This window comes from Lycorma delicatula, chromosome 13 (assembly GCF_047948215.1).
Source record: "Lycorma delicatula isolate Av1 chromosome 13, ASM4794821v1, whole genome shotgun sequence".
Taxonomy (NCBI): Eukaryota; Metazoa; Arthropoda; class Insecta; order Hemiptera; family Fulgoridae; genus Lycorma; species Lycorma delicatula.
Window position 1 is genome coordinate 40,552,511 of NC_134467.1, and position 128,421 is coordinate 40,680,931.

Consider the following 128,421-nt stretch of genomic DNA (forward strand, 5'->3'; position numbering starts at 1 on the left):
TATATTTCAAATTTTCATTTTGCATTGGAATTTAATGTGAGCAATTGAGTGTACTTGTTTAGTAATATCGGAAAATCTGGTTTGATGCTTTCTGTTACTGAAATTTGAAGATCTTGTTTTAATTCTAATTTATTTCTATATTTAGTTTTAACTGTGGTTATTGCAGAAAATGCTACTTTACAGACATATGCAGAACCAAAAGGTAACAACGCATTCGTCGCTTTGCTTACGAAATCTGTATATTCGGTTTGCAATCCCATCCACCAATTATGATGAAATCTTTCTTTAGAATTCAAACTGTTATTTTGTTCTTTCTCTCGTATCGATTAACTGTACTTTAACTGCAATCGATAGTTGATTATTTGTACGTTTTCAGTAAACGGATTCATGACCCGTTGAAACTCTGGTTTAATACTATGAAGAACTGTAAATAGGTTACAAAATGTCGTCTTCAAAACGTGAAACCAGACCCTAGCGTCTAAGGAGCTCAACATCATAAATATGTCGGCTTTAAAACGCATGCGCACGAAGATAACGGTTTCATGTGAAACGTGTTCTGAGGTATCTTCCCTCCAGGACAGAGCCCTTTGCTTTCCCCAAGTCTTCGTGCGGATGTGCTGTAAAGCCGGTGACATCATTTATGATGTTTAAGTCCCCAGACGCTAGTTAAAACAGACAAAGTGACCGTTGAGAGAACTAAGTTGATACACGATTGTATATTCGCAAGCGATCGTGAGCTCCTTATTTGGCGTACCCCCTAATATCACTCTGGGTAACCCCTACGGGTACGCTGAACTTGTTTAACTCACTTTTCAAATCATTTTGATAACTTGCGCATCAAAAGGAATATCTCTGTATAGGTCCTATAAGCTACCCAACTACTTAACTTACTCTGAACCGAATTCATGTATCTCACCCGGTTGATTATGGTTCTACTACTTGCCGTGGTTTTTTTTCGGTTTATTAAGGGGAGCATTAATGTGTTCTATGATGTATATTTTGTAGATGACGCTTGGTTTAAGTTGAGGTGATAATAGTTGCAACGATGGCTAATGGTGTTCTAAACATCTTCTCACCAGTCATATACGATCACTATACGCACAGAAAATTGGGGAGTGATACGCAATTTCCAGGCAAAGAATAACTAGCTCCATATTCTTTCAAAACACTCTTACTGCAGTTGTGCAGTAAGAGCATTTTTCTACCAAAAAATTGTTAACCGATTTATTAAAAATTTTTAATTAAATGAGAAATTTGTTGTTTCAACAACAGGGCGTAATATGGAATACGGAAAGAGCAACGATGAACTACAAACCTTAATTCGGTTCACCAATAATGTCAAAGGAAGCCACCCTAACTTTTACTTCAACTGACTTTATTTCCTTCGCATTCATAAGAATGAATGGGATAGATAATGTAAGGGAAGAAAAAATTGTTTTTTCGATGATGTAACAATATAAGCTCGAAGTTTGTCCATGCGGATTAGAAATGGAAAAAAATTGAAAATTTTCCGTAAAGGGATTGTTGAAGCAAATACTAAGTTTTCTTTTCTGTGTGTAACAATTGAGTATAATAAAATATTTGAGGTTTTTTTTAATAATAAGAAAAACTATTTTTTTTTAAATTGCACAATATTGCGAAATTTAAATGTTGGTTTCATCATACGTCTGTTTGCAATTTTTAATGCAGGTAAAGTAAATACATATGTATTTATCTTTTACGTAAGAAACACTTTATTTTCACAACATTTGGTATAAAAGGAGGTGCTGCAATGATTAATTTACGATTTGCTCCGGCTTACTACTGAAGTGTATTAGAGTTCAGGTAATTATTATTTTTATTATGTTACTGCTAATATTCAACATATTTAATTTACAAAATTTATTAATATTATTGCAATAATAAAATAAGTTTTTATTTCATAATAATTTAATATTTAAGTTAACATGATTTATTATTATTTAATTTATATCTTATTATTTTTTAATGTTTGATGTAAATTGAAACGAATAAATATACTTTTATATATACATATATATATACATACATACAAAGTTAAGCGGAATATACACAAGAGTAAAAAAATTAAAATGGCTGACACGTCAATATTTTAATCTTAAATTTTTTATTATTCCTTAGTTTTATCAAACGATATTTTATTTCCTAAATTGCGAAGTATTTCTTTGAAAGCAAAATGACTTCTTATTTTACTTCTTTATACGAAGTAAAAGAAGTATTGCGATCGGAAAAATTTAGGTTTTCAGAATTCAACGGAAATATGTGTTTTGACCATCCCTATATCCATTTTGAATAGTTTCGGTGTGACGTCAGAACGTATGTACTGACGTATATCTCGCATGACTGGGTGTATCTCGTATAATTAAAAACCAATTAGCCGTAGAATGTTGAAATTTTGTATTCAGGGCTGCTGTAACATCTAATTGTGCACCTTCCTGTGATGAGTTGGAAAGGATTTTTTTTTGTATATAGAATATATATTTATAAGTTATGTCTATTCATAAAAATATATATTATTAAAAAATTACTTTTAATTTATTATACTTCTAAATTTTACTAAAATAGATATATATAGTTATATATTAATAATAATTAATATTGGATATGTCTTCCAATAAACTTTATATACAACGGATCGAGTACTACAAAGAGACGAACAATAATTGTGCAAAAGACAGAAATTACCCTAAGACAATTATTAGAATTAATATATTTCCAGAAACAATACTCCTAATTTCCCAATAAAATATCCGGCGGCTGCTGAGTTGCAGGCTCAGGTATTTCTCAATTAAGTATTTTACAATACGATACATATATAACAATAATTACTAAAAGTAAATACAATTATAAAACCCGTATAGATATTTGATAAACAACAGCATTCTGTTTTTTAACGGGTGACAAATTATTCAAATTCATTTTATCTAAATCTAATGTTTTTTTTTGAAGTTTGTAAACAATTCTGTTGAGCCTTGCCAAAAATGAATGCATTAATATCTAAAAATTTGGGATGCCCAAAACTTTAGGACATATTAGGATTTTACAGTTATCCGTTCAATTAATCTATACTATTATTTAAGAGAAAGATGTTTTTTTTTGTTCCGGATAAAAAGAAAACCTACATGATCAATAGCAACCTAATTTTTACCCCAGTTTCTTGTCATTTTTGAGAAGGTTTTTAGATATATTTCGTCTTGAAAAATTTGGAACAAAAGTAAATATATTTACTAATTGAGATTTTCCGGTAGAAGCACAAACTTTAATGAATTGAATTAATGAATTGTGAACTGTGAATGTCTATCTTTGTGTGAGCTGGGTTAGAATAGAATGATTGATTATGTCTAAAACCCAATTTCTAGATTATTTGAATTTCCAATTTCGAAGAGTTAAAATAATTTTTTTGAAATTCCGACTTAAAAGGATTAAAAATAGATTTTTGAATTTTTTCCGAAAACCTGAATTCAGTAAAAATTATTCATTAAATGAGTAAAAAAATTAAAAAAGACATTAATTCAGTAAAAAAATTATTCAAATTTTTATTCGTTTCTAGTAAACCAAACAATGCTTCGATATTGCTAGAATTGAGTGTATAAATATATATATAAATTAACACAACTGGAAGTTTGATAAAACATTAACAAAATGAACATTACGCAACTTCACAAAATTTAACCCATTCAACCCTTTTAAATTTCCCAATTTTCATTTTTACCATATTCCTTTCCCACGTTTTCCCTCTTCATCCCCCTTTCATTCCCCCATTTCTCCTTCTATTATTTCTCTTTACCATTTCCTTTTCCCACCTTTCCGCTTTTCTTTTTTCTCTTCCTCCTTTCCATTTCGTTTTCCTTGTTTTCCCTATTTTTTCTTTCCCATTTTTCCTTCTTCTCTTTTTACCTTCTTCCCGGTTACTATTTTTTTTTTTTGCCTTTACGTCTTACAGATAGCACTGTTTTTTTAAAAAAAAGCATGATTTTACCTTTTTCAGAAGTATTAGCTTAGGTATATAAATAGTAGGTATGTAAAAGCACGCGCGTATTCGAATGCAACGTTGTGTCAAAATTTCAAACCAATTGTTGAAGAACTTTCAGAGATTTAAGTTTTTGAACAAACGAACATTTATATTTTTATTTATGTAATTCTGTAAAACTATCATCTATTAAAATTACCTGCTTTATTGAATTAATTAATAATATCTATATTAACAAAATATTTATTATTTATTTGACTTAAAATATCATGCTGTTTATAATTATTTATTACGATTAATGTGGTTTTGTGCGGTTGTTTAGCGGCAGTTTATACTTTAAACCGAAACGCTTTATTTTTTTCGCAGAAACGGTAAATCTATAAGGATACGTATCGTAGTTTAATTTATGCTACAGTTATATAAAAATAAAAAGAATATGAAAACAAAAATAAAATATAAAACGTCTGTTTTTTTGTTTTTTTTTTTTAGATTTTTCAACGAACAGAAAATGGTTTACATTAAATTGTTGTTAATAATATTACTTTGTGTCGTTTACTATAATGAAGGTAAATAATTCTAATTTATATTACAAAAATTTAAACAGTAGTAAAGAAAACCTTTAATCCCGTAACACAATATCTAAGGAACGGAACAATTATTATTTTCTTCTACATAATTCTAGACGAGCGAACTCAGAACGATTTTAATTGCGGACCCCAAAGACACAAATAATTATTAATTTTACCTCATGTAATATAATATAAATATATATATATATATATATTATTATTATTATTATTATTAATATGCTTTTACGGCCAACATGGGACCACTTAAGTCAATTTTAGTTGGATCTTTTCTGAGAAAAGCGTGTTATTTTACTCTTCCGAGCTGCCCAGTTTTTCTTCATCCGTTCAGATCTTGCTTTCTTTTCTTCATCCGTAAACACCCTCTTCGTTGTATTTTGTCGTTTGTCTGTCTTTTGTTTAAATCCAATACTTTTATCTTTTAGCTTTGTAATTTTTCCAGTTTTATTCTGTAGGTCGGTCAGGGAAATTCCCAATTCTTTCATATCTTCTCTAATTTCTTTGATCCATCCTACTTCTAGCTTTTGGAACCAGAGCTTTTCAATGAAATTTCTTGACAGTCTTGTTTCCGGTGTCCTTATGAGATGACCGAAGAAAGAGATTCTTTTTTTCCGCATAGTATCAGTAACAGGCTCTATTTCTCGATACACCACCTCATTTGGCACAATCCACCATTGGCCTTCTTTTTGGTGTTTTTTATTGATACACTTTCTGACAATTTTCCTCTCTATTTTCAGAATTTTTTCGATTCGGTTTTTCTGAGTGATTTTGAAAAGGGTCTCGCTTCCGTAGGTGACTTCTGGCTGTACTACAGTTTTATAATGTTTAAGTTTTGTTTTAGCAGAAAGGCATTTTTTGTTATATGTTGACCGAGTTAATTTTTGGGATTTAATCATTTTATTTGTCCTGTTTTGCCATGTCACTTTTTCATTTAAATTATAAGTTATTATTTCCCCTAGATATTTAAATTGTTTTACTATTTTAATTTTATGATTGTTTACCGTAATGTGCTCTATTACCAGAGGATCTATGGCCATTAGTTCAGTTTTTTCGAAAGAGATATGAAGCCCTATCTTTTGTGCTAGGTTTTGAAGGCTCATGATTTGTGTTTTGGCTTCTTGAATATTATTTGGTAAAAGAGCGAGGTCATCTGCAAATCCTAGGCAATTTAGTGTGATGGAGTTTTTCTTAGTACCCATTTTTATATTTTTGGGATTTATTTCATACCATTTTCTCATGACAAATTCGAGGGCGCAGTTAAAAAGGAGTGGTGAGAGGCCGTCTCCTTGCCTCAATCCAGTTTTTATGTAGAAGGGTTGAGAGAGTTCAGCTCTGAATTTCACTCTGGACTGGGTATTGGTTAAAGTTAATTTTATCATGTTTACGAGTTTAGGGTGAAGGCCCAGGTTTCTCAGAATATTCAGCATGGACGTTCGGTGTATACAATCATAGGCCCTTTTAAAGTCGACGAAGGTGATTATTAGTTGTTTTTTCCGTAACTGTACTTGAAGTACAATCGAAAGATGATTGATTTTTACTTTTTCAGTAAATGGTATTATGACCCGTTTAAAAACTAGTTTAATACTTGGAAGAACTTTAAATATGTTAAAAAATGTTGTATTCAAAACGTGAAACCCGACACTAGCGTTTTTAAAGCTAAACATCATAAATTCGTCGGCTTTAAAACACTTGCATAAGAAGATAACGGTTTCAGGTGGAACATTCTGCGGCATCTTCCCTCCAAAGACAGAGAGTTTTGCTTTCCCTTAGGCATCGTGCGCATGTGTTTTAAAGCCGGTGCATATATGATGTTAAGCTCCCTAGACGCTAGTTAAACCAGACACAGTGACTGATAAGAAATGATAAGAGAACCTTGTACTCAGTTGATACACGATGGTATATTCGCAAGCGATCGTGAGCATCTTCTTTGGCATATTCCCAAGTATCACTGTGGATAACCCTTGGGTGTACGCTGAATTAAACTTACTTTTAAAACTCACTTTTAAAATCATTTCGAAAAGTTGCGCAACAAAAATGAATATCTGTATAGTTTTTTAATGCTATCCGTCTACTTAATTTACGCCGTATCGAATTCATGTATCAAATGAATCACACCAGGTTGATTATGCTGCTAGTCTCTACTACTGTCAGTAGTTTATCGATTTGTTAACGGGAGCATTAAACTGTTCGATGATATACTTTTTGTAGATGACGCTTGGTTTAATTTGAATATATAATTGTTGGAACGATGACTAATGGTGTTCTAAAAATCGTCTCATCATCTATATACGATCAGTAAACGTACAGAAAATTGGTGAGTGATATCCAATTACCAGGTGAAGAATAATTGGCCCCATATTCTATGAAAACACCCTTACTGCAGATCTCTACCATAAAATTGATAACCAATTTATTGAAGATGTATAATTAAACGAGAATTTGTTCTTTCAAAAAGAGGGCGTAATATGGAATACGGAAAGAGCAACGATGAACCTTTTGATAAAGAGAAATATCGACTTATGGTCAGCTAGGTCACCCGATACTTCTCCTGCAGTTTTTTTTGTCTTGGATATCTAAAAAGTGATGTATTGAAACATAATCCACACACCAGTGAAGAACTGAAAACCAACATAATTCAAGAATTACGGGGAATTAGAAGAGTTACACTTGGGACGGTTACACGAAATATGAAATGGCTTGTAATGTTGAAAATGGTGGATATTTCAATATCTGTTATAAAAACATTTGATCTCTACATTGTCTTTCAAAATAGATGTAGTATTTATTTATTTACCTAAGGAGAAATTTTCATTTTTTTTTGTCTTCAGTCATTTGACTGGTTTGATGCAGCTCTCCAAGATTCCCTATCTAGTGCTAGTCGTTTCATTTCAGTATACCCTCTACATCCTACATCCCTAACAATTTCTTTTACATATTCCAAACGTGGCTTGCCTACACAATTTTTTCCTTCTACCTGTCCTCCCAATATTAAAGCGACTATTCCAGGATGCCTTAGTATGTGGCCTATAAGTCTGTCTATTCTTTGAACTATATTTTTCCAAATGCTTCTTTCTTCATCTATTTGTCGCAATACCTCTTCATTTGTCACTTTATCCACCCATCTGATTTTTAACATTCTTCTATATCACCACATTTCAAAAGCTTCTAATCTTTTCTTCTCAGATACTCCGATTGTCCAAGTTTCCCTTCCATATAATACTTTATATGCTACACTTTTTTATAAGCTACACTCCAAACTTATACTTTCAAAAATCTTTTCCTGACATTTAAATTAATTTTTGATGTAAACAAATTATATTTCTTACTGACGGCTCGTTTCGCTTGTGCTATTCGGCATTTTATATCGCTCCTGCTTCGTCCATCTTTGGTAATTCTACTTCCCAAATAACAAAATTCTTCTACCTCCATAATCTTTTCTCCTCCTATTTTCACATTCAGTGGTCCATCTTTGTTATTTCTACTACATTTCATTACTTTTATTTACCTAAGGTGAAATTTTCACAAAGAAAATAAGATTAGTTTTGTGGGGATATCTGATTGTTGTGTATTCAAACATAATCCACATACAATTAAAGAACTGAAAGCCAATATAAATCAATTACGAGAAATCGGAAGATGTACGCTTCAAAAGTTGACTTTCCTGTCTTCTTCATATATATTCAAAGATTGCTGACGATCATGGACACTTTCAAAAATTGTTATAAATATATTAGATGTAAATATTGTTTTGCACAAATAGTGTTAATAATTATAATTAATTGCACTAAATATATCACATCAGTATTGTTTAAATGGGTTGTTTTTGTTCGGTTGCTTTTTACATGAAAATGGAATTACTGCAACAAGTAACAATGAAAATTGAAATATTTTAAAGATCTATTCAAGAAGTAAAAATTTTCAGAAAAGAACCAGATTGGCACAAATAAAACCGATGCATTGTGCTTTTCAGATAGACATAACATTACTGATCCCACGAGTAAAAATTTCGTTAATGATAACGATAGAATTTCTGTTCCATGTACTCCGAAATTTCTGGGTGTTTTATACGATGGTAAATTCTGTTCGGATGAAAAAATTGATGTAATAATCTTATAAGAAAATTAAACCGTACTGTTTTGCCTTCAAACATCGCAATACATAACTACGCCTTAATATATTTTTTATATATGTATTATGCTTACGTGATTCCCGTATGAAGTGTATATCAGTTCATCCAAGCCGTCAAAAAGACAGAAAGATATTTCAAGAACGGGAAACAGGCTACCAGAATATTGTTACTTACATAATATAAAAAATATATTATTTTTAATTTCTCAACTATATAATTACAAATTGTTCTTTGTATATAAAGCAAACTAGTCCAATCCATTCTCGATTTCTGCAGGTCTTGATTATGACTTCCTTATTATAAAAAAAAAACAGTTTTAGCACTGAAACTATGTGGAAGGATCTATGATGGCTTTACTTATTTCTTTGTGTTTCAGAGTAACCGTATTATGATTTATATATACGGCCATTACGGCCGTACACGTAAATCGTATACTCTTATATATAAGGGTTTAGTTTTGGTTGGGATTGAGGAAAAGACTTTATATTTTTGAATTTTATCTAAGGGAAAATGACTTCTTCGCTTAATTTGATTTCTCTTAGTTATAAAATATATTTTCTCATTTTCATCTTACTCTAACTCCCATAAAATGTTTTTTTTCGTTTCTTTATTCAAACTCTATTCCTTGTAATTCGATGATTTCATTACATTAAAATTAACCATTGGTTTTGTATTTAGTAAATTTCATTTAATAGTGAGAAATAATAAGCTGAATTTTCTTTAGTTGTTCTTTGTTCTTTGTCATTTTTTTTAATTATTTTAATACCTACGGTTTAGTTTAATCGATTTTTATGGAACGTTGAATGATTACTTTTGATTACGATGCATTGATTTTATTTAATTTCGATTATAATTTGTTAATCAGAACACCATATGTTCCGTATATCATATTTTTATTTTGATAGAATAATATTTTACACAACTCTTTTTTGCACGCTTACATACTCTATTGTTTCATTTAATTTTCCACCTAAATTATAATCTCTAGAGGGTCAAACCGTCATTAGCCAGTTAGTTGCATATTTTTCTCGGCAAACTCGGGTTGATGGTAGTTAAAATCGTAGAATCTAATAGTTTTTTCATAGCGAAATTAATTTATTAATGTATTTTGTTTGCTTTCAGCTACATATCAAATTGATATCGACAAATCCGATTGTGAGAAATATTATAACACAGTAAAAGAAAATATTACTGACTTATTTAACGGATCGAAATTATATCATACACAGATAAGCTGTTATCTTTGTATATTTGCTGAAATTAATCTACAATTAGATTTAATTGAAATTTTATCAAATGCGAATAATAAGATAGAAACTGTTAACAAATTTAAATCTGACATGGAATTATTTAAGTCAAGATTCGGAAATTGGAAAAATTTATGTGATAAAGGGATGCCGACTGATACCAGAAAGTCATTTTTTGCGATTTATACAACACGTTACAAAACATCACTTCAACAAAATAACCCGATCGATGTTGAAAAATGCATGATGAGTTCATTTACTAGAGTAAAATGTAAGTATTCTTTTTGTATAACTGTTTTCTTTTATTAAGCATATTACTATTATCCAATCGACCAGAAATTTCTTCTTAATTTACCTACAGAAGCCGTTAATTAATATATACGTTATGGTAATTTTGATTAATTTTGGTGTTTATGCGTAAAAACGGATGAATTTGATTAATCATAAACCAATTTTGGAGTATTTAATAAACATACCGGTCACTTTACATAATCTTCATATTAACATATTTTACATATTAAAATAACAACTTGACTATAAGTAGTAATTACCGAATTTATTATTTAAATAATCAAAACATTACTGTTTATTAGTTGAGGTAAGCGAGCGAAGTGAAGCGGGTTATGTTTTGTTAGATAATCATAATCTAAACAAACAGAACCTACGAAAGCTAATCTCGGCAAATTAATGTATACATCATATATATATATATATATATGACATACATGACTTACATTAATTTGCAAATTATAGATATATAATTATATATAGAGAATTATATGTATATATATATATATATATATATATATATATATATATATATAAAATTCTCAAAAATTGGAGGTGATTGATCATATTTAAGGGTAATTATGCATAATCATCGAATTAATCAAATTTTTCGTAACGTATGCAGGTATAAAGTCGTTACCTTCAAATGTAGCTGAATTTTAATATTTAAACAATGATTTAGTTTGGAATTGAAAAAGTAAAACATGATTAACGCATTATTTAAAAATCATTTGTTGTGGTTGTAAACGGATGATTTTCACGTAAGGCGTTAAATCTGTTTAAAATTCTATTTCGTTTTTCTAAAGTGTTGATTTGTATTTAACGGCTGTTTTTATATAAATAACAAAAAAATAACATAAATTAATTAAAAACAAATCATTAAAACGTCAGGAAAAAGGCAAATATTTATATTAGGAATCACAAAAAAAAAGAAGGAATAATTGAAATATTTACCCCAGTAATATTATAAAGGAAAGTTGAACTAATATACAAATCCAAACAACGCCGGTACAAGCATGGAAATAGTTGAAGCAAAAAAGAATTCGGCTGTATCAAATATCGAAAGGAGATTTACCGTCATAATCATAAAAACATTTCAGTGGGGTTTAACGAGTGTTAAGCGACCAGATTTTTGGGTAACACAGGAAATACTTGGATATTCAATATTTTATAATTCTTTGTAATCTAGTCTTACTGAAAACTAACTACTGGTTTTCTTATTCTTAACGTGCGAAAAGATTGTAACAGTTCTTCTAGAAAAAAGTAAATCTTTCAAATAATTTTACAACACCCTATAATATCATCTTAAGACCATGTCTTCTTAAAATTTCGTATATTTGAACTGAATCCACGAGCATACGAGGAAAGATTTTTCCTTAGTATACAAAATTCTGAATTCCCAACTAAATTATTCTATAAGTGCATCTCAGATTTGATCCTTCCGATAAATGATTTAAAAACTCCCTGTTTACTGTTTGTTTCTCTTTAGTAAATTTTCATCATTTCATATTTTTAATATGTTTTGTAGTTTAAAGGCGTAGTCTTTTTAATTCTTCGAAATTAAAGTTGCCTAAAAAAGTGAATCTCATACTTTTTTAGGCTCGAGTAAGAGGAAATCTGTTCAGTTAAGATAAACTATATGCAATTTACTGGTTTACTGGTGAAAAGGACGAAGCGCAGAATGCTAGATATGGAAGGTAAAACTCTATTCCAGAGTATACATAACACCAGGACAAACGCTAAAAACAATACTGAAGAACGTTAAATGTACTATGAAAATGGAAGACTATATATGAATAATGGAAAGCATTTTCTAGAAAAGAAAATTTTCTGCCGGTATCGAACGATGAATTCATTGTTAGGTTCCTCTACAATGGCCACTTTAAACATGTGAATCTGTAAAAGTAAGAAATTCAGAAATAAATCTAATTAATCATTCTCCGAATGAAGTCAAATATGTTACTTGCTGTGATCGATAGGATATATCACTATGTGTTCACAAACAGCTCTTTTTAGGAAACAGATTGTTTCTCCTGTAGCAGGGCCTATCTAAGGTGGGTGTGTCGTCATTGAATCTATCTCCTAGATGCCGTCAAAGTTTACTTTTTCATTTATTGTTATTTATTCAAAATACGGCTCCCGAAAATACTGCAAAAACGACGAGATGACAAAAAATCTGATCGTTTATTTAAAAAACATTTTCACTATTAAAAGAAATGAAAATTCTCGTATCTTGCTTAAAAGTCATTGATAATAACTATTTCAGGTTATATTGAAAAGGAAAATGGAATTTCTAATTTTTCCCCTATGTAAAAAAAAAGTTTATTACAGTCTTATTAGCATCAAATATGATCGGATCGCATAATCCCCGTTATATCAATATTATTTTCTGTCAAAAAATAAGAAGAATTTACAGATGAATAAAATATTTTTAGTTTTTCCCTTATCGGCTCTTTATTCTAAGTTACTTACCACTGAATTGATTAAGGATTTTGTCTCGTTTAAAATTTTATATGTTATTGTACTTCTTTATAAATACATATATATTATTTTTTTATTTTGCAGTAAGTATTACGGATTTTGATAAAATAAAACATCCTTATGAAGATGATCGTCTAAGTTACACGATTTTTCGAAATCATATTGGTGCAAATGGATTGAATTTAAATTGTTTGGACTGTATTGATAATTTTGTAAAATATGAACTAGAAAGGTGGAATAAAATTGAACCAACCGTACGTTCTGCTATGACTCCCGGTAACATAATAACAGAAGGAGAACATTGGGAAACAATGAAAGATATATTTATAAACTATCAAAGATATATTGATGCAGTAAAGACATGGATCACACGGAAAAAGTGAGTGAATGGAGGAATGTATATATCATTCGTTATATTAATAAAGGTAAGTAAAATTAAACGTAACGTTAAGATTATTTGTCAAAGCATAGAGAGTTCATTTGACCCGCAGATGTTGACTGATCTCGACAGGCGACTGAAACGTCCTGTCCACCCAGTTCATTCTCCCGTTAACTATACCATAAGCAGTGTCAATCATACTTTAGACGCTGTAGGAAGTACTACATCGCATTTGTATTTCTGTTTATTCATTCTTAGCTTTACCGTGTAACAACAAAGCGATACGCACAATTTACTTAGCTACCAGAACTTTAGTTTAATGTTTTGGATCTCAGCCCTTAGATAAGGTTCAATCTGAATTTATATTCTTATATTTTACTTCAGTTACACCAGTAAATATCTAAAATTGATAAATTGTGATAATTTTCATGATTTCGGTCCTTTTTACACCGTACTTATTAATAAAATCGGAACAAAGGTTACGGACTCGTGTCGTACAAAAATACAAATAATTAAATTCATTTAACAAAAATTAGAATTAAAATTCTATAATACATTATCGGATACACGGAAGGGTGAGTGTACTCTGAATATTTGACCCGTAAACAGGATTTTAATAAGTTTCATTAGCGATCAATTAATAATGTCCACCGTAGAATATTTATAAAACAGAAATTCTAACCTATACTAGAAAGATGCAACTAGTAAAATATTAAAAAAAGAATTCTGAGTTGCGTTTTCAGTGCTGCGATGATTGGTCATCCTGACCCCCGTAAAGCAACACATCCACCTTGTGAAAATCCCCGTCGTCAGTTTACCCACTCAGTTCCTAGCTATAACTTACTTTATGAAAGATCATCTTTTCGACTGTCAAACCTGATTAGCTACCACAGTCATCAATCTTGCATCTGTCACGATGCCAAAGATGCAAATGTCTGGACAAGTATTTCCATCAGTGTGTTATTTCCCCTTTACTGCCGCCTTTGTTTAAGGCTTCTTGCAATTTCGGTCATGTACTTTAATTTGTGGCTGTCTCAACTAACTCGCTGATCCTTTAGCGGAAACGCGTTCCCCTTTTCTATCTCTTTTTTTTGTCTTCAGTCATTTGACTGGTTTGATGCAGCTCTCCAAGATTCCCTATCTAGTGCTAGTCGTTTCATTTCAGTATACCCTCTACATCCTACATCCCTAATAATTTGTTTTACATATTCCAAACGTGGCCTGCCTACACAATTTTTTCCTTCTACCTGTCCTTCCAATATTAAAGCGACTATTCCAGGATTCCTTAGTATGTGGCCTATAAGTCTGTCTCTTCTTTTAACTATATTTTTTCAAATGCTTCTTTCTTTATCTATTTGCCGCAATACCTCTTCATTTGTCACTTTATCCACCCATCTGATTTTTAACATTCTCCAATAGCACCGCATTTCAAAAGCTTCTAATCTTTTCTTCTCAGATACTCCGATCGTCCAAGTTTCACTTCCATATATAGCAACACTCCAAACATACACTTTCAAAAATCTTTTCCTGACATTTAAATTAATTTTTGATGTAAACAAATTATATTTCTTACTGAAGGCTCGTTTAGCTTGTGCTATTCGGCATTTTATATCGCTCCTGCTTCGTCCATCTTTAGTAATTCTACTTCCCAAATAACAAAATTCTTCTACCTCCATAATCTTTTCCCCTCCTATTTTCACATTCAGTGGTCCATCTTTGTTATTTCTACTACATTTTATTACTTTTGTTTTGTTCTTGTTTATTTTCACGCGATAGTTCTTGCGTAGAACTTCATCTATGCCGTTCATTGTTTCTTCTAAATCCTTTTTACTCTCAGCTAGAATTACTATATCATCAGCAAATCGTAGCATCTTTATATTTTCACCTTGTACTGTTGCTCCGAATCTAAATTGTTCTTTAACATCATTAACTGCTAGTTCCATGTAAAGATTAAAAAGTAACGGAGATAGGGAACATCCTTGTCGGACTCTCTTTCTTATTACGGCTTCTTTCTTATGTTCTTCAATTGTTATTGTTGCTGTTTGGTTCCTGTACATGTTAGCAATTGTTCTTCTATCTCTGTATTTGAACTCTAATTTTTTTTTTAAATCTGAAAATCTATCTCTAAAATCAAATTATTCAAAAGACTTATTTTCCTTAACTACATTTCAAACTAAACTGTAATATCAAATATTTATTTATTTGAGTCTACTGAAAATATGAAAATTCTATTCTCTTATCCATTAAAAAAGTGTTGTTCGCAAATACGAAAATTTTATCCTGCCGATTTCTTCTATTCTGAAAACTAATAGCTAAACTAGTCGGGACTAGATGTCGAAATGCCTATCTTGGCGATGCAAGCGCCCAACCAAGTCCCTAGCCAAACGGGTAGCCGGTTAGATTACAAATAAAACTAGTACTTCCGCCAAACTAAATCAATTTTTCATTTCTATCAAACAACTGCTAGTTCGATATCTGATTACTTTTCATTGATTTGGAATAATATTACAGTGATCACAAATTTAAAAATAGATTTCCAAAAGAAAGTTTTTTTGAATTTTATTGGAACGAGGGGTAAGTATGCAATAAGCGTCTTTACCCACAAAATGTAACCAAGTGGGAAATTGTGACCTTAGATTCAAAGTGAAAAGGGCACAATGTGTTACCATTGATTAAAATAATGCCCACACTTATTGAAGTCGACATCTCTGGTAAAGGCATTATTCCGTACGTTAATATCAGAAGGCAACTATTCAAATAGAAGCAGTTTATCTCAAATAGCCAAGCAATACGATTCATTTTCAGTGACTTTGAGGCAAATTAAACTGGTAGGATTTCCTATTATCAGTAATTAAATCTATTGAAAGTAACTGAACTCGATCATTCAGATACGTAATAAAAATTCTTAAGGGCTTGTTAAATTTTTAAATAATAAAAAATTTTGCGTGTACAAATTTTATTCGGCATGAAACCATTATTTTCACGATTGAACTTAAATACATTTTTAGCAATAAAATGAATTTATAATGACATAGTTTTCATACTCCATTTAATTACGTTTACCTATCTTGAATATATTATTCAGATTTATCGATTCTCTTTGGCGCAAATGGTAGCGTCGGGCTTTTCATCCGGCGATCCAGGGTTCGAATTTCGGTCAGGCACGGAATTTTTGCACGCGCTACAAATAATTCATCTCTTCCTCTTAAGCAATATCTAACGGTGGTTTTGCTGGTTAAAAAAGAAAAAGATTTATCTATTGTTATCGATCAACCAGTTATTAAACTTGTCACAATTCAGTCGTGGAATTGGAAAAATTTACGTTAAGCAGACCTCTATGAATATACTTTGTAGTAAACAATTTGTGATTTGAAAATTATTATACAGAAAAATTGAATAGATTAGTGAAAATTTTAGTGTATCCTTAAAAACGGCAACGTCTTTTTTTTATTTAATCGGAATACACGTACATTTGATAATTTTTTAACATTCTCTACTAATTGATATCGATGTCACGAAAGAACATTTTTTTACTATTTGCGAGATTTTCTTTAGTTACTCTTTTTATTATTTTTAGTATGAGTTTTTTTTAGTTATTCTGTTTATATATTTACGTGTACTGATTTAAAAATCTAAACATAAAGGATGTCCCATATAAAACGCAACCCATCAATCACTCATCCATGAAATTTCAAAAGTCAAGCTTACTCCCCCTACTCGTTACTGAAATGGACAGGACCAATATCTGAACATCGCAGTAGAACACTACAGATAGTAACAACAATGCAATCGTAACATTCAGTGTATTGCTAGAGACAAGATGGTGTTTTCGCTAGATGAACGTGTTTTCATTTAGACCGATTTGACCGATTTGTTTCGCCATAAGTACCCAGATAAACCGGCTCCTAACAAAACATCACTATTAAGTTTAGTCGCAAAATTTAGAGAGATCGGTTCTGTTAATAACAATTAACACAAAAGATCTGCGTCGGTGTTGAATACAGATACAGTCGCTGAAATCAAAGACCGATTACTCGCCTAGCCAAATAAATCGATCAGACGTTTGTCTGCTGAAATTAATTTGTCTAAATCGATTGTTCATCGGGCGACCAAACAATTACAATTACGACCTTATCGCATTCAAACGGTTCATCGACTTCTTGAACCCGACAAAGAAAAACGGCTACAATATTGTCAACGGTTCCGTCGATTTCTGCATGAGGGAATTAATATTATGGATTCGTTATTTTTCATTGATGAAGCACGGTTTCATTTGGTCGGCTACCTAAACAGCCAAAAAAGTAGAATTTGGAACGCTGAAAATCCCCACGTTTATCACGAAAAACAATTACACCCGCAGAAGTCGGGCGTGTGGTGCGCGATATCGCGGAAGAAAATAATCGGTCCTATTTTTTTCGAGTACACCATTAATGCAGAACGATATCAGGATATTTTATTTCAGTTCATCGTACTCTTGGATGAGGAAGACAGACAATGCCGGCTACAACATGACGGTGCGACATCGCACTACGCAGGTTCAACTTCTGATTTCGTCGAGGAATTCTTTGGTAATCGTGTTATCGGTCGAGGCTTGTGGCCATCAAGATCTCCAGATTTGACTGCGGCGGATTTTTTTCTATGGGGTTACCTGAAAGAAAAAGCCTACAGAAACAAACCACTAACACTTGAACGATTGAAAGTCAATATTGAACAAGGTGAATTAAATATCCAACCACAAACTTTGAAAAAAGTTGCAAGAAACGCTGTAAAAAGAATTGAAGCTTGTATTCAAGAAGATGGCGGCAACTTCCAACATTTACTCTAAATGTAAGGTAATGGATGGTAATAATAAAAATTACATTTATATTTACACATGCCTTTTTATTATTTCAATACCTACCAATATAAGGTTGGGTTCCGATTTATATGGGACACTCTGTATAATAAAATGATAACTCGGTTTGACCCTGTGAGCGCATTACGAAATACCACTGGATCGATTTTAATTAAACTTTGCCGATTTGTTCCTTAAATCTGTTTGGTTATTATTTCCAATTTGTATTATAGCGATGTTGTTAATGGGGTTTAAGATACTAAAGATATTTAATTCATTAAATCTTTGTTACCATGGTAACAGGAAAACAATGATGTAAAATGATTGATTTTGTTTTTTAATGCTTATAAGTAAAATATTTAATTTTTTTTTTTATTAATATTATCTTGACATAGCATATTTAGCTAATATTTATGTTGATTATTTATTTTTATTAATTATTCAGTACTATTTCATTATCTCAGTCCTGTAATTGCTTAAATGAGTGATTCTCGGTCAACACTGACGAGATCGCTTCAGTTGTACCTGCGTCCACAGTAGGAGTGTATTATTTCAATAACGAGGAAAACGTTTCAGGAAAGAGATCCTTTCAGGTTTTAATAGTAACTTATTAATATAATTTTTATAATCATGAGAATAACGAATAAAGCGTGGTCCAGGGGCGGAGGGCCTTGACAGGCAGAAAGAGCAATGGAAGTGAGCTCTGACCGGCTAGTCACAGAATATTATTATATTTATTAATTTTTTAAAAATTAATATTGATTTTTAGTAAACGATGTGATTTCATTTACAAAATCCCAGAAATTCGTCTGAAGGAACCGATGTAGTTATTGAAAATCAGTAATCTTGTAAAAATTTAACCCCAGATAAATGTTTAAATTTATATCCTGTTCGTTCTTTTTATGTAATACTAATTCGTTTTATGCATTGTTGAAATGTTTAACTTCTCTGTAATAAACAGTTACGTTAATTTTAACAAAATAGATTAATGTTGGTGTGAACAAGTGTTATCGATCATCGATAATCTTCAGGTAATCATCTATCGTGGAAAATGTGAAAATAAAATTAGTATCTCTCTATTTAGCAAAATTAGTGTTTTTCAATTTTATTTATATTTTTTTTATTAATTATATTTTTTTTGTAGTTTTCAGACAGGTACAGAAATTTATTAGCTTCTACAGGGAAAACAGTAAGGGCTGATAATGAAGTTGAAACTAAGGTAACTGAGCTCATCATATCTAGTTCCGACGAGCTTAGCTATTAATTTTCAAAATAGAAGAAATCGGCAGGATAAAATTTTCGTATAGCGAACAACACTTTTTTAATGGATAAGAGAATAGAATTTTCATGTTTTCAGTAGACTCAAATAAATAAATATTTGATATTACAGTTTAGTTTGAAATGTAGTTAAGGAAAATAACTATTTTCGAGTAATTTGATTTTAGAGATAGACAAGGGGAACCCGCTTCCTCGAAAGCATCAGTGAGTTAATTGAGAGTGCCACAAATTAAACTAGATGAGCGAAATTGCAAGAAACCTAAAAACAAAGGCGGCAGTAAAGGGGAAGGAACACAATGACGACGGGGATTTTCACAAGGCGGATGTGTTCCCTTACGGGGGTCAGGATGACCAATAATTAATCGCAGCATTGAAAACGCAACTCAGAATTCTTTTTTTTAATATTTTACTAGTTCCATCTTTCTAGTATAGGTTAGAATTTCTGTTTTATAAATATTCTACGGTGGACATTATTAATTGATCGCTAATGAAACTTATTAAAATCCTGTTTACGGGTCAAATATTCAGAGTACAAACTCACCCTTCCGTGTATCCGATAATGTATTATAGAATTTTAATTCTAATTTTTTTAAAATGAATTTAATTATTTGTATTTTTGTACGACACGAGTCCGTAACCTTTGTTCCGATTTTATTAATAAGTACTGTGTACAAAGGACCGAAATCATGAAAATTATCACAATTTATCAATTTTAGATATTTACTGGTGTAACTGAAGTAAAATATAAGAATATAAATTCAGATTGAACCTTATCTAAGGGCTGAGATCCAAAACATTAAACTAAAGTTCAGGTAGCTAAGTAAATTATGCGTATCGCTTTGTTGTTACACGGTAAAGCTAAGAATGAATAAACAGAAATACAAATGCGATGTAGTACTTCCTACAGCGTCTAAAGTACGATCGACACCGCTTATGCTACAGTTAACGGAAGAATGAACTGGGTAGACAGGTCGTTTCAGTCGCCTATCGAGATCAGTCAACAACTGCGGGCCAAATGAACTCTGTATTCTCTGACAAATAATCTTTACGTTACGTTTAATTTTACTTACATTTATTAATATAATAATATATACATTCCTCCATTCTTTCACTTTTTCCGAATGATATTAATGGTTTTTCTTTTTGAAATGAAGGTCCTTAGTCAAAAGATGCAGTATCACGGTCTGGTTAAGTTCTGAAAGAACATGTAGTGATGCATGTCTAAATTGCATCAATATACCTTTGATGGTTTATAAATACATCTCCCATTTTGGCCCAATGTTCTCCACCTGTAATCATGTTATCGGTAGTCATAGAAGAACGTATGGTTGGTTCAATTTCATTCCACCTTATTAGTTCACATTCTACAAAATCTTGAATACAAATCATACATCTTCTATTCAAATCGTTTAATGGAGATGAGTTTCAAAAATATTCTGACTTAAATAATCATCTTCATAACGTTGTTTTATTTTATCAAAATTCACAATCCTGACTGGAAAATAAAAATATATATATATATATATTTATATATAAAGAAGTACAATAACATCTACAATTTTAAACGAGACATAATCCTCAGTCAATTCAGTGGTAAGTAACTTAGAACAGAGAGGCGATAAGGGAAAAACTAAAAATATTTTATTTATCTGTAAATTCTTTTTCTTTCTTGACAAAAGCTATTATTGACATAACAAGGATAATGCGTCCGGTTCATCTTTAATGCGGATAAAACTGCAATAAACGTTTTTATTACTTTTTCTTTGTCCAGTCATTTGACTGGTTTGTTGCAGCTCTCCAAGATTCCCTATCTAGTGCTAGTCGTTTCATTTCAGTATACCCTCTACATCCTACATCCCTAACAATTTGTTTTACATATTCCAAACGTGGCCTGCCTACACAATGTTTTCCTTCTACCTGACCTTCCAATATTAAAGCGACTATTCCAGGATGCCTTAGTATGTAGCCTATAAGTCTGTCTCTTCTTTTAACTATATTTTTCCAAATGCTTCTATCTTCATCTATTTGCCGCAATACCTCTTCATCTGTCACTTTATCCACCCATCTGATTTTTAACATTCTCCTACAGCACCGCATTTCAAAAGCTTCTAATCTTTTCTTCTCAGCTACTCCGATCGTCCAAGTTTCACTTCCACATAAAGCGACACTCCAAACATACACTTTCAAAAATCTTTTCCTGAAATTTAAATTAATTTTTGATGTAAACAAATTATATTTCTTACTGAAGGCTCGTTTAGCTTGTGTTATTCAGTATTTTATATCGCTCCTGCTTCGTCCATCTTTAGTAATTCTACTTCCCAAATAACAAAATTCTTCTACCTCCATAATCTTTTCTCCTCCTATTTTCACATTCAGTCGTGCATCTTTGTTATTTCTACTACATTTCATTACTTTTGTTTTGTTCTTGTTTATTTTCATGCGATAGTTCTTGCGTAGGACTTCATCTATGCCGTTCATTGTTTCTTCTAAATCCTTTTTACTCTCGGCTAGAATTACTATATCATCAGCAAATCATAGCATCTTCATCTTTTCACCATGTACTGTTACTCCTATCTAAATTGTTCTTTAACATCATTAACTGCTAGTTCCATGTAAAAATTAAAAAGTACCGGAGATAGGGAACATCCTTGCGGACTCCTTCTTATTACGGCTACTTTCTTATGTTCTTCAATTGTTACTGTTGCTGTTTGGTTCCTGTACATGTTAGCAATTGTTCTTCTATCTCTGTATTTGAACCCTAATTTTTTTAAAATGCTGAACATTTTATTCCAGTCTACTTATCGAATGCCTTTTCTAGGTCTATAAACGCCAAGTATGTTGGTTTGTTTTCTTTAATCTTCCTTCTAATATTAATCTAAAATTGCTTCCCTTGTCCCTATACTTTTCCTGAAACCAAATTGTTCTTCTCCTAACACTTCTTCCACACTCCTCTCAATTCTAGTTAATTCTCAATTCTTCTGTATAGAATTCTAGTTAAGATTTTTGATGCATGACTAGTTAAACTAATTGTTCTGTATTCTTCACATTTATCTGCCCCTGCTTTCTTTGGTATCATGACTATAACACTTTTTTTGAAGTCTGACGGAAATTTCCCTTTTTCATAAATATTACACACCAGTTTGTATAATCTATCAATCGCTTCTTCACCTGCACTGCGCAGTAATTCTACAGTTATTCAGTTTATTCCAGGAGCCTTTCTGCCATTTAAATCTTTTAATGCTCTCTTAAATTCAGATCTCATTATTGTTTCTCCCATTTCATCCTCCTCAACTTCCTCTATAACACCATTTTCTAATTCATTTCCTCCGTATAACTCTTCAATATATTCCACCCGTCTATCGACTTAACCTTTAGTATTATATATTGGTGTACCATCTTTGTTTAACACATTATTAGATTTTAATTTATGTACCCCAAAATTTTCCTTAACTTTCCTGTATGATCCGTCTATTTTACCAATGTTCATTTCTCTTTCCACTTCTGAACACTTTTCTTTAATCCACTCTTCTTTCGCCAGTTTGCACTTCCTGTTTATAGCATTTCTTAATTGCCGATAGTTCCCTTTACTTTCTTCATCACTAGCATTCTTATATTTTCTCCGTTCATCCATCAGCTGCAATATATCGTCTGAAACCCAAGGTTTTCTACCAGTTCTCTTTATTCCGCCTAAGTTCGCTTCTGCTGATTTATGAATTTCCTTTTTAACATTCTCCAATTCTTCTTCTACATTTTCTACCTTTATCTTTTTTACTCAGTTTTTATTTCATAGGGAAAAATTTTAACTTCCATTTTCTGTTCAAAATAACCTGAAATAGTTATTATCAATGACTTTTTTAAGCAAAATACGAGTATTTTCATTTCTTTTGATACTGAAAATGTTTTCTAAATAAACGATCAGATTTTCAGTCATCTGATCGTTTTTGTAGTATTTTCGCGAGCCGCATTTTGAAATAAATAACAATAAATGAAAAAGTAAACTTTAATAAAAAAATAATATTTTACACAACTCTTTTTTGAATGCTTACATGTTCTATTTAATTTTCCACGTAAATTATAATCTGTAAAGGGCCAAACCATCATTAGCCAGTTAGTTACATATTTTTCTCGGCAAACTCGGGTTGATGGTAGTTAAAATTGTACAATTTAATAGTTTTTTCTGAGCGAAATTAATCTCTTGATGTATTTTGTTTGCTTTCAGCTACAGACCAATTTTCTATCAATAAATACGATTGGGAGAGATATTATATACCAATAAAAAAAATATATTACTGGCTTATTTCGCGGGACACATTTTATCATACACAGATAAGCTGTTATCTTTGTATCCTTACTGAAATAAATAGACAATTAGAATTAATTAAAATTTTATCAAATGTGAATTATAATATAGAAACTGTTAACAAATTTAAATCTGACATGGAATTATTTAAGTCAAGATTCGGTAATTGGAAAAATTTATGTGATAAAGGCATGCCGACTAATACCAGAAAGACATTTTTTACGATTTATACATCAGCACATTACAAAGTATCACTTCAACAAAATAACCCGATCAATATTGAAGAATACATGAGTTTATTTACAAGAGAAAAATGTAAGTGTTCTTTTTGTATAACGATATTTATTTTTTTTTTAAATATTATTATATTACTATTATCCTATCGACCAGAAATTTCTTCTTAATATACCTACAGAACCAGTTAAATAATATATACGTTATGGCAATTTTGATTAATTTTGGTGTTTATGCGTAAAAACGGATGAATTTGATTAATTATAATCAAATTTGGAAAATTTAATAAACATACCGGTCACTTTACATACTCTCCATATCAACATATTTTACATATTAAAATAACAACCATAAATAGTAATTACTGAATTTATTATTTAAATAATCAAAACATTACTGTTAATTAGTTGAGGTAAGCGAGCGAAGTGAGGCGGGTTATGTTTTGTTAGATAATCATAATCTAAACAAACAGAACCTACGAAAGCTAATCTCAGCTAATTAATGTTAAATATACAAATTATACAGCGTGTCCCATATAAAACGCAACCCATCAATCACTCATCCATGAAATTTCAAAAGTCAAGTATACTCCCCTACTCGTTACTGAAATGCACTCGTCCAACATCTGAACATCGCGGTGACGCAGTACAACACTACCGATAATAACAACAATGCAATTATAACGTTCAGTGTATTGCTAGAGACAAGATTGTGTTTTCATTGTCGAGTCGTACTTCAGTACGAGATCAGTGGTTGCAGTGCAAGATTTGTTTCGCCATAAGTACCCGGATAAACCACTCTCCTAACAAAACATCAGTATTAAGGTTAGTCGCAAAATTTAGAGAGACCGGTTCTGTTAATAACAAGGAACACAAAAGATCTGCGTCGGTGTTGAATACAGATACAGTCGCTGAAATCAAAGACCGATTACTCGCCTCGCCAAAGAAATCGAACAGACGTTAGTCTGCTGAAATTAATTTATCTAAATCGACTGTTCATCGGGCGACCAAACGATTACAATTACGACCTTATCGCATTCAAACGGTTCATCGATTTTCTTGAGCCCGACAAAGAAAAACGGCTACAATATTGTCAACGGTTCCGTCGATTACTGTGTGAGGGAATTAATGTTACCGATTCGTTATTTTTCACAGATGAAGCACGGTTTCATTCGGATGGCTACGTAAACAGCCAAAAAAGTAGAATTTGGAACGCTGATGAAAATCCCCACGTTTATCACGAAAAACAACTATACCCGCAGAAGTCGGGCGTGTGGTGCGCGATATCGCGGAAGAAAATAATCGGTCCTATTTTTTTCGAGTACACCATTAATGCAGAACGATATCAGGATATTTTATTTCAGTTCATCGCACTCTTGGAAGAGGAAGACAGACACTGTCGGCTACAACATGACGGTGCTACATCGCACTACGCAGGTTCAACTTCTGATTTCGTCGAGGAATTCTTTGGTAATCGTGTTATCGGTCGAAGCTTGTGACCATCAAAATCTTCAGATTTGACTGCGGCGTTTTTTTTCTGCTGGGTTATCTCAAAGAAAAAGCCTACAGCAACAAACCACGAACACTTGAAAGTGAATATTGAACAAGCTGTATCCAGCTACAAACTTTGAAAAAAGTTGCAAGAAACGCTGTAAAAAGAATTGAAGCTTGTATTCAAGAAGATGGCGGCCACTTCCAACATTTACTCTAAATGTAAGGTAATGTATAGTAATAATAAAAATTACATTTACATTTACACATGCCTTTTTATTATTTCAATACCTACCAACATAAGGTTGGGTTGCGTTTTATATGGGACACCCTGTATATATATTATTCTCAAAAATTGGAGGTGATTGATGATATTCAAGGGTAATTATTCATAATCAACGGATTAATCAAATTTTTCGTAACGTATTCAGGTGTAAAGTCGTTACCTTCAAATGTAGCTATAATTTTAATATTTAAACGTATTATGTAAAAATCTTTTGTTGGGGTTTCAAACGGATGATATTCACGTATTGCTAAAAATCATAATAAATTAACTGTGTTAAAAATTCTATTTAGTTTTTCTAAAGGCGACCGGGTTTATTTGTTTTTAACGGCTATTTTTATATAAATAACAAAAAAAAAGAAATAAAGAACATACGTGGAAAAAGCTTTTTCCACCTATGTTCTTGAAAAATTAGTTCATGAAAAATTAGAAAATCTCGTGCTTCAAGAAATCTGTTAAAAATTATTAACAACCAAATATTGTTTATGAAATCTTTGTCTATCTTTTCAGGCGTTCATTCAAAGAATCAGTAGTGGCATCAAGTAATCGTCGCGTTTATGTTTCTAGACGATGCACTACTCGTGCGAAATGTAATGTAAATCTAGTGAACATGTGTGAGCACTCCCGCCAGATCTGTGGACGATCCGCTTGATGACGAATTCAACTGTGTGGACTTTTTGAAACCGCAGCTCGAAAATCTTCAATATTTTATGGAATACCTATTCACCTTACAACGTCTGTAATATTTTTTTTAACCTATATCTTCATAATTGCCTACCCACGATATTATTGCAAACGTCGTATTATTACGATTATACGATAATGAACGTCACCCGGGTAGCTATTAGTTTATAAAAGTAAGTCTAGTATAATCTACTTCCAAGAGTACCGACATTCTTTTCAAAATTTCCTATTTCTTGGGAAAATCTTGATCTCCGATACCGAAATTCCAAAGCGATCAGATCTTCTGAGTAACGCAGGAAATACGTGGATGTTCAATCTTTTATAATTCTTTATAATCGTGTCGTTTCAAAACATTCTCCTACTTATTGAAAAGAAACAACTTCTACCCACACAAATAAAAATTGTCGACAAATTTTAATATGCTGATGCATACTTCCTACATGAGAAAGAGTATTATCGCTTATAATAGTGTAATCTCCCGTCGCTAATCGATTACATCACCCGTTCTAATCAGAGTAATAACAACTTTATATTATGCATTTTCTTGCGATTATATATTTATGTTGACATAATCTAAACATATAAAGATATTTACTGAACCAGAAAAAAAAACAACATAATAGCTTTCTATTAATCTTAACTTCTGGTTTTCTTATTCTTAACGTGCGAAAAGATTGCAACAATTCTTCTTCTAGAAAAAATTATCTATCTTTAGGACCATGTCTTCTTAAAATTTCGTATATTTGAACTGAATCCACGAGCATACGAGGAAAGATTTTTTCTTCCGTGTAGAAAATTCTGAATTTCCAACTAAATTATTCTACAACTGCACCTCAGATTTATTCCTTCCAATAGATGATTTAAAAACTCCCTGTTTACTGTTTGTTTCTCTTTAATAGATTTTTGAATCTTCATCATTTTATATTTTTAATGCTTACTTGGAGTTTTACCACGGCTCTAAATTAGACGACATTATGAGAATTAATGAGCAGATTCTTTTCCTACTTATAGTGGATGTTTTGTAGTTTAAAGGCGTGGCCTTTTTTAATTCTTCGAAATTACAGATCATCAGATTTTCTTTCTTATGCTCGAGTAAGAGGAAATCTGTTCAGTTAAGATAAACTATATGCAATCTACTGGTTTACAGGAGAAGAGAACGAAGCGCAGAATGCTAGACATGAAAGCTAAAACTCCAAATAAAATTTACCGTGAAAATGGCAGACTATATATGAATAATGGAAAGCATTTTCTAGAAAAAAATTTTTCTGCCGGTAGTGAACGATGAATTCTTTGTTAGGTTCCTCTACAATGGCCACTTTAAACATGTGAATCTGTAAAAAGGAACAAATTCCTAAATGAATCTAATTGATCATCCTCCGAATGAAGTCAAATACGAGGTGTGATCAAAAAATACGGTGAATAATTTTTTATTAAAAAAAAAAGTAATAAGGTTACATAGAATTCGATTTAATCTCCTTCGAAGTACTGTCCTTGGCTAACAATGCACTTATCACAACGTTGAGTCCATGACGAGGCATTTCCGGAAGGCGTCTTTCGGAAGGGTTTTCAGTTGCTCGGTCGTGGCCCTCTCAATGTCAGCAACGGTGTCAAAACGTTTTCCTTTAAGCAAAGTTTTAATTTCTGGGAAGAGCCAAAAGTCGCATGGTGCTAAATCCGGTGAGTATGGCGGATGTGGACAGACAGGAACACTTTTTTTGGCCAAAAACTCGCGAATGAGAAGCGAGGTGTGACACGGCGCGTTGTCGTGGTGAAGAAGAAATCGGTCCATTTTTCTGGTCGCTTTCTTCGTACGTCGTTTCGCAAACGTTGCAGTACACCCTTATAAAATTCAGAGTTTACAGTTGTTCCCCTTGGAACGAACTCTGATCGCACTATGCCCTCGCTATCGAAAAAAACAACGAGCATGACCTTGATGTTGGATTTTGACTGACGTGCCATTTTAGGGCGAGGAAATGAACCGGTTTTTCATTGGGAACTCTGCATTTTGGTCTCAGGGTCATAGCCATAGACCCAAATTTCATCTCCAGTTACAATTTTGGCCATGAAGCCCGGATCTGCATGAAGATGACCCTTCAACTCCGTGCAAATTGACACACGATTTTCCTTCTGTTCATCACTCAAAAGTCTGGGAACAAATTTTGCACTCGCTCGTCTCATTTGCAATTCATTAGTTAAAATGTTTTAAACGGATCCGTACGATATGTTAAGGTCTTCCGATAGCTCTCGAATAGTCATTCGCCTGTTTGAACGAAACATTGTTTCCACTATTTGCACATTTTTAACTGTTTTTGAGGTTACTGGACGTCCCGCACGCTGCTCGTCTTCAACAGACTCATTTCCGTTTTTAAATCGGTCATACCACTTGTATACAGTCTTCAAAGTTACCACATTATCGCCGTACACCGATTCTAACATTTCGTGAGCTTTTTTGACACTCTTTTGCAACTTAAAACTAAACTTAATGTTAACGCGTTGTTCAAAATCCATGTTGCGCGACAGACACGATATACACAACCTCACTCTAGCGCCTCTGGCAGCTGACTGGCAAGCTCGAACGTGTTATAACTTGTCCCTGCCTGTCTCAGTTGATCACGCTATTGGACAAATTACAGCATATGGATGTAGCGTCGGCAGTTGCCGCTATAAAAATTCATTCACCGTATTTTTTGATCACACCTCGTATGTTACTTTCTGCGATCGGTAGGATATACCATTGTGAATTCACAAACGGCCCTTTTTAGGAAACAGATTGTTTCTTCTCTGGCAGGGCCTATCTAAGTTGCCTGCGTCGTCGTTGAATCTATCTCCTACATGTCGTCAAAGTTTAATTTTTCATTTATTTTTATTTATTTCAAAATACGGATCGCGTAAAGACTACAAAAACGATCACATGACTGAAAATCTGATCTTTTATTTAGAAAACATTTTCAGTATCAAAAGAAATGAAAATACTCGTATTTTACTTAAAAACGTCATTGGTAATAACAATTTCAGGTTATTTTGAATAGAAAATGGAAGTTAAAATTTTTCCCTATGTAAAAAAAAAGTTTATTGCAGTTTTATCCGCATTAAAGATGAACCGGGCGCATTATCCTTGTTATGTCAATAATGTTTTGTCAAAAAGAAAAAGAATTTACCATAAATAAAATAGTTTTAGTTTTTCCCTTATCGCCTCTTTGTTCTAAGTTACTTACCACTGAATTGAATGAGGATTATGTCTCGTTTAAAATTTTAGAAGTTATTGTACTTCTTTATATATACAATTATATATATTGTTTTTTTATTTTGCAGTCATGATAATGGATTTTGATAAATAAAACAACGTTTTGAAGATGTTTATTTAAGTCAGAATATTTTTCAAACCTCAACTTCCGGTAAATGATTTGAATAGATGATGTATGATTTGTATTCAAGATTTTGTACAATGTTAACTAATAAGATGGTATGAAATTGAACTAAACGTACGTTCTTCTATGACTCCTGATAACAGGTGGAGAACATTGGGCCAAAAAGAGAGATGTATTTATAAATAATCAAAGGTATATTGATGCAATATAGACATGCATCACTACATGTTCTTCCAGAACTTAACCAGACCGTGATACATCATCTTTTGACTAAGGACCTTCATTTCAAAAAGAAAAACCATTAATATCATTCGGAAAAAGTGAAAGAATGGAGGAATGTATATATCATTATATTAATAAATGTAAGTAAAATTAAACGTAACGTAAAGATTATATTTCAAAGAATAGAGAGTTCATTTGGTCCGCAGATGTTGACTGATCTCGACAGGCGACTGAAACGTCCTGTCCACCCAGTTCATTTAAAATAATATTTAATATTATTTTTATTAATATTAACTTAACTTAGCATATTTAGCCAATATTTATGTATGTTTATTATTTATTTTTATTGTAGAGATTAGAATATTATAAAGTATCACATATTAAAAAAATAAAGCCTTCACAAAAGAAAAGTACTTTTCCTTATTATTTAATTTCCGCTTAAAAGAAGACATTATCTCGGTCCTCTACCTGCTTAAATGAGTGATTGTCAGTCAACACTGATCCGAGATTGCTTCAGCTGTATCTGCGTCTACAGTAGGGGTGTATTATCTCAAGAAGCGTTGCAGGAAAGAGATCCTTTCAGGCTTTAATAGTTACTTATCAATTAATAATAATGATAATAACGAAGAAAGCGTGGTCCAGGGTTGGAGGGCCTTGACTAGACGGAAAGAGCGATGGAAGTGTGCTCTGACCTGCTAGTACGAGAATATTATCATATTTTTTTATTTTTTAAAATTAATATTGATTTTTAGTAAACGATGTGATTTAATCTACATAATTCCAGATTTTCGTCTGAAGGAGGAAATTTATATCCTGTTCGTTATTTTTTGTGTAATAGTTATTCTTTTTACGCATTTTTGAAATGTTTTACTTCTCTTTAATAAACAGTTACGTTAATTTTACCAAATTACGTTATGTTGGTGTGAACAAATGTTATCGATCATCGATAATCTCCAGGTATCGAGGAAAATATGAAAATAAAATTAGTATCTCTCTATTTTGAATAATTAGTGTCTTTCAGTTTTATTTATATTTTTTTTTTTATAAATTTTATTTTTCTTCACTTTTCAGAAAGGTATTAGCTTCTACAGGGATAACAGTAAGGGCTGATAATCAAGTTAAAACTAAGCCATCTGAGCTCATACACCAAATTACTTATTAATAAGTAACTCTACGTGGAAACTCGATTATATGGAAAATTCGAATTAAATATTTTATTAGGAATTCGAATGTCTTGTTAAATATGTAATATGAAATCGATAATAAATAAAAAGTAAAAAAAAATAAAACGAAATTTTCTAATTTAATGTATTTATCACCTTTCCTGATTTATCATAAAATAGCTTTCAATCTATTTTGTTTACATTTTCTTCTGATCTTAAAAAAAAATATGACCTTTTTTCGGAATTGTTTTTCATTATTTTTTTTCAATATATATATATATATATAGAAATGGAAGTTATTAAAATTAAGAAATTTAATAATTTCGTTGATTTTCCTAAATATGCGACCGATCAAAACGCCGGTTTAGAGATAATTTTCAAAAATCGATACAATTTTAAAACCGGGTGAAATAAAAATAATCCCAACCGGCATTGCTATATCACTAGTTTACTTTGGTAAACAATCCTGAGTGGTCTACTAAGACTAGTAGACAACTCAAGAAGGATTACCAGGTCGCTCTTCGTAGAGACAGGAAAATTCTCAACATCTGGAAAATTAAATAGACCAGCAAGGGTCATATAGTGGTTGCGAATGACAAGGAGACAGTCCAAATCATCTTGCAGTCTCGTGAGGTAAAGAAGCTCGAGTTTAAAATCAACCCGAAGCGAAAGCGTAGGCCCCAGGTCATTGTCTCCGACATTGAAAGAAGGCTATCCGATGAGGAGGTTCTATCTCTCGTGAGGGAGCAGAACACTGAAATGGATGAAGCCGAATTCAAAAAAGAGTGAAGGCTACACTTCAAGATTGGAAGGCGTGATGCCCAGCGGTATCAAGGCGTTTTTAAACTTGGCGCTGGTCTCTTTAAGAAGTTTGTGTCTGAGGGTAGGTTGTACGTTGATCTCATGTCCTGTAGGGTTAAGGAGTACGTGGATGTACAAAGGTGCTTTAGTGCTATCGTTTTGGTCGCAGAGCCAAATTCTGTGTATGCGTCAGTCTGTGCGCATTGTGGCGAGGAAGGTCACAAGCGCGACGACTGTCCGCAGAAAGACGAGGCTCCGTCATGCGTCAACCGTAAAAGGTTGCGCAGAGAGTGTAAGCATTCGGTCAACAGTAAGGACTGTGGCTGTTTGTGGGTACCTTGTCCTGTTTAGGATCTCAGGTGATTAGGGTTCCGCCCAGGCAATTAAACTGGTCAGAGGTAGGCGCCATTGAAAAATATGAGTTGAAATTTGGCAAATCAATCTCAAAATGAATAAATGAGGTGATTCAAGCTAAAGAAGTACATATTTCATACCAGAATTAAGTAACATAAATGTCATCATCGTCTTCATACGTCATGGATTACTGGCCAGTTCCAGCATCATCTCTTTCTTGGGAATTTTGTATCTCTTCTTACCTTCGGTTTGTATCTCCATACTTGAGAAGGAAGTCTACAAAGCGGCATACGCATCAAATGATCACTCCATCATTTATGATATTCCTTATTTACGATATTACCTTATTCGGTACATTCTTTGACCGCTCTCAAAAACCTCATCTCAGGAGCCTAAATATGTGACTCATCCAACTTAGCAATACCCACACTTTACTACTTTAGGTAAGAATAGACACGGCCATTGTTTTGTAGAATCTTAACCGAGTCTCTTCTTTGACCTGTTTCCCTAACATCCTGCGCAATAAACAACAGACTCACTCAAATCGGCTCACCTTCTTATCGACATCTCTATTTCTGTCGTATAATATATCAAAACAAGATTATTAAAAACTCGTACTTGTTCCGAGAACTGTCCTTCCAAGATTATCTTCGAGCGTACGGGCCATTTACGTTTAAAAGTCATCGTTAAGTTGTAGAGCGAGTACGGACTGTATTTTGAAACAGTGTGATCGAGATCATGAAATGAACTAAAACATATATCTTCTTGAATCATTAAATTGTGATAATTAGTGATAAGACTGGCCGCCTCACAGCCAAACGATCGTTGAGGGGCATCCGTTTGGCTTTGAGGCGGCCAGTCGGCGTATATATGTATCTAACACGAAATATATTCTAAGTCGTCACAAGTATAAGGGGGATCACTTTTTCTAATTTTTCTGACTTGCTGTTCGTCCCATACCAAAACAATTCCGTATCTCCACCGATCGGGACTTCCGCTAAACCCTGGCCTCAAATCTAGAAATCCCCAAAACTTCCACCCCCCGAAATAATAATCTTCGCCAGGTTAAATCCTTCCGTTTCTGGGCGTTTAACCCCATTTCTGACCTATCCGAACCCTGACGCAAAATACCCTACCCAAAAAGAAGGTAAAACGCCTAGAACCGGAAAGACTTGGCCTGGCAAATAGGTTTTTTTAAGGAGCGGTTATTTTTGGGTGTTTTTTGGATTTGGGGGGGTCAGGAGATAGTGGAGGCTCAGATCGGTGGAGATCCGGGGTGGTTTTGGTCTGGGACAAACAGGAAGTTAGAAAAAGTGATCACCCTTATAATTGTCTTTGTGAGTACGTAGAATATATTTCGTGTTCGAGACATCGATACGCCGACTCTTCGCATGACCGTTTAGCTCGAGTAGCCTATGGCTTCGAATTCAATCTCCGTCCACGAGCCTTTCTAGACCAGCAGGAGACCACCGTCAACCAGGTTGTTGTCTTTCAGGTGAGTTCTGCTCTATTTTAAGGCGTCCAATCTGAGGGCAGGTAGTTTATTGACTTTTCTTCGTGTAAGGATAAAGAATTTGTAGATGTTCAACGATGTTATAAATGCCGCCAGTTTGGACACATAGCTGAACTGCGTAATCATCTGGTGGTAGTGTGCTTCCACTATGTTGATGAGAGACAAAAAACGAGAGGAGTATATTAAGAAGTCGGCAGGCCTGACTTGTGTTAACCCACCGGGTTGGTCTAGTGGTTAACCCGTCTTCCCAAATCAGCTCATTTGAAAGTCGAGAGTTACAGTGTTCAAGTCCTAGTAAAGCCAGTTATTTTTACATGGATTTGAATACTAGATCGTGGATACCGGTGTTCTTTGGGGGTTGGGTTTTCAATTAACCACACATCTCAGGTATGGTCGAACTGAGAATGTACAAGACTACACTTTATTTACACCCATACATATCATCCTCTGAAGAATTATCTAAACGGTAGTTACCGGAGGCTAAACAGGAAAAGAAAAGAAAGGCCTGACTTGTGTTAACTGCAGACGTCTTCGGAGGGGCCATAAGCAATCTGTAAATAGTAAGTATTGTGCGCGTTATAAGCGGGCTCTTATAATGTATTACAATTTAATATCGTTAGATGGTTAAAATTTGGCAATTAATTGCGTAGGGGGCTTACATTGCACAGATTCAACTTGGCGAGATCGCCAAGTTGAATCTGTTATAAGGGGGATCACGTTTTCTAATTTTCTGACTTCCTCTTCGTCCCAGACCAAAACCCCCTCGGATATCCATCGATCCGGGCCTCATATCCAAACCCCCCCCACAATAAAAACCTTTGCCAGGTAAAATCCTTCCGTTTCTAGGCGTTTTACGCTATTTCTATCCCATCCGACCCCTGACAAGGAATACCGTACCCAAAAAAAAAGTGAAACGTGTAAAACCGGAAAGATTTGTCCTGGCAAATATTTTTTTGGTGGCGGGGAGGATAATTTTTGGATTTGTGGTCAAGAGATAACGGAGGCCCGGATTGATGGAGATCCGGTCCTATCTAAATACCTAACTACCCTACCCAAAAAAAAGTGTAATTCCATGAAAAGTAACATGACCTAACCTAGTGTAACCTAACCTTTAGCTTACTGTAACGCAGATAATTTATTTATTTCAGTGAATGCTATGGGGTTAAATAATAAATTTCATGGCAATAATTATGATAATACAACAAATGCAACCGCTTCGATGATGTAGACAGAATTAAAATTACTAGAAATGTCTAAAGAAAATATTTGGGTACCCAGTTTGAAAGGCAATACCATTGTGCTGGCGAATATTTCTGCTACATTAGGTAATATAATACAGTTGATACAATATTATTAAGTAAATTATGATGGCGGTACTAATTTGTATAATTTATCAAAAATTATGCAAAATGTAAATTTATTTCATCGTAGTAATTCTAATATAGTGTACAAATATAGACCAATGACATCAATTATGAAATTGGAAATGTATATCAATCTCTAAAAAGCGTGAATTAAATTTAATGTATGGGGTCTAAGCTGCCAGGAAAAGTTGGTTTATAAGCTAAATATTAAAATAAGAAATTAGACGCCTATGACTAAAAAACTAAAATGTTTAATAATACATATAAAACTCTTAACACAGAGCATGCTGGAAGTGTAAGTCAAAGATTATTTGCATATGAAAGAAGTTTTGCGCAACCCATATTGCATATAGTATTGCCTATATATGAGTTTACTTATTCACAAACTGATGAAACTACACAGCCTATTTTCACATATTAGAATGGAAGAACTGAAATTGATTACAGTTTCACATTTACTGAACCATATTACATCTATATATATATATAAATACAGATGTGTATATATGTACATATATATATATATATATACACATGTACTAGCAGACCCAACAGACGTTGTCCTGACGCGGCATTATTCTGTAATAAATGCACACACATAAATATAAGTAACTTAATTAAGTTAAAATTAGCAGGAATGTGTTTTAAATTTCATTAAAATGACTATTAGTTAGATATTATCAGTTTGTGATTGTTGTATTATTGTAATGGGTTTATTGATTAATTAATATTTATTTTCATTAAATATTGAGATATCTGATGAAAATTGAATTAAAAAATCGAAACGTCGTAAAATTAATAATTAGTGTAATTAATAAATTTTCATCCACATTACTACTAATTTTCACTTATCATTTTAAAAAAGTACCTCCTACATATTTTTTTAATTTAATAATTTTGACGTTTCATAATCATGTAACAGCTTAATTAATAAATTAATAAAAAAATTAAAGCACTGTTAAAAAGCAATGTAGTTAAAATTTTAGTAGAAATTTTTATCATTTTTCTCATTCTTTATTTTAACATCTATTTTACCAAATTTTAGATAATTGTAAATTAAAAATAATTTTAGAAAACTTTTTATAAAATTAATCAGCTAAAACATTATAAATTCAATTTTTTAAATATACTTTAAACTACATTTTTATTAACTTATATTTTAATTTTATAAATGTTATAATTTATTTTACAAACTTAAATATTTATTTTCAAAGAGCCGTTCAATACTTCATTAAGTTGCATAGAATCAAATGAGAACTGACAATTTAAATTTGTAGGTTAAGTTGATTGTTATTGAATGCACGTGTATACATCATTAAAATTCATGTAAAATACTCACTTCAATACTGCACCTTACAAATTTGCACAATGTACATTTTTTAATTAAACTTTAAAACGTTATTTCAATAAATAATAATATAATATTCTCAATAAGCGCGCAATTCTAGCAGACTCAGCAATGCTTTACTATTGCTAGATCTGAGTAGACATACAGATTAAATGACAATTGAAAGTTTCATAAAACCTTAAAAAACTGAACGTTAGCGATTTAACAAAAGTTTAACCTTTCACTTTATAAAAGTCAGAATGTAAATAAATCCAAATGGCAAAACAACAGCACTACCTATCGGATTTAATTCTCACCACTCTCTAATCACAGTATTCGGTGGAAAATAATTTTTTAACTAAAAGTGTTGTGGGTGCAAAATCATTACAATTAATACTGAACATTAAGAAACTTACAAAACATTACGGAACCTTATAAAATTTCACCTTTAACTTTATAAAATTCAGAATGTAAATAAATCCAATTGTCAGGACAGCACTACCTATCGGATTTAATTCAAACTATTCTCTAAATACAAATTTTAATGTAAGAACAACACTAAGCTACGGCGCAAGTAACTGATATGCGAAAAAGCAACAAAATAAAAAAAAATCCTAGAATCCGATCGCAGCACCAACTACCGGGTTTGACTGATAAAGCAAAAATTTAAAAAAAAAACCTTCTAAAATGCGATCGCAGCTCTGCCTACCGGACCCACACGCTGCCTACCAGACCCAATTGTGAACCTTAACAATCCCAAGATCAACAACACATAAATAAATTAAAAAAACATTTACCCTTCAATACTGTACCTTACAAATTTGCACAATGTATATTTTTTTAATTACACTTTAAAATGTTATTTCAATAAATAATAATATAATATAATATATTTCTCAATACGCACACAATTATAAACGCGATCGCAGTGCTGCCTAATTGTTACTTAATCAGTTGTGATTTTGTTTACATTGGCAACGGCCATACGGGCTCTTTGTGATTGGTCGTTGTGTTTGACAGCGGACATCTTACATTGATCTGATTGGTTTTCCTTTGTTTGCATTTCCATCTGATTTATTAGACTCTTATTTATTAAAAAACTGTTTTCTCAAGATTTTTTGTAACACAATAATAACACAAAATTACAAAATATTTTTCTCAATTTGATCGCAGCACCAACTGTCAGGACAAACTAAAATTAAAATAGAATATTATTGAATATTCGATACTGCGATGGTAGCGCAGTCTGCCGGATCCAATGTAAAACATTCCAAAATCAACAACTACTTATAAATAAAAAATTAATTAAAATCTAAATCATTCTCGATTCCCCTTGAACACACACAAAAAATTTCATCAAAATTGGTCCAGCCGTTTAGGAAGAGTTCAGTGACATACACACGCATACAAGAAATATATATATATATAAAGATATGGTACAAATGAATTTTTAAATAATAAAAATGTTCAAATACCTTTAGCATCCAAGTATGGTTGACTTTAGTAAGATAACAAATGGTATTCACGATTAATAGCAACTAACCATTGATGTCGTAACAGGACAGGGAAAAAGTAGGTCAGCCACCACCACAGCCAGTCACTTTGATGTCATCAGACACTTCTACTTTATGTCATCAACAGTTACTAACTGCACAAGGGCTTGCAAAGTTAAACACAGCAACATGCATAGATGGTAAAGAACCTTCATATGATCAAAGTCTTTTATACTTGTTATCCTTGCCACACGTTTGTTACTTGTTTAAAATCTTATTTACGAATAATGCTAATATATATCTGGATTTTAATGAATGTTATAAAATATTACCAATAGTGGATATCATTACAGATTTGTTTTTTAAGATAATATTGTAGTAACTTAGTTTCTTTTCATTATTTGAAAGATAAGAGTAATTGTGTTTTTGATGAAAATACTTATTCTTTATGAAAATGAAAATAAACCAAATTATGTACATTTAAGTACTGCTCCAAGAGGATTTAAAAAAAAAGAAAAGAAAAGACATGTATATTTTAAATAAAAATAATTGTTTGTATATTATTTCTCTTTATTATAAACCCATTCCAATACGTAAGTGATTTTACATTGTATTTACAACTTGTATACAAATAAAAACAAATTATGCATACAATAATATTAATTACATTTTATTATATACAATTACATTAATTATTTATTTACAACAGGAGTTAATTTTTTAATTTTCTTCTTGACAATATATTATAATTATTTACAAAATCTAAAATTATATTTAGCGCCACAGGATGCAGTTTCTTATTTTTAGTTCTGCAATTTTGGAATCCAAACAAATTTTTTGTAACGATTAGTAAAATTATTTTCGCTAGTTAAACAATCATAATTTTTTCTGATTTGACAGAATAATCTCATTTCTTAATTTATTTATAGCTATTTCAAGGTTTAATTACTTTTGGTTATACCACACATTATTATTATATTCCCTAACCATATACTGTATTAGTATTAAATATATTTTCTAATGGAAGTGAACAAACAATGGGCATTACTTGGATGATTTCCTCGATCCTTTGTGGACGATTGCGTTCTCTTTTGTTTGGAGGTCTTAGTGTTTCAACTCTGCAAATTTCATCACCAAGAGCGCCATCAGATGTTCTTTACCTACTGGAGCCTTCATTCATAATGAAGCAACCTGCCACCAGTCTTTCGGATTCATTTTCAGTATCTCTTGAAAAGAGTAACAACGAAAATCTATTTGATCTTCGCTGGTGCGGTACACAAATAAAACCTGTCGCCTGCATTTGTAGATAAATAGAAAAGGATATTTTTCCAGTCGTTGTGGGAGTGTAATCTATCAGTTGTAATATCTGTTCAACGGTGCTGCTGGATTGATTATTTATCCGATTGGTTATATGAACATCTGCAGCATGAATCAAAATAGTTGCAGCCTTGGAGGACATGGAGATGGCTGAAATTGGGTTCATGATGCCAGGCGCAGAGGAACAGGTCTGTTTCGCATTTTCGATAGTATTTGATGCAGCTGCTGTACCGTTCAATACTGCTTTGAATGTTTTGTCTAACTGATTCAGTAGACTTGAAGTGAATGACATCTGTGGTAATTTTCTTTGGATCCTCTAAGTAATCATACTGGTTTAAATAATCAAACTCTAAATAATCATTCCTGTATACTCTGTTTCCAGATGTTCTGGAGGGTGAAGCAGAGGTCAGCGTTAGGGTGCGGACTACACCCTTCCCTGGTGTATAGGCTGTGGATCCTGTAGATATAGAACAAGTGGTTTCTCAAATGGTACTGAAAAAGGCACTAGGGATTGATCAACTTGACCTGGATATATTCTACTATCTGCTGCCTGACATAAGAGGTCATGCTGCCTGACATAGTTAAGGCATCCCGTGAACAGCCTGCTGCCTGCGCTCAGCAGGCTGTTCACGGGATGCCTTAACTATGGCTGCTTCCAGACTTGTTGGAAAGTGGCTTTGGTGAGAGTGTTCTTAAAACCAGGAAAGGATCCTAGTGAGGCAGCCAGTTACTGACCCATCAATAACTGCCTTTCAAGTTGCTTGAAAGGCTGGTTGTGGAACAGCTCTGGGAAAGCACTGAGGTGAACTGTTTTCTAAACCATGAAATACTACTTGTAAGCAGCATTTTATCATTATCATAAAAAAAACATTAAGTATTCTTTATTTCTCCATTTATTTTCTACTGTACATAACGAAAAAGTTTTTTTTCAATCTGTTAAAAGTTAATCTGTTTTGTTGTTAATAAAAGTCAACATGTTTAAAATTTTATTTGTTTTCTGTTGACATTATTTACATCAATCTTCTTATAATTAAATTCTCTACAATTTATGTTTAAAAAATGTATGATTTATTACCAATTTAACTACGTTATTGTACGTCAAACGTAAAAAAATATGCTTTTTGACCCTATTTTTGGTGTTTTACATGGGATATCTTAGAAACTAAGAGAGATACAGTTTTGGGACCTATTTTTTTATATTTCCCAGCTCAAAAACCATAAGAAACAATTGAATTTACCCCTTAATTGATCTTCCCAGAATTTCAGAAAGCCTTAATTTACCCGGAGGAACTGAAACTCGGGCGAAATCTTTCACCCTGTATAACCTCGATAATGAAGCGTTTTCAAACCTATGTTTATATGAACTTTTTTCTTATTTTTAGCCTCTAGAATGAGTTGTCCAAGTATTGCCCTATCCTCTTGAATCCCTCTGTATATTATATTAACTTATTATAAAAAAAAGTTTTATTCTATTTTATTTTATCACATATTCACAATTTTTCAACTTTTTACAAATTTTGAAGTTGAAATTTGCAAAAAAATCAAGATATGATGGGGAAAAATGAAGGTTATTTTCAGAACCAATACTTGAAAATACAGAAGAATCAATTATCAAAAACTAAAACACAACAATCACAGGCTTGTGTTATAAACATTAGATAAATTTTAATATATTTGTTTGAAATTATGTAACCTTGAAAGAATGTTATTAATTTTTTCTGCTTAATCAAATTTCTTAATATAAGATTTTTAAAGGTCATAACGATTCTCTACTAAGGATATTATTAAGATATATTTTTTAAACTACAACTCTCATGAAAGATTTTTGACAAAGTCACAAACATAAATTTCTCCTTGGTATGAATATTTAAATATAAGATTTTAAAGCAGAACTTTGATTAAAAGACTTCTAACAAAGATTTCAAACAATTTTTTTCTTTTTTGTATGAATATTAAGATGTCTGTTTAAATTGCTTCTGTTATTAAATGACTTTTGACAAACATTACAAACATAATTTTTCTCCTTAGTATGAATATTTAAATGTATATTTAAAGCAGAACTTTGATTAAAAGACTTTTGACAAAATTTACAAATAAAATTTTCCTCCCTAGTATGAAGATTTAAATGTAATTTTAAAGAAGAAATTTGATTAAAAGATTTTTGACAAAATATACATACATAACTTTTCTCTTTGGTGTGTGAATTAATATGCACCTTTAAATTAGAAAGACGATTAAAAACTTTTTGACAGAAGTTACATACATAATTTTTCTCTTTAGTATGAATATTAAGATGTGCCTTTAAAGTGTCTTTACGATTAAATGACTTCTGACAAAAGTTACAAATATTATTCTTCCCCTTGTGTATATTAATATGCATCTTTAAATTAGAAAGATTATAAAAAACCTTTTGGCAGAAATTACATACATAACTTTTCTCCTTTGTATGAATATTTAAATGTGATTTTAAAGCAGATCTGTGGTTAAAGGACTTCTGACAAAAGGTACAGACGTAACTTTTCTCTCTTGTATGAATATTAAGATGAGCCTTTAAATTTTCTTTACGATTAAATGACTTTTGACAAAAGTCACAAATATAGTTCTTCTCTTCATTATGAGTAATAACGCGCATTTGTAATTCATTATCATGAATAAGAGACAATTGAGAAAAGTTAAGATTATTTTTTTTCTCTTTAGCAGGAAAGTCAATATGTCTACTTAAATAACATTTACATTTGAATCTTTCATCACAATATTCACAAACCGATTTCTTTCCTTTCTGCACAGGTATCTTGTTTTTACTACATACATCCTTGGCTAAACTTTCTACTGTTACATCACCGTAAATACACTTGCATTTACAGGGTTTTTCTTTAAAAATTCCATCATATACCAAATTATTTACACTTCTTTTACAAGTAATACAATTCTTGGTACTTCCCTTGATGGTTTCTTTACTGATAGTAACCTGTAAATTAAAAATAACTATGAATTAAGGTAAAATTATTTCAATTAATATTAAGTGTTAAATATTGTAAAAGCTACTAAAAATGTATAAAATATTGAATATTTTAAACATATATTCATAAACAACATGTTTTTGGATATTTGTTAACCATCAATGAGTATTATAAAGAGGAACTTATCTTATACTACGAGTTGTGATAAAAAAATACGGTGAATAATTTTTTATTAAAAAAAGTAATAAGGTTACATAGAATTTGATTTAATCTCCTTCAAGTCCGTGGCTAGCAATGCACTTATCCCAACATTGACTCCATGACTGGAGGCATTTCTGGAAGGCGCCTTCGGAAGGGCTTTCAGCTGCTCGGTTGTGGGCCTCTCAATGCCAGCAACGGTGTCAAAACGTTTTTCTTTAAGCACAGTTTTAATTTTTGGGAAGAGCCAAAAGTCGCATGGTGCTAAATCCGGTGAGTATGGCGGATGTGAACAGACAGGAACACTTTTTTCGGCCAAAAAGTAGCGAATGAGAAGCGAGGTGTGACACGGCGCGTTGTCGTGGTGAAGAAGGAAGCCATCGGTCCATTTTTCTGGTCGCTTTCTTCGTACGTCTTTTCGCAAACGTTGCAGTACACCCTTATAAAATTCAGAGTTTACAGCTGTTCCCCTTGGAACGAACTCTGATCGCACTATGCCCTCACTATCGAAAAAAACAACGAACATGACCTTGATGTTGGATTTTGACTAACATGCCTTTTTAGGGTGAGGAGATGAACTGGTTTTCCATTGGGAACTCTGCATTTTGGTCTCAGGGTCATAGCCATAGACCCAACTTTCATCTCCAGTTACAATTTTGGCCACGAAGTCCGGATCTACATGAAGACGACCCTTCAACTCCGTGCAAATTGACACGAGTGATGAACAGAAGGAAAATCGTATTTTCCTTCTGTTCATCACTCGAAAATCTGGGAACAAATTTTCCACTCGCTCGTCTCATTTGCAATTCATTAGTTAAAACGGATCCGTACGAGGTCTTCCGATAGCTCTTGAATAGTCATTCGCCTGTTTGAACAAACCATTGTTTCCACTTTTTGCACATTTTCAAGTTTTTTTGAGGTTACTGGACGTCCCACACGCTGCTCGTCTTCAACAGTCTCATTTCCGTTTTTAAATCGGTCATACCACTTGTACACAGTCTTCAAAGTTACCACATTATCGCCGTACACCGATCCTAACATTTCGTGAGCTTCTTTGGCACTCTTTTGCAACTTAAAACAAAACTTAATGTTAATGCTTGTTCAAAATCCATCTTGCGCGACAGACACGATAAACACAACCTCACTCTAGCGACTCTGGGAGCTGGCTGGCAAGCTCAAACGTGTTACAACTTGTCCCTGCCTGTCTCAATTGATCACGCTATTGGACAAATTATAGCATATGGATGTAGCGTCAGCAGTTGCCGCTATAAAAATTCATCCACCGTATTTTTTTATCACAACTCGTATGTTTATATACTTGGTTGAAACTTTATCATCATATGCATGTTTTTGGAAAACCAAAAAAACTATTTAGAAAATCTATAATAAAAGGTCAATATTTATTACTTCTATATCAATGTTGATCAGATCTACAAACCCAACATTTTATAAATATAATATTTTATATACAGTATGTCAGAGCTAAAGGTCTCCAAAACTAATGGCCTACATTTAGAAAACCAGTCATTGTAAACTCTTAAACATAGGCTCAAAGACAGGACGGACATATTCCCAAGATTTGTTCATTATACTCTCAGAATCAGCAAAATATATATGTGCAGACAAACAGACTCCAACACAATTGTAGTCAGCCAAGATGTGGACCCCCCCACAAAAAATGTTCAGTGCATGCTTTGGTTAGCGGAGTTTCTATCAGTTAAGCATGTTAAACTGCTTATACAAACTGAATAGAATATTAATTCTCCTACATCCAAATCTATAGTATTCCAAGGATACAACTTTAAGAGAGACTGGAAGCTTGGTTTCACAAACTGATAATCGTCAAAACTGTGGATCAAGTAAGCGATGCATTTACTGCCAGTCCTGTTAGGTCTATTAGGCGGTCTAGTTACGGGCTGCAAATTCCTCTTTCCACTGTTCACAACTGCTCAGTTTCCAAATGTACAAGTTACAACTCCTTCATCATATTAAACCAAATGATCGCCACCAATGTCAGTTTGCTGCAGAGGTAATCACCATATTAAATATATTGATATTTTATTTAGTGATAACACAACTTTTCATACATGCGGTATAGATTAATTTCTTTCCTGTAATCATATGTGATAACAACATTAACATGATTAAAAATCAATACGCTATACTGTTAAGAAATAATGCAACCTATAATTTCATATTAAGGTAAAAACTATTTATTTTTATTTAACAGCCCTCTTAAGGATTACTCATGCATAACTTTTGTTTTACAAAATTCTTACATTATTTTCCTTGAATTTTCTCTCTTTTCTTTGGACCATCTGCTAGTTTTCTAAAAGAATATCTGTCAAAAATTACTTCTTTGGAAATATTTAATAGTTTTATCTTTTTCAGTATTTTTTAACCAGCTTATTTAGTTTTTTCTTTTCTTCAAAAAAGGTTTTTTCTCTGTTTAGCCTCCAGAACCACCATAAGGAATTTTTCAAAGGATAAATGAGGATGATACATATGAATATAGGATATGTATGAATAAAGGTTAACATTTTTTTTTGTTATACATTCTATATAAGTGACTATAAAATTTGAATGTTATTTTTCTCATTATATGTTCCACTTTTTTTAAAATTTTTATAAATTTCTACTCGTATTCTTAATTTATAAAATATTACCTTTGAGTTCTGGATGGTGGATTTTCCTAAAAATTTTATTTTTACTTTTTTCTAGATTTTTTCCTAAGTCTTTCTATAGGTTTTCTGCACTATGTAACACTTGTGGTTAAACTAGTGTCTTAATTTTATGTTTTTGGATAAGGATTTTTCACTATGAATAACTGATAAGACACTTTCTTCCTTTTCTAATACATTCAGGGTAATTATTTCACCTAAATATTTAATTTTTTTTATCTATTCTCATTCAAAAATTTTCATTATTTGGATTTTCTTTTTATTATTAACAAACCATTTTGTTTAATCATATGAAATTTGTAGCAATTTAGTTTATACAATTTTCTATATCTTGAATTTTCATTTGCACCTGTGCTGTCTTTTGCCAAAATTATCAATTTGTCAGCAAATAATAAAATATTTATATGTAAATTAATGTTCTCAAAAAAAAAAATTAATTATTCACTTATTAAAAAACACATCTATAACCACTTTAGGTACCTACGTATTAACGCCTACGTATCGGATTTCAGTGGAAAATGAACAGTCTCTTTATTAATTTTAATAAATGGTTATTTATATTTATTTATTTTATAAATATAATTTAACAAACTTAACCTATGCTCGCTAACCTTGACTAATTAACACCGAATTTTGAGTATTTATTTAATAAATTCAGTAATTATTGCAATTATTTATTATTTAAAATAATCAAAACACTACTGTTAATTAGTCAAGGTTAGCGAGCAAAGCGAGCGTAGGTTAAGTTTGGTTAAATTATATTTATAAAATAAATAAATATAAATAATTATTTATTAAAATTAATAGACTGTTTTAAATCTATGTTAAACTCTATATATCGGCCCATTTTCCACCGAAATCCGATTGACTACTTTGTTTTTAAATAAAGCTGTAGCTGCGGTGGCGTTAATACGTAAGTACCCCGCTTTATTATTAAAAACACCTTCAATGTTTTTTTTTTTTTTAATTTACTCGTAGCGGAAAAGATTCATCTACAAATCTACTGTTAAAACAGAAAGAAAGAGACAAGTGAGAAATTTTAATAATGGATGAAAGAAAACAGTAGCATGTAGACTTAAAGTAAGCAACAATAACCAAAATTCATGCTATTTAAAATCTTATTTAGCCGGACTTTAGGCTATACAAGGTAATTCAGAAATGTTTTACCTCCACTACACAAACGATCCCCTAAGGATCATTTTTACATTACAATGAATATTACTACTTCTTGTCCTGATAAAGAAAAACCCCAGATTTTGCAGACATTTTTTTTAATCTTTCAACTTGTCCCCTTGCAATTCATTCATATACTCATATACATGTTACTACCACTAATGTATTATTTTTTAGTTACAGGTAGCAAAAAATAATGATACAATTAAATTCTTTTGTCATAAATTATGAGGTAAAATTAATTATTTTATACATGACAAGAGTAAATTATTTATCAAATCACTAATAAACAAAAAAAAAATTAGTAAACACATTTGTCACAAATTTAATTCTGAGAAAACTGATTTTATGAATCAATTTGAAAAAAATAATAAGTCAATTATCAAAATGTTCTTGGCCTGACAAAGAAAACCAAGTTTAAGTTTAAACTTAGTTCCCTTACAATTTCATAAAGTTACTCAGATTTTTCAACTTTTTAATATTTTCAGTACGATGTGATATGTCCAACTCTGCGAAATAAGGAGTCATCTCATCTATGCATCATTTGAAATGAATCTTCAAAAGTCATTTCTTCAAGTTTGGGAGGAGTAAGTAATCAATAGGAGCAGAGTCAGGTGAATACAGCACATGCTTACATATGTCATTGTCAAACTGTAAATTTTCATGGAGTTTTGCAGATACAATCCGAGACATGTGTACAGGCACATTATCATGGTAAAGAGCAGTATCTTTCTGGCCAATATGGCAGTACTAATCAATCAGTCTGGTAAAGCATCAGAAGTATAACGCTCTCTGCACTTGTAAGTTCAACTTTCTAATTCCAACATTATTAAAAAAAAACCAAAACTTAGTAAAAAATGCAATAAAGTCAAATTAAAAAAAAAAAAATCAACATTAAGTGCAGATATAAAGTTTCATTCGTACAACTACTCCAATGAATACACTCGGGAGAGGGTGAGAAAAACTTCATACATCACTTTCATTATAAAATAACTGCACAATAAAACTTACCGCTTCGTTTTTAATTTGATGATCTTCAGATTTAATTAACTCAGTCCCTTCAACTGCAAGAGGATCTGTTAATTCATCATAACCATTACCGAGGGGCTCCTCTTTCACTTGTAAAAATTCACTTTCCTAAAACATATAATCAACTAAATTTAATATTATAGTTTAATAACATGGTAACACTTCCAAAAAAATAAAAATAAAATAAAATTATACTTACACAGTCATCTTCAATCGGGTGATGAGGTAAAAACAAGCATACAGTTTCCTCTGTAGTATCATCTTCAGTTTCTAGTTTGATACTGTTAGAGTTCAGAGCTTCAAATTCATAGATATTCTTTACAGGTACGTCCATTATCTTCAAAAATAAAAACATTTTAAGTTAAAATTTAAGTATTTATAATGAAAAGAACAAAGTTTCTTCAAACTGTAAAACATTTAATTTCATTTAGTGAAATTTTTACTTATATTTATTTGTATCTAATATTCTTTTACTTTAGAATTTAACAACTGAATTATAGTAATTATTTGTATGTATGTATGTATGTATATATATATATATATATATATATATTAAATATTGTCAAGTGAATGATTAATATGAAACCTGACCTGACATTAGACACTAGTCACCAATAAAAATGACAATAGTCATTCTCAAGAATAAAACAAATCCTATATGTTTTGATTGAAGAGGTTTTGCAATACTTTCTTCATGAGCCAAATATATATGGTAGTGTTAAATATACATGATATTACCACTGAAATAGAAGTGATAATTAGCCATACACAAACAGCTCAATTATTTCTACCACACAAATTTATGTACAACAGACATCATAACTCTCAGAAAAAACTACCATGACTATGCCCAATTGTATGAATGCTTTATATGGAACAAACATAATAAAAACTAGGGCAGATAATGTAAAGCAATTGAGTAGTAAAGTACTTCTTTTAAACAGAGAATTATAAATTATATACGTCTTCACTCACTAAAAAATTTGAGTTGTCATGACTTTTAATTACTGGTAGAATTTAGAGCTAGTGGGGACTGTATGTTTGATGAGATGGTAGATGATGAAATGAAGCAATGCTGTTCTTCTTGAATCGTTATTTAATTTCTTGTCACCCTTGACATTTTGATTAAATTACAATAGTTACATTAAACTTAAGAATGTGTGGTGACACTTTAATCATAATTGAACTTGGACATTATCAAGAAATTATGAGTCCCCTTGGACTGAAATGAAAACACAACCGCACTGCACGGGATTCTGATGTAGAATGATCGTACGGCTTAACAAGCTGGTGAACGCTAGCACCCATTAAATCGCAGCACCGGACAGCTCGACGTGGAATGGAACAATTATGTTACACCAATTATTAAAATGGAGCATGAACAATGAGGAAGATGGAGAGGGACTGGATTGAGTCCTCTGAGATGTGGAAAACTTAAGATGGATGGATGAATTGAGGGATGAGAAAGTAATGAACAGGATTAATGAAGCAAATGTACTTATGCAGAAAGTAAAGAAAAAAAAACATTAAGAACAGGATATGTGGTTACAGGAAGTAGAATCTTGATAACTACATCGAAAGGGTCAGTAGAAGGAAAAAAAGTGAACATTGGAAACTACAAACGGACAAAGGAGAAGGCTTGTGATAGGAATTAATGGAACAGCAGCGGCATAAGCGACCTGTTGCCAGGCAGACCACCAGATTTCAATTTCATGAGAAAACCGGTTGAAAATGCGCAAGCTTGAACATTACAGAATGTTCATTAGAATACTTCATTAGTACTAATTGGAGAGTACTTCATTAGAATGAACTTCGTAGAGTAATATTAGTTAAAACAGTTAATTAGATTAATAAATAATTTATCTGGGTACTTACGTATTAAGGCCACCGCAGCTACAGCTTTATTTAAAAACAAGGTAGTCAATCGGATTTCGGTGATAAATGAACAGTCTCTTTATTAATTTTAATAAATGGTTATTTATATTTATTTATTTTATAAATATAATTTAACCAAACTTAACCTAAGCTCGCTAACCTTGACCTAATTAACACCGTAATTTTTTGAGTATTTATTAATAAATTCCGTAATTATTGCAATTATTTATTATTTAAATAATCAAAATACTCCTGTTAATTAGTCAAGGTTAGCGAGCGAAGGTTAAGTTTCGTTAAATTATATCTATAAAATAAATAAATATAAATAACCATTTATTAAAATTAATAAAGAGACTGTTTTGAACCTATGTTAAACTCTATATCGGCCCATTTTCCACCGAAATCAGATTGACTACTTTGTTTTTAAAAAAAGCTGTAGCTGCGGTGGCGTTAATACGTAAGTACCTTTATCTGAAATAATTTTTATTCTTATGACTTCCTGACGGGATAGGAAGACTTTCTTCAAAAGTTCTTATCCTAGATTTTGATGATCTTAAGAATCCAGACAAAATTGCTACAATTCAAAAAAAAAAAGTCAGATGTTTTGCACTTTGCATCCTGATGAGATATAAAAAAAATTCAAAAATTACTTTCTTTCACAACTTTTTGATAAAAATACAAATGCTTTTTCATAAAATGTATTTGTTGAATTGTGCTACGAAACTGTCTTTTGAAACATATATGTATCTCTTGCGGGTTGTTTCAGCTGATAGATATCTCTTCATATTACTGAAATAACTCAACTAGTAAGGATGTGAAGGCCATAATATTAAATCTACCAAGTAGCATCATTTTTAACATTACTAACTGTGTTTCTAGTTAGTATAAAAGAATTATTTACTTATTTGAAGATAATTTCAAAAATTTTAACAAATTTATTCAGACAATTATTTAATGAAATGTTAACTTTTCTAAAGTTAATTTTCAAGGTTTGAAATTTCATTAAAGATAATAGGAACAGTTGAAATGTAATGTACAGTCTCTCATAACTCACAAAAAAAAGGAAGATAATCAAATAAAAACAAATATGGGGAAATGTCATGGCGTAAAAGTACATTTTATTTGGTCAAAAGCTTACATATACTTTCCCATGTAGTTACCATTTTCATCTAAACATTTTTCCTAATTGTGAATAAGTTTTCACATTTAGTCATTGAAGAATGTCGGCGGTCTTTTTTTGATTCATGATCTCAGTATGTTCTCAATTCATCACAAATGGTAAAACAAATAACCATAATATCCTTCTTTCCTTACAGAAAGAACAGAAAATTACAGGGTGCCGAAACGTGTGAGTAAGAAGGGTGGGGAATAGGTTCAAATTTCAACTTCACAAGTGCTTCAGTGGCCGTTGCAAACAATGTGTGTGGCTGAGCATCATGTTATAAAATTATCAGCTCAATGGATACACAACCACTCGCGTCTTTTAAATAAGGTGTTTCAACATATCTATATATCTCTCAAAATTTATATTCGACCCAGCTTTCAGGTAGTCAGATACATACACGTGTTTAGAATACCATAATACTGTCAAGAAAATCTTTTTGCAATCGGCTGTTTTGAATTTTTTTATTTGGTGAACCAAACTGCTAGTAGTAATCCATGTTCACAAGTTTTGTCTACTATCACAATATTGAAATGGTACATGTGTATATATATATATATATACAGCACACTGAAATATCAGATGTTTTCGACTCCATAGCAAGAGCACCAGGCAAATGAAATGACTTAAATGAAAGTTCACAACAAGTCCAAGTACTGGAATGTTAGTGTTTGGGAAATGTAATTATATGATGGGAATTTTAAGATTATCACTTATTGCTTAATGCAATATTTTATTCTACTGTTACATTTTAATGTACATTAATTTCAGCTGCCCCTTGTACTTTAAATAAGTACTAGGAATCTCTTATTCTATTTTATAATGCTGTTTGATATTAGTTTTTATACTAAAAAAAAAAGTTAACATAACAGTAAAATTGTTAAATTAAACAGATGCAAAATGTTTTAGTTCTATACAAGAGGTACATTTAAAAATCTTATTTTGAAAATAAATTTTTTCCTTCCTAACTCAATTTAAAAAAAACTGGATTGCTTATAACACATTAGATCTGTTTGATCTTAACAATATTTAACGTGTACTAATTTAAAATTCCTTAAATTTAGTTATCAAGAACTTAAAGAAATTAAAAATTTAATAAGAAAACTAACAGAACTGTTTTATTAGAATTATCTATCAAACCACCAAAAAGATAAGTTTATATAATTTTAAACAAGAAGTATTTCGAAGGAAATGTTACATTCCAAATTTTAACAAGCATAGAAAAAAACATCCAGTGACAGACATATGTAACACTATAATCTTAAATCAACCTAAAGTTTTATAAGAATACTACAAAATTTTAGGAAAACAGTTCTTGTGTTACTTTCAAAATAAACTTATAGAGTTAAGTATATCAAATACAGCAATCCACGAGTTATACAAATTACAACTGCATGGTCTAAATATATAAAACAGACTAGGCAAAAAATTCCCTCATAGACATATGAAACATATATTATATAACTTATAAAAAATTACCTCATGAAAAGAGGGCAAATACAGATGACAGTAAAACACATATACTGCATATGAAAACAAATTTCTAAGGGCGAAATATATATATATATAATTCACCCTTCGGTGAATTTTATAAAAAATAAAGAGTATTTTTATTTATATATATATATATATATATATATATATATATATATATAAATTAAATTAATAAAATAAGAAATACAAACTAAATGAAAACATGCAATTTAGATGAACCTTCTTCCAAACATATTAGATAAATTGATTTGTTTGGTGGATGTCACTGAATTCAGAAGAGTATTTTCTTAAAATAAACACTTCAAAAGAATCTGAATAAAAAATAATTCAAAGCTCGGTAATTCCAAGCAATTAACTTGATCATCACCATCAATTTTTTTCATACTTTAATAAAATGTGTATGCTTAGGTTCACAAAAACACAAAACTAAACAACAGAAAAAAGTTTTGGTCAGCGATGACCTGTGCAAGGTCGAAGTCCAAGCCATGATATCAGTAATATACACAACTATCAGTTTTGAGTTATGCTAACCTGTTAAAATAATCCATTCTGTGGAGTGGTTAGGGTTTAAGGTTAAGGTTAGAGTTCTATGGAGAGAGGTACAGTTTTATGGATAAATAATTATGCATATTTTTAAAAACTTTACAGTCCACTTCTAAGATGTTTACTCTTATACTCTGAGTAAAATTTAAAAATAGGCAGTAACTTTAATAAAGTGTGTAATATGGAAGAATAAAATCATTAAAAAAAAATTTTGTTTACATATGCATTTATTTGTAAATAGTTATACGCTACAAGCATTATGTTTATAAGTTTTTTTTTTAATTTTATAATTCAATTCCTTGTTATTGAAATGAAAATCTTTTAAACAAATATTAAATTAGACTAACCATTAAAATTGTCTCAATTATTTTTTAAAATACTACAGAACATTTGAATGAGAGGTTGACTACTTTGTAATAATAAACAATAATAGAGCAAAACAAATAAAGCCATGCACAAATGAAATGAAAATGACTGTCACTGTTAAGTAATAAACATACACGAACGGAGGATAGGGTAAATAAAAAAAAAGGGTACAAAAAAAAGGCCATACAGGAAGAATCAAAAGCCTGCTTTCCATACAATGGCTCATTTAATTATTATCTACAATAATTTAAGGTGTAATCATTTCATCATGCTGTTCCACCCTGGTAGCAATTTTTTAAATAGCACTGACAAAACGTTTCTTCCGTAACTCTTACTAAAATTTTTCAATTATCTTTTTGATAACAATCACAATATTGAAGCAAATACAGAATTATTATTATTATCTAAAAATTATTGTACAACTCGGCGAGGACAAAACTATTGTTTAAGGTTATTTATTACATATTTAAAGAATAGAAAAAATACAAACTGCATGTAACAAAAAAAAATCACAGTTTACAATTAAAAGTATAGTCATTAAATATTTATATTAAAATAATTACTTACATCGGATAAACAAATCAGGAATATCAACGATCAAATACAATTAACTTTCTAGTTTTAATTCAATCAACACAACTCGCAAACAACTGACGATACCGTACAATTAGTTGGATTGATGATGCCAACATGAAGATTAGTATCAACGTAACTGCTAAAATGTAAAATAATTTTTTTTTTTGTATAACTTTCAAAAAAGCTAATAAAATTATTATATTATAAAATAACCTTTTAAATAGGCCAGAATAAAAATAAGAAATTAATAAAAAAATGTTTAACCGACTTACCGGTTTTAAATATGTAAAAATATACTTACAAAGACATTTTCGAAATTATCTTTAAGAAATAACATAAGTTTTAAATCTGTTAAAAATTAAAAAAACACAACTGCAAAAAAATATATTCGTCCACGTCCAGTGCATGTGAAATGGCTCAATGGCCTAAGTTTCAGGCCATTGAAATTAGTGTGTGAACGCTGTATGCTAATATAACTTCTTTAATTTTTCTATTTAGCCTCCGGTAATTACCTTCAGAGTATGATATGTATGAGTGTAAATGAAATGTAGTCTTGTACAATCTCAGTTCGACCATTCCTGAGGTGTGTGGTTAGGTTAATTGAAACCCAACCACCAAAGAACACCGATGGTGTTTAGTTCAACACTCCACGATCTAGTGTTCAAATCTATGTAAAAATAATTGGCTTTACTAGGGCTTGAACTCTCGACTTCCAAATCAGCTGATTTGGGGTGACGCGTTCACCATTAGACCAACCCGGTTGGTTATATCAATATAACTCTTTCTTTTTCCTAGCCTCCGGTAACTACCGTTTTTAGATAATACTTCAGAGGATGATATGTATGAGTGTAAATGAAGTGTAGTCTTGTACATTCTTAGTTCGACCATTCCTGAGATGTGTGGTTAATTAAAACCCAACCACCAAAGAACACCGATGGTGTTTAGTTCAACACTCCACGATCTAGTGTTCAAATCTATGTAAAAATAATTGGCTTTACTAGGGCTTGAACTCTCGACTTCCAAATCAGCTGATTTGGGAAGACGCGTTCACCATTAGACCAACCCGGTTGGTTATATCAATATAACTCTTTCTTTTTCCTAGCCTCCGGTAACTACCGTTTTTAGATAATACTTCAGAGGATGATATGTATGAGTGTAAATGAAGTGTAGTCTTGTACATTCTTAGTTCGACCATTCCTGAGATGTGTGGTTAATTAAAACCCAACCACCAAAGAACACCGGTATCCACGATCTAGTATTCAAATCCGTGTAAAAATAGCTGGCTTTACTAGGACTTGAAGGCTGGAACTCTCGACTTCCAAATCAGCTGATTTGGGAAGACGCGTTCACCATTACACCAACCCGATGGGTATATGTCAACATAATTGAGTCCCTCGAATATTACGCATAGGAAGGTGAATGTTTTGAATAACATTATTAGGCTCAACTCAATTTTGGCGAAAGCGACCACAAACAGAAAAATTTTGCTGAGCTTTAAATAACTCTACAGTTGAGAGGCCGTAAAACAGATACTGGTATTTTTGTAATTTCCTTTCGTTACTCATTACCCTTAATTAGAAGTAGTCAAATAGAGTTACGGTCACTGAGCAGTATTTTCTGAACCCATTCCTATCGTCTGGAAACAGTTTGACCCACATCAATTCTTCTGCCGTTTGTTCTCTCATAACGCTGATGGGAAACGTTGTTTTACGCAACTGATAAATAGGAATGTAAGTTATGCGTACATGATAACTTTACAATGATAAGACGATGATGCACATCAAATAAGTGCTGTACATGGATTTTACATCATGTTTAAGTAGAAGTAATTATTATTACAATTAACATAAAAAGGCAAAGGCTGCAGCTTCACTGCATTGTTTCACATGGTGGGTTTTCTTGGAATCTCGTGATAGGCAACACATGTGGCTTATGGAATACAATGCTTCAATTATTCTTAGTCATATAACATATATATATATATATATATATATATATATATATATATATATATATAGTTTTATAAAGTAAATCCAATGTATATTAATAAGATGTTAGTAATGATATTCTTACATTTAAATTTATCCTGATCTGGCATCTTGCTTGCACTAATGTAACTAACTGTTTGGATAATACCTGGTTTGTATTGTAAAATAACATGTATACTTCGTCCTTAATAAATTTAGTTAAGGTTTTGAAGTTACATCATACAGCTGATATGCTTATCACATGCACAAAGATTCATTGAATGTACATTCGGTATACTCTGAAATAAATGGTGTATATTTCATCGACTATTAAATGTATCTGTCAACTTTTCAAAAATTATAGTTAAAGCGTGCTGTACACTTCACAACTTTGTGCGAGAGAGAGATGGTTTCCGATTTGAGATTTCTTTAAGTCTCATGGGCTTTGAAGATGTGGAACGACTGCAAGAATTTGTCCAGCAAGGAGGGCCAATTCTAAATTCAATCTGGGACAAATTCGCTGAATACTTTGTAAGCGAAGAAGGAAAGTTAGATTGGCAATGTGGTTTAATTTAAGTTTCAACTGTAAATCTGAATACAAAATAAATATACTAATAATAAAGTGTTTGTTAACTTACCAATTGCATTTTTTTCTTTTACTGATTTTTCATTAAAATCTGGTATAAATTTTTGACATATAAAAAATGCCCATAGTTGTTTTTCTTTATTTTATGACTATTTAACTTGCTTTTATAATTCCAAATACACTCATGGTTTTTTACTTCACAAATGAATAATTCTATATCTAAATTTTCAATATCAGTCATTTTTCAAGAAGACCGAATTCAAGACAAGACTACTGACAAAGCTGTAGTGGTGGAGAAGCCAACGTAACTAGTCACATTGTACGTGAGTGGTGGGGAGAGCAGTCGAAGCGGACTGCTGTGGGAGCGGTCCATATAAGGCTGACTGACTGCTCTGTTGCAGTCGGCAACAGGGCGAAACTCGACTGCAGCTTTCAGTTACGGCTGCTCAAAACGTCCATGTATTGTGAACGTGATTTTATTATTGAAAATGCAATCTGTCCAACTGCGGCAGCTTGTAGCTGTCGACCCCGACTGCTCTGAGCTGCCCTTAGGTTCATTAATTTAAATATAAAAGAAATCAGTGAATCCTTAATATGTTAATCTGTAACTTACTGATTCTTTTATTATGCAAATATTTTTTGCATAATTTTTTTTCCCAGGCCCTCAGGAACTGAAGGTAAATAAATGGAGACTTATATTTCAGAAAACAACAAATACATGGAGAGAAATTCTGACTGACCCATAGTTAAAAATAAAGGAAAAACTTACACAATTTTAATATATTGTATGTAGAATACTGAATCGATATTCTAACACTGGAAAAAACAATATTCTAGTATTGAGTTAGGATTCTAAGTACAAATTTTAAAATGTGAGATCTGCTTCCTGTTAATTAGCTTTGTGAGTGTAGAGTTATTAAGATTTTGCTTACCTTTTGGTTTCTACTGAACAAGAGGAATTTACTCAACGTGTAAATTATTCTATTATAAAATGGCAAAAAAAAAGTGACTACATTTTTCTGGGATTATGAAGTTTTATCTGGACATGGAATTTAAGTAATATGTATGCAGTACCCAAATTATTTTATTAGTATTTTTTTAAGGTTGATATCCAAGAAATTAAAACATGGACTTTGAATATAAAAATTAAGATTCAGTTGCTAATGATGAAATTCCTTTCTCTACACTTAAGTCATAAATGTTATTATTGTACAACAAATTTAATCAATAAATCTTTCATTAGTAGAAGAATTATCAGTAACTTCAAAATCTGTTATTATAATTCTGTAAAAGAAACTTTAGCAGCACTTAATTTACAAAATTAAAGATTAATTTTTTTGAAAAAGGTTCAGTAATAGATTTACAAATTCTTGAAATACATGTATTAATAATAATCAGCGTGGTTGAAATTCTCTTGAGCTTCAACTGTTGAAAACTACTGAAACAACTATTACCCAGCAGAATGTATTTTAAATAACAGAAGTTTTTGGTCAGCTATTAACAAATGCAGCACTCATAGGGCAGAAAACATTCTCATACACAAAATGTTGTGTATAATAAGTGTAGTAGACACATCTGTTGAAATGTTTGCAATGTCATTACGAACCTGGGACCAATGGATGAAAGGCCGAGATGCTACCACTCATGCCACAGAGGCCGGCAATTATTCATAACTTAGTAACTATATATGAACTGTTCCAACCAAAATATATTTTTTGTTGCTTCACCATTTTTTTTTTTTTTTATACGTTATTTCCATATAAAATGGCAGTCTAAAACAGGTCTTTTTTAATTATATACTAAAATTAATCACATCACAAGGCTAAATATCATTTGAAAAAGTAACGCATCCACAAAGTAGGAGTCTACAGCACAGACCCATCAATTTATTTCTGTGACCCATAACCCTGATCAGTAGCCTATTACTGTTTCTGTACAAGCCTGTAGGAACTTGTAGAGACACAACCCTGTAGCTGACACACTTATTCTTAATTGCTTTCAAAATTTACTATTTATTTAGCTTTTAGTTTTTATACGGTTAATTAACTTATCAATTATATTTAATTTTAAAATTAACTTATCATTTTTCTTTTTCTGCCTACGGAACCACATAATTTATTACTTAAGAGTATGAATGAGGATATGTATGAGTGTAGTCTTGTACAGTCTCGGGTTGACCATTTCTGAGATCTGTGTTTAATTAAAACCTAACCACCAAAGAACACCGGTATTCAAGATCTAGTATTCAAATCTGTATAAAAGTAACTGCTTTACTAGGATTTGAACCTTAGAACTCTCAATTCGAAATCATGATTTGTGAAAACGCATTCACCATTAGACGAATCCAGAATGGATGGAAACCTAATCTAACCTCACCTTTTTTTTTTCCTCTCCACGGATCAGATTCCACAGTGAAGCATATCACAATCTGGGGGAGTGTCCTTTCGCTCTAACGAGTCTCCCCCTTTTCTGCATGCTCATTGCCTGAAATTTCTATGACTGTGAATCCAGCAAAAGTTCACTGCTATATTGTCTTGTCATTTGATTTCAGTTATCGTGTGTAAGGCACTTATGGAATCCGAGAAAACATGTCAAAATGTTGGGCTAATTAAACTTAAGGCCTTATTAATAGCAAAAAGCTCTGCAACAAAAATACTGGTAATGCTGGGGAGGCCAAACATGTATTGTCTATTGTCAACCACAAAAACACAACAGTATCACCGTTTTTAGAGCCATCGATATAAACTGTTAACATCTGGAATCAAGCTATCTATAATATTCATCATTCAACATCAACATAGTAAAGTGAATCAAACGCTGTAACTTGTAAAATGAAAAGTGACATGCCCGACCAAGATTTAAGCCAGCATTTTCTAGATATGCTACCATTTCGCTACGGTGTTCAGTAGAAAGCAAAAATACTCAACAATTTAAATGTTTTCAAGCTTACTTCAAATCAGGATGGTAGTTAATGTCATACATACTTTATTGTAATACTACTCTGATAATTTTAAAAAAATAAATAAAAGGTAAAACATACGCACACGAAATGATAACTGGTTGTAGGGTTAAATAATGACATTTGTTACTATTACTGAGTTCATACAATACTGGCATAACAAACTAATCATCACTGTGATCTTTATTAACAAGTAAACAATTTGTAAAACCACCATAACAGCTTGAATAAGTTTACGCAAAAGATGTGTATATTTTATCTTTCAAAATTATTATTCATATGAAAATCAGATCAAGATATAATATTAATAAATACAATATTTTATTACAAAACAAAAATCTTTATTAATAAATGAATTTTAAAAACTGTCATATAAATTTTATGTATCGCTATTAATATAAAGGAATACATCCTTTTAATGTATGAAGTAATGTTAGCAACTGATTATTAACTTTGTGAAGGAAAACAAATGTAGAAATATATAAAAATTATACACAATGAAAAAATATCAATAATAATAATTTATAAAAATCACTTACCAAAAACTTTCAACAACAAATGTTGTTGGTAAGTGGTTATTATAAATTATTAATATTATTGTATAATCATACTAACAGGCCATGTTTGATAAAAGTATTAAAAATATCCTTAGTTAAAAAATAAATAAGAGAAAATATATATATATATTACAAAATACTTTACTATTTACTCCGATAGCTATAATGTATACCGATGCATTAGTTTTCTTATTATTACTATGTGACACAAACATTTAGAATGTGTAATAATATTTAATTTATTACATTAATCAATTTTGTAAAACAATTTATTTAATGTTTTTTTATTACATGTGATATTACAATACATCTAAAATAAGAAATTATTTCAGAACGCTAGGTTAGATTAAATATAAAATAAAACAATTAAATATATCAGGCACACCAATATATAGATTGTATATTTAGCAAGTTAATAATGCCAATCCTCATTATCAAATGTTGGAAAAAAGTTTAAAAAAATCTACAATGATATACAGTAAAATCGTGGTGATCCAAACTGCCGGATAATCCAGACTGATCCGATCTTTATGAGAGAAGTTTCTGAAAACACACATTTGAAGAAAAACGAGAGTAGATTTAACTCTCGTTTAGTAAGATGACTAATTACTTTTATTATGATTAAGCCTATGTAGTACACCATGCTACTCCGTATTTACAGATGTGAGTTAGCCAAAATAAATATTTCATATTTATATTTACTCGTGCACTGGTTTTCAACAATTTTAAATCTCAGTCAAATTTGATTGTTCATAGTCGTAGTTTCATTATGTATATGTTAGACGGCGATATAGAAAGAAATTGATAACTTAAATGTTTAAACAACAAAAAAAAAACTTACAGAAATTCTTAAAACAATCAATGTAAAAGCAACGATTTATTTTTGTGCCACAGCTTGAGATGAAATTACCAAACTGACTCTTAAAAGCTGGAAAAATATTTGGCCAGATGTCCCAATGGAAGAACCACTCGTGTCTAATTTAACTGATAAAGGGAGCGACACTGACAAAATCTTTGTTCAGTTATTTCAGAAATTGGAAGGCTGATCAACAGTAAATAATGAAGACATCGCTCTGTGGGGAATAAGTGATAACACTGGGAATGAGATCTTGAACGAAGATGAGATTGTGAAGGCTTGTTTGGAGTCGTCCTCGCAAGTTAGCCAAAATGACAGCTCTCAGACAATGAAATTACAGAAGACATAACTTGACCAAACCATTCTGAATCTGTGGAATTGATGGAGTGATTAATTACCTATTTCGAGAGACAAGAAGACACATCACCTGACAAACATTTAATATTAAAATGTTTACAAGTTTGGGCAGCCTGAAAGCACTTTTCAAATTTAAAACAGAAAAATATTCATGATTTTTTCTATTGATAACTTACTGTATAAAGGATGTACTGTTTGAAGTTATTCACAAAGTTTTTGTTTTTATGTTTTCTAAGTTTAACATTCTTTGTAATTTGCATACACTAATTACATTTCTTTTTTTTTGTCTTCAGCCATCTGACCGGTTTGATGCAGCTCTCCAAGATTCCTTATCTAATGCTAATCGTTTCATTTCAGTATACCCTCTACATCCTACATACCTAACAATTTGTTTTACATATTCCAAACATGTCCTGCCTACACAATTTTTCCCTTCTACCTGTCCATCCAATATTAAAGCTACTATTCCAGGATGCCTTAGTATGTGGCCTATAAGTCTGTCTCTTCTTTTAACTATATTTTTCCAAATGCTTCTTTCTTCATCTATTTGCCGCAATACCTCTTCATTGTGACTTTATCCACCCATCTAATTTTTAACATTCTCCTATAGCACCGCATTTCAAAAGCTTCTAATCTTTTCTTCTCAGATACTCCGATCGTCCAAGTTTCACTTCCATATAAAGCGACACTCCATACATACACTTTCAAAAATCTTTTCCTGACATTTAAATTAATTTTTGATGTAAACAAATTATATTTCTTACTGAAGGCTCGTTTAGCTTGTGCTATTCAGCATTTTATATCGCTCCTGCTTCGTCCATCTTTTAATTTTTAATTACATACTGTAATTTTAGTAGCTACACCATGTAATTCCATGCTATTTACTGTAACATATACTAAACTGAGAAGTATTTGATCAATTATTACAATATTGCAGTCATAAGCAGAACTCCGGTCGATGCATCTAATATCCTCCAGATAGTCTAACTTTCACAAATTCAGACTAGGTGCGGTACCATCAAGTTCAGATTAGCACGATTTTACTGTACATCACTCTTACTATACTTGTAACAAAACCAAATACATTTTTATGTCAAAACTACAATGAAGCAAGCAATAAATTAACAATATGTCTATCAAATAAATATTTAGAAATACAGTATAATATATCATAATTAAGAAAAGCACATTCACAAAACTGATCTGAATGTTCAATACTACAACAATTATTCAAACCGGCTTCATATTTCTTAGGGTCATAGGATTTAATGATTTTATTTGTTAAAATTATTCGGTCTAAAGAATGTGTTAATTGTTTTTTACTTAAATCGATCTTACATTTCTTTATTTTCATAAGAATTATATCATTATAAATTGGAAATAGCTGTCTAATTTGCTCATCATTATAGTAAAAAAAATTATCAGATTCTGAAATTAGATTCATTTCAAACTTAGATAGTTTACAACAAAATTTAAAAAATGATAATTTATCAACTATATTTGTAGACTGCATCTTAGTTAATTCAATTTCACACTCATTAATAAAATCACAATACTCAATATTGTCTGTTATTGCACTATAAGTTTCTAACTCCTCACGATTATTTACTAAAAGAAAATGTTTTATAAATGGTTCAACATACATTCGATCACAGCTATCACAATTACGCAATACAGAGATAGTTGGAAGACACTCATAATCATTTTTAATGTGAACATTACCATACACAATTAATAGATTGATAATTTCCGGTGAACTAGTGTAATGAAGCGGTGTACACGAAAAAAAATCAGCCAATTTTGCATTACCACCATTTTCTAAAATTGCTTTGATCAATTTAACATTTCTATTTCCAATTAAAGCAAAAATCAATGGTGTTTGTAAGTATTCGTCAAAAAAATTTATATCTAAACCACAAAAGAATAATAATCTTTTAATGTAAACATCTGGAGCGTTGGTAAAAATATTTTCAATAAGTTCTGAGTCATTCTTTAAAAGTTCATTACGATCTGAGATAAACAAAAGTGCAAGTTCTGCATGATTAATAAATAAATGATATAAAAATGTACTACGAAATTCATTAACCTCACTAATATCTTCTTTACAATGTAAAAGTTCTATTACAATCTGTATATCTCTTCGATCATTTAAAGCATATGACAAAAGTGTTTTATCTTCATCAAGATTTGCCCCAAATTTATGAACACTTGCTCCATACTCTAGTAGCAAACACACATACTTATCAACGTAATATTTTAATGAGAATGCATAATACAAAGCTGTATGGCCTTCTACATCAGTAGCATCTATAGAGGCACCATTCTCCATTAATGCAGTTGCATTTTCTACTTCATTACTTTCGGCATCATATATTATAGAGTACATTAATGGCGTTAAACCTTTATTATCACAAACATTAACATCAGCACCTTTCTGAATCACAAAGTTGACATGTTCTTTGTTATTTTTAACATGTTTCAATATATACAATAAAACTGTACTACTATTTTCATCGTGAGTGTTTATATTTACACCATTATCAATAAGTATTTTTATTACTTCTTTAAACATACTAGAATGAACAGCATGCTTTAATGGAGTTAATCCATTATTATCGATTACATTAACATTAGCTCCATGTTGTATAAGTTTAATAACGATACTGACATTACATTCGTATTTTATAGCATAAATTAGAGGTGTAAATCCTTTATTATCCGTTGCGTTAATGTTGGCCCCGTTACGTATTATATTAAATATAATATTTTCATTCATATTTAATTCTATTGCATTCATTAAAACTGTCTGACTAAATTCATCCTTTATATTTACATTTTTTCTATTAGGAATAAATTCAGCAAAAAATTTATTGTCACATTTCTTCGCAACTTTTATATTAAACCAAAATCCATCATGACAGTCATTTATTTTACTGAAATCGGCTCCTTTTTTAATAAGTACATTAATTATATCTTCATCATTAATATATATAACAGCATAACGTAAAATCGTTCTGCCAAACATGTCCACTGCATTTACATCGGCTTCTGCGTTAATCAATAGAGCGGTAACTTTGTTATCATTATTTTTAATTGCAAACATTAGAGGTGTAACTCTATCCAAATCACATTTATTTACATCTGCTCCAAAATTTATCAATTTATTGATTATTTCTACCTCATAATTGTTATTTATCGCACATATTAACGGAGTCACTCCATGTTCATCGATCGCATTAACATCTGCACCATTATTGATAAGTACAGATATAATATCTTCACCTCTATGAAGTTGCAATGCCATAAATAATGGTACAGCAGTATAATCATTTTCACCATCGTTAAGGTATTTCATCTCATTAACATTTGCACCGTTATCAATGATTTCTATAATACAATCTACACTACAATTATTTTTAAGGGCTAAATATAAAAGACGATTACATACTTTATTCAGAGTATGTGGCATGAATCCAATAAAAATTAGTACACCTAAAAACTGTTTAATTCTACTTGTTTTAGCTACTACAGTAGTTAAGAAGTTGTCTTGTAATGAATAATTTGCTTTACCTTCATAAATATATAGTTTTCTCTTCATAAGTTCTAGCCATAAATCTTCATCTGAATTCAATGGTAATTTCATTAAAGGTTTTTCCCAATAACAATTCTCGGCATTGATATTTGCACCTGAATCCACCAACAATTTAATAATTTCAATATCATCACCGCTACAACAATTACTTACTGCTATATGCAATATTGTATTATTTTCATCATCGCATATTTCATTTACATCTGCACCCATTTCCAAAATTTTTTTTACAAAATTTAAATTTCTTTTACTCTTTATAGACTGTAATAGTGGTGAAACGTGTCTTACATCTGTATCATTTATAATTCCACCTCTATCAATCAATTGTTGTATTGTTTCGATACCCATACAGTGCATAATAGCAACATTAATAATCGATGTTAAAAGGAGGGTAATATCAAATACATTTTTAACATCAAAATAATCTAATAAAGCTATTACCATTTCTTTACTTTTTGTCTTATAAAATAGGTAATATAATTTAAAATTTGTCATTACCCTCTTGATTTCATTCGTATTACATTCCAATATTTCAACAACCTTATTGACATCATCGTCGACAATTCCTTCAATGATGTTATCATACCACATCTCTATGTCAGTATTTGAAGAGTGTGAAGTACACTTCTGATTTGATTTTACCAAAATTTTTAATCTGAAACATGAAATTAAAAATATTTTTACTTTAGATTTACTACCTTACTTTAGATTATAAACACCAATGATAGAATTAATTTTTTTATTTTGAAATATTTAAATAGTTTTTAAAAAAATGTAACGTTACATTTTTATGGACATATATTTACTTCCCAATATAAAAACTTGATGACACAGTTGCAGGAGTTTCCCATCACGTGGTTTTTTTCTGATACACGGTTTACACCCACAACTAAATTAAAAATACATCAGTGCTACGCTAGCGCTCCTTGTGGTGATAGGGGGTGGTACTATTGGCGGTCTACCCATTTAGACACTAGTTTAGAGCATGGGGTGGGGATGTGATTTTGCGAACATTTTTTAAAAAATTATTAACAAATGTGCCTAAGAAAAAATATGATCTTAATTAGGCAAAATATTGAGATGCTGAGGATGATGACCTTGCTCTACAGCCTCACCCTGTTGACCTTTTTAAGTTGAAAATTTAATGGCATCAGTGCCCCATATACAGAAGTAATCTGAATTTGGGCAAAATTGGTCCAATAGTTTTGGAGATATAAGGTGATTTAGAAAGTGACACTGAACACACACAAACACACATGCGCGTGTGTACTTATGAATACATTTTTTAGGTTCCTTAGGTGTCAAAACATCAAGATAAATGAAGACAAATGATCGATGAAGATACATCAATCCAAATTGGATTGATTACAATACTTTCCCTTCCACAGCAACAGCTCTAATTGCAGTGCTAGGTAGGAGTAAAAATGTAATGTAAAAGTTTAAGCAACTTTGAACACTAAGTAAATAAATATATATATATCCATTTAATATTATATTCATACTAATTTATCCATTTTTTCCCAATAATTATTATCTAAAAATAGTCTCTGAACCAAATTATACATACTATATACAAAACAGAATTACAAATATCTTCTTACAATATTTTTTTTATATCAAAAAAGGTTTATCCCATTCAAAATTTTTTGAAAAGTTTAATGGAACTGTCAGAAATCATAAGTATCAAGTAGAGTATGTTTCAATAGGTACAGGGTGATTCAAAGAAACGGGAAATTAAAAAATATAATAACGTTAATGAAAAATTTTTTTTAGAAAATGAATTTTATTTCATGTAATTATACAAATGTTGCCATTTTAGGATACACACATTTTAGTTTATTTTTTAAAGATGACATCTTGCAGGTGACCTCCTCTTCTACGTAAACACTCACAAAGTCTCTTCGTTAAATTGTTCACAGTTTGACGTAACATCTCGACTGGAATTTTGGGAATTGCTTCTCGGATCTTTGCCTTCAGTTCTTCCGTTGTAGCAGGTCTACTGTGGAACACTTTGCTTTTAAGGTGACCCCCACAAAAAGTAATCGCAAGCTGAGAGATCAGGAGATCTGGGAGGCCATCTAATGTCACAGTTTCGTGAAATGACACGTTGTCCAAACGATCGGTGTACAGCTGCCATCGATATTCGTGCAGTATGTGACGTTGCTCCGTCTTGTTGAAACCAGGCTGTGTTAAGAATCGGTGGAAATCTCTTTTGTTGTTCCACAACAAAGGTTTCAAGCACGGCTACGTAACGAGCCGACGTCATTGTAATCGCAAGACCGTTGTCATCCTCTAAAAAATAAGGGCCATAACACCGTAAGATGACATAACACACCACACAGTCACTTTCTGGCTATGCAACGGACACTGGTGTAGCTGCGTAGGATTTTCTTGTGCCCAATATCTGAAATTTCGCTCGTTAACAAATCCACTGAAGTGGAAATGCGCTTCGTCTGACATCCACCAGTTCGTGTTCGTTATCATTTATCTTCTAAAGCATTACATTACAGAATTGTGCTCGCACAACTGCACCGCTCGGTTTCAGTTCCTGGACGAACTGCAACTTGTATGGATGGTATTGCAAGTCCTTCACTAACATTCTTTGAACACTTGAACTACACAATTGTAAAGATGCTGAGAGACGAAGGATTGACCGATGTGGACTTCATGTGACAGCATCTTGTAAACTTGAACATTCTGTGGTGTACGGATGGTTTGCTCACGGCCTGGAAGTTTCTTTTTCATTGCCGAACCGGTTTCCTCAAAATTAGATATCCATCTTTTAATTGCATGTGCTGATGGAACATGGTCGTGCCGTCCCAGATTAAAATGACGGTGAAATTCTCTACGCGCTCCCTCCACACTGTCATTGTTTTTGTAAATCGCTTTGGTAGCAAATGCATGTTGCGCACCACTCCAAGGATCCATGACAACTAAATGGCAGGTTAGGATAGAGAGGCTGGCGCCACTTATCAAGTGGTACCAATCGCTCACGGCTACCAACACAACTTTCAAAATTTCCCGTTTCTTTGAATCACCCTGTATAACTGGAAATGGGGTGAGTAGGTCGAACAGTTGCATTCAGGAAAAGTATTAAAGAATAAAAATTGGAAGTTTCTAATTAAAAAAAAGAAGAAATTAATTTCCAATACTGGAAAAATGGTAGAAATTATAAATGTGCTGAAATTAGAAATATACCGCCAATTTGAATAACTCTCCCCAAGTTTTTCATAGTGTTTCTAGTTTATGAAATTCCAAATGTTGATATAATATTACCTGCTATATACAGTTGCCAGCCCCTAAATATAATTGCTAGTATAACAGAAAATTCCAACCATCCTTCAAAAGTTTTTTCAGACTGAAGTCAAAAAATTAGACAACTGATATTGTATCCCTCACCAGTAATTTTTTTTTTCAAGAATTTAAAACAAAATGTTATATTGTTTCTGGTTATAGTGTGTGTAAAAAAAAAACAGTTAATAATAGACATTTTCCCAAAACAAGTTTAAAAAAACACGGAATTCAATATTTCAATTAAATACATGTTGTGTATATTAGAATGTACACATTTCCATGAGAATTATTTTTAATATATTCTTTATTGCAGATATAGGGAACATTTTAATGAATTGGCTAAGCAATTAAAATAAAAATAGATGAATATTAACAATTATAAGAAATTTAAATCAGTAAAATGTACATAGTTAAATCTTTATTTATTATATATATGTTAAGTGCCATAACCGTAACACTGGTGACCTGATGTGAATCACAGATCACTCTAAAAAATTATAAAATGATCCTTAAGAATAACAAGCATACCGTGCCAATTTCCTAATGAAAAATAACAATAAAATTATTTCCCTCCTTCTTCAGTTGAGAATATATCTGCTTTAGATCTGTAAACATATGTTTACATATAGGCATGACAAGCTTGATGAAATGCAAGGAATATTAAGCATCACAAATGACATCACCATTTTAAATTCATCATAGGGAATGACTACGTAGTGAACATCAGTATTTATACATTACTTGCTTAATATGTGTCACAATATCACAATTATAATTAAGAAGGGGAAAATTGTGTAAAACAAAACAATTACTACTTAAAAAAAGGATTAATCAAATTTACCACAACATATACAGAGTGTCCCATATAAAACGCAACCTACCAATGACTCAACCATGAAATTTTAAAAGTCAAGCTTACTCTCCTACTTGTTACTGAAATGGACTTGTCCAACATCTGAAAATCGCGGCGACGCAGTAGAACACTACCGATACTAACAACAATGCAATCATAACGTTCAGTGTATCGCTAGAGACAAGATGGTGTCTTCGCTAAATGAACGTGTTTTCATTGTTGAGTCATACTTCAGTACCAAATCAGTGGTTGCAGTGCAAGATTTCTTTCGCCATAAATACCCAGATAAACCAGTTCCTAACAAAACATCAGTATTAAGGTTAGTTGCAAAATTTAGAGTGACTGGTTCTGTTACTAACAAGGAACCCAAAAGATCTGCATCAATGTTGAATACAGATACCACTGAAATCAAAGACCTATTACTCGCCTCGCCAAATAAATCGATCAGACGTTTGTCTGCTGAAATTAATTTTGTCTAAATCAACTATTCATCGGGCGACCAAACAATTACAATTACGACCTTATCGTATTCAAACGGTTCATCGACTTCTTGAGCCCGACAAAGAAAAACGGCTACAATATTGTCAACAGTTCTGTCAATTTCTGCGTGAGTGAATTAACGTTATGGATTCGTTATTTTTCACAGATGAAGCGCGGTTGCATTTGGATGGCTACGTAAACAGCCAAAACAGTAGAATCTGGAGTGCTGAAAATCCCCACGTTTATCACGAAAAACAATTACACCCGCAGAAGTTGGGCGTGTGGTGCGCGATATCGCGGAAGAAAATAATCGGTCCTATTTTTTTCGAGTACACCATTAATGCGGAACGATATCAGCATATTTTATTTCGGTTCATCGCACTCTTGGAAGAGGAAGACAGACACTGCTGTCTACAACATGACGGTGCGACATCGCACTACGCAGGTTCAACTTCTGATTTCGTCGAGGAATTCTTTGGTAATCGTGTTATCGATCGAGGCTTGTGGCCACCAAGATCTCCAGATCTGACTGCGGCGGATTTTTTTCTACGGGGTTACCTGAAAGAAAAAGCCTACAGAAACAAACCACTAACACTTGAACGATTGAAAGTCAATATTGAACAAGCTGTATTTAATATCCAGCCACAAACTTTGAAAAAAGTTGCAAGAAATGCTGTAAAAAGAATTGAAGCTTGTATTCAAGAAGATGGCGGCCACTTCCAACATTTACTCTAAATGTAAGGTAATGGATGGTAATAATAAAAATTACATTTACATTTACACATGCCTTTTTATTATTTCAATACCTACCAATATAAGGTTTGGTTGTGTTTTATATGGGACATCCTGTATATATTCATAACTACACTCAGCTTCCAATCAAAATGGGAAATATTTTTTTGTTTAAAAATGGCAGTTACTTTCAAAGCGTATGAAATTTTAGCAGTGCATTCATTCAATTATTCTGGCATTGAATTATCAAAGATAATAAAATTTGAAATTTGTAGTAATATTTTTTTCATGTAGAAATTATAGGTATTAACTAACATTTCCTCAAAACAATTTCTAATCGATATTCATAAAATGAAAGATCTAATAACAATGAACAACCAGATTTTATAAAATAAAAAATGTACTTGTATATATAACACAACCCATGATATAAAGAGCATACTAAACAACATTTCTATTAACTCAAAATAAGTTAATAATTTCATATAAATGTAGGTCTGAAAACATTTTATTTTTAGATTGTGAATCTTGAACAATTTTTTTAAAATGTTGTAATAAATGTAGATTAATAACAAATTGCTTTTTCATGGATACAAAAATTTTATGGTTTTATATGTAATTGATTTGAATTTAAAAATAAACCATATTTCAAAGTTTTACCTGCATCTACATAATTTCCATTATTTGTTAAAATTCAATAAATCAACTCGAAAACACTTTTTTATATGTTCAGAGTTAATAAACTTAACAATAAAATCTATAGAGAATTTAACTTAGTAAATTTCATCTTAACAATAAACGTTTTTAAATCAATTTTTACTGAAAGTGGAATAAGAAAGAGTGAAAAGATACTGAAATTCTACACAATAAAATCATAATTATAGATATTTATAAAAACTCAAAAGCTACTGACTGATATGATTTTAATTATGTACATCAAATGACTATAGTTTCAGTTTAGAGGAAATTGTGGCTTCTATTGATTAAGGAAATTGTGAAAAAAATATATTATCACCACTTTCTTATTTTAACATCCTGTTTGTTCTGTAACCATAATATCATTATAACAACATGACTTTGATACTGAATGTATTCCAGCAAAATAAAGATTTAGAAAACTATCATGATTTAAAGAAGTATACAGAAATACCAAAAAATTAATACTTACATAAACATGGACAAAATGAAGCAAATACAAAACAAAAATTAAACACTCATATCAGAGACTTTATTAAATTTAAAACGATGTAATTGTATTGGACTCCAAAAATTCAACTATTACATATAATGACTTTTTCGTCACCATTCGCTCGCTTTCCTATCCATCATTTACACAAAGCCAAACTACTTTTTACCGAAAGCTTATAAAAAAGAAAACAAGAGATTATTTACCAGAGTTTTTTTTACATATCTAACCAAGGAAAGTAAAATTAAATGTGTTCCCTCTTTTGAGAGGCATTCACGTACCTTCAGTTAATAGTTTCTCTCATTATTATAAACCTTAATATACGTATGAAACACTTACAGATAATCATAATATTAAGCCTAATAAATAATGGTTCATGCTATTTCATGAACCATGGAATTCCAATTGTAATAATTAATTCAGTTTTTTGCTATTTTAAGATCGAGTGATAATAAAAGATGTCCCAAAATGAACTGATATTTTAATTTGTCACCACTTTTTCATGGAAAAACTAGAGTAGCGATTTTCATACGTTACCAGTAAATATTAGGTTAAATTACAGAAAAGTACAACAAAATGCAGAAATTGTAAAAATTCACCTTAAAAATGCTGAAAATTTTACTGAAACTGTTCGCAATTTTTTTTTTATGGTTCGAAACACACATTCTTACAACTACGTCGCAAATTTAATCATTAAATTTGAGTCAACTAGTTCAATTCTAAACAAAAAAAAAAGAATGGCCATCCTCGTACAGCTTGTTCAAATGAGATCATAGCCGGTGTTAATGAAAGTCCTTCATCATCATGTTCAACAATTACACATTTCCAGAAGTTCACTTCAACGAATTTTGATGAAAGATTTGCATTTGTTCGCTTACAAGGTTCAGTTGACACAAGCACTGAAATCACAATATTATACAAGTCACTGGGCATTTGCAAATTAGATTCTGGAAATGCAATAAGTCGATAACGTGTTTTTAAAAAAAATCATTGTTAGCGATGAGGCATATTTTCTTCTTATCGTTTTTATTAATAACAAAATTGTCAAATCTGGGGATCAGAAAATTAAAAAAAAAATTGAGAACTTCTGTGCATCCTTGAGGGGGGGGGTCATAATTTTGGACTGAAGGATCGATTGGACCTTACTTTAAAATGAAATTGAAGATGTCGTTGTTACTGTGAATGGAGTTTGATATCACAAGATGATTTCAAACATTTTAAGGCCTAAAATTAATGCTGTGTATGTGGAAGACACATGGTTTTAACAGGACAGATGTGGCAAAGTGCCACAATGCCGATGAAATCATGCGGTTTATTGCAAGAAAAATTTAATGGTCGTGTTATCTTGCAGCGAGGTGATGTGAATTGGCCGCCAAGATGATGTGACTTGACACCATTGGATCTTTTTCTTTGGGGTTGTATTAAGATTAAAGTGTAATCAATAAACCACAAACAACTGAGTACCTCAAAGAAGAAATTCGACACTACATTGCCAACATTTCCCAACAATTATGTCAACATATTTTGGAATATTTTTTTCAAAAGAGTGAACATGTTCAGTCAAGGCCAGGGCACTCATCTGTCAGATGTTTTTTATCACGCAAAACCTCCATGCACTATTTTCTAATAAACAAAAATATTATCAATTATCAAATAAAAAATGTATTTTTATTAAAAAACAAAATGTCAGCTCATTCTGGGTTACCTTTATATGAAATCCCTCTATATGAACAGAATGCAAGTTAAGCGATAATGAAAAAGATAAAAGTCTGGCATAAATATGTTCAGCATTAGACATATGTTTTTCTTAAACATAAAAGGGCTGGGAAGAGTTTACAGCACAAATGTTGTAAATTTACAAGCCACATAAACTTGGTTCATAATTAAACTTAGCATGCAAATTTCTTCAGTATCAATCTTTATTTGTATTGAACAAAAGCAATTTGCTGGTATTTTACTTTCATTAGTTAGTAACCTTTTATTGAAAAGCAGCCCTTTCTAAAGCTCTTAAACTCAATAGCAAATGAGATCAAATCTGTATCACAGACACAAATAACAGGTCATTTTGCAAGTCAATGTTTTATTAAAAAGGCCTAGAATGGACCCTCAGGGAATACCATGAGCAACCTTATTTCAATTCTTAGATGATTCCATTTACAAAGACTACCCACCTCTACAATAAATAGGACTTATAGATGCATTTATGTAAAGCATTATTGCTAGTGCCACCATAATGCAAGCTTATTAATACATACTCATGAGACAATACCTAATGTCTTTTTTTAAAATCTAATAAGTTTATTTTTTGGGACAAGATTTGTCCTTCCAAAAATAAAAGAGAAAAAATATCAGATTGTTGCCACATAGTTTAATATCTAATTTCAAAAAACACAAAAATTTATAATCATACGGACACTCAGGAATTTTTTTTTATATATGCAGCAGGATACAAAAAAGAAAAACAATGAGATGAATTTTTTTATATAGCAGCAGACCCGGCAATGCTTTACTATTGTTATATCTGAGTAGATATATAGATTAAATGAACATAATTGAAAGTTCGATAAAACATTAAATAACTAAATATTACAGAACATCACAAAAATTTAACCTTTCACTTTATCTCTTTTTCCATTTTCCCTCATTTCCGCTTTCCCTTGTTTCCTTTTACTCTTTTCCTTTTTTCCCTTTTCCCCACATGTAAATTGGTCCAGTAGTTTTTGTGTCTATAGCAGACACACATAAAAACATTGCCTTTTATATATATATATAAAAATATAGAAGAAAGTCTGTATATTTGTTTCATAAATATCTTGACATTGGCACCACCAAGGAGGTACAGTTTTTGCAATTTTTTTCTTTTACATAACTAATATATATTTTGAATACGAGCCAAATCAGACCATAAATGAAATTTTTCCAAATATCTTAACCCCTTGCCCCACCTAGCAGGTCCATTTTTTGCAAAAGTATTTATTTTCACGTAACTAATATATATTCTGAATAAGAGCCAGATCGGACCACAAATACAATTTCTGAAAATATCTCAACCTCAGTGTCACCTAGCAGGTCCAACTAATTCAGAAACCTTTGCGGGGAATGCATATGGAACAAACAATTTATATATATATATCATATATATATATATGACTGACCTGTTGATCCAGGCGAGATGATATAATTATTATTGTGAGGTTCATTTTTATGTTTCAAAAATAAAAAAGCGGCAAGTACTGCAAAAAAAAAAAAAAAAAAATAGTCAAAACTGCCAACAAAATATTTGAAATTGTGTGTATTGTGAAAAAGTTTATCAAGTGTGTTAGTGATATAAAAAGTTCAAAAAAATGCAAAAATTATATAGATCAATGAATTGATATGTACAGCTGATCCTATTCAACTTCCTAAACACAAAACAATGAAATTAAATCTCATTCTAATTTTATGTAGTTAGATTCCCACATCTAGATAATGAAAACCAGAGAAACTATATTAGCTTACGATATAACTGTTTTGATATTTTATAAAAAAAATTTTTATTAAAAGTTAAAAACTATCATCCCCTTAATTTATCATCAGAAATATATAATTTTCATTTTTAATTAATTATTAACAAGCAGCTATAAAATGATTAAAAACAAATATAATGCGCTAACTAACTATACGTAACATGTTTAGCTAAATTTACCTGAATATTTTAATCTTTATTAATTGACATATGCAATGTTGGTAATGTGCAGTAACACTGCCATTGCTAGGCTTGATTGAATTGTTTTTTAAAATTAATATTTATGTTTATACAGACACAACACATCTTGAATCTTTTGACAGTTTTATAAAAAAAAAATCACTTTCACATATTTAAAAATTACTAAATATAATCGACATTTTGTAGTTATGTTATCTTCACAATCCTACTTTTATTGTTTATTTCATAGTAAATTTTGGCCAGTTTCAGATGATGTTGATTTTATTTAATATAATGCTTTTACTAAAGTGGAAATAAAATGAAAATGATTCAAATGATAATATATTGCATAACATAGTTTTTTTTATAATTTGATGTACAATCTAATGAATTTCTAATTTTTTTTGTGAAAATATTGAAGAAACACAACAATATTTAATTTCTTTGGGTATTAAAATTCTGAATATTTCCTTTAATTTGATATACTAAATATTAAACACAAGATAAAATTAGATTTTATCAATGATTTTGAGATGCAGACCTTGTACAAATAATTTTTCCATTTGGGATATGATTAAGACCAATTTCTTTCACAGCTTTTTAAAGTTGGACAAAATTAGAACCGTTACACAGAATATAGTTTACTTATTTTATTGTTGAAAGCAGGCCTTTTAACTATATTTTTCAGTTAGATATATAACACTGTTATACCAAACAGTATATTACGTTAAACATATAGTATTCATTATCAGTCTTGATATTTGCCCTAAATAATAATTATGTATTACAAATCTAAAAAGTTTAAAACTTTTAACATAATAACACTAATAAAGAAATACACGTGAAACAATTTATTTTAAAGCAATAGAATTCACAAAGTATAAGTTGCAATGGTGGGGTAAAATTGACAGAAAATTACCTAATTTTTTAACAATTAGGTAACTGGAGTATCTGCCAAACAAGGTCTTATTTGAGCCAAGCAGGGCTCAAACACCACTGAAAATTATTTCTAGTAAAAACCAACAATAATTTTAAAATATACAAAAATGGCTGAGATATCTATAAATATTGTAGAGTAAAAATGTGTAAACATGCTTTTGAAAAATTTTAATTTTAAAATTATAAACAATCTATCAATGTGTAATATACCTAATGTTTTACACTGATAAGAACGCTTAAATTTCTTTTTATTTTACATTTATAGAGAAAAAGGATTAAACAAATGTGCTTAAATTTTACAATTATTGACGACTGAAACCGTCAGTTAGAATGAATTTCAACAAATTTTTATTGTAAGAATATACTAATTGTACTATTAGTAAGATATACATTGTACTACTTAGTAACAATTAATGATGGTAATTTTTTATCTGCTTTTATCTTTTGTCATTAATATAATAATTATGGTTACACCCTGGATTTTGGATCTGCTGGTCTTGGGTAGATTTGTCATGATCTGAATTTATTTACCTATCTTACCCGGCTAATCTTTCTAAAAAATACATTTAGGAAAGTATTCAAGGTTGTAATTTAAAATGAAAATAAAATATATATTTTTAATTTAATCAAATATTTTCCTTAAAAATTTTAAATAAATTGTTCACTCATGACTCTTCAACAGATTCTCCATACAATTTCTTGGGCTTTCCTCATATTACAATATTTTGAAGTTAACTTACTTCAACTTTCATAAAATTAAAATACTCGTGATCAATATAACTTATCATGTCATGCCTTATCATAAGGCATTTTTTATGCAGCTGATTTTTTGATCTGGATTAATTTTACTGTTACTTTCTGCTGGTTAAAAATCAGTAATGCAACATTTTAATATAACAGTTAATTAACTACAGGAAATAACAAATAATATGTTGCAATCATTTAGAAAGATTGATATTTAGCATTTCGTGCAAAATAATTAAATTATTTTAAAAAGTAGTTTCTCTTTTATCAACTAAAACATCCTGCAAGCACATGACCAGCAACAAAGTAAATATCCCGAGTTTTAAGGTTAGGCATTAGAAAAGAAACCTTATAATACTCTTCAAAAAAAATGGTACAGTATAATTACGTGAAATATAACTATCACATATTATAGGCCCAAAAAAATAACTGCAATTCACTAATAATTAGAATTAAATAAATATTATAATTTAATTTTCGAAATTGCTTTTATCAACTATACGTACATTGTATAGTTACATTTTATGAAATAGTGGTTTCGTTCATGTAAATTACCTGATATAGAAAACATCAACACATCCGCACGTTACGTCTAAACAAACACGTGACGTTATCAAATCCACAATATCCAAGCATGTAACAACTAATTTCAAATCAGACCTCGACGAACGACACTAGCACTTGTGACCAGCAACTAAACTATACTCTTTTTTTGGGTGGAAGCATTGCTTCTTTAATAAAGAATTTAGTTAACAACCAGTTACCAAATCTAAGTATCACGGATTTAACTAAATGTAGTAATATAAAATAAATTAAATTAAAAATCAAAACGCCCAATATCACACGTAAAATAGTAAAAGGTACTTTTCCAGAAGATGCCCGCCATGTAGTTTGTTATTAGATGGCGCTACTGAAACGCTGTTTTGAAGTAAGAATATAAAATATAATCTACCCGAACTCTCTAAACTTGACAAGCGATGGTTGGTTAGTTATATTTTTAATTTTAATTTATTTATTTTATTCAATATATCGTTTCAGTGGCGCCATCCACGAAATAACTAACTACATGGCGGGCACTTCTATAAAAGTACCCTTTCTTTTTCCTGTTTAGCCTTCGGTAACTACTGTTTAGATTATTCTTCAGAGGATGATATGTATGAGTGTAGTCTTGTACATTCTCAGTTCGACCATTCTTGAGATGTGTGGTTAACTGAAACCCAACCACCAAAGAACACCGGTATCCACGATCTAGTATTCAAATCCGTGTAAAAATAACTGGCTTTACTAGGACTTGAACGCTGGAACTCTCGGCTGATTTGGGAAGACGCGTTCACCACTAGACCAACCCGGTGGGTTCTTATATTGCTTCCTGTCTTCAGCATATCTTTAGCTCTTTTCTTTAAAAGAGCAAACTGTCATAATATGCAGCTGATTCAGATCTTTGAAAAATCTATGGGCTATTTTCATATCTTTAAGACTCCTTATAGACAATCAACAGGAAAAATGATAATATCCGAAAATCACAAGGAAAGAACTTGTCAACCCTGTGAAACACTAGTCATTTTACCTATCCTGTGGGAAAATCCAGTAAACTAATCTCACTGGCAAAAACTACAGCAAGTTGTTGGGCCCCAGATCAGTTGACAACTCATCAGCGAAATAGAACACACAGACTGTTAGTTATTAATTGGTTTAAAAACCTGAAAATTTTCATAAAAGTGAGCTGGCAACTATAGGGACCTAAAATAGTGCTGAAACAAAATCAGCCTAGCTACTCTAGAATAAGGTATTATTATTATTATATAACTTTCCCACCAAATTTCAAAGAACAGTCTGTGTCTGGAGCTAGAGGTATTTCTTCTTTTTCTGTTTAGCCTCCAGAACCACCATTAGGTATTACCTCAGAGGATGATATGTATGAATGTAAATGAAGTTTAGTGTTGTAAAGTCTCAGGTCGACCGTTCCGAGTCCACCACTGGTTAACTCATCATTGCAAATCAGCTGATTTCAACGAGAGTTCTAAGATTCAAACCCTAGTAAAGGTATCTTTTATTCGGATTTGAATGTTAGATCATGGATACCAGACCAGTGTTCTTCGGTGGTTGGATTTCAATTAACCACACTTCTCTGGAGTGGTCGATCTGAGACTCTACAAGACTACACTTTTTTCACATTCATACATATCATCCTCTGAAGTAATACCTTACAGTGGTTTTGGAGGCTAAAACCAAAAAAAAACAAAAGAAAGGTAACTGTTTCTAAGACGTGTGGTTAATTAAAACCCAGCCACCAAAGAACACCAGTATCCACCATCTAGTACTCAAAATCTGTATAAAAATAAAACTGCCTTTACTAAGATTTGAACCTTAGAACTCGTCTTCGAAATCAGCTGATTTATGATGATGAGTTCACCACCAACCCAATAGGTTGGATTGGAGCTAGAGAACTGGGCTAAGAAACGATCAATAGCAACAATATTAATAAAAATTTAAAGTAAAAAATATTGTACTTTATAAATATATCTAAAACTGTATTAGAGTCGTATCCTTTTGCTTTTGGTTTATTTTTAAGCCGCTTATAATAAGTCATAAAATATTTCATCATGAGTAGACTTATTACACGTAATTTCATCTATGCAGTTAAGCCGTTAAAAATTATTCATATTTAATAATATTGTATAATATACATGCATTTTTTTTTCTATATTCATTAATAAGTCATCATTCTTTACCAATTCCAGAAGAAAGGTTACATTTTGCATATCCCAGCATCTTGTTTCCAAGAGGAGCAGTATGTTAATGCACGAGTGAAATTGAAATCCTGTCTTGCAACATAAATTTTTTTGCATACTACAAGGAAAAAAAGTCACAAAACAATAAAACATCTGCACAACAGATATAATTTATATACTGTTTATGAAGGTAAACCTAATCAAATTTATTTAGAAGTGTTAACATTTTTCAGAACAAAATTTAAATACACTTTAACCAATTTCAAAAAGTTTTCTTATTGACAATTAGATATCTGCAATCCATCCCCTCTTTACAATCAACAGATGTGTTGAATGTTTGTAACTGATTTGAAGGAGATTGGCACAAAAAAGTTCCTGTGTAATTGAATGTATGATAATATTAAAACTATGGTTAATATTCAAAATAATTTGAAAATAAACAATAATAACAAACAGATATTTTGATGATATATGTTACATATCTCCTCTATGAATCATGAGACCTTACTGGTGGTGAGGAGACTTGAGTGCTCAGTGATACATAGTAGCTGGGCCAAACGTCCAACCCTATCAGAGAGGTATCTGTTGAGAGCCAGACTAAGGAATGATTCCTGAAATTGGAAAGCAGCTCTTTCAGTAGTTGTTAAGGGCGAAGGTCAAGAGCACTTAAATGGCCATATCAACATCACTCAATATTTTGAGTACTGCGCAGCTGAAAGCAATGGAAAACTACAGCTGCTTTTTTTCCAAGAAAATGTAACTCTCTGGATTTTCATGTAATAAAGATAGAGGTGCCTTCCTTGGTAAAGTATTCTGGAGATAAACTAGTTCCCTGTTCAATCTCCAGGTGAGGACTGCTAAGAAAGGGATCACCAGAAAATTAAAAAGTAACATTCTATGAGTCAGAGCATGCAATGTTAGAAGTCTAACAAAAGGTTGGTAGGTAAGAAAATTGAATTGAACCCACCGGATTGGTCTAGTGGTAAATGCGTCTTCCCAAATCAGCTGATTTGGAAGTCCGAGAGTTTCAGCGTTCAAGTCCTAGTAAAGTCAGTTATTTTTTACACGGATTTGAATACTAGATCGTGGATACCGGTGTTCTTTGGTGGTTGGGTTTTAATTAACCACACATCTCAGGAATGGTCGAACTGAGGCTGTACAAGACTACACTTCATTTACACTCATACATATCATCCTCTGAAGTATTATCTGAAAGGTAGTTACCGGAGGTTAACAGGAAAAAAAGAAAGAAAGGTAAGAAAATTGAAAGAGGGAAATGGATAAGTTAAATCTAAATGTAGTAGGAATTAGTAAGATTTGATGGGAAGAGTAAAATGACTTTTGGTCAGGTGATTTTAGAATAATTAACTCACTTCACATAAAGTCCAGGAAGGAGTAGCTTTCATAATAAATGGAAGAAAGTAGAGTATTTCAAAATGTACAGTGATAGAATCATTATAATAAGGATAAAATCAAAACCTAACCCAACAACGATTGTTAACATCTATATGCCTACAAGTGCCCATGATGATGATGATGATGATGAGGTAGTGAGTATATGAAGAAATTGATGAAGCAATTAAACATGTAAAAGGGGATGAAAATTTAATAATTGTTGGAGATGGGAATGCAAGACTAGAAAAGGCAATATTGTGAGTGAATACAGGGTGGGCAAAAGGAATGTATTAATACTCGGGTTATTTAAATGGCTTATTTAATTTTTAAATACTCTTATAAAATTCACTTTTTTGTTGCTCCTGTTTAAATGTTGAAACTTTAATTTTTATTTAATGTAGGACTTTTAAATTTAAAGATCTTCAGCTTCGGTCAGATTCAGTCAGCTTTTTACACTTCAATTGGCTCCTTTTGGATGCACTCAGCTCCTGATGAATCAGCAGCTCTACCAACATTATATATGCAAGCTCTTCACTTCATTAGTGTCCAGTTCTACAATTTAGTCCATTTCACTGACAGAAATATTTAAAATTACAATGAAATGGTTATAATTAATGTTATATTTCAATCAAATATTTATAAAAAGAATAAAATAAAATATTTATAACAAGAAATCAAGACTTAAATTATTAAAAAAATCAGCGCCAATATTCAACAGATTGAAAGAGGGAACCCTTACTGAGTTTTTCATGAAGTACAATTTAATAATTGCCAACACCCAGTTTAAAAATCATAATAGAAGAACATACACATGGAAAAAGCCAGATGATACTGCAAGGTATCAGATAGATTATATCATGGTTAAACAAAGATTTAGAATTCAACTTAAAACATTTGAAAAAGCCAAATTTGAAGAAAATCAGTGTAGTCAATCCTTAAATATAAGGGCAAAAACAATGATATGCACATACAAGTTTTTTTGGTCTAGATGAGATAGCAGAACTTTATTTTAAAAAATTTTTTAAAGACTGACCATTTTTAACGATTCAAATGTTTTTATTTGTTTTTTCTAATCATGACCGAATTTTTTTTTAATGTTTATTCTAAATCTTTTGAAGAACTCTGTATGATCTATTTACATTACAAAATCAATGGATAAAAAAATTAAACTTTCAAAAAATTGTGAAATAATATTTTTACAATTTTAAAAATTATTTTATCATTGTTTTTAATAATATAATTTTATTTTACATTGCTATATATTTATAATTATTTTGATTTATAATTATAGATAAACACTCAAAAAAAAATCTAAATGAAGAAATATGTTTTTAAGAAAGTAAAGTGAGTAATCTCCCTTTTTTTTAATAAAAGAAAATTAATACAGAAAAATGGCATAAATTGATTAATATTGAGTAAGAGCTTAATCTTTTCGCACTTATACATATATTTTTTTCTACTTTTAATTTTCATGTAAAAATTTAAAAAAAAAAAAAAAAAACAGTTAAAAATTTAATGTCCAACTAACATTTAACTGTGCATCATTCATTATACTATAAAACTTCAACACTAAGAAAATGTCATTTATGGTTTAGTAGATTATTTGTATGGAATTAATGAGAAATTTTACCGTTAAAATTAATGAGAAATCATGAAATTATTCCATTAAATTAAGTATAATGCTGTAAAATACTTAAACAAAAACACATACATATGGAATAAATTGAGAAATCAACTCAGTTTTAAAAACTAACTAGCAGACCCGGAAATGCTTAGCTATTGCTGAAAAGTGGGAGAGAGTATAAATGAACACAATTTAAAATTTGATAAAAAAATTAAAAAACTGAACTTCACAAAATTTACCTTTAAATTATTCTCCTTCCCTTTTTCCTTTTTACTCTTTCCCATTTTCTCTATCCACCTTTTCCCCTTTTGCTCGCACGTAAATCGGTCCATTAGTTTTTTGGTCTTTAGTGGACACACATACAAAAATGCCTTTTATATACATATATATAGAATAAAAAAGTCCGTTTGTATATTTGTTTCGTAAATATCTCAACACCGGCCCCACCTAGCAGGTAAAGTTTTTGCAAAAATATCTCTTCACATAACTAATATTCATATTCTAAATATGAACCAAATCGATCCATAGATATAATTTTTCTAAATATCTCAATCCAGCGGGTTCATTTTTTGCAGAGATAATTATTTCCATGTAACATCTATTCTGAATATGAGGCAAATCGGACCATAAATACAATTTTTCGAAATATCTCTACGCTAGCGGGTCCAAACTGATTCAGAAACCTTCCCTGGTATGCATCCAACCATTCCCCAAAGTTTCATCGCTATCGGATGAACGGTTTAGGAGGGCATAAGAGACATACAGACAGACAAATATTCATTTTTATATATATATAGATAAAGAAACTGTAGTTTAACAGTATAACATAAAAAGCCATTATAATTATATTTAGTTAATATTTATAATGCAGTCTGGGGAACTATAGCAGTACCACAAATTGCTGCACATCAATACAGTAATTTTCTTGAATGATGAACGTTCACCATAATGTTGTTAATCAACGCACTTGGCATATCTAGTAAACTCCTCATGCGACCAAAACTACAGTATGCCGAGCATTACACTTAATCCAGTGGAGTAATTTTGATGATTTCTCATTACTTTTAAAGATAATAACCATATGTCCCTCTTTCTCTTAAGTTCATCTTAAAATCCCATACAAAGTTTTTCACAAATAACTTAAATAACCAATAAATGACATTTTCTTAGTGTTACAATTTTATAGCATAATGATTCACAGTTATGTCATGTTACACATAATACTCTCTATCCATTGAATGCTTCTTTAAATATTTTGAACACAAAACTGAATCTCATAACATTAATAGATATTTTTTTGTTGGGTAAGCGATTGTCCAATATGTTTTATGCAAACAATTACTGGTACTCAATGACTACAACAATCTCAATGTCAACTTGAAATTGACAACACATCTGGGTGGGTACTTGTATCGATACAGGATTGCCAATTTGCATGCTTTAAATTCTTTGTGAAAATCAATCTCATTACTTTTTGGAGCACCCTCACAATATGGTTGAGTTTACAAGCATTTCTACATTACAGATTAAAATATGTAGAATATTATTTAACTGTAAACTAAAATAGTATGACAAAATCTCTTTATTACCCTTACGATATAACAAGTATAATAACATTAACTGCCATATGCAAGGCAGGGTTTCAGAAATTAATTAAATTTAAATGAGGTGGGTGGAAATGATTTCTTCATCAGTATCATTTAAAAATTGTTGAAGAATGTAGTATTTATATGCCACTCACCATGAAGGCAGATAATAGTGATATTTTGTCATTTCATCTGTTAGGGTGTTTTTGACACTGTTACTTCCTAAAGCACTTTCTAGTTTTAATTAATTTTTGCAGATATGTTCATATTACAGTCATTTTATTGCAATACATTTGCATCCTGCTTTTTCAAATAGAAATTTATACCTTATTAGCAGACCGGCAATGCTTCGCTATTGCTAGATGTGAGTATATATATATATATATATATAGATTGAATGAACACAATTGAAAGTTTGATAAAACATTAAAAAATTGAACATTATGGAACTTCACAAAATTTCTGTACTTAATGTTTAACAATTAAAAATATAATTAACAAAATTTATATATATTTTTTTCATTAAAAGTCTTTGTTGCGACCAAGGGGACACCCATGGTTAATAGCGTTGCGGTAGATTTTAGAGCGAGGGTAGACTGTATGTTCATAGGTGATGAATGAAGACAACACCTTGTTGACAATTGAAGGATTTTTACGCCATCTTGGCGGTTTAAAATAATTTTGTAACATAACACTGATAACTTATAACTTACCGTTAAAGATAGCAAACATAAACTAAATAAAAATAATGTTCATCCAAACAAGAACTGAGAGAGTTCATCTGGACGTAACCACCTTGGGTCAGTTATGAGTGCAGACTGGTTATAAGATGCTACGTAAAGTGCTCGAGAGAGCAGCTTGTGATGTAGAGTGGCGTGATGGTCTGGCAACCATAGTTTGCTGTGGCACCCTAGCCGCGCTGCTAGGTTTCAGCACCCGACGACAAGAGGGGCTGAAACCGTAACAGTCTTCCTATGATACTCAGAATCTTAACAGAAAATAATGTATTGGACCTGACTGAAGTGTAGGTGTATTAATGCTTGTGCTGCCACTGATTAAAAAGGGATCTTTTGGCCATTTATCCCAATTATCAAATTAATTTCAATTAAATCATTCCTGCAAAAAGATATTTTTCATATAGATACATATTACTTTCCGGAAAATAACTATAATAGCTATATTAAAGGAGAAGGTCAAAACTTCAACTACTATTCAGTCAAAACTTCCCTACATCTATGCCTCGTGAAAATATGGAACGAAGAAAAACTTCCAGAACACTGGACCACAGCCCTCATTCATCCATTACATAAAAAAGGGGATAAAACTAATCCGGTAAACTACAGAGGCATATCTCTCCTGGATTGCACATACAAAATTCTGTCGAGAATCATATACAACCGATGCAAAGACTTGAACTAGAACTTGGGGAATACCAAGGGGGATTTAGGCCATGGAGAGGTTGCCCGGAGCAAATAATATCCCTAAAACTTATGATGGACTTATATAAAAGAAGGAAAGAACAACTAATAATCACCTTCGTCGACTTTAAAAGGGCCTATGATTGTATACACCGACCATCCATGCTGAATATTCTGAGAAACCTGGGCCTTCACCCTAAACTCGTAAACATGATAAAATTAACTTTAACCAATACCAAGTCCAGAGTGAAATTCAGAGGTGAACTCTCTCGACCCTTCTACATAAAAACTGGATTGAGGCAAGGAGACGGCCTCTCACCACTCCTTTTTAACTGCGCCCTCGAATTTGTCATGAGAAAATGGTATGAAATAAATCCCAAAAATATAAAAATGGGTACTAAGAAAACCTCCATTGCACTAAATTGCCTAGAATTTGCAGATGACCTCGCTCTTTTAGCAAATAATATTCAAGAAGCCAAAACACAAATCATGAGCCTTCAAAACCTAGCACAAAAGATACGGCTTCATATCTCTTTTGAAAAAACTGAACTAATGGCCATAGATCCTCTGGTAATAGAGTACATTACGGTAAACAATCATAAAATTAAAATAGTAAAACAATTTAAATATCTAGGGGAAATAATAACTTATAATTTAAATGAAAAAGTGACATGAAAAAACAGGACAAATAAAATGATTAAATCCCAAAAATTAAATTGGTCAACTTATAACAAAAAATGCCTTTCTGCTAAAACAAAACTTAAACATTATAAAATTGTAGTTCAACCAGAAGTCACCTACGGAAGCGAGAACCTTTTCAAAATCACTCAGAAAAACCGAATCGATAAAATTCTGAAAATAGAGAGGAGAATTGTCAGAACGTGTATCGATAAAAAACACCAAAAAGAAGGCCGATGGTGGATTGTGCCAAATGAGGTGGTGTATCGAGAAATAGAGCCTGTTACTGATACTATGCGGAAAAAAAGAATCTCTTTCTTTGGTCATCTCATAAGGACACCGGAAACAAGACTGTCAAGAAATATCGTTGAAAAGCTCTGGGTTCCAAAAGCTAGAAGTAGGATGGATCAAAGAAATTAGAGAAGATATGAAAGAATTGGGAATTTCCCTGACCGACCTACAGAATAAAACTGGAAAAATTACAAAGCTAAAAGACAAAAGCATTAGATTTAAACAAAAGACAGACAAACAACAAAATACAACGAAGAGGGTGTTTACGGATGAAGAAAATAAAAGCAAGATCTGAACGGATGAAGAAATACTGGGCAGCTCGAAAAAGTAAAATAACACGCTTTTCTCAGAAAAGATCCAACTAAAATTGACTTAAGTGGTCCCACGTGGGCCGTAAAAGCATAATAATAATAATAATAATAATAATAGTAATAAAAGTAGAAGGTATAGTGAGCATATGAAAAATCAAGTTTTAGGTTATTTTAGCTGTTTATGTTTTAGAGTTCAATTAGTTCATCTATACCAAAAAAAAAAAAACAAGTATGTGCGTGCACGTATATATGTATATGTAACGCACTACTTTTGACCTTATATCTTGTTACTGAACTGATTTTCTTCAAATATTTCTACTATGGAGTATTGATTAAATTAATTTTTTTCATAATATATTAAGGAGATGGGGATATTGTGAAAAAACCCACTTTGATTTTCTTCAGAGGCATTATGATTAAAAGCCATCTTCAAATGAATATGCTGCCACAAGATGGGTACCATGTTTGCTGATAATCTATGAAAAGTAGATATTTCTAAGCAAGGTTTGGTGGGGATATATCGATGTAAATGAGAGGAAATTTTGTATGGCTTCATAATAATTGATGAAACACGAAGACATATTATATTATAGACCTACTTGAAACAAACAAGAATCAAAATAATATTTCTGTACAGGTATATTAAAATCTCTTGCAAACAATAGTTTTGGCCATTTGTGTTATTTATTTTTAGACTATACAAATTAAAAAATCTTGAAACATATTTAATACTATTCAATTTTTTTAATATAAAAACTGAAATGATTTTGAAGAAATCCGTAGAGCTAATTTGATATTTTAATTACATTTTACAATTTTTTTTTTTTATGTAAATCAAAAATTTGCTGTAAAATATTTTAAAAGTTATGAATTTCTTATTCAATTATTTTAATCTACAAATTTTTACTGGCCAAGAATCTCGGCTAAGGACATTATAGATGTCTTCTCACATGTAAGAAAAGATTTTATAGAATCTTCCCAGGTCTTCACAATTATACAATTTTGGACAGTTACTAGTGTAATTAATTATATTAAAGTTTGTTTTGATCTCTAGCTTTTTCATTATCATCACAATTTTTCTTTATCATCTATCCTAGTTTTTAATTTAAAACATATATATACTTAACTTAAACGCCACCTTTCTATTTTTACTGTAATTGATGAAGGTAAAATTAAAAAAAACAAAACAATATTATATTTTGCATCAACAATATATTATTGTTTTACAATATATATATTTCTGAGCTTTCATTTATACAGATCTATTAAATTTATTATTTATATAAATTAATGATAATAATATCAATTATAATTGCAATTAAATAATTGGCTTCAGTACAGCAGATGGATTGGTTTCAAAACTGTAATTAACTTCCTCTATATGAATTACTTCGAACTTAGGTCGATAATATACCATTGCTAAAACAGAAATACTTAATACAAATATTTACAAAAAAAGGAATAATAATACATTTAAAAAACTACATAAAAATATATCATCTAGTGTCTATAGTAAACTTATACTTAAAATTTCAGCAAAAAATTCCAAAACCTGAATTTTTTGTAAAATTACAAAATATTCAAAATTATTTCCATGATTTCTGGAAAATGTATTTAACAACAAACAGAGGTAAGGTTTTTTCGACAAATATCTCTGAAAATGAAATAAGCTGTTTGAGAATATTATTTATGTATTCACTCCAACAATTATAATCTGATGTCCAATTACTCCTATTCTCTAGTCTCCCTTTTTTCCGTAATGAGAAATGAATATTGCAGCACTACTGCTGGAAATATGAAACAATTATGTATTGTTTCATATATAATGCTAAATAATAAAGCAAACGAGCCAAAAAAACATTTTTTTAACAATTATCTTTAAATAAATAAATATTTCATTCTGATTAAAGCTTATTAATACATATATATACATCACATGAGTAAAGGGTATATTACCTGTTACACGGAGAAAAAGAGGAAGCATATATTATTGTTAAAATCATCAACAGAACGATATCACAAAATACACAAATCATAAATAAAATAATAATTAAATAATAAAATAAATATATAATAAATAAATAAAACATATAATGAGTTAAAGTTCATGTTAATACCTAGAGATAATATAATAGTAAATATGAGGAAAGATAAAACATAAAAAGAATCTCTACTTTTATAAAACATAATTTATTTATTCTTGTACACTGATACTGCCTCTTTCAAAGTAGTCCCCAGAAATGTGACACATTTATGTTTCTTCCAATCCTGAAATCATTTGTGGAAAGCATTTTTTGGTATAGAATTAAGTTTACTCAGTAATGTTTTATTTAATCTACCGCCGTAAATCACTGTCCTTTTAATGATCTCCTAATCAGTAGAAGCAAGACAATGTCTCAGGATGCCAAATTTGGATAATACAGAGGCTATTGCATTAATATGGTGTTATTTTTGGCTAAATAATCATGAATTAATAGTAAAGTAATAGCTGCAGCGTTATATCGTTGTGCAAAATCCAATAATTGTTTTCCCAAATGTGTGGTCAGTTTTCTTTCGATTGCTTCACATAAACAACATAATGTGTAACTGCTAAGTAATACTGTTCGGTGACCGTACAACCTAGTGTTATGAATTCAAATTATGATGGAAAAAACAATAAGAAGAACTTTAACACATTCGATCGAACTCAGCTTGCTTCTTTTGTTTTGATTCATCAAGAAGCTACATTTAGATAACTGGACTTCTGTTTCGATATGATAACCATGCACCAAGTTTTGTCATCTATTACAACATTTGGAATTCTGAATCATCATCGGATGTCAGCTAACAATAGTTCTGTAATGTTTTGCGATGTTGCTTTTGTTGAAAATTCAACAGTTTTAGAACAAATTTTTCTGCTTTGTTTCATATCCAAACTGTTTCACATGACCTCTCCAGCTACTTTTCTAATATGATTCGACAATTATTGATCATATTGTCCTTTAGTTTGCCAATGCTTTCATCAAACACTAATTCTTCTTCTTCTTCCTGTTTAACCACCGGTAATTACCATTCAGATAATACTTCAGAGGATGATATGTATAAGTGTAAATGAAGTGTAGTCTTGTCCAGTCTCAGTTCGACCATTCCTGAGATGTGTGATTAATTGAAACCCAACCACCAAAGAACACTGGTATCCACGATCTAGTATTCAAATCTGTGTAAAAATAACCGACTTTACTAGGACTTGAACGCTGGAACTCTCAATTTCCAAATCAGCTGATTTGGGAAGACGCTTTCACCACTAGACCAACCCGGTGGGTATGCATCTAATGTTACTGTGTTAAGCATATCCAACCCTTCTATCGCTTTTACAGCCTTCTCAGAAATATTTGTACCACTCATAAATTCATGGTGTTGACGTAACATCCTTGCCAAAAGCCATCTCTTAATATCTTCTTCACTTCACTCACTTTATTCCACTTTTAAAGCAAAATTTAATCCAAATACTGTCATTTTCAAAAAAAAAAAAAAAATTACCTAATAAAATTAATCCTAATTATTCAGCTGCCAAATTTGAACATGTCTAATGTGGCTAAAAATATTTATATATAAATAATAGTCAGCGCTGTCATCGTGTGGGAAAAAGATAAACTCAATCGAAAAGATGGTGTTCAAAATTAAAAAGTTATGTTCACACACCTTATATGTGAAGATATAAAATAATAATAAAAAAAAACCTGCATTAGAAAATGAGAAATCTTAACATCATGTTTCAACAAAAACGCTTCTTTTTTCAGCTTTTTTATTATTATATTCTATTTAAAATTAAAAACTCATCGACATGTAAATACTGTCACTAATAAAAAAAAATTATTTCATTTTATTTTAAATAAAATTAATCCAGTAATATTTTTAATTAGTTGATAATATATTAAAATTATTAACAGAAGGTTCATAAAATTTTTTTTACATTGAAGTATTGTGTTGAGTTTCACGAAAGCAATTATGCTGACTGTTTTAATATAGATAAATATTGTTACTTTTTACAAATAAATTTACTTTTTCTTATTAAAGTTGGCCTTTTGTAAATATAGATGTATTTACATGAATTGTGTTGACTGATATTTAGTAAATTAATAACAATAAGCTGTTCCTATGAATTGCAACCTTTGTCAAAAAAAAAAATGGCCACTTATTCTTAAAAAATAACAATACACACTTCTATGAAACTAGATGGCGGAACAGTTTTCTTATAACTCAACATAATATGTCAGCTTTCAAGAAAGGGTTTTACTATGCTTCCATTTTTATTTTAAAATTTTGGAGCCATTTAAATAATCTTTCTACCATATTATTTAAAATAAAATTACAATATTTTCTTTTACAAAAACATTATTCTACTGATGAACTATTAAATAATACCTTATAAAGATTTTTTTTTTGAAATTGAATTCTCTGCATCCCATTCAGTATGTATAATATGAAAATGGGTTAAAATAATTTTTATTAACCTTTACCTTTGAATTGTAAATCATTTTATACTTATTTTTTATATTTAGAATCTTCATGGATCTGCATTAACATTATTTCAAGTATTTATTTACATTTTAAATAACCAATATGGATTTTAATTAATTTATTTTGTATCTTAGAGTTAATTGTGTATTCTGTAATGCTACTCTGCTGATCATTTTATCTCAGTTTTCCTTGATCCATCCGTTAGAAAATGTTTGGGCAATTTATTTTTTTCATCGAACAGCATACCTACTGATTCCTGATGTTACAAATCTTATCATTTTGTACCGGTCAGAATGAAACATTTAAAATACCTTTGGTGGACAAAAACTAACACTACTGCCTTGTAGTTTGAAGTTGGTTCTCCAAAGGCTAGGAGAAGAAGGTCCCAAAAGAAAATTCCTCGTCACCCAGGTTGGGGGTTGAAAATAATGTAAAAAAAAAGAATTTTGGAACATGGAATATTTAGGAGATTAGAACAAAACAGAGGGAGGTTTTCCAACAGTTGGATAGGTTTGGAATTGATATTGGAGCATTAACTGAAGTAAAGAAGGGTAAAGGAAATAAAGAATGAGGTAATTATTTGATGTTCTATAGTGGAGTCATCTTGATTCCCACCCGAGGGGTGAAGATCCCACCTCAAAGCGTGTCCGATCGCTACACCACCCCCTCTGTTCCTAGCCAGTAGTGGCTTTAACGGAGGGCATCTTCTCGGCCTCAAACTGATTGCGCACCACAGCTTTCAGTTCAGGCCCCGCAGAGATGCCACCGATGCAGATGCCCCGAGGGACATCTGCATCGGTAAAGTTCATCCCGAGATAGTTTTATGTGTTTATGCCTTCAGAAAGAAGACCAATGAACACCTGTAGCTATCACGTCGCCCTCAGGAACTAAGCTAGAAGCCTAACCGCGGAATGAAGACCCCGCGCCTACCACTAACTTTATTGAGCCAATTTATTGAATGTCTCAGATCCGAGCAAAACAACCACTTTAACAAAACTTTCCCACTAAAGTTTAACACAGCGAAATTTAGACCTTGTTCCCTTAAGAACCCCGCTATTACTCGAAATGAGTTTCCTAACTGATTCCTGATTCCGCTCTGGTCTGCCCGGGAGAGGAGAATTAACCTCTACTCCCACACAGCTCCATCGCGGAGTCCTGCATGACATTCACCATCTTTCGTAACCGCCGTCGAAACATCGCTGCATACCAACGAAGCGACACCTAGAACGACCGTCCATCACAACCTGCAGATGGCGAGTTGCAGCTAGTCGGCCCTTCAAAAACATCATAGTGGTTTTCTCCGCACTGAAAACCATCTTATGCTGAAGACTCCACAACCACAAAACCCTACATGCCTGTGCTGCTCTTAGCGCAATCTCAGCACGCGAACCACCCTCGACCAGCAGCAGCCCATCGTCGGCGTAAGCCACAACGCGACAGCCACCGGGCAAACGCAGCCGCATGAGAGAATCGAACTCGATGGTCCAGATGAGTGGACCTAAAACACTGCCCTGTGGACATCCTTTTGACAGGGTCTTTCCTACTTGCGAACTGCCGTCACGAAGGACAACAGTTCTTTCGCTGAAGTAACTCAAGAGAGTCCTAATTTCATCCCACGTGTAACCACGCTTCTGCAATTGGAACAAGGCAGAGGGCCACCACAAGTTATTAATTGCCCTGGATATGTCCAAGAAGACACCGAGTACATATTTGCACTCACTGCCTGAAGCCAGATCCAGGACCCTAAGAATCGCGTCCTCTGTACTCTTGCCAGGTCTAAAGCTATACTGGTCATCCATCAGCATATGATTCGAAGTCAGCCTACTATTAATGCGGAGGTAAAGTACCTTCTCGAAAACCTTTCCAACAACTGGCAAGAGCGTCAGAGGATGGTAAGAAGAACTGACAATGGGGTCCTTGTCGCCACATTTGAATAATAGCTTCAAAATACCACGCTTCCAGCAAGCCGGGAAATAACCGGCGAATAAACACCTATTGAACACCCTAGTCAATGGGCCAAGTATTACAGGCAGGGTGCGAACAAGGAGCTCCACCGTAATACCATCATATCCGGGGGCTTTGTTCCTAGCAAGGCTACAGATTACTTGGCGGACATCCGCCTCAGTAATCTCCGAAGACACAGAGTCTGTGTTAAAATCTACAACCGCCGCTCGAACTCTCCAATGATACGAGGTCTCACCAACCTCGGTATCATCGGGGATCAGATCGTCCATCAGAAGAGATAGAACACGATCTTTCTCAACTACAACGCCGTCTTGGATCGAGAGAGCCGACAGAAGATTGTCCTTTTTCCGCTTGTAACCAAGTACTCGATAAACAACACCCCAAGGGTCTTTATTCCCCTGCTCTTGAACAAAAGAGCGCCAGAAATCTCGCTTCGAAGTCCTAATACTATGAAAATACTCGTTCCTTTTCTGACGATACTCCGCAAACAGGGCCTCGCGCCGGTCAGGATCACGCGCACGCTGTGCGGCTCTCCTGAGTCAGCCCACGGCCTGCTTTATTGCAGTCAAGTCCCGAGTCCACCAACCAGCTACTCTCTCTTGACCCGTGCTCTGGGGGATCGAGAGTTCTGCGGCTTCAAACACCGAAAAAAAAAATTTCTCTGCCAGGTTATCTAGAGCGACCTCGTCCAGTTATTTTTACACGGATTTGAATACTAGATCGTGGGGTGTTCTTTGGTGGTTGGGTTTCAATTAACCACACATTTCAGGAATAGTCGAACTGAGAATGTATAAGACTACACTTCACTTACACTCATACATATCATCCTCATTCATCCCCTGAAGTATTATCTAAATGGTAGTTACCGGAGGCTAAACAGGAAAAAAAAGAAGGTATTTTGTAACTAAAAATTAATTAAAAGAAATAAAGTTGGAAATCTGGAATACACAATAATTCAGACACACAAAGCACTCACAATGACGTGTTTACTGGTTCACTACTATCTCATAACTGGCTTTGTTCTGACGAATGTGTGCTACACTACATCACATTTGTATATGTTTATAAACGTCTGAACCTGCACAACAGTAATAACACTACCCTTTGAGTTAGCTCATTTGGTTCCATCATATTTACAATGTTCTAGTTTTTTCACTTGACAATGGATGAAAAAAATGTTTTAAAATATTTAACCAAAATTAAAATGACAACAAAACTGTGGGTGATGGAGAAATTCCAAATGCATATTTGAAAACAAGATAAAAACCACATTACACCTATTGGTACTCGTGAGATAAAAATCATGTTGACCAGTGTAATTAAGAAGACAGATTTTTAAACAAAGTATATTGAAGTTAAAAGATTGTCTCAAAGTAAAAGTAATGGAAAACTGAACAAATGATGATAATAATAATATTAAAAAGAAAAACTTACAGTTTATAACAAAAGTAGACAAGCATTTTTCCAATCCTCTGGTGCCCTCACTTGTAATGAAGTCAGCGACATCAATATATTTTGTAACAGTTGAAACATCAATTTCAGGCGGTACCTCTTGATAAGAATGAGTTCCACAAGCCGCTATCCATTTAATAGCACCTTTCTTATACTTTTTATAATTCTCCGTAAACCTTCTAGCTGTTGAGATTACTTCAGGTGTATTAAGTACCCTTTCAGTTTCTAATGTCGCAATAAAACTATTAAGTTTATCAGTTTCATAATCTAAAAACGTATTTATGCAGTCAAGACATAAATAATTAGGTTTATCCATCCAGAATTGAAAATGTTTTGCAAATGATTCGTGATCTTCAAGATCACTCTTATAATCTTTCTGTATAGTTACCATATCATCCAAATTAACTGTAAAAAAAAGTATTTTTACTTACCAAGGTTACTACTCATAAAAAATGTAATTGTGATTGGACATGAGTCCATTTGTTATGACAGTAATCTGTTACTGCTAAAAAAAAATAAATAGTTCATTCTATTGAGTAATAATTTTGAAATACTCTACACATACTAAGTGTATGTGTGCGACTTAACTGTGGAAAAGGATTTATTTATAAGAAAATAAATAAAACAGTAACAACAAACATACATCTGAAAATGTTTCCTTTTTTGCCTGTATTCAATAAATTTATATCTAAAATATTTATTTAATTATTATAACCAAATTTAGTGCATTGGCTAATTTACAACTTTCTTTATGAAATGTATAAACATAGTATAGTAATGTTTTTTGGATTTTAAAGTGACCGGCATGTCAATTTTTAAATCATTAACGTCCATAACACTTAATAAGTATGTATCTATGAACAATAAAGTCAGGCCTGTAAGACTGTACAATATGGGTCTTGTTGTATAATCTGAAATTTACATACAAAAAAAAAAACTACAATAATATTGTTATGGTGTATTTTTGTTTAGTCAAAACATTCACAACTAGATATGTTTAGCAACAAAGATATTTGGGTATAATTACGAATGAAAAACTTACATCTGAGCTCAATTGTCAATTATTTTTAGAAGAGTGATTGGTGATGAATTCGAGTAGTAAGGTTGATAAGGAATGGAGATTAAATTTCTTTACTCTATGAACATTGTAACAAGTTTCTGTAGATTGATAATGCAGTATACTGCATCCATTTGAACTGATACACTTAAGTTTACTGGTTATAGAAAAATTATTTAGTTCATGTACAAAAGTTTACAGCTAATTTGGAAGTCTTATCACTCAGTGTTGTGAGATGCACAACTCACTTTGTCAGGGTATGCAGCTATCAACCAGAACATTCTCTAATGTAAATGTATTTATAAAGCTAAATTTACACAAGGGTACCATACTGTCAAAACTACAATACAGGAAATGATAACAGGATGATGTCATGAACAGTTAGACATTGCTGTTCCGTCGGTTCAATCCGTACTCTTTCTTAGTTTATTAAAAAAAAAAAATTAACAACCACAAACCATTGATTGATATAGGTGATGACAGGCCACCAAAATTTTATCTGTTGAAAAAAAAATGGAAACTGTTGATACTTCATGAAGTTTATATTACAAGAATGATAATTTGCTATACTATTTTAGTTTATGTATAGGTAGACTTTCAACTTTTTGAACATATCTGCAGGAGAATGCTTATAACCAGACACAATTTCCATCACAAGAAAATATTAAACAGTTGGCATTATCTGTAGTAAAAAATTGGTTTTAAAGAATCCAGTTTATTTTTTATGGGCTCATGGAATGATAAGAATTAACTATAATCCTTTAGTTAAGTCTTAACATATTATTTTACTAGTGTTAAATTCAAGATTCATAACCAAAAATTAAAGTGCTTAAAATATTTCATTCAAAATTCTTACAATACCATCACACGACCAAACATTTAAAAAATTGAAATCTGTGGAAACTAGCAATATGGAGGAGATTGTGTAAGTACAGCTTTTAAATGAGCCTCTTAAAAACAAAAATGCTGAAAAAATGATTTTTTTTAAAATAGAAAATCAGTTTTCTATTCTATCAGTTTCCAAAAATTCATTTTTGGAAATTACAAAATTGTAGGCTGCACAATATTAAAAATTCACCTTTTTTATTTCTACATCAACCTCTTCCATTGAATATATGAACTATCAGCAACGAAAAAGAATACTTGATTTCTGTTAAGTACACTACAAATAAAATAAGTGTTAACAGAACAGATAGATTGGGGAAATACCTGATGAGAATCTGCAATTGGCTTTTATGAAAAAAATATTCTACATCATATAAAAGTAAAACATAATTAACTGATCTAAATTATAAAAAGAATAGTTAGCAAAATACTCCATAACTTTCCCTGCTTTACTGGGCTGGTACTGAGCGAAAGCAAAATTGATCTAAATGGGGTACTGAAGAAAGGTTGCCAACAGCAGATTACTAACTTTAATAATTTTGTGAATAACTTTCTCATATTTTTGACTAATTTTTTAATGTATTCTTACTTATAGAATCTCACTGTTAACTCCTTTTCCTACAAAGAAGACGTCTTTTCCTAAGAAGAAGAAGTCAATGACTCTGTAGAGAGTAGCTTTTTTTATAATTTTAATATAAAATTTTGTATGGGGATCAAGTTTTTGTGATAACCGATTTAACATATTAAATTTGATACATGAAAAAAAAAATGTTCGGCCTTCATTCTTTTAATTTTAAAAGGTCAGAGTGGTCGGGAAGTCACCGTACCACTAAAGTTAATGAAAAATATGAGTTAATGTGTTTAGAACAAACGGTATTTTCATCGGGATTGGTTGGCAACGGTTTTTTATATCACACAATCTAAATAAAAGACAATTGCGCTAAAATGGCTAACATGAATAGTTACAGCATCAAGGAGCAGTTAGTGACAAGTGTATGGGTTCATGAACGACAACTAGTGATTGCAATACTGGTACACTGATATACTGAATACCGATATATTGTGTTATTTTGCAATAAATACGGTATTTGCTAAGGTTAAATACCGGTATTTTCGGTATTAACAATAAATAGTAAATATTTTTTTTTATTAAAGGGTTTAACCTAACTTACTAGGCATCTGTCATTTGAAATATGTATTTTTTTCATCGATGTGGCAGTATCAACATTAATCATTTGTCGTCTCGCTTGCGTTCATATCTCCCCTCTCTTTGTCAGCATAATGTCAAAGTCAAGTATGAAGGGTGTATGAAACCTAACCTCACATTTAATGTTGTTGTAATGAAATTGTGCGTAGTGTTTTAAATTTTTAAACATTTAGATATTTTTTAAATTGTAGAGTTCCTTTTACACAAATAAGTACACATTTTGTAATATACTGTATTGTTGAAAATATTTATATTTGTAATGTATATGTTTTGAGTTTTATTTATACATAATAAATAATCATGACTTCAAAGAACATAAAAAATCTGCCGAAATAATACTTCGGCTTGGCTTTGAAAAAATATGCTGGCAAGATGCAAAATATGTTCAAGGATTATTAAAGTTTTTGAAGAAGTACAAGTGGACTACATACACATCTAAAAACACAACATAACATTAGTTTATTGAAAAGAAAAGAATCCAAAACAAACTCTAATTTGCCTATAAATGATATTACTAAACTAAATACTTAAAAAATTACAGATTTTTTTAATAGAAAAAATGATTGTTTCGATGAAATTTTATCTAGAATGACAGCATTAGATGGTTTGCCATTCAGAGTGTTTTGTACTTGAACTGAGAAAGTCATTCATTAATTGTTAGAGGGGTCAAAAATAAACGAAAATCTGTTAATACTATAAGAAAAACTGTTTTAAACTATAGTAACATTGCAATTCTCTAAAAAAAAGAATTAACAGAGTTTAAAATTAAATGGTACAAAATTTTAGCCTCACATTTGATGAATGGACAAGTGTACAAAATAGATGTTATTTAAATATAAATAATCATTCAGAAAAGAAAATTTGGAATATAGGACTTCGCACATGTCTCAGGTATAGGACTTCGCACATGTATGCCAGCTACAAAATGTGCAGAAGCAGTTAACTGCAAATTGGAGGAACATGGATTATCTCTGAAAGAAGGTATAATCTGCACTGATAGAGCAACGGTGATGAAAAAAGTTGGGAAGTTGATTGATGCAAATCAACAATTTTGTTATGCTCACGGAATTCAGCTTGGAGTAATCAGTGTGCTATATCAACAAAATCAAGAGCAGAAGAAGTAAAACACTCTGAACGTAAAAACTTCTGATTCTGACTTCAAAGAATGACAATGAAGAAAACAATAATATAATTTTTGAAAGTAGCTTATTAGGATATGAAGAAGATAACAGTAAGAAAGGGCAAAATAAAAACCTACCAAGAATTAATAAAGAGTATAAAGAGCATTTTCAACTGCAAGTAATTTGTGCACAAAAATACGTTCCAGGCTTAATGACAGTTCACTAGATGCATTATGTTTTCTACAATCACATTTCAAAAATAAGCAGTTAATAAATTTGTTGTGTTTTTCTATTAAAAGATATTATACAATAGACTACGCAACAAAATTTCTATGTGATATTTACTCTTCTTAATAATACTATATGTTTTGTTCCTTTATTGTATTGCAAAACTGTAATGGTTTATTTTTTATATTATATTTTTTGTTTCTAATGTTATAAAGTAATTATTTTACTGCTCTGATTAATAATATTTGATTATAACATTTTATTTATTTATTTTATATTTGTACATAACAAAATTGTTTATAATCTTATAGTTTATGCATTTTTTTGTATAAAACTAATATATATGGTAAAGCAACAACTGTGTTTTTGTACCTTTTTTGAAAAATTCCTAATATTGGTATTAACACCGGTATTTTAGTACAATGTTTAAAAAAATACCAAATACTGGTAATATATTTTTTATCTGGTATTGCAATCGCTAATGACAACATATAAATCAAACAATGAAGCTGATTACAGATAAGTTTCAGCAACGCTTCAAGTCGCCACCACGCAAAGCAACAATGTTGGGTTGGGAAAAATATGCGTTTGAATTAAGCAGGATTAACGTTAGGTCGCGATGGAAAAGAAAGTTAACAATAGGCCGTGAGGAGGAACAAGAGGTTAGAAACATGTGTTGCCATTGCAGTTTCCATTGAACAATACCCAATGAAATCAACTTGTAAACATTCAGCTGAACATTGTATACTGCAGATGACAATGTAAGCCCATATGAAAAAGGTCTTGAAAGTTTAGGTCACTTTGTCCGATGTTCATCAATGAACAGTCGGATGCAGACATGGAATGTTGTGCTGCATCCTGCCAGGCTTTATTAGAAAAATTCCCAACCGCAGTGCACCATGGAAAGGTGCTTTTTACTGACGAATATGCAATTTACCACCAGTTCGTGTGCCGGAAATGTTATTTTTGGCGAAAGAAAATCCTTATTATGCAACAGAGTCAGAAGGAAATCCACCGCACATCAAGGTATGGGCTGGAATGTCATTTGTTTGGTCCTTATTTTTTTGACAAGCCAGTGAATGCACAAACCAATTAAGAGATGTTGGAGGCATGATTAATACATATGTATACAACAGCTTCAAGAGAAGGATCTCATGAAACGAGTATGGTTACAGCAGGATGGAGCACCTGCACAGTTTACTTAATCAGTCTGTGTGTTTCTGAATGAAAAATTTCCAGGATGTCGGATCGGCGATGGTACTCCACCGCCAGCGTCACCAGCTCTGTTACCATGACCATCACAAAGTCCTGATCTTACCACACCAAACAATTCATTATGGGGAATTATCAAGGCACACGTATCAGCACATTGCTACACCACAAATGAAGAATTGTGTGATACTGTGTAGTAGCCTTCCTTAACATAACACCAGAAACATTCCGTTGCATGTCACATAGGACGACGTCAAATCCGTCGCATCAGTGGTGACATATAGAAGAATTGTGCATGCGACATGAGGGCTAACACACAGAACATGGACCATTAAAATTAATACTACGTATCAAGTGAGTAAATAAAATAATTCACTATTATATCACGTTTTTCATCTATAACTTATTACAAATTTTTAGTACAACTTTAGGGGGTAGGTTAACTTCACAGCCAGCTTTATAAGCCTCTTAAGAGATAATAAATTATGTAAAAAAATTATTCTACGCCAAGTAAGAAGATCCATACTGAATGTATCTTCCCCTACCTTAAAAAACATTTTTGTCACTTTTCTGTACAGAAGAATTAGATTTGAACTTACAATTGCCATTTCTACATCTGAAGGTCAACAACACACACATATACACAACACACTCACAAATATATATATATATATGTTTTAATTAAATTATCATCTTCAAATGTGATTTGGTGGTTTATCATTTTCTATTCTTTCATATCTATAAATCATGATCATTTATAATGATAAAAAAATTAATATACTAAGGAAATATTACATTTATAAAATAAACAAAAAAATAAAATGATAGTATGCGGTGTACCAGTAGATTTATTAATGATCGTTATTTTACTGATACAGTATATATTATATTGCCTGTGAATTTTATGTTTTCAATTCTATATTTTTAAGAGTTATTCTGTAGTTATGAATAATATCACATGCAAATTGGCTATAGACTACACTGTCTAGAACTAACTAACTTAGTAATCTATTGCTAGTTATACAGTTAATGTATTAGATTAAAAGAATACTTACCTTGACGAGAAACAAAATCATTTAAGCAATCATTAATAAGCCTATCACGATTTATTAAATCAACGGAAATAGTGGATGGAAAAGATGCTCGGAAAGGCTTAGTTAACAAGTCTGGAACATGATCTTCACAGTCAGAAATCCAAGAGTCAAACTTTTTATCAATTATTTCTTTACTAAATCTATATTCTTCATCACTGTCACCAACTTTATGAAAATTATCATCTATTTTCAGATTATTATCTGATTCAATCTTCTGTAAATATTTTTTATAGAAATTAAGTTGAACTATCTCATGTTCCACAGGTTCATTTATACATAAAAAACATCCTTTCATAGATTCCTCCAAGAAAGGAGTTGCAATTTTTTTACCAATTTTCTCCTTTAATTGTTTATAATGTTCTAAATAGCTGTCCAACTCTTCTATCGACAAAGCTAAATTGATAAAAAAAAAAAGATTTATAAATTTATTACACCAAAACAATAAACTAATTAAAATAGAAAAACACAAACTTTTTCCTTATTTAATTAACATTATGAATTATAATCTGTAATCTGATTTTAACTTATAATTTCTCCATCACAAAAAACAAAATTATTAAAATCTAATTATGAACAAATTAATATTAAAAGAATGCGTATGTTATTTACATTAAAGCATTTTAAATTACTTTTTTACTACACTTATTGCTGGTTTTTTTTTTTTTTGGCTTAAGATCTGAAACTTAACAATAAAGATATGACGATGTTTATTTTAGTTTGTAAAACCTATTCAATTTCATTTAATCACAGAAATATGCCTATTTAAAAAAGAAAGAATAAGAAAAAAGTCCAATCAAGGGCTTCATCCTCGAAAGGTAATACTTAAGAGGATATTGAATGAAACATCAAAGTACATAAATAAAGAATTATGTAAAATGATTTTCTTTTTGAGTAAAATTTTGAGATGTAGAACACATGAGTAATTGTATTCGCATCCTACAGTGTGACTAATTGCAAACATAAATGACACATACACATATTTGGAATTCATCGTACAAAATTTTATAAAAATTGAAATCCCAATCTGAAAACATGAAGCAAAACAATAACTAACAAGAAAAGGGGAAAAAATCGGTTATTGTACACCATCTCTGAATGAAATCCCCCAAAAACAGAACCACAGTGACTTACTAATACATGGAAACAACTAATTAGTACAAGAATGTGACTGAATCCAGAGGTAATAAAAATGAACAGCACTACAATTTTTTGCCATCACCCATTTCTAAAGATTTAAATAAAATAAAATATTACACTGGTAAACATAAATATACTCAGAATCTTTCTATCACCTACCATTTTTGAAAAAATTGTTAATTTCTATCAAAGGATTTTTTTCATTTTTCAACGTATAATTAGCATTTTAAGCTCCTACATTATATTTTGTTAGCTCATTTTTTATTGTTTAATTTTGTTAGCATAATTTGTAAGCTATAAATAAACAATACTAGACAAAGAATTAAATCGTATCATAGTCACATATTATGATATCTTATCTAATACTGAAGAGTAAGCCTTCATGGACAAGATTCATGTCTAAGGAGGTAAAAACATGCAGCTGTGTTGTTTGTATTAAGCATTGGATTTAGGAATGAATTAATTTTGTTCAGTCTTATTGTTGTCTAAGTTTGTAAACAGTGCAATGTCAAAATGCCTCGAAATTGTGTAAATGATGTGGATGCCTTTTTTTATGTATGTGGTGAATTTACCGTAAAATCAAATGGAAAAACATTACAACTTTAATTAAAAAAGTATATCATTTGTACTTTCAGAGTAAAATAGGTTATTAGTATAAGACATGGGCTCCCCATATACAGGTGTCCCAAATAAAACGCAAAACCTTATATTGGTAGGTATTGAAATAATACAAAGGCATGTGTAAATGTAAATGTAATTTTTATTATTACCATCCATTACCTTCCATTTAGAGCATCGATTCCCAAAGTGGTCCAGGTGGACCCCCAGGGGTCCACGGGAGACTCGAACGGGGGTCTACGTTGGTGTGACAAAACAATGGGGGTTCACAATTCGTAAGCAGGTGTCCACGAAAATTCATCTGGTTTCGATAGTGAAGAACTAAAATGTTGGCTTGACTTTGCGTATCAATCTAGTACATCCCTCCCATTAAAATTGTAACTATTTTGTGATTGTCATTGTAGAAGTTACATTACATTATTAATGTTTAATTTTAATTATATTACGAAAATTTTATTATATTACATTGCAATACAATAACAATTAATAGCGTAATGATTACATATTTGAATAAATGCAACACAAAAAAATATACTATTTTACTTTTGCTTTTTACCACTCTGAATGGGAAGTTTTGTAAATAAAATAAGTGAGAATCGATTGCTTTCTTGTGCTGTGAGTAGATGTCAAAAATGTAAGTTGGATGGAAGCATTTTTTTGATTAGCCAACATTACTTTTTTGACATCCACTCACAGCACAGTCGATCAAAAATTAACCGATCAATTCACACTTTTTTTTCGGAAGCTGTTAGTTTGTGGAACTCAGCCGTAACGCAAATTTTCATAGTTAGATCTAATTTTCACATTTTCCGTCGACTGGAAATATGGTAGAAATGTAGCTGCAGGGGGTCCACCGGAACCAGCAAAATTTTGAAAGTAGTCTATGAGAAAAATAAATTTGGGAACCTCTGATTTAGAGTAAATGTTGGAAGTGGCCGCCATCTTCTTGAATACAAGCTTCAATTCTTTTTACAGCGTTTCTTGCAACTTTTTTCAAAGTTTATGGTTGGACATTTAATACAGCTTGTTCAATATTGACTTTCAAGTGTTTGTGGTTTCTTGCTGTAGGCTTTTTCTTTGAGGTAATCCCATAGAAAAAAATCCGCCGTAGTCAAATCTGGAGATCTTGGTGGCCACAAGCCTCGACCGATAACACGATTACCAAAGAATTCTTCAACGAAATCAGAAGTTGAACCTGCGTAGTGCGATGTCGCACCGTCATATTGTAGCAAACAGTGTCTGTCTTCCTCTTCCAAGAGTGCGATGAACTGAAATAAAATATCCTGATATCGTTCTGCATTAATGGTGTACTCGAAAAAAAAAAGGTCCGATTATTTTCTTCCGCAATATCGCGCACAACTTCTGCGGGTGTAATTGTTTTTCGTGATAAACGTGGGGATTTTCAGCACTCCAAATTCTACTGTTTTTGCTGTTTACATAGCCATCCAAATGAAACCATGATTCATCTGTGATAAATAACGAATCCATAACGTTAATAATTCCCTCACGCGGAAATCGACGGAACCATTGACAATATTGTAGCCGTTTTTCTTTGTCGGGCTCAAGAAGTCGATGAACCGTTTGAATGCAATAAATTCATAATTGTAATTGTTTGGTCGCCCGATGAACAATCGATTTAGACAAATTAATTTCACCAGACAAACGTCTGATCGATTTATTTGGCGAGGCGAGTAATCGGTCTTTGATTTCAGCGACTGTATCTGTATTCAACACTGACGCAGACCTTTTGTGTTCCTTGTTATTAACAGAACCGGTCTCTCTAATTTTGCAACTAACCTTAATACTGATGTTTTGTTAGGAACCGGTTTATCTGGGTACTTATGGCGAAACAAATCTTGCACTGCAACCGCTGATTTCGTACTGAAGTACGACCCGACAATGAAAACACGTTCGTCTAGCGAAAACACCATCTTGTCTCTAGCAATACACTGAACTTTATGATTGCACTGTTGTTACTATCGGTAGTGTTCTACTGCGTCGCCACCATGTTCAAATGTTGGACGAGTCCATTTCAGTAACAAGTAGGAGAGTAAGCTTGACTTTTAAAATTTCATGGATGAGTGATTGATGGGTTGCGTTTTATATGGACACCCTGTAGCATGCACTAATTGTTCTGTATATTTAAGAGGATGGCTGAATGGTACATGGAAGGCTTTGCCATTTGGTGTACCTATGGTTTGGCGTAAACCAAAGGATCAATTAACTGATTGTTACTGAGCCACCTGTGAATGTATGTTTCAAAAGCAGCGATGAAGAATCAGGCAGTACTGGAGAAGACAACAATGATTTTGATTTTGAATTATCTTCCAATAAGCCAAATCTTATATCACAAGATGAATTAAATGACTTAGGTTAGGTATTTAAATTTATCAATAAATCAAGCTGAACCGTTAGGATCGATACTGCAAAACTGAAATTTACTTCAAAAAAATATAAACATTTTGAGCTTTCGAAGTCGACAAAAAGAACTTTCTCAGTACTTTGATGAAAACAATATGGTTTATTGCACAAATATTGATGAGCTTCTGTTGCACTGGACAAGTTCATAAACCTGAGGACTGGCGCCTTTTCATAGATTCATGCAAGTGTAGTTTAAAAATGGTTCTACTATACAACGGTAACAAATATCCATCGAACGGTATTAATTTGAAATAGACATATGATGTAATGAAAGACATTCTTGAACAAATAAATTACACAAAACATAGCTGGAATTTATGTGATGATTTGAAAGTTATAGCTATTTTGTTAGGCATGTAGTTAGGCTACACTAAGTACATGTGCTTTCTTAGTGAAGGGGACAGCCAAGCTAGGGATAAATATTATATTAGCAAAGAGTGGAAGAAACGATACAACTTAACTCCAAATGGGGAAAATATTATTCATGAGCTCTTAGTTGAACAGAATTGTTCTCAGCAAATAAAAATTTGACAATTCCCACTATATTTAATCAACCTCTTACTTCATATAGAGCTGTGGGATGTAATATGTCTTTGAAAATACATTTCCTTCACTCACATCTGGATTTTTTGCCAAACAATCTCGGAGATGTAAGTGATAAAAACAGTGAATGTTTCCACCAAGACATTTCGGTGATGGAAAGCCACTATAAAGGGAAATGGAATAATAACATGCTAGACAATTACTAAAAACTGTTGGACATTAATTTGGGATGTGCCTGAGGTTATTTATAAAAGAAAAGTATCAATGAAATCATTCTAACACAGGTTTGGTCATGCAAAATTATAAATTTTACAGATTTTAACTATATTTTTCCTTAATTTTTTGTGAAGCATAATTTATTAAAACCTAAGGGTGAAAGAAAAATTGTATTTACAGATTTGTAATGTACGCAAAAAACTAATTCAAGAAATGGTATCATACTTGGAGAAACATTACAAAATATTTTTTTCCGTCTATCAATGTTATCAAAAAATATCTTAGCACCCAAGAGACATTAAATTAAGTGAAAAAATTTAACTACCCTTTAAGTAAAATTTTGAATTACGCATTACCCCGCCCTCTTAACCCTGGAGTAGTCACGCGGTTGACAGTTGTCACCCACCTGCCATTATTTAAGGGTTATTCCCTTTCCATAACCCCCACCATTCTGTCCCTTCCAGTATCTTTCAAGAAGACCCTATTGTTGGAATCTACAGTGTCGTCGTTCAGTTTACCCTTCAACTAAGAAAGGTATTTCACCTCAAACTAGTTCGGTTGACAAGTGTCCCCCACGCGACCTTTAAAATTATTTTACCGGTAAGTAATTTTTTCTTTAATAATTTGTTTTATGAGATAGATATTTATCAATTTGTTATTTTTCATCTATTTAGTTTTTTCCTTCCAATAGAAATAATACCTAAACCCTATTTTATTTTTATTTTTACATAGATCATGTCACAAACTAACAAAAGAAAAGTTGAGTACTCATCAGATCCCAAAATTTGGCAGCAGTAGCTCAAAGAATTATCTGATGAAGAGGAAGAAAGGATTTTCAAGAAGACTGCACACTAGTTTCTTACTGTCCAAAAAGGAATCGGGCAGTTCTGCTAATCTCAACATTACATCACGACAATTATATCGATGAGGAAACAGGTGAGTTGTCTAAGCCTGAAATCGTAACATTTTATATTCACACTAAAATTGGGGTTGATTTACTTGACCAACTAATAGCGAGGTACATGTGCAAAGAAATACTCGTCGATGGCCAATGGTTGTGTTTTTTAAAATATTTCAGCGATCAATGCACTTTGTATTTACAAATCGAATTCAAAAAATAAAGTGAGCAGAAGTATATTTTTACAAAATTTGGCATGGGAAATGGTTAAACCACAAATTCAATATAGGTCTACAATATTGCAACTACCTATTGAATTAAGGCGCCGGGCATGTATCCTTCTTGGTACTTCAATGCAAGAGCCAGCATCAACAAAAGGAAGAGAAGGTGCTAGAGGACGTTGCCATGACTGTGGGCGACAAAGAGATAAAACCACAAGGAAATGATGTACAATGATCATTTAAAAAGTGTTTGCCAAAATTGTTTTTAAAATATTTGTATTTTGTATTAAATTTATGATATTCATAACAGTTAAAAATGTGTTTGCTTTTATAATAGAATCTACTTACGGTAAATTTGTGACTTTTACTTGTACTTAAAAATGCTTTTGTTTGCTTTTACAATATATTTTTCAAGTTATTTCATGATTGTTTTTATTTATAAACCCTTTATAACATTAAAGTAAGGCATAAAGATTAATAAGTAAGTAATTAAATTATAGGATACCAAAAACAAAATCATTCTGTGGGTGACACTGGTCAACCATGCGACCATTCATGTAACTGTTAACCGCGCGACTACTCCAGGGTTAATCAAAATCAAATGGCATCAATATCCCATATTTTCAGATATCATTGTATCAAATTTGATCTAAATCGGCTAATCTAATCTGGAGATACCAAGCAAAAAACAGGCCAACATACACATACATCTGGAACAGTTCAATGATAAAAATTGTGATTTTTCTTTACAGTGGTCATGAAATGTCAAGAATTGGAAAAACTCAAAAAATATGACCACTTTCCATTAAATAGTATGTGTGTATATATACTGTATGGCTGTATATTATAACTACAAATAACCAGGAAAGTAAAGATAGCCAACCCTTTTGCATCTTTTTAATGCAATTTAACTACATACATATGAAATGCTAGAAAAATGTTTTTCAAAAATAACCTGATTAATTATGTTTTTATCTAATAACAAATGTTTGCTCAATGTTCTCATCTCATTAGGACATTGCTGAACCAAAGGTTTTCTTATTAGTCAGTTATTATTCAAGCTGCTGTCAGTTAGAAATGATTTTTAAAAAAAACTAGGTAATTATTTTCGTAAAAATCAATTCATACACAAAATAGTAATGACTGTGTCTGATTACATTACAAATTTTCTTACTCAGGCTATGAACATAATCATAAAAAAAAAATAAATCATATTTATTAAAATATTAACAAAAAATTCATAAATTAAAAATAAAAAATCATATATATTTGAAAAATTTATTACTTGAAAAACTGCAAATAATTAGGCAAAATTATTTGAAAAAACATCTAACCTGGGTATGCTTAGCAAGAAAAGATTAGGTACTTAATGAAATTAATTAGTTTTAGGCTGATACACGTCAAGAGGAGGTTATCCACCATTTCATAACGGCTGAAACTTGGATACATCATTCAATACCTTCACGGTGAGAACAGAGATCACAAACATTCCAGTTAATAATATTTGTAGCCATTGGAAACACATTTTTCTTATTATAACTATCCTTCTTCTTACCAGTAATCAAAGCTTCAGTAGCAGAGATGAGAGATTCTTCCTTATTTGACAAATCCTGCACCAATTCTGTTAGTTCTTTGCACGACGCGCACTCATTCTTCTTTTGCATATTGTTAGAAAGAGTGTAAAAAACTAACACCAGGCATTACAGGATTTCTCATGTTGAGGGATTTTTTATATTGCCGACAAGCCACAGTAAAGGATACTTTTTGCTCAATTCAAATCCTCAATATAACGTGTTCCTCTAAATAAATAGGGTATTCTTGAGATCTTGCCAAATGTGAACCCTTACATTTTATACGCTTTTAAACCTCTTTGCATCTGCTATTGTCATGCCCTATATAACTACAATTCACACAAATTTGCTTCTTGGTGCAACCAATTTTGTTGTGTCCAAAACCCTGACTCTGAAAGCAGCATCACGGGTTAGTACAGTTGCACATGGACAGAGGTAGCCAATTTTTATCTCTCAGAAACATTTACAGCAGAAAAGGTTAGGATAAGTGAGGATGTTGGCACGTAAATACCATTCTCTTTCTTCATGATCTCACAAAAATGACAGACTATGGTGACAGTCTTCTGATATCTTTGCTAATTCAGTATCAGCCAAGTCATGGCAACAGATCAATCCCTTGCTGGAATTTAGCGTATTACATGGCTCCACTGTACTATCCCTATGTATTTAACGGCTAAGAGTTTGCAGCTCTGTTCATCATTATTCACTTCTATCAACAAGGCGCCATACCTAAGCTTTTTAATTGATTTCAGTGAGTCACAAGTTATTACTATACATTAATTTATTAAAAAGGGAGAAACCTTAGAGAAATATTTACCCTTTTCCTTTTAGTTTGTGGTAATTCATGACCACAGCTAGAAAACCGGGCGCATTCGGCTTTGTCAACCGCGGAGGGCTGGATGGACATTCACAATTTAAAGATTACTGTGCCCAAGATGAAGTTTATGCTTCTCAAGATGCAAACTGTCATACAGTCATAACCCCCACGTTAAGTATAAAGGCTGTGTGATCAGCCAAGTTAGAGTTCATAAGTACCTAGGTGTTTTGTTTGATGAGAAGTTGCTGTTTAACAACCACATTAGGCAAATAGCGGTCTCTGTGATGCACAAGCTTAGGCGGATTGCTCGGAAGGATTACGAGCTGTTGGGCTGTCATTTGTACATGGTGTACCGAGGTATATTTGAAAGTATGGTCTCTTATGCTGCGTCCATTTGGGCACATACGTTGCAGAAATCAAGCACTTATTCAGAATTTAAGGAGTATAGTATGCACTGGTGTTTTTAAAACAACCTCCAATGAGGCTACCACTGTTCTCCCAATTGATTTAGAGGTGAAAGTTCGGGCGACCACATGGAAATTGCGAAGAGGCAGGGAGGCCGAGGTATTTGGTATGCGGTTTCGAGCTGAGCTTGTACCAGAGCGGAATGGCGATCACAATACACCAATTCTAAATTTTGTTCAGTTGCCCATCTCCTGTCTGAGATGAAGGCGATAGATGTGTGGCAGCAAGAATGGCACACCATGACTAAGATGGTGCTCTCCAACCACGTGTACTTGAACCAATATTTGTTTCGGTTCTGCCTAGCAGCTGACGAGCTGTGTATCTGCAGGAAGGTCCAGTCGAACAAACATTTGATGTTCGACTGCCCAGCTCTGGGGGGGGGGGGGGGGGCAGAATCTGGCCACCCTGGAACTTAGAGATCAAAGGGAAAATTAGCTACTCATAAGCGGCAGGTCAATGTGGCGTGAGCCGCATTGCTGGACCGTGTGGGTGTTGTTGATGCCGTTGCTTTGTTCAACCGGCATCAGTCGTTTATTTAAGGGAAAGACTCCTGCCTCGCTGCTGTGGGAAGCTACCCAAGAGTTAAGGCTGGCCATCACCCAAAGCTCCAAGCACTTTAATATTGGTGGACAGGTACTTGCTGGCATTCAGCGAACTAAGCGTGGCGGCAAATTGTTGTCTTGACAACATAAATTCAATTTATTGAATGTCATATATATTTTAGTAGTTGACGGGGTGCGCCTACCCATTTTAGAATATATGACAAGTGAGCGCTGAGACACGAAGCAAGTGGTGTGTGGCACCATGCTTAGTTCGCTCATGCAATTAGGTTAGCTCTAGGAGCTAGTTAGATCACTGGTCGCTACACTAATTCGAGCCGCAGTTGTCGTTTGTGGTACAGACATTCGGTCTTATGCTTTAGGGCGACCAAAAAAAAAACAAAAAATTTATATATTTTTTAATTAAAAAAATTTTAAATTGTCTTTCTCCCTTTGATGAGAGTCTAGCCCTTTGTAAAAAAATAATATCAAACATTTATGTAATTATACTCGTTCCTATAAAAAAATACAAATTTAATTTCCGTTAAGCTTCCTACTCATTTTGGGAAGGAATTTCTGTTTAAAATAATACTTCAATAAATAAAATCTTTGGACAAAAGTGTTTATTACTACAGATAACATTTCTCTTTCTCTCTCTCGTAACATAACCTATTTACAATTATGCATCATCATGTTTATGTCACTGGAACAGTACAGATGTACTTACTGCTTTGAACTAAACATTATCTTTCTATTATGGTCAATAAGGAATCCTCTTTTAAGTGGCAGATGTATATAAAATTACAGGTACAACTAGCATCTAAATAAACATACATATATTGATAATATAATTAAATCATTAAGTTTTTTAAATGATATTTAATTCTTCTCTTCTTTTCTAATTCTTCTTTTTAAATTTATTTACTTCTGATCTCAAAAACGTTCACAACTGAATATGATCCAATCACTCAAGTTTTATCAGAGAACAGAGTAAATGTTTACTTTAAGGGTACTGCATTCATATCCAATAAATTCTGTAGCCCACATCATGATACTGTGTCTATTATGTAATATGTTCATAAAATGAAAAATGTCTTAGTCGCTGATAAAAGCAATATGTATAAACAAACATCATCCATCTCATTGAGAATATCATTAGCAAATTCATGTAACTTGTACGATAACTGAATTGTTATTTCTTGAGATAAAGACACTTCAATCCGACTTCAAAAACACATTGAAATGCGTATTTTTCTTGTTTATAAAGACAACTTCTCAAATTTTTTTCAATGTTTTCATCACAGAGAAGTGGCCTAACTAATCATTTTTCTTCTCCAACAGACTTCATGTTTTATTTTAAATACGTTCTGATGATTTATCTTATTTTTATGTGAAGGGTCTTCATGAAAAATGTTTTTAAATTAATTTGCACGATAAGAGTTATGAATTCGAATCTAGTAAGTGACAATACACATACTGAACTTTTCTTTATATATAAGATGTGATCAAACAATTTTGAGAATTTTTATTTTCATCAAAAAGATTCTATTTATACCTCTAACAAAAATAATAATTATTAATTAATTACAATTTATAATTATTATTGTCCCCTTTAGAGTACTCTCCCAAAAATGTGACACACTTATGTCAGTGTTTCATCCGACCCTCAAAACATTTGTGGTAAGCTTTTTTATATTTATACTTTAAGTTTGTCTACCAATGTTTTCGAAAGTTCTGTTAACGGGTAGAACAAGATACCATGACTAGAAAATAAGGAAGCTATGGTATCAATATTGCATTATTTTTGGTTAAATAATCGCCAATTAATAGCAAAGTGTGAGCATTATCGTGATGCAAAATCCAAGAATTGCTGGTTCACATATGTGATCATTTTCATTGGATCATTTCACATAAATTGCTAATACTGTCTATCGACTATAAAAAAATAATCAATGGACAACACCACTGTAATAAAAAAAAAGTAAGGGAAACCTTATAATTTGATTGAAGTTGGGATGCTTTTTTATCTCGGTTCTTCAGGAAGCTTCCAACTGGATGATCGAACATTCATATTTACATTTCGTCACATCTAAAATGACACATTTGAATGATTTTCAGTTGTCACTAACATCAGCTGAAATTTTTCTGCGAGTTACTTTTGTTGACGATTCAACAATTTTGTAACGAATTTTACTGCTACTCATTTCATATCCAAAACAATGGTAAAAATTTTTTTACATAAGCCATAAGAGATTCCCATCTCTTCAGCAACTTTTCTGATAGTAATTCATGAATTATTGACCACAATAACTTTTATTTGTTGATATGTTAGGGTGTCCAATCCCTTTAGTTGTCTTCACTTCTTTACGACCTTGAAACCAATTGTACCACTCATAAATTTTCTGTGTCTATATAATTTTCGCCAAAAGCTATCTCTAATAAATTTATCGCTTCAATGTACTTTATTCCATTTTTAACTGAAAATTTAATGCAAATCTTTTGTTCCATCATTTTCAAACAAAATAAATTACCATTCGTAATAAAGTACATCTTAAAATTATTACTCTGCTGCCAACTTTGAACTACAAGTCTATATGGGTGAAAATATTGATATACATTATAGACAGTAATATACATTACATTGCCATCGCATGTGAAAAAGATAAACTCAATTAAAAAATTCTTATTTTTTTTTATCACATTTCGTATTCTCTATCTCTCGACTGCTGGGAATGACATTATTCATATTTCACAAAAACCCTTATATTTTTCCACTCAACAATGTCGTCAGAGTCCATGAATATAACATTTCTCTTTAATTTGATGCTTTTCATGTCTTCATTTATCTAAGTTACGGAAATTTAAACTACAGCATGAGCTTATATACACAAATGTGCATAGTGATACAATGAAAAACATTTATTAAATTACCACTTACTATATCCTGTATTGGTCTTTAGTATATCATAGTTTTTTGATGGTATTCCTACAGATTTACAAAGGGATGACTCTTAATTCTACGTAGTAAAAACATTTTATTTAAGCATTTAATTAATTATAAGTAAACACCTGGGAAAGTAATAAAAAAATTATTATATTGGCAAGGAAGCGTTAAGATTGATCTTAACATCACAAACTTTAATTCTAATCAAAAAGATGTTTTCATGCAAATAATAAGAGTAAAAAAAAATTCCAATAAGTTTACCTTCAGACCAACTCTCAATAAAAGTGATTAACAGAATAACAGAGGTAACTGCTTTCAAAACATACATTGTTGTACCGTATTAAATCTGAAAAAAAAACTTTACATTTTATTATTCTTTCTCCTTTTCTTAAAATTACAAATAAAAAAATAACTGACACCAAGCAAGCTTTTCTGATATCAGAATAGAATTCAAAATTTTTCATGTTTTTAAAATTGATTTGAAAAATATTTTTACATTTTTTGGTCATACTTATATTATTGTCATAATATTCTTCATGTGAACTGCATGACCAACAGGTATAGAAGGAAGTTGGTTGCCGTTATGAAGTAATAATACAGCTTTCAAACTACACTTGGGGCAGTTTATGATTAGCCTCCAATCAGTTGGATCATGTTCCAAATTCAAACATTTCATCAAGCCATTAATGCTGCAACAAACAAGAGTGTTTTTCTTCTCAAAAAAAGAAACCAGATCCCTATGACAATGTCTGTACTGTGAGATCCTGATATCATGTTAGAGAATATTCCATTGCTGTAGTCTTCACTCTAGAAGTTTTGCTTTTTCCTTTGACAAATCAAGATTTCGAATGAGATCATTCAATTCCGCTTGCCTCAAGTCTGTGTGATTTATCATCTTTTTCATCAAAATCAGTCATGGGATGTGGAAGGCTTGTTGGGTTCTTCTTCTTCCAAACTGTCTTGATTTCTACTTCAAGCTCACAATTTTGGGGTAGAGTAGGAACTGAATGAGGAACTATCTAAACTATCTGAATGTGGAATAGGTCAAATAACGGATGGAAGATTAGGGTATTGAACTGTTCCTCTTTTCTCAATTGACAATCCTGTCTTTATAGGTGGCGTGAAGCAGAAATAGCAGTTATATGTTTGGTTTGTAGGCTCTTGCCAAACCATAGGCACCGCAAACCCATGGATTGTTTTTTTATTTGCCAGCCATTCATGCAGTATAACTGAAAAAGTTGCATCATACGTCTAGCTCTCATAACTTACCCTGGTTCCCTACCTTCATACCAAAATAGTGCTGATAGGCAGTCTTCACAAGGAGCATCAGATTGTGTTTATGTGACAAAAATGTTATTTCACCACAAATGTAACAAAAATTATTTACTGAATTTACACAATTTCGTGGCATTTTGATTTAACAAATTTTTTACTTTAAAACCACTCAAAAACCAGAAATTCTGCACTAATTACAACACAAACAATACGAAACTCACAGTCACAGCAAAAGTAATAATAATGTTTATAACCTACAAACAGCTGGAAAATGTTGTCATTTAACAGGTGTGACAACTCCAAAAACAAAATTAACCCCCAAACTAAAAATGTAGATCGGATAAAAATGAAATGTCATTGTATCTTCAAAGCAAGAACTAATCAGCATTTTTATGGTGATTTTTGAATTTAGCAGATGGAAATACTTAAGAATAAGCTATTTTTGAGCCTGAAACATTTTCATTGTTCGGCAGTGTTATAAATAATTTTCAAATCACCTATACATACAATTTAATATTGATTATTTAAAAAAAATTATATTTAGACAATGAGGAAAACATTAAAGGACACCTGACAAAACTTTCTGTACAAAATTAATTAAAAAAGCCACCGGCTTGAACATTATAAGACAAAAAAGTTTAGACTGTACCATGAACTTTTATACAAGAAATCTGCTGTTATCAAGTACAGATTTGGGAGTTAAAAGATTTTAAACGTATATGTTTGATTAAATATTAGTACTCTGCATAATTTAAAAAAATAAAAAAAAGTAAAAGGTTGAATAACTTTCCTTGAAATAAAGATCTGTAAAAGGTGAACCCGTTATTTAAAATTCACTATTGTGTTTTTAAATATTAACAATTTTATAATTTTTATTTGAAATCTACCAAATTATGAAAGCAATTTTATAAATTGCTTTCTACCAAGTGATCCTACAGGTTCTGGAGCTATTTTACTAGCAGGTATCAAATGTAACAATATGTTGTAGTTGCTCCAGCGAATCTATGAGCTTGTGTTGTCACATGCTGACATCTCATTATATTATTGTTTTCCAAAACATTATTTTCACTTGTAATTATTATTTTTATTTCATTTTTCGACTTACAATACAGGCGCCCAAACAATACATTTACGTTGTGTGTTCAATTCTTTCCATTCGAGTTGATTATATGTATAAAAATTCTTAATGATTCAATCTTGTAAACAATAACAATTCCTTAACCAATGACTAATGCTTTGATTAATATTATAAACAAGCCTATACAAATTTATACATGCAGTTAGAAATAATGACTTTTGTCACGATTATTTATATTCATTGTTTTTCGCAAATTTTTTGTAATATATTATTTTTTGTTTTATTTTTGTTCGTGTGTTATTAGTCCGGTTTGTTATGGCAGAATTTAAATATGTAATTAAGAAAAAAAAACTTATGAGTAAAGCATATGAAATTATCAATAATGTTTATGATTTTATGAAAAAAGAAGCTCTAAAAGTAGGTAAATTAACTGATGACAAACATATAATTGGCATTTAAAAATGTGAAGAAAGAACTGCTGCTGCTTGTGGGATATCAAGAACACAGTTTGAAAAACTCAGAAGAGAAAAAAAGAGATGAATCTTCAGTCAACATCCCGTAATCGTGTTCTTTCATCACGTCGAAAAAGTATAAAAGACGTTCGAAACCTGTCAGTTTAGAATAAATTTACTTTTAAAAAAAATAAGGCAAGAACTTCAGCTATCTGTTTGTTGTAAAGGCAGAGAATCAACTTCAGCTGTTATTTTAAAAGTTAGGTTTCAAATGGCGCAAAACTGAAAATGACAGAAAACATTTAATTAAGAAATTCGTTATCAGGTGGAAGAGAATTGAATATTTTCAGGCAATTGCTAAGTACAGACAAAGCAATGCTACAATTGTTTAATTGGATGAAACATATGTTTTAATTTCGCATTGTTCGACAAAGTCGTGGTCCGATGGTATTGTTGAGGTACTTTTCATGCGCCGATTAATAAAGGTGACTGTTTAATAATAGTTCATGCTGGAAGAGAAATTGGTTTTATTCCAAACGCATTACTAACTTGGAAAGCCAATTTGAGAAGTGGCGACTACCATGACAACATGAATACAGACAATTTCATGAATCAGGTGCGTGAAAAATTGATTCCAAATCTTCCACCAATGTTGGTAGTAGTTGATAATGCCCCTTATCACAATACAGGTATTGATAAAATGCCTAATTCTAACTCCAGAAGAAATGATATGACTGATTGGCTGAAGAAAACCTATATTCTGTATAGTTAAAAAAAATGCTGAAACCACAGTTATATGAATTAATATAAATTAATTACATAAAACTAAAAGTACAAATATATCACTTGGATGAGCTTTTGAAAAAACATGGGCATCGTGTTCTCAGACTCCCATCGTACCATCCTGATTTGAATCTGATCGAGATGGTACGGCCAGCCGTAAAAAGACATGTGGCAAGTCATAACACAACATTTTCTTTCACAAATGTTGAAAAATTAACTACGGAGAAAATTAATTCTATGAATGAAGATGACTGGAAATCCTATTGTGACAAAGTAAAAAAATACTGAAAGAGTATGAAAATCTGGAACCACTGATAGATGAAATGACAGAAGGTTATATTATAAGTAAAAACTCTGATAGTGAACTTGCTAGACATTTGAATTAGATACATGTAAGCTTTTGTTTAAGCTTGTAATTTAGTATAAATAAGGAGTATAAAAGAATTAATTATGTACTGTTTATAATTAGTAAATGTAAACATGATAGTTATTACCGTGTACAATATTATGATTTGATGTTTTCAGGTCGAGTAGTAATATGTAGTCTGCTCATAATGTCACAAGCTTGTACATTGGCTGGGCCTAGCATACCTTATGTAATTTATAACACATTGTATAATTTACTTTAAGGAAACATTTTAATTAAATCTTGTGCGTTAATATCAAATTTCTTTAATCATAAAGGAAGAAAACAAATAAATATGAAATCAAGTAATAGTTTATCCGATTTTCTGTAGGGGAGCGCAGACGGAAAGTTATGCAATCTGACAATTTTATGGCTGTTTTCATGCATAATACTGCAATTCCATTTTAAGAATTTCAATCATGTTGCAGCTTATCAATTCAGAAGTCTGTGATGGTTGTGTTTTTAGTTTTTGATAATTGAATAGTCTGTATTTTTTAGTGCGAAAATAACCTTAATTTTTTCTATCACATCAGGATTTTTTGCATATTTAAAAATTTGTAACATAAAAAAAAATTGCGAAAATGTGATACAATAAAATGAATATAAAACAGTTTTTTTACAATAAATTAATATAATATATTCACTTTTTTGGCTTATACTATAAATTCTTGTAGCTAAAGAGTTGAGTGGTCTGAAGAGATGGGAGATGGGTGGGTGGGGGGATTGTTGTGGCCTTAATGTCTAATGAGAATTGCCACAAAATAAGCCTAATTTCTATTATAGTGCATTTTTTAATTAATTAATTTTTTTGAGGCACATCATGCCTTTGGAAACCACTCCCCCTCTTCACCCACCCTTAATGTTGAAGTATGTAAAATACTTAGAATTTTATTCCATGTGTTGAAATTTTTTTGTACAGTTTATACTCTGCTTTGAGCTTTTCCTTCTATGTTCCCTATAGGGTTCATCTTGGTGCAACATCCACCAATAGTCTGCAATCATTGTAGCAGTCAGTTTTCCTTGACACCTCCTTATTTCTTTTATGTCTCGATGAAATCTCTCACCCATCTCTTCGCCAGTAGCACCCAGATTGTCAAGAAAATAGTCCACATGTGAATTCAGGAAATTATCCTTCAAGCTCATGGAACAACCTAAATTTCTATACTTCTGCAGCATGTTCTAAATAATTTATTTGAAGTTCAGATCCTTCTTATTGAGTGGAAACTTGGTTATATGTCTTTACAGGCCCCCAGGCTTCTTTTCCTGCAACTTACTTCGGTTTACAAAATTACCATCTTTGAGAAGTTTTCTAATGTTAGGACCACCATCCTGACCTCATAGGGATAACACCCTCCATGTGATAGTTACAGTCGCCACGCCACTCTTCTGTACCTAGCCCTTATGAGCTTTACTAGAGGTCATCTTCAATACCTCGGTTATGACATCTTCCAGTCATAACCTCAGCCAGAATGCTACAATGTGAATGTCACAAGCAACATTCGCATCAGTCTACTACTAACTAAGAACTCTAATGAACAAAACACATCTTAAGTCTTGAACAAGAGTGAAAAACTAACCAGTGAAGAAACTGAAACTACCTACCCGGAATAGCTTAATTGAGTTCGACATACAACAGGCAAAAGATAAAATAAATAACATAACATAACACTAATGAAACAAGAACATAAAATAAATCAAAACAGTAAGATAACACAAAAATAACAATTACTAACAACCAACAAACCAAACATAAGAAAAACAGGAAAAGCCAGGCAGACCTGTAAATCCCTTTGGCAATTCTCTCTTTTGCCAAGTAAATGAAAAAAATTTTCTACTATCATCCATTCGGCCTGACTCATCCAGTTGACACCGAGATAAAGCGACAACCTGATAATATCCAGCCAACAAATGATCTCCGTGCGCATCAATTCGTACTTTGAACACTGATGGTACACCATGTCTTTAAACTGTCCACACTGTGGACACATGCCCCAGTGCGCCAGGCAAAACTTCTGAAGTCTGTCCTGAAAAGTGCCATGCGAGAAAGAAACAGCATCACATATTTATTTATTTAGGCGTACCACAAGCCTACAACATTTGGAATAAGATCATGAGTGTAGTGCCCACCCTCTGATTCACCCCATCTGGCCTGCCATTGGCATTACTATGTCATTCTATCTCCTGAATTTTTTCAGAAGTCAACTCTCCTGACTTCTGGGCAACATAACGCTGCTGCCTCTCAAACACAATCAGATCTATCGGTTTCACGCCAGCGATCACCTCCTGTGAAATCGTACAGTAACCACCTGTTACCGTTAATATAAGGTGTTGAGCCCTTAATAATATCTCCAGATAGCTTTGAAATTTTAGCCTACCGCCCATATGGGCGCTGCATATAGCATAATAACCTTGCAGATGCTCTTATTCAGGATGTTCATGGTTTTGAAATTTAAACTCCAATCGGGATTGACCACAAATCGAACACCCAATAAGGCAATACAGGCCTTCTTCGCGACGTATTGAAGGTGATTTTTAAATGATAATTTCTCATTGAGAAATACCTCGAGGTACTTTTGAGTCTGAACATATCTAATTTGTTGGCCTGACATCGAAACACGTACCTACCTAAGTTCAGTCTTGATCTCCTATTTTTACTCCGAAATGCGTGAGGAACACTTGTCGAATGAAACTTGTTATATTTCTTTTTTGCTTTTCCACCATTAACTCACTACAAACAACAAAAAGAATATGCAGAATTTTTGCAGCCTTTTTAAACCATTTCGAAAACGGAAAGTTTGCTTTATGGCCTCAAAATATATTTTCCACCGACAAAAACGCATTTGATCAAGAAGGACAGAAAAAAACCCTGATTTACACATGCTGATGGTTGAAACAACACTGATAATAGTTGCATGGTGCATGAGTGGCGCAGATACCTGCCAATAAACATGTTACACCTTGATAAGTATTGTCACAATCTTTCGGCCAAGCTCTTCCATCGTCTCGTCTTCTTCAACCCAAATGCCCTACCCCCAGCCATCCTCTTCAGACTACTAAACTGTTTAGCTATAAAATGCATAGTATAACCCAAGAAAAAGAATATATTATATTATTATTAAAAAAAAACCTTTTATTTGCAATTTTTCATGTTTTACAAATTTTAAAATTTACAATTTACGATTTACGAAACTTCCTGACATGATGGAAAAAACTGAAGGTTACTTTCGGATTCAACGCTAAAAAATATATAGGAATCAATTATCAAAAGTTAAAAAATATTCCACACCCCAAATTTTGCAGGCCTATCAATAAATTTGAATAAATGGGTCGTCATTTCATTCAAAATAAAAGACTTAACAATTTATTTAATAAAATATTATTTTACAAAATTAATATTAATACGGCTATTAAATTAAAAATGGCCACCAATTTTGAAATTTTCAAAGTATTTATTTTATAGAAGTTGTTGTCGAGTACATATATAGAAAATCTAATTAAAATATCTCAACCCTTATGAAGAGTTAAATTTTATTGTAAACACAAAATGGTGAACAGAGAAAAATTAAGTGTGAAAGGGCATTTATCCACATGGAAATTTCTTGTTTGATTCCCTGTATCAGTCCCTTAAGTTTGGTCAACACCTCCCGGGGGATATCCTGTCAGGAAAAAAATGAAACCAAAATAAAAAAAATTACAGGTATTTTTTTGGGCCTTCTTGTCCATATATATATGCCTAAATATTTATGCCAAATTTCAAAATTGTTAATCTGTGGGTTTAAAAGATAAACAGATGAAAATGTTAGAATTAATGTTAAATATCCTCTCATCCCTAATTCCGATTGACTTTAAACCTTTAAATAACTTAATGCTAAATTTTCTATGACCACTATAAAAAATTCAAAATAGTGAAAACAACAGTTCCTTCTTTTATAAATTTTCTAAAAATACATGTAGAAATTTTTTGTCATTATTGAAATATTTATTTTGTCCTATTCTGAAGATATTAAACAGGCAGAATTTGTGCAAACTGATCTTCATAAAAAAAAATCCAACTTTTTTTCAGTTCTTTTGTTTTTTTAAATAAAATATGAAAAAGTATTATTTTTAAATTTTCAAATCACATTATGTTTTTTCAAAATACATTGTTTGTAAGCTATTCTAATAGAACAACTTATTAAAAACATAAAATGAAGCATGATGCGCCTTCCTTGTAAAGCAAAATATTATACTAAGTAATATAAAAATATTTGCTTGATTCAAGTGAATATTATTAATTTTTGAAAAAAAACAGAGACCACTTTTATCTATAAAAAATAATGTACATGGCAAAACATAAATTAAAACTGCATTTAGAACCTACCAAACCAGTAAATGTTTTGATTAGAGCTGTAAATTCAAGATGAGTTAGCAAACTAATAACTGAAGAATATTCAGTAAAGCACTCATATATCAATATTCAGTAAAGTACGCAAATGCACAGTTTACATATTATAAAATTTTTCCAATGCAATTGAATAAACAACTATTGCATCAGACATTCCTTATAATTAAAAAAAAAACATATAACCAACTGTTTAACAACTTTAATTGTTTAAATTTTTTTTAAATCAATAGGCATAACTAGCTGTTTATTACCTTTTACCTGGTCAATTGTCAAATTATTTTTATAAAACTGCGTAAATTTCCTAGCTTTGTCATTGACAGACAAATTTTTACTTCAAATACGCCAAAAAGTTTTTAAATATAAATGACTTAATTATGCAACATAGAACACAATTGAGAAAATATCAAAAGTTCAAATAAAAAATTTGGAACCGATTTGATCTCCTTGATCGAATGACCTTATACTTCAAAATATTTTGGATACCAAATGAAGCCCCTTAATCAAAGGACATTTTTATCATAAAAATTTAATTTTAACTTGAGTACAAGTGCTTTTCATTCTTTTTCCTGTTTAGCCTCTGGTAACTACCATTCAGATAATATTTCAGAGGATATGTATGAATGTAAATGAAGTGTAGTCTTCTACATTCTTAGTTCGACCATTCCTGAGATGTATGGCTAATTAAAAAACCAAACCCACCAAAGAAGAGCGATATATACAATCTCGTATTCAAATTCGTGTAAAAATAACTGACTTTACTACCAGGACTTGAACGCTGGAACTCTCGACTTCCAAATCAGTTGATTTGGGAAGACGCGTTTACCACTACATTTTGTCGGGTATATGTACACAAAATTTATTCAAACATCTCAATCCGTTCTTAAGATATAAATTTTTATTAAAAAACCACAAAATGGCGAATAGACAGGAAAAAGAAGCGAGATAAGTCATTGTCCATCGGGTCGAAACTAAAATGTCTTAAGATCTATTCAGTGATAGCTAAAATTAGTTGGGGTCTAGAAAATCTTTTTCTGGACCTTTTCAAGGTCATGGTTGTAAAATAAAAGAACTGAATAAATGAATCAAATAGAATAGCTGGAAGCGGATAATAATCTAATTCTACCCTTTATCACATTCAAGAATATGGTACATCGCTTTCAAGCACACTGTGCTTATTGACCATATTCAGTTTAACCGAATAAATAAAATATCAATACAGGTAACATTTTTTAGTATTATTAGATAATAACTTAATAAAATGTCCGTTTAAAAACACTGTAGTCCAACGGTGTTTAATTTAAATTTCTGTGTACATAGAAACATATAAATAACTAGTTTTTACTAATTATCTTCTCTTTCGCCTTCCAGTGTGTTTTTGGACAATTTGGCAATCAAAGAGCCCTTGCTTTCCACCATCTTCCCTTCACTACTGAAAAAACAACTAAACCGCTTTCATATTCGTTCCACCGACTAAACTAAAAAAGGTAATGAACAAGGAATGTTCCATACACACGCGGAGTAAAAACAAACTACCTTCCACCGACAAGTCAGGGTCGGCACTGCAGGAGCGACAGCATTCTCTCCCTCGAATGCAGCTTCCTATGTGCGCATGCACACAACAGCACAACCACATGCCTGGAACTGTGAAGCGCACAGTTCTGTACAACGATTTTTGTATCTTCTTCATAAACTGGGGGATAGCTACTGACATTAAGCTTAAGGATTATATGCAGTACAAGTATAAAGAAAGAATTAAAGAAAAAAAAGGAATCATATTAAATTTTATCGATAATATCAAGTGGAAACAAGGGGTGCTGAAGTTCCACAGTGCCTCATGTGCGAGCTGCCACTGGATTTATTAAAAATGAGACATTCAAAAACTATCTTGATGTTTGTCTCTTCATCATTTAAATTCCCTATGGAAGGTCACGAAGAACTTTCAACAGCCTCCACTCTTGTTACCGTTTCAGATGGACCATGAGCTCAAAGTGATGGAGAAAAAGCTAACCAATTTGTTGCCTATCAGGGCAAATCATTTCATCAACTGCTTGACTTGTAGGGTGCTGGAGAAGATGAAATCCTTGCGTTTTTAGATAGCCCACTTCCTTTGAGCCTTCCAGTAAGGCCTTTTTCCATGAAAGATGTACTGCGAGTAAATGCAGAAACATGAAGAAGACCTCATGGTTTGACCTAGCCACTAATAACGTGCTGCTTATACTTCCTCCAAAAGCCATCCAGTATATAATGCATCTATTTAATGGCATCCTACGGATGAAGTTTCCAATCAAATGGAAAATCTCATAAAAGATTATGGTCCCAAAGCCAGGCAAGCAAGTGGATGATGATCATTGTACAGGCCAAATATCAAATTAGTAATTCAAGATATCAATATCGTACAGTATCAATAAATTAACACCAACAGCTTAAATGCCTCTATGACTCAATGTGATTTATGATAAGATTATGAAATAATGATGACTATGATACTAGTTATATTATGATTATCTGATTTATGATGTATTTATGTTAATGCAGATGTTTTTTTCATTTACTTTGAATTTCACATTTCTTTCTCAGTATTCATCACTTAATTTTTTTTTTTATTCCTTGTAGTTTGGCCTGTGTGCTATTAGACTTTACAGTGTATAAACTCTCCTTTGATCTTTTTCAAAATTGACTCTAAATATTCCACAATATTTAAAAATTCTATGGCATATTTGAAATAAAGATTTGTCAGGAGCAAAGGCGGGAATGTTAAAAAATCCTCTACTGGCTTTTTTTTGTACTTTATGAAAGAAATTTATATAATTTTTATAAGATTACATAATTTATAAATTTACCACTCAACCAATTTCTGTAGCAGCGTGTTAGCATCTTGGCCTTTTATCAAGAGGTCCCGGGTTTGAATCCCTATCAGGCAAGTCATTTTTCATACACTACAAATTTCCATATTTATACTTCCATGCAAAAGCTTCTTTTTGAATTTATATAATTAATTCATCAAAAAGAAAAAAAATTATTGAAATATAGATGACATTTATTATATGATTATTTGCAAAATTGTGTATAAAAATCCACCTGCAAGCTCATTTATTTATTTTTTCTTTTACATAATTGTTACTCATCGCAATACAGCTGACATTTATCATATGATTATTTGCACAAATTGTGTATAAAAAATCCAGATGCAAACTTATTTATTCTTCTTTTTATAATGACGTATATATAGACTGTGCTGGGAGGATTCTGCTAAACTTCATACGCGTAACACGTATCAAATAAACATGGGTCCAGAAACGCTTCGTTTACAAGTTATGTCTAGTGAAATATTCACCCAGAAATGAAGCCCTATTGAAATTTTGAGAAAGTAAATTAAGGGGTGAATTTAATGGTTTCTTATGGATTTCGGCTTGAAAAAGTTTTTAAAATGGATCCCAGAACTGTTTCCCCATTATTTTCTACAAAATAGGGTGTAATAAATAAAACACCCGAGTCGAAAAACAGTTTTTTAGCTTTGGCGTAAAATAACTTTTTTAAATTGTCAATAAACAAATAAGCTTTATTGGTTAAATTGATACAGAGTTTAATTCTGAAAGAATTGATGTAAATTATCTTCCACCAATATCCCACAACGGTAATTTAGCAGTACTTTCATGTGAAACAATTACAGAAAAATTATGCTAATCCGTATTTGTCTGCCTGCAGTATTATGATATTATTTCTTAATTATTAGTGTATTAATTGCCTACTAAGGATTTTGTGTAACGGCAATGTTACACGAGCCGTTGAAGAATATCATCAGAAATATCCCAATCTAAACATTCTGATCCCCTAGGGGAAGACATCTTCCAACTACCCCTTCCGTACCTCTGATGGGCTTTACTAGAGGTCATCTTATAAGCCTTGGCATATGACATAACTCAGTCGCCTCGGCCCAGGATGCCATCGATGCGAATGCCAAAAGTGACATTCCAATTGGTGTAACAATTACTAAAAATAACAAAACGCATTTCTAGTCTCAAACAAGACTGAAAACTATAGTCGTTGAAGGAACTAAATCAACTATGTAACCAAAAGGTAAACTGAGTTCACATGTGACACCAACATGGAAAAACACAAAAATAAAACTAATAACGAAACAACCAAAACTGATATAACATTAGCAAAACAAAGTATGCAGGAACAAGACCAAACAGCAGATTGCTCCGCAAATAGTGCAGAAATTCTGCAACCACTGACCATTCAACCTGGTCCTTCCAGTTTTCTTAACCAGCAAGTATTTGCAGATACTCACTGATAGCTAAGGGAAAGTGGAACATTTAATGTAACATTTGAATGGGAAACATATGTTAATGAGCCAAGTATGACAAATGTATGACAGAGCCAAGTCCAACTATTAGTACTCATAGATTATCTGAACATTCATTTGGGGATTCCACACAACAGTATATGGCGGACATTACACAATGAAGGTCCCTATGCATTCATGTCATTCTCAACCAGTTCAACGTCTTGAAGAAGGTGATTACATACAACCTATGGCTTAATTATTGTCAATGGTTATTACAATACAATATGTTTCCAAAGTTGATATTATTTACAGATGAAGCAACATTTACACAAGATGGGATAAACAATACATGAAAAAAACATTCTTGAAACTAATTGAAACTTATTTCCAGTAACATTTTTCATTAAATGTCAAGGAATGTATGGGATTATGTAATGTTCTAATTGGACTTCACATTTGCAGTGGTAGACTCACAGGTAAAGGTTACTTGAAGCTGTCAGTAGTTTTAGAGGATGTTCCACTTAGTACAAGAACTGATATATATTTCCAACAATGGTGTGCCAGTCCATTTTTATGGTCATGTTATTCATTATCTGAAAGGAACATTTCGTAACCGCTGGATAAGTCTAGGTAACCTGAACTATTGCCAGCTAGATCATCTGATATGAATCCCTTGGATTTCTTTTTGTGGGGTTATATGAAAGCATTAGTGTATGAACAAAAATCAGAAAATGCAAATGAACTTTTACATGTAAATTATAGCATGTGATAAATATAGCATATGAGGTGCAACGATAAAGTAATGAGACTGATTTTTATTTGCAAGCTGTGGCAACCCTGCAGCTTGCATAGGCACACCATCTTTGACCTTGGTCTATAAGCTACTTCTAGTCCAAGCAGCACATTGATGCAACTGCTCAGTCGTGAGTTGTGCTGTAATAAGTGAACATGTGTTTGTGTCTCTCGTCACAGAAATGAAACCGCAAAATATTGCGCAACAGTATGCCATTTCTTTTTGCGTTAAATCGGGTGAAAACGCGACGACAACTTATGGTAAGCTTCAGAAGGCTTTTGGAGAGGAGGTTATGTCAAGAGCTCAAGTTTTTCGGTGGCATAAAATTTTTGGTGAAGGCAGAACGAATGTTGAAGATGAAGACCACAGTGGACAACCATCAACCTCACGGACAGATGTCAACTTGACCAGGGTGCATGAAATTGTACGATCTGATCGAAGATTATCCGTGAAAATGATTGCAGAAGAACTCAACATCGATCGAGAAACGGTTCGTCTAATATTAACTGAAGATCTTGGTATGAGAAAGATTTGTGCAAAAATGGTCCCCAAAAATCTCACACAACAACAGCGAGAAACACGAAAAAATGTGGCAGCCAATCTGTTAGAGCAAACGGAAATCAATCCAGATTTGTTGAGCTATGTTATCACTGGTGATGAAAGTTGGTTTTTCCAATACGATCCAGAGACAAAACGCCAAAGTTCGCAATGGTGCTCAAAGGGATCACCCAGAACAAAAAAAGCTCGCATGTCAAAGTCAAAAGTGAAATGCAAGCTTGTGTGCTTCTTCGATTCCAAGGGAATTGTTCGTAAAGAGTGGGTGCCTCCTGGACAAATAGTTAACCAATATTTCTACAAAGAAATTTTAGAAAGACTTCGTAAACGAGTTTTTCGTGTCCGCGCCAACATTGTTGATAACTGGATTCTGCATCACGATAATGCGCCATCCCATACTGCTCTGTCAGTACAGCAATTTTTAACCTTAAAACAAATTTCAGTACTACCACAGCCACCTTATTCACCAGATATCGCTCCGTGCGACTTTTTTCTATTTCCAAGAGTCAAAATGGCGGTCAAAGGATACCATTTTCAAACAACACAAGATGTCCAAAAAGCTGTGACTTGGAGAGTCTTGGAGGATATTACAGAAGATGAGTTCCAGAAATGTTACCATCAATAGCAGAAGCGCTGGAATAAGTGTGTGCAATCAGAGGGGAACTACTTTGAAGGAGACAACACTAAACATGACTAAAACGGTAAGCATTTTTTTTCACATCAGTCTCATTACTTTATTGTCACACCTAGTAAGGTAACCCTCCTCTATGAATCATGAGACCTTGCCGTTGGTGAGGGGGCTTGAGTGCTCAGGGATACAGAGTAGCTGGACCGAAGGTGCAACCATATCGGAGAGGTATCTGTTGAGAGCCAGACTAAGGAATGATTCCTGAAAGAGGGCAGCAGCTCTTTCAGTAGTTGTTAGGGGCGTGAGTCAGGACGACTTAAACGGCCGTATCAACATACTCAGTCCTCTGAGTACTGCGCAGCTGAAAGCAATGGAAAACTACAGCTGCTTTTTTTCCAAGAAAATGTGGCTCTCTGCATTTTCACATAGCAATAATGGAGGCGCCTTCCTTGGTAAAATATTCCGGAGGTAAAATAGTCCCCCGTTCGGATCTCCGGGTGGGGACTACTAAGGAAGGGGTCACCAGAAAATTAAAAAATAACATTCTACGAGTCGGAGCGTGGAATGTTAGAAGCTTAAAAAAGGTTGGTAGGCTAGAAAATTTAAAAAAGGAAATGGGTAGGACAAATGTGGATATAGTAGGAATTAGTGAGGTTCGGTGG

At 31.8% G+C, this 128,421-nt stretch overlaps 4 protein-coding genes across 12 annotated transcripts; 1 reads left to right on the forward strand and 3 right to left on the reverse strand.

The window, feature by feature from the left end:
• The first annotated feature begins 1,773 nt into the window (after positions 1-1,773).
• On the forward strand, positions 1,774-31,086 carry LOC142333630 (uncharacterized). 6 transcript variants are annotated; one of them, XR_012758645.1, is made up of 7 exons: positions 1,774-1,824; positions 4,478-4,554; positions 9,827-10,222; positions 23,431-23,826; positions 26,029-26,375; positions 29,515-29,932; positions 30,864-31,086. XR_012758645.1 is itself a non-coding variant. In XM_075380976.1 (5 exons), the coding sequence occupies exons 2-4, from the start codon at positions 4,497-4,499 to the stop codon at positions 13,101-13,103; spliced, it is 753 nt and encodes a 250-aa protein (XP_075237091.1). In that variant the 5' UTR covers positions 1,774-1,824; positions 4,478-4,496; the 3' UTR covers positions 13,104-13,145; positions 30,864-31,086. The 6 variants fall into 6 exon arrangements, 3 of the variants coding, with proteins under 3 accessions (XP_075237091.1, XP_075237089.1, XP_075237090.1); XR_012758646.1 differs by having other exon boundaries at positions 26,029-26,253; XR_012758644.1 differs by lacking the exon at positions 26,029-26,375.
• Positions 31,087-39,756: 8,670 nt separating this feature from the next.
• On the reverse strand, positions 39,757-53,267 carry LOC142333641 (uncharacterized). The gene is made up of 4 exons (XM_075381006.1): positions 53,173-53,267; positions 47,365-47,502; positions 47,148-47,273; positions 39,757-42,092 (listed from the first exon to the last, which is right to left on the reverse strand). Exons 2-4 carry the CDS (start codon positions 47,497-47,499, stop codon positions 41,046-41,048), a joined length of 1,308 nt encoding a protein of 435 aa, XP_075237121.1. The 5' UTR covers positions 47,500-47,502; positions 53,173-53,267; the 3' UTR covers positions 39,757-41,045.
• A 6,234-nt stretch (positions 53,268-59,501) lies between these two features.
• Positions 59,502-76,759, reverse strand: LOC142333640 (uncharacterized). 4 transcript variants are annotated; one of them, XM_075381003.1, is made up of 3 exons: positions 76,524-76,759; positions 73,756-73,833; positions 59,502-64,710 (listed from the first exon to the last, which is right to left on the reverse strand). In XM_075381003.1, exon 3 carries the CDS (start codon positions 64,644-64,646, stop codon positions 61,563-61,565), a length of 3,084 nt encoding a protein of 1,027 aa, XP_075237118.1. In that variant the 5' UTR covers positions 64,647-64,710; positions 73,756-73,833; positions 76,524-76,759; the 3' UTR covers positions 59,502-61,562. The 4 variants fall into 4 exon arrangements, with proteins under 4 accessions (XP_075237118.1, XP_075237119.1, XP_075237120.1 ...); XM_075381004.1 differs by having other exon boundaries at positions 76,475-76,599; XM_075381005.1 differs by lacking the exon at positions 73,756-73,833.
• Positions 76,760-87,195: 10,436 nt separating this feature from the next.
• Positions 87,196-121,613, reverse strand: LOC142333628 (uncharacterized). Its single transcript, XM_075380971.1, has 5 exons — positions 121,469-121,613; positions 113,376-113,460; positions 100,686-101,117; positions 93,903-94,325; positions 87,196-87,422 (listed from the first exon to the last, which is right to left on the reverse strand). The coding sequence occupies exons 2-5, from the start codon at positions 113,440-113,442 to the stop codon at positions 87,322-87,324; spliced, it is 1,023 nt and encodes a 340-aa protein (XP_075237086.1). The 5' UTR covers positions 113,443-113,460; positions 121,469-121,613; the 3' UTR covers positions 87,196-87,321.
• Between the last annotated feature and the right edge of the window lie 6,808 nt (positions 121,614-128,421).

Coding starts and splice junctions, on each gene's coding strand:
- LOC142333630 (XM_075380974.1), top strand. CDS start 4,497: ATGGTTTACATTAAATTGTTGTTAATAATATTACTTTGTGTCGTTTAC. Junction 4,555..9,826: donor TGTCGTTTACTATAATGAAG/GTAAATAATTCT, acceptor GTTTGCTTTCAG/CTACATATCAAATTGATATC. Junction 10,223..12,804: donor TTCATTTACTAGAGTAAAAT/GTAAGTATTCTT, acceptor TTTATTTTGCAG/TAAGTATTACGGATTTTGAT.
- LOC142333641 (XM_075381006.1), bottom strand. CDS start 47,499: ATGGACGTACCTGTAAAGAATATCTATGAATTTGAAGCTCTGAACTCT. Junction 47,274..47,364: donor ACCCGATTGAAGATGACTGT/GTAAGTATAATT, acceptor TATATGTTTTAG/GAAAGTGAATTTTTACAAGT. Junction 42,093..47,147: donor ATCAAATTAAAAACGAAGCG/GTAAGTTTTATT, acceptor TTTAATTTACAG/GTTACTATCAGTAAAGAAAC.
- LOC142333640 (XM_075381002.1), bottom strand. CDS start 76,539: ATGTTTTCTATATCAGGTAATTTACATGAACGAAACCACTATTTCATA. Junction 64,711..76,474: donor ATAAAATGTAACTATACAAT/GTACGTATAGTT, acceptor TTCATGTTTCAG/ATTAAAAATTTTGGTAAAAT.
- LOC142333628 (XM_075380971.1), bottom strand. CDS start 113,442: ATGTATGTTTTGAAAGCAGTTACCTCTGTTATTCTGTTAATCACTTTT. Junction 101,118..113,375: donor TATTGAGAGTTGGTCTGAAG/GTAAACTTATTG, acceptor TTATCAATTTAG/CTTTGTCGATAGAAGAGTTG. Junction 87,423..93,902: donor GTCTACTTTTGTTATAAACT/GTAAGTTTTTCT, acceptor TTTCTGTTTTAG/CAATGGTATATTATCGACCT.